At 32.7% G+C, this 141,907-nt stretch overlaps 18 protein-coding genes and 2 pseudogenes across 25 annotated transcripts; 9 read left to right on the forward strand and 11 right to left on the reverse strand.

The window, feature by feature from the left end:
* Positions 1-3,248: 3,248 nt before the first annotated feature.
* Positions 3,249-5,417, forward strand: LOC112736511 (aquaporin PIP2-7). Its single transcript, XM_025786010.3, has 4 exons — positions 3,249-3,688; positions 3,903-4,198; positions 4,497-4,637; positions 5,068-5,417. The coding sequence occupies exons 1-4, from the start codon at positions 3,364-3,366 to the stop codon at positions 5,179-5,181; spliced, it is 876 nt and encodes a 291-aa protein (XP_025641795.1). The 5' UTR covers positions 3,249-3,363; the 3' UTR covers positions 5,182-5,417.
* Positions 5,418-17,336: 11,919 nt separating this feature from the next.
* On the reverse strand, positions 17,337-34,370 carry LOC112736512 (uncharacterized). 6 transcript variants are annotated; one of them, XM_025786014.3, is made up of 4 exons: positions 21,831-22,154; positions 21,587-21,694; positions 20,897-20,943; positions 17,337-20,028 (listed from the first exon to the last, which is right to left on the reverse strand). In XM_025786014.3, the coding sequence occupies exon 4, from the start codon at positions 19,951-19,953 to the stop codon at positions 17,644-17,646; it is 2,310 nt and encodes a 769-aa protein (XP_025641799.1). In that variant the 5' UTR covers positions 19,954-20,028; positions 20,897-20,943; positions 21,587-21,694; positions 21,831-22,154; the 3' UTR covers positions 17,337-17,643. The 6 variants fall into 6 exon arrangements, with proteins under 6 accessions (XP_025641799.1, XP_025641797.1, XP_072069134.1 ...); XM_025786012.3 differs by having other exon boundaries at positions 20,868-20,943; XM_072213033.1 differs by lacking the exons at positions 20,897-20,943; positions 21,831-22,154 and adding an exon at positions 34,215-34,370.
* On the reverse strand, positions 24,803-33,963 carry LOC114925095 (uncharacterized). The gene is made up of 2 exons (XM_072213036.1): positions 33,252-33,963; positions 24,803-26,272 (listed from the first exon to the last, which is right to left on the reverse strand). The coding sequence occupies exon 2, from the start codon at positions 26,195-26,197 to the stop codon at positions 25,451-25,453; it is 747 nt and encodes a 248-aa protein (XP_072069137.1). The 5' UTR covers positions 26,198-26,272; positions 33,252-33,963; the 3' UTR covers positions 24,803-25,450.
* Positions 34,371-34,629: 259 nt separating the features above from the next.
* LOC112736513 (protein disulfide isomerase-like 1-4) lies at positions 34,630-38,770 on the forward strand. The gene is made up of 12 exons (XM_025786016.3): positions 34,630-35,356; positions 35,684-35,813; positions 36,090-36,255; positions 36,344-36,462; positions 36,556-36,636; positions 37,085-37,171; positions 37,243-37,317; positions 37,457-37,525; positions 37,607-37,687; positions 37,775-37,909; positions 38,096-38,152; positions 38,254-38,770. The coding sequence occupies exons 1-12, from the start codon at positions 34,752-34,754 to the stop codon at positions 38,383-38,385; spliced, it is 1,737 nt and encodes a 578-aa protein (XP_025641801.1). The 5' UTR covers positions 34,630-34,751; the 3' UTR covers positions 38,386-38,770.
* Positions 38,771-39,083: 313 nt separating this feature from the next.
* Positions 39,084-44,693, reverse strand: LOC112736158 (uncharacterized). The gene is made up of 3 exons (XM_072213037.1): positions 44,380-44,693; positions 40,179-42,997; positions 39,084-39,814 (listed from the first exon to the last, which is right to left on the reverse strand). The coding sequence occupies exon 2, from the start codon at positions 42,920-42,922 to the stop codon at positions 40,613-40,615; it is 2,310 nt and encodes a 769-aa protein (XP_072069138.1). The 5' UTR covers positions 42,923-42,997; positions 44,380-44,693; the 3' UTR covers positions 39,084-39,814; positions 40,179-40,612.
* On the reverse strand, positions 39,488-40,430 carry LOC112736514 (uncharacterized). The gene is made up of 2 exons (XM_025786017.3): positions 40,179-40,430; positions 39,488-39,814 (listed from the first exon to the last, which is right to left on the reverse strand). The coding sequence occupies exons 1-2, from the start codon at positions 40,428-40,430 to the stop codon at positions 39,488-39,490; spliced, it is 579 nt and encodes a 192-aa protein (XP_025641802.1).
* Positions 44,694-45,658: 965 nt separating the features above from the next.
* On the forward strand, positions 45,659-47,033 carry LOC112736518 (uncharacterized). The gene has a single exon (XM_025786019.3). It carries the CDS (start codon positions 46,146-46,148, stop codon positions 46,647-46,649), a length of 504 nt encoding a protein of 167 aa, XP_025641804.1. The 5' UTR covers positions 45,659-46,145; the 3' UTR covers positions 46,650-47,033.
* Positions 47,034-50,331: 3,298 nt separating this feature from the next.
* LOC112736519 (4-hydroxy-3-methylbut-2-en-1-yl diphosphate synthase (ferredoxin), chloroplastic) lies at positions 50,332-55,649 on the reverse strand. The gene is made up of 19 exons (XM_025786020.3): positions 55,087-55,649; positions 54,663-54,820; positions 54,466-54,572; positions 54,289-54,389; positions 54,130-54,206; positions 53,922-54,041; positions 53,596-53,826; positions 53,373-53,489; positions 53,197-53,271; positions 52,996-53,073; positions 52,764-52,823; positions 52,622-52,684; positions 52,364-52,508; positions 52,116-52,254; positions 51,869-51,946; positions 51,640-51,799; positions 51,447-51,545; positions 51,261-51,365; positions 50,332-50,676 (listed from the first exon to the last, which is right to left on the reverse strand). Exons 1-19 carry the CDS (start codon positions 55,310-55,312, stop codon positions 50,575-50,577), a joined length of 2,241 nt encoding a protein of 746 aa, XP_025641805.1. The 5' UTR covers positions 55,313-55,649; the 3' UTR covers positions 50,332-50,574.
* Positions 55,650-58,489: 2,840 nt separating this feature from the next.
* Positions 58,490-62,706, reverse strand: LOC112736520 (uncharacterized). 2 transcript variants are annotated; one of them, XM_025786023.3, is made up of 8 exons: positions 62,226-62,706; positions 60,850-61,422; positions 60,478-60,640; positions 60,067-60,373; positions 59,824-59,896; positions 59,659-59,749; positions 59,282-59,361; positions 58,490-59,152 (listed from the first exon to the last, which is right to left on the reverse strand). In XM_025786023.3, exons 2-8 carry the CDS (start codon positions 61,330-61,332, stop codon positions 58,916-58,918), a joined length of 1,434 nt encoding a protein of 477 aa, XP_025641808.1. In that variant the 5' UTR covers positions 61,333-61,422; positions 62,226-62,706; the 3' UTR covers positions 58,490-58,915. The 2 variants fall into 2 exon arrangements, with proteins under 2 accessions (XP_025641808.1, XP_025641807.1); XM_025786022.3 differs by having other exon boundaries at positions 60,850-61,344; positions 62,226-62,702.
* Positions 62,707-71,069: 8,363 nt separating this feature from the next.
* Positions 71,070-75,781, reverse strand: LOC112736521 (zinc finger CCCH domain-containing protein 24). Its single transcript, XM_025786024.3, has 14 exons — positions 75,104-75,781; positions 74,911-75,003; positions 74,500-74,805; positions 74,329-74,401; positions 73,931-74,063; positions 73,697-73,850; positions 73,481-73,561; positions 73,158-73,280; positions 72,798-72,968; positions 72,551-72,685; positions 72,272-72,367; positions 71,748-72,065; positions 71,584-71,627; positions 71,070-71,497 (listed from the first exon to the last, which is right to left on the reverse strand). The coding sequence occupies exons 1-14, from the start codon at positions 75,695-75,697 to the stop codon at positions 71,251-71,253; spliced, it is 2,568 nt and encodes an 855-aa protein (XP_025641809.1). The 5' UTR covers positions 75,698-75,781; the 3' UTR covers positions 71,070-71,250.
* A 1,980-nt stretch (positions 75,782-77,761) lies between these two features.
* Positions 77,762-80,073, reverse strand: LOC112736522 (F-box/kelch-repeat protein At5g60570). Its single transcript, XM_025786025.3, has 3 exons — positions 79,842-80,073; positions 79,548-79,610; positions 77,762-79,429 (listed from the first exon to the last, which is right to left on the reverse strand). The coding sequence occupies exon 3, from the start codon at positions 79,222-79,224 to the stop codon at positions 78,034-78,036; it is 1,191 nt and encodes a 396-aa protein (XP_025641810.1). The 5' UTR covers positions 79,225-79,429; positions 79,548-79,610; positions 79,842-80,073; the 3' UTR covers positions 77,762-78,033.
* A 12,973-nt stretch (positions 80,074-93,046) lies between these two features.
* LOC112736523 (serine/threonine-protein kinase GRIK1) lies at positions 93,047-98,225 on the reverse strand. 2 transcript variants are annotated; one of them, XM_025786026.3, is made up of 13 exons: positions 97,737-98,225; positions 97,302-97,501; positions 96,813-97,197; positions 96,183-96,257; positions 96,057-96,101; positions 95,887-95,961; positions 95,511-95,598; positions 95,237-95,361; positions 94,891-94,986; positions 94,197-94,263; positions 93,980-94,095; positions 93,779-93,857; positions 93,047-93,697 (listed from the first exon to the last, which is right to left on the reverse strand). In XM_025786026.3, exons 3-13 carry the CDS (start codon positions 97,140-97,142, stop codon positions 93,555-93,557), a joined length of 1,239 nt encoding a protein of 412 aa, XP_025641811.1. In that variant the 5' UTR covers positions 97,143-97,197; positions 97,302-97,501; positions 97,737-98,225; the 3' UTR covers positions 93,047-93,554. The 2 variants fall into 2 exon arrangements, with proteins under 2 accessions (XP_025641811.1, XP_025641812.1); XM_025786027.3 differs by having other exon boundaries at positions 96,813-97,217; positions 97,737-98,146.
* A 2,738-nt stretch (positions 98,226-100,963) lies between these two features.
* On the forward strand, positions 100,964-102,659 carry LOC112736527 (uncharacterized). Its single transcript, XM_025786029.3, has 2 exons — positions 100,964-101,531; positions 101,738-102,659. The coding sequence occupies exons 1-2, from the start codon at positions 100,970-100,972 to the stop codon at positions 102,475-102,477; spliced, it is 1,302 nt and encodes a 433-aa protein (XP_025641814.2). The 5' UTR covers positions 100,964-100,969; the 3' UTR covers positions 102,478-102,659.
* A 197-nt stretch (positions 102,660-102,856) lies between these two features.
* Positions 102,857-107,779, reverse strand: LOC112736525 (beta-galactosidase 8). Its single transcript, XM_025786028.3, has 18 exons — positions 107,562-107,779; positions 107,125-107,220; positions 106,928-107,040; positions 106,774-106,840; positions 106,464-106,700; positions 106,301-106,389; positions 106,090-106,195; positions 105,911-105,998; positions 105,719-105,837; positions 105,453-105,614; positions 105,034-105,236; positions 104,851-104,951; positions 104,484-104,593; positions 104,246-104,359; positions 104,005-104,106; positions 103,516-103,727; positions 103,105-103,441; positions 102,857-102,986 (listed from the first exon to the last, which is right to left on the reverse strand). Exons 1-18 carry the CDS (start codon positions 107,742-107,744, stop codon positions 102,879-102,881), a joined length of 2,547 nt encoding a protein of 848 aa, XP_025641813.1. The 5' UTR covers positions 107,745-107,779; the 3' UTR covers positions 102,857-102,878.
* Positions 107,780-108,075: 296 nt separating this feature from the next.
* Positions 108,076-115,804, reverse strand: LOC112736524 (beta-galactosidase 8-like; annotated as a pseudogene).
* Positions 115,805-120,593: 4,789 nt separating this feature from the next.
* LOC112736528 (uncharacterized) lies at positions 120,594-123,359 on the forward strand. The gene is made up of 4 exons (XM_025786030.3): positions 120,594-121,160; positions 121,255-121,339; positions 122,922-122,963; positions 123,083-123,359. Exons 1-4 carry the CDS (start codon positions 120,636-120,638, stop codon positions 123,121-123,123), a joined length of 693 nt encoding a protein of 230 aa, XP_025641815.1. The 5' UTR covers positions 120,594-120,635; the 3' UTR covers positions 123,124-123,359.
* A 1,171-nt stretch (positions 123,360-124,530) lies between these two features.
* LOC112736529 (fasciclin-like arabinogalactan protein 12) lies at positions 124,531-126,598 on the forward strand. Its single transcript, XM_025786031.2, has 2 exons — positions 124,531-125,069; positions 125,971-126,598. Exons 1-2 carry the CDS (start codon positions 124,609-124,611, stop codon positions 126,296-126,298), a joined length of 789 nt encoding a protein of 262 aa, XP_025641816.1. The 5' UTR covers positions 124,531-124,608; the 3' UTR covers positions 126,299-126,598.
* A 4,367-nt stretch (positions 126,599-130,965) lies between these two features.
* Positions 130,966-134,374, forward strand: LOC112736530 (cullin-1-like). Its single transcript, XM_025786033.3, has one exon. It carries the CDS (start codon positions 131,070-131,072, stop codon positions 132,999-133,001), a length of 1,932 nt encoding a protein of 643 aa, XP_025641818.1. The 5' UTR covers positions 130,966-131,069; the 3' UTR covers positions 133,002-134,374.
* On the forward strand, positions 133,412-134,374 carry LOC112736531 (fasciclin-like arabinogalactan protein 12; annotated as a pseudogene).
* Positions 134,375-138,038: 3,664 nt separating this feature from the next.
* On the forward strand, positions 138,039-139,181 carry LOC112736532 (fasciclin-like arabinogalactan protein 11). The gene has a single exon (XM_025786034.3). The coding sequence runs from the start codon at positions 138,135-138,137 to the stop codon at positions 138,990-138,992; it is 858 nt and encodes a 285-aa protein (XP_025641819.1). The 5' UTR covers positions 138,039-138,134; the 3' UTR covers positions 138,993-139,181.
* Positions 139,182-141,907: the final 2,726 nt, after the last annotated feature.

The raw sequence follows: 141,907 nt of genomic DNA on the forward strand, positions 1-141,907 counted from the left end.
TGAATCCTCAAATAATGTGGTCAAAACCCATTTGATTTTAGGTAACGTCCACATAAATTCATCTGTCACACCTTCATCATCATCAACAAAGATAGATAACAACTTCCTCTCTTTTATAATAATAATAATAATAATAATAATATTACGATGGGTAACCGGAGATTAATGGGTTGGACTTATTGGGTTGGTCCAATCGTCTAATGGAGGAAGCCTTCGACCACGTCCGCACTTGGTAGCCTCCGTCCGACTTGTGCGTGAGAGAGAATAGAGGGTAGTACCTGCAAAGACACTCTGATGCTTAAGTCAGCAAGGATCTAAGCAAGTTTAGAGAATATTGGAACTTAGTGATACTTGAGGGGTGTCAGTATATTTATAGTGGTGAACCAATAACCACCGTGGATGTAGTTCCACATTTTAAGTAGGGTAATCGTCCCTTTATCTTAGGGAAGTTGGGATATGGCTCTTGAAAGTGGGTTGAGAGATTTTATGGGCAGTTACTTATTTGAATAAGTGTTATCTGCCGGCTAATCTTCTTCCCCGATTTCCTTGGAGCAAGTATCCGACTTCTTGAGAAAAGGTCGGTGTCGAATGAGGACCAATCTTTAGATTTAACCTTTTATTTGGACCTGGGTCTTAGTGTTGGGTCAGGTATGAAATAATAATAATAATAATAATAATAATATAATGGTCACTTTTTATTTCTCCGAATCATCCATCTTAATCTCTTGCTATTCAAATTATTAATAATGCTAATAATTCTTAGCCGCTAGCTAATTAACTTTCCCTAGTCTATCAAATTAATCACCCATCTTATAGTCAACGTATTATTTATTTTTTAATCAAGAAACTTCGGATAATTTGAAATTAATTCAGCTAGCACCCTCCAGAAACACAAATGTAATTTCAAAGTCTAGAGAGTTCCTTTTATTCCCTTTGAAGTTCTAGAGAATTATATATACTTTTAGTTACAAGGAAATTAAAGTTTATAAAATGTAAATTTAAGGTATGATCAACTAAGTAATAAATAAATTCTATGATAGTTTCTCATGCTGTGTTCATATAAATTTTACTCCAAATTTTTTATACTAAAAATCCAATAACTACATGCATGATTAAATAACAGCTATGATGTACGGAGAGTGATATGGACACGGGACACGACATGACACGAGACACGCCGACACGCAAATTTTAAAATTTTACATGACACGGAGACATGCATACATATAAAATATAAAGTATTTTTTAGATAAATTGTAGTTATATTTTGATATTTTATCGATATTAAAATATAAATTAAAATTTTTTATTATTTTTAATGTCTTATTTTAATTATATCAAGTATTTAAAATATTTTTTGTTTTAATAAATAATAATATATACTATATCTAAATTTATTTTAAGAATATATGTTAAGCATAAGACTGGACACGCTGACACATGATAGTATTTAGGTGTGTCCAAGCGTGTCTGAAGAAAATTTTTTTTGTTTTTTATTAAGACACGGTTGGACACTGCAGACACACACACGTGTCGGACGAATGTCGGTGAGTATCGTGTCCGAAATGTGTCTAACACGCAAACACAATTCAGCAAAGTGTCCGTGCTTCATAGAGTAACAGCCATGTATAATAATCTAAACTTTATATTCTTACATATGATAAGATTCACCAACAAAAAAAATCAAACCTTAATTATTATATGTATGGAATTTTTTAAATATATTATATTAAAGAGGAAAGTAAACTAGAAGTCTAAGCTAGAACATTTATCAAAATTTTATTTTCTGTGTGCTATGAAACGAAATAAGATTCAATTGAGAAGAGAGATAGGGATGACCCATTGGTAAAAAAATTGGGACCATAGCATTAATTAGGGTTTGCCAAATTAGTGAGAGACAGAGCAGCAAAGTAGGGAAAAGTAGACCATTGTGTTGCCCTTAATTTCATATTCTAATGTTTGATGTCACTCATATATCAATAATTATTGCCATGCAATAATGCCATATACAATTTTTACACTTTCCCATAACCACTTTAATGGAGCGGTTGATTTATGAGAACCTTCCAGGTATATCAAATCAAGGGTGGTAGATATACTTTTCCATATTAAAATTAGTCCTTAAAATTAATTAATAGTATAACATATAGTTAAAATATATTGAAATAAATTAAATAATATTATTATAATAAAAATTATTTTTAATAGTAAACTTTTAATGATAATAACATAATAATCACTAGTATATTTTTACGATAATTATATATTTATCGTTATTACTATATGTTACAACGATAATTATATATTTTTTGTTGTCATTAAAAAAAAATTTATTGGTAATTATACAATTGTCACTAAACTTTTTAGAGACAAAACATAATACAATTAATTAATGTACAATTACCGATAAATATATTAGAAGTTATTTTTATTGTTGCTAAAAATAAAATAAATAATTGCTAAAAATTATTTTTTTTAGTAATTTATGTATTGAAAATGAGTTAAACGACATATATATATTTATATAAAAATATATATTAATTAATTTTAGTATACATATAATATCTTTTAAATTAAATCAATAATGTAAAAAGTAAAAGTTAAAAAATACATTTAAAATAAAAAATAATTAATACTGAGTAATTAAAGTTAATTCCCTAAATTTATTCCTTTAAATAAAAGACATCATCTCTATGAAAATAAATACTAATTTACATGAAATAAGAGCCGTTGGAATGGTTGTTATAGAATGGGACCATGCAAGAAAGAGCAATGCTAGGGCCAGCAACATTTGTGATTGGTAGCCATCAATTAGCCATCAATGATAATTTGATGGTGTGAGATTGATGTGAAATTTTATCCAATAGCTCACCTTTTTCTGCTGGTTATATGCTGGCCAAAATGTAATAAAATTGCTGGCCCTAGACTTTTCCTGCAAAAAAAAAAATGAAGCTAATACAAAAATTTATATTAACCATATCCTTGTCCTGTTGTCCATATCCACATACACTCACCAAACAAACACAAAACAAAGCAAATTAAAGCAACCCCATTATTATATTTTAATTTAAGGGAACTGCTAGGTAAACAATGACTTTTTTGAACAATATAAATAACTACTAATTAAATAAAAACACATTACATTAAAATAACCATTCGTACACCTAATGAAATGAACATTCGATATATCTATTATTCACGTTATTTAGTATTTTTATTATCTACCTATATTTTTCCTTAATTTAAATATTGCACACACTATCTCACTTTCATTACTTAAATACACACCCCATTTGGAACAAGACCACACACAAAAACTAGTGTATCATATTCCACTAAAGAATCAAAGAAGAGAAAAAAAAAATGGCTAAAGATGTTGAAGTTGAAGAGCAAAGAGGAGGAGGAGGAGGAGAATACTCAGCAAAAGACTACCATGAACCACCACCAGCACCATTGATTGATGCAGAGGAGCTTACAAAGTGGTCCTTCTATAGAGCACTCATAGCTGAGTTCATAGCAACACTTTTATTCCTTTACATCACTGTCTTGACCATTATTGGTTATAGTAACCAAAGTGATACCACAATCAAGGGTAACACTCAGTGTGATGGTGTTGGAATCTTGGGTATTGCTTGGGCCTTTGGTGGCATGATCTTCATCCTTGTTTATTGCACTGCTGGCATTTCCGGTAATCCTAAACTCTAAATTTTAAATTAAAAAAAAAAACAGATTTTTTTTTGCAAAATCTTTTGATAAAAAATAATTTTGTAATTTATAAATAAAAAAATTAATTTTAATTTTTTAAATATTAAATACCAATGAGTTATAATTCAAATAGTACAGTCTCTCTATATTCAATTAAGAGGTTGCGAATTCGAGTCTCTTTATGTTTGTTACTGTAGGAGGACACATCAACCCTGCAGTGACATTTGGGTTGTTCCTTGGCCGGAAGGTGTCGCTGATAAGGGCACTGTTGTACATAGTGGCACAGTGTGCCGGCGCCATCTGCGGCGCCGGACTGGCCAAGGGATTCCAGAAAGCTTACTTTGATAGGTATGGAGGTGGTGCCAACTACGTTCATCCTGGTTACAACAAAGGAACTGCTTTGGGTGCTGAAATTATTGGCACCTTCGTTCTTGTCTACACTGTCTTCTCTGCCACTGACCCTAAGAGAAACGCCAGAGACTCCCATGTTCCTGTAAGATGTGGACACGTGTTATGTCAATTGATAGTTGAGAATTATTAGATGATAATTTAATTAAAGTGAAAATTCAGGTGCAGGCGATTTCACGTGAAGTTGATACTGAGAGCCGTCAGATGATTTGACTGATTTTTTATCTAACGATTTTTAGGTATCAACTTCACGTAAAATTAACTTCAATTGAATTTTGACCGATCAATCGTGTCAAATTATCAACTTCGTATAAAAATAACTGTATTATTTTTTTATTATTATGGATGAACTAATTGAAATGAAAAAATATAACAAAATAAAGGTGTTGGCACCACTGCCAATTGGATTTGCTGTGTTCATGGTTCACTTGGCCACAATCCCGGTAACGGGCACCGGCATCAACCCGGCAAGAAGCTTCGGAGCTGCCGTGATTTACAACAAAGACAAAATCTGGGATGACCATGTAAGTAATTAATTAACAAGGAATGTTAGGGATCAGCAATTTTTGTGATTTGTAGCTATCAAATAATCATCTATAATGATTTGAATGGTGTGAAATTTCATTCAATAACTCACTTTTTTTGGTGGTTACATGCTGATCAGAATTTGGAAAAGTTGCTGGCCCCTAGATTTTTCTTTAATTAATATATCAAAAAGAAAAAATTTAGAGGGTCAGTAATTTTATTAAATTTTGGCCAGTATGTAACCTGCAAAAAAAAGTGAGTAATTCCTAGCTATTGAATAAAATCTCATACCATTAAAATTATCATTAATGATTATTTGATGACTACAAATAACAAAAATTGATGGCCCTAACATTCTTATGTAAAAAAATGTAATTTATATTTAATTTTTATGATTTTTATAATTGTTCTGTTGTTTCAATAATTCAGTGGATATTCTGGGTTGGACCAATTCTTGGAGCTGCAGCGGCTGCAATCTACCATGAACACATTATTAAAGCATCTGCCATAAAAGCCCTTGGATCCTTCAGGAGCAACCATTAATTAAGCAAATATTATATATAATTTAATAAATAAATTCATCAAGGAGTGGAGTGTAATGTAAGTTTAATTTGTATGAGGGGTCCCTCTTTAATTTGTCTATTTGGTCTTTTCTTTTAGATTAGCTTAATTAATAATTATTATCTTTTAATATCCAGTTTAGCTAACTAAGGGTGTTATTTTGTATCCCCCTTTTTTTCCCTTTGGTTTTCAATATATGTATGTATTTGCTTTGCTTACCTTGTTCTCACTTTATTATATTATTATTAACCCTAGTTAGTGTATACACTATTTATATTTATGGGGTCTAATCTAGCCAGCTGTATTAACTTCTAACATTGCTAATAGGTTTCTTTTGTGATGCTTATCCAATAGTGTATGTGACCTAATTAAATTTATATTAAACTTGTGCAAGTGGGTCTTTTTTAGTGATATTATTAATAAAGGAACAAAAATATGAGTAAACATGCATTTTTTTAGAACATATACTACATAAACTAGGGCTGATTTAATAAGAAGGAAAAAAAATCAGATATATTTTTAGAGGTGTGTATTTAATAACATCAGTCTTTTTATTTTTCTTTTGTTTTATATTTAATAAAATTTATATATTACGTTAAAATAACATTGTTCTAATTGTAGCTAATAAATTATAATTCAAATAGTATAATTTTTTCGTCCTCATTTAAAAATCTCGGAGTCAAATCTCACTCATAGTTAAAAAAAAAAGCATTGTTCTAATTATATAAATATATTAGTTACCATTGCAATTCAATATTCTCACTTAGAAGGTTATCTATTATTGTGGTGGTTATGGGACGTGACACATGAAGCTTTCGCCTTTTTTTTTTTCCCAATTCTTTCATTAATTGCGGATGCTGGACCTATAAAGTACGGATACTTCGTTAAGTTGTTATATTCACGTGTTGGACACATTTTGGATACGATATCCATCGATACTCGCTCGATACGCGTGTCTGGTTGTTTGCTGTGTCCAAATTGTGTCTCAATAATAAAAAAAAAATTTTATCCGAGCACACTTGGACACACTTAAATATCATCACGTGACAGCGTGTCCAGTTTTATTCTTAACATATATTTTTAAAATAAATTTAGATATAGTATATATTATTATTTATTAAAACAAAAAATATTTTAAATACTTGATATAATTAAAAAATTAATTTATATTTTAATATTAACAAAATATCAAAATATCATTACGATTTATTTAAAAAATACTTTATATTTTATATGTATGCGTGTCCCGTGTCATGTAAGATTTTAAAATTTATATGTCGGCATGTTCTGTGTCGTGTCGTGTCCCGTAGCCGTATCAATATCCGTACATCATAACTGAGGATATATATATATATAAGGTTAATTTTTAACATCGTCTATTCTGGTGTCGAATTTGTCTAATTTTCATTTTAAGATACATATTTAGGCTGAAGTGGGAGAGTAAATGAGCTTTAGCCCATTTAAAGGTTGGCCCGGTTGGGCCTACGGGCCCAGTTTGGGCATGGTTCAATCGGTTTGTTCCGTTTGGTCTAATTTTGGGCCGATTTCTTTGAAATTAGTGTCAAAAATCTCGCTTCGATGAGCTCTATCCTAATTTAATATAATATTGACATTTCTAATTTTTTTTATTAAAAATTAATTTATTGACTAATTTTTTACTAATTTAACGGGGTTTACAAACGGGGTAAAGCTCTAGCAGTCCATTCCCTTGGTGATCCTACTCAAAACGCCACAGACAAGGTCGGATTTTTCAGATCAGAGAAATATCATAAAAGCCCTAATCGCCCCGCACTTCGGCTGAACTGATGCCTCGAGAAGTCCCCAACGAAGCCGTGGATTAACCATCTAAGAGATGTATAATCAAGCTTGTGGTTCCATACTATCCCGTCAAGGACTCGCAAGAACCCATATGGAATTGGGATGACGGTCAAGTTACACTCCCAACCTATTAGGATGAAGAACGAAGATGCATCTTAAAATAGAATCAAGCATAGATTGAAGTGGAATAGTGATATGATTAATCCATAAGAATTAGCAGAGCTCCTAACCTTAACCTAGGATGTTAGTAACTCATACTGTACAAGGAAACAATGTAATTTGAAAATAAGGCATAAAAGTTCCGAACAAGAGTGATCCTTGTTCTATATATACTAATCTAATAACTAAGAATTACAGAAAATAAGATAAACTAGTCTTGTAGTGCAAAAATCTACTTCTGGGGTCCACTTGGTGAGTCTTTGCCGCTTTGACATAATGCAAAGGCGCTCATCTAAAGTTTGCTCTAATATTGTTCCATGCACAAAATCACCCTATACACAAATTTCCCTTTTCATCGAACCTGGGTCATTTTCATATATATCTAAGCCTTCAATAATTTCGATAAAACACAATTTTTGCTCTTCAACTTGTTGCATGTCACACTCTATTTCATTGCACACAATTACGTCCACCGCATATTCATTTGTGTCGTCAAACTCATAATCTTCTTCGTCATCATTATCGCCTTTAAAAGATACATTATCCCAGAATAAAACCTTATCTTCTTCATTGCTGAGATCCTCACCACTTCTAGTTTTATCCAAATACAATCCACAAAGTGAAAAACCTGATATCAACTAAGGGACATATCATCAGAACCTGAAATTGACAGTTGAGACAAAAATTCTAGCACAAACAAGTGCATTATTATCAGATTATTCCAATTAAGTACTTGTACTAGGAAGTAACTATGACAATGCAACCTCACATACAGGTCCAGATTTCCAATAGAAAATGGCAACAATTTTGATGTGAAAAAACATAGATGAGACGGAAGCAAATCTGGGGCATGAGGGCATATACTCAATGGTGGATTTCATTCTTTTCTTTTTTTTCCTTAAAAAAATATTTTTAAAATGAAAACAACCGGAAAATTTCAGGAATACTGTAATAAAAGTTTAGCTTGAAGTATCAATACATTTTCAAATCAGAAGTTCAAGTAATTACAAGGGTAAATTAGAAAGCAATTCCAGAGAGATTCACTGGTATAGCAAGTTGATCCTTATGTTCTTATACACTTTAACAAAGCTAGATATGATTACATAGTCAATAACAGTGCAAGTGGTAGCAGTGATTGCAACACATACACAATGATAAAACTCACAAACTACATAACACACTATTAATGGAGTATATTAGAGATTGTAGAGACTGACTATATAAGCCAATTGGGAGATTAACATTCAATTTCGGCTTAACTATACACGCCAAGAGAGGGAAGTGAATGCAACATCCTGGATAACAGGATTTTGTCCCAAGAAGTTGTGTCTCAGATCAATTTTCAAGTTTGTTCCGCTATTTAAGATCTCACCGCTGGTTGCCGCCTGGGGTGTAATTGTAAATATATCATAGTGAGTTAGGACCTTTTTGTAAATAAATTGGGTAACTCCATCTAATGGAGCTCTCTTGGAGAGTCATCAAATACTTTGCCTATAAACATATAACTAGAAGCAAATTCTTTGGTAAGAATAGGCAGAAGAGCATAGTATCTTTTGTACCCAAATTTCAAAACCTAGCAATCTGGAACATCTAGAGTCTCCTGAGCAAAACTTAAAGTAGGAAGGAGGAGAAACAATTAAATGACTGAAAAGACATTGAACAAAGCAGGGCAAGCGATGATGTGTAGTCACTTGTAGTAACTCTCAATCACTAGCATGTTCATACAATCTAATTTTCACTCTCAGGTATTCTAAATTTGAAGAAAATTCTATTAGTTTATGGTACACACTCTTAAACATCACATCAGATTATGGAAAAGTGAACCACAAAGATATTAAAAAAGTGAAGAAAATGAAGTACAGGTGGAATCCTCCATTTGAGATACAAAGACGAGCCTAAGAAAGTCTCAAGTGCCTCAAATGAACCTCCAAAACATTCAGTCTTCTCTCAAACACTTTTCCTCAGCTTCCTTAGTCTTCTGGGAAGAAGTTAGGTTAGGTTAGGTTAGGCATGCACCAATGTTGACTTTATATCTACTAAGGAGCATTTTACTAATCATTAAGCTTGAGAACAGATTTTTCTGTTTATGCATTATTGTTCTAGAGTGTGTTTATGTTGTACTTGAGCACATTGTCAAAATTTTACCATACTCGAGCACACTCACAACGTAGCTAGGCTCGGGCCTAATGCTCAAGCCAGATATTGCAGCGAATCATTCCTATCCCTTGTACCTGCAAAACACAGTAAAAGAAACGCTTAAAATGCTTCAAAACTCAGCTAAAAGCTAACTAGAAGAAATAAGAATTGAATTAAACAATGGAATTAGAAAATTAAAAATAAAATTTGCTAATAGAAAGCCTAAAACAGACCAACTTAAATTCCAAAAAACAAGAAACCATTTGAGAATTTTACTGGGAATCCACATTTCTTAGCACATGCTAAGCTTCCTCAAAGCTGAAGGTTAAACAAACTACTACCCCACTCACTCACTCTCACTCTTTGAATTCTTTTAGAAATGAAGAAAAAATAGTAGTATGAAGTGCGTATATGAATTTATGAGTTCTAGGTGACTCATTCCCTAGTTTGGATCTCTTAGGGTGAAGAGACAAATGATCCCTAAAATTATTCCACCATAACTCTGGAAAGATAAGACAACTTTCAGCATATACATAAGTATTATACAGTACCTATGGTTCATCCTGAAAGTGTAGCAAGCCACCCGATTCATAACCATTCTCCCTTAACAGGGTATCATTGAGGAGCAAAATAAAGAATAATATCCATCTTGAATAGTCAGAGTTATTCAATCATTCAAAATTATCCATTTTATTGCTCCTCCTTCTCCTTAGCCGTCGAATAACGTACATTGCTTTGTCATACTGATGTGAATTCAAACAGTATTCATGGGACTGCATCCTGTCAACAAGATCAATAGCATAGTCCTTTTTATCTATCGAAAGAAGGAGACATTTGAGGAGCTTGTTACAAATTCTTGGCCTCAACATGAAACTTTTTTCTAGGGTGTAGAAGAATATGTTTACTGTATCATCCAGCTTCCCTTCCTCACAGAGAATATCAATCAAATGTACACAACTTGTAGGATTGATATTAATATTGAACTCACCAAGAACAGAAAATATAGCTAATGCTTCATCTATCTTTTTTGCCATACAGAACCCAGTAATTAGAATTGTGTATGGAGCTAAATTAAAATCTCTACATTTGAAGTCCATTTCCAGTAAGCCTCGAATTACTTCTTTCACATTTTCTCTGATAAAATGGTTCTCCAACACGTTGATTGAATCATTATCCAACTTCGGAAGGCTTTTCAGATATTCAAAGTAAATATTGAAGGCCATCGAGACCTTCCCCTTTTTGTTTAACCAGCTCATATGGGCATTAGAATTTGATAATCCAGGTTGACAACCATGCTTCAACATATGTTCACGGATCTTAAAGGCGTCATCTTCTCTGTTAGCCCTATAAAGTCCATCAACAAGTGTCCCATAAGTAATAGAATCAGGTGAGATCCCCTTTAGTTGCAGCTCCTTGAAAAGCTTGATAGCAGCGTTGATATTACCAGTTTTGCAAAAACCATTGATTAAAATGTTGTATGTGATAATGTTAGGCACAACCCCACTCCCAGCAAGTTGTTTGAGAAGCTTGTAAGCATTCAAAACTTCACCAGCCTCGCACATTTGCTCCACCTTTTTCTGGAGACTAACACTATCAAAAACCCTGTCAGAACCCTGAGAAAGCCGGAAAAACAAAGATGGGCTTCTCCCAATCTCCATCTCGTGCAGTAAAAGGTGTGCTTCCTCAATTCTGCGAGCCTTGCAAAGGCCATGCATCAGAGCACTGAAGGTCACAACTGAAGGGAGACATCCAAGTTTTTCCATCTGATTAAATATCTCCCGTGCCTCTCCAACCATTCCATTCCTACACATGCCATAGATGAGAATGGTGTAGGTGTAAGCATTATGAAATTGTTCGTCCTTGGAAACCTCAAGCTGAAGAGATCTAGCTTGGTCCAAACGACCTATGTCACAAAAACCTTTGATTAATGCATTGTAACAATAGGCGTCTGTCATCTAACATCTTTGCAGCTTCACCAACCCTATCCTCTTTGGACAAACCACGTATCATGATAGCATATAAAGTAACATCCGGCACAATTCCCCTCTTAAACATCTTGGTGTACCATACATATGCCTCACTATATCTCTTGGCGTGAATGAAGCTATTTATCAGAGAACAGTAACTTTGCAGATTAAGAGCAAAATCATCTATCCTCAACAAAGACAGCAAAGAAAGTGCTTCATCTGTCCTTCCGTTCTTGCAAAACCCATCAATCAAGACATTATAACAGCGCAAAGTAGGCAAGCACCCATTTTTTTTCATAGTGTTAAACAACCTAAACGCCTCATCAACCTTCTTCCACTGACAGAGGCCATAAATAATAGCCGTATACATCTTAACATCAGGCAGCACACCCTTCTTGCTCATATCATCGAGCATCTCGAGGACAGCGTTGAAGTTTTCAATCTTACAGAATCCACCAATCTAGAGAGTGTACGTGTGGTCATCTGGCAAAGAATTAGACCTAAGCATAACATTATAGAGCGAAAAAGCCAACACAAACAAGTCTTTCTTGAGCACAACCTTCAAGATAGTGTTATAGGCGTGAGCACTGGGCTCACAGTCGAACTTAGACATTCTATCAAAACACTTAATGGCTTATTCAACAAGACCCATATAGGAATAGGTCCTTATGAGGGCTCTAACAGATTCAGAACTTATGAAAATCCCAGATTTATTCAGAAGCTGGAGCGCGTCCCAGTAAAGGGAGCACCACTCCTTAGTGGCGAGAGTGCAACTTACCTCGTTACGGGAATGCTGATCCACGAGGCTCTCGAACTTGAGCGCGACCCACACGCAAAAACGGAGAGGGAGTCCGCGGTTACGATTAGGGAGATCTCGCGTGACGACGACGGCGTCTGCGTCAGCGGAAGAGTGGTGCTGCAATCGGCGAGGGAGGAACCTTGTGAGCAGTCCGGAAGCATTGTGGAAATGGACTCGTTTCCACAACAGCATAGAGGGATCGGGGTGATGATGGTGGCAGCGGGGTGCTATCTTGTGGCGTTTGGGGAAGAGGGCAATAGGTGAGACCTAAAAACAGAGTAAAGAGTAATAAACTTATAAGTTATAACGAATATCAGAGAGGCTTTTTTAAATCTCTTTTTGAGGGGGCCGATAGATGAAAATGTCCATAAGACTAATTTAATATTACTAACCACTCAAATATAAAAAGATTATTCCTACCAAGTCATTATAAAAAAGATTTTTTTTTTTTTGTGCCAATGAAGATAACTAGTTATCTACAAGTGTACAACTATCATAAACTTCATAAAAGATAATAAATTTTAGATAATAGGTAAGAGATTTTAAATTCAAATTTTATTGCTAGTTTATTCTAAGAAAAATAATTTTACAATAAACTGCTATTTTTATATAATTTAAATTAAATATTAATTTTTAATAAATTAGACACAAAAATTTAAATACCATAACCATCACGAAAAAAAAGTTCACAATATTACTATGTTCGGTGGATATGGCCTCGAATTCCTTACTTTTGTGCCCCTCATTTCATATATTATTATATTATATGCATACATAAACTAATGAATGAGCTAATTAATTCACCTCATACCTTCATGTATTTTATGTCCATTTTATATAGTTATACGGGCACACTCTTTGTTGAGAAAAAGGCACTCATAAATAGTTAAATTATCATTAATGATTATTTAGTGTTCTGTTAATTTGTAATTATTATACAAATGGAAATTTAAAAATGGTCACTAATTTTAATTGCTACGTGAATCTAAACCACACCCAAGATTAAAAAAAAAAGTTTCATGATAGGTTGATGTACAAATGCAATGATAGAATTATGAATTGAATAATAAAATTGAAGAAAATTACTCTTGGCTTTATATAGTCTTATTTTCTTAGATAAGGTTGAAAAAAAATATATAAAAATGAAGGTATTAGCCGCATATTCTAATTTCAAGGGGATATCCTTGATGGAACATTTTAGATTGTTACAACAATCACAATCATATGTAATGGTGAATATTATCATAAATTAAGCAACTTAGGAAAAAAGAAGGAAGAAGTAACAAGATGAAACCTTTACTACAATTTATTGAAACTTTTTTCAATATCAAATTATCAATGTAATGGCATAGGAGTTACATTAATTAATCCTATGCATTTTTATCAACATAAACATAGAAGATTCTCGAAACAACCTATCTAGATATTACTATTTTATATGATATATGTATGCATAAGATGTAAATAACTTTTAAATATTCATTTTAGCCAAAATAGGATCTAACCATAGGTTTTTTGGAACAAGTATATATGAAGTGCCTTTTGAATAGTTAATATTAGTTAAATTTTTTTAGAAGAATTAAAATTTAAGATTTAATGTTTATAATTTAAGATAAAAAATAATTTATAAAAAGATTTATATTGGCTAAAAAAATTGATTCCTCAATTAAACACTTAAAAAAAACTAATAATCAACTAATAAAATATTAATTTTTTGAACTAATAAGAAAGAGAGGGAATTTTTTTTTCTTTTACTTTTTTTTTTTTGTGGACAAAAGAGCTGAATTCATTGATATATATATTATTCTTTTATTTTGGGGCTCTTTATTTGTTTTATGGTGTTATAGGGCTCTTTAGTTTTTTACAGAGATTTAAGGCTCTTCATTTTATTGTAAATCATACTCTATATTCATATTTTGGTATGGGTTTTATATTTTCACATCCATTGGGCCTGGTATAAGCCCCACCCAATTGATTTTTTTTTTTGCAAGTAAAAGTGAAACCGATTGATTTTAATTAGTTTGTTATGAATTATTATTTGAATTTGGTATGTTCTTATAGTTTTTTAATCAATCTATGAGAATTGCAGCTGACCCGCAATAATAATAAGGCGAATTCTTCGGTATAGACAGGAAAACAAATTTATACATGTTGATTTGTGTTGTTTGAATTTTAAAGTGACAAATGTCTATTGAATAGGTAAAGTAAATGGGACAAATTCTGTGACTGTTTTGTACTTGCATGAGTGGTTATCAGGGAGGTGTTACTTTTTGAGATTAATAGAAAAGTTATTAGACTAATTAGAAATAGTGCAATTAGGAAGTAATTGGGCCTATTCACTTTATATTGTATTAGGTATTTTATTGGGCCTATAAAAAAAAGAATAATTTAAAACAACTTGAACAGACTTTTTATAAGATAAAAATCAAAACACAAATATAATGATTAATAATATCAAATAAAAAATATTTATCGAAAAAAAAATATCAAATAAAAATAAATTAATATAGAATAATTAATTATCCTGATAGATTATAATTTTCAAACGTGAAAGAATAATAAGATTATATTATTATATATTTATTTAAAAAATATCAAAAATAATATGCTATAATAATTATTTTTAACAAATTGCATATCTTAGCAGAATATATTAATAATAATTTGTTATAGTATGTATTTGAATATATATATATATATATATATATATATATATATATATATATATAAATAAATGAGAGAATATGTAAAAATCATTGCATAAGAATTAGTCAGGGTGGGAAACAATTACTCATAAATACTTATATTGTTAACGTCTTTTCTTAATTAGGGATATAAGTAAATTTTTTATAAATTTTATTTTTAATTGATATTAAGAAAAATTTTAAATTTTACCAAAACGTAAAACCATTAGATATAAAATAACACAAAATTTTAAATCGCAGTAATGAATAAAAAAATTCCTCCTAAAAATTAACTCCAATAATTAAGAATTTATTTTAAAGGTGCAATAAATTAAAAATTTATTTCAAAATTAAAATAAATTAAAATAAAATTATAAATAAAATAGGTCTACAAAAACTAACCTTTATTTTTTGTAGAGCAATTTAAAACAAAAAAAAAATAGTTTTTGTAGGTCTATTTTATTTATTATTTTATTTTAATTTATTGTAACTTTGAAATAAATTTTTAATTTATTGCACCTTTAAAATAAGTTCTTAATTATTGGAGTTAATTTTTAGGAGGTATTTTTTTATTTATTATTGAGATTTAAAATTTTGTGTTATTTTATATGCAGTCAATTGAAAATAAAAATTTATAAAAAATTTACTTATATCCCTAATTAAGAAAAGATGTTAATAATATAAGTATTTATAAGTAATTATTTCCTGCCCTAACTAATTCTTATGCAATGTTTTTTACATATTCTCTCATTTATATATATATTATCATAAATTTCAAATACATACCGTAACAAATTATTATTAATATATTCGGTTAAGATATACAATTTGTTAGAATTTATCATTGTAGCATATCATTTTTTACTTTTTTTTTCAAATAAATATTAATAATAGATCCTTATTATTCTTTCACGTTGTGAGTGAAGTTGCGAGTGAATTATAATCTATCAGGATAATTAATTATTTTATATTAATTTATTTTTGTTTAGTTTTTTATTTGATATGATTAATCATTATATATGTGTTTTGATTTTCATCTTACAAAAGGCCTAAGAGATATTGTTTAAATTGTTTTAAATTATTCTTCTTTTTATAGGCCCAATAAAATACCCAACATAATATAAAGTGAATAAGCCCAACTACTTTCTAATTGCACTATTTCTAATTAGTCTAATAAGTTATAACTTTTCTATTAATCTCAAAAAGTAACACCCCCTTTTTTCTGATAACCACTCGTGCAACCATGCAAGTACTCCTGCAACTGAAGCAGCTGCAGAATTTGTCCCATTTACTTTACCCATTCAATAAACACTTGTCACTTTAAAATTCAAACAGCACAATACTATATGTGTAGATTTGTCCCCCTGTCTATACCAGAGAATTCGCCTAATAATAATAATAATAAAATTATGAGAATCAGAATGCAAAGAGAGTAAACATATGCGGTGCAATGGAGGAAGTAAAGAGAATCACAATTGCGATCCACTTCTCTGCACAAAGGCATGAAAAGTAACTGAACATAACAACAATGAATAATACACAGAAAATGAGAGAGAACAAGCATGAAGTGCTGACATCTTCTTTAATTAACATCACAAGTTATATTCACCCCTTTAGTTGTATTCTTGCACTATATGTGCTCATTATATATATATATATACATCAAACAAATTTACCGTCACTTATTTTTTTTAGTTTTCAGTATTTTTTAATCTAAAAATCCAAGAATTAATTTGTTGTAATTCTGAGTTTCATTTGATAATTAATAGTTATTATTGACCAATGAGTTGTTATATATAAAGATAGAATTAAAACTTCTAACATTTAACAAATTTGAGTTGGTCAAGTGACTAGCTTACTTTTAGCATTTAAATGTAGTAAGTCCAAATTGAAATTTACAACATAAGGGTAGCAGAGCATGGAATATAGCATGCCTGTTAATTTCACAAAAAAAATAACAGAATAGCTCAAGAACGTGGACTTAAAATCACATGGCACACATTCTATGTATAAGAAGCATAACCCAACATATGGAAACAGAGAAGAGTGGAAGATAGTTGAAGTCCAATTCGAAGAATGGTCAGCAAGAAAGACATCATGGTACCTTATAATGCTATACCTGGATTAATTCAACAGGTAATCATGTTTAGTAAAAACTTGATATCATGCACAAGGACAAACAAGAACATCAACTTTTCATATTGATTTTGCCAATCACTGTGGACAAGTGAACATGTGTTTAGTGAAGCTTTGCTGCATATCCAACTGCCACATCTTAGCCTGAAGGTAGTTCCAGCAACTAAGTAACTATAAACATATAGCTCCGACCAGGCTGAAAAATTATGATATTGACCTTTTAGAAAGAGTAATGTTATATAGCAAGCCATTCCACCCCAACCAAACTAAACACACCATTAGAGTCAGCATAGTGTACCTATGAAATAGTGGGGAAGAAAAATTCACATATGAGCTTGAAGAAACTCTGTTTCCCAATTTGGGGAAGTTCCAAACTGACCCTCATAAGATTTAAACTAGGAATAAATTAGCTTCTTAAAAAAAGAGAGAGAAAGAAACTAAGAATAAATTAGAAACTCAACTTATTATCTAATCAATCATAAGAATTCCTTTCGACATTATAACAACACGAAAGCTTTGTCCATTAGCTGAGACTGGCTAGATCATATGAACGGAATAGTGCCCTATCGCAAACTATGCTAATAGTCTAACCATTTAAGTCTAAATAATTTTTTTAACGGTTCTTGCATAGTATTTCTTGGTCTCCTTTTACCTTTAGCTACTGAGCTACCCTATATGCACATGATCAAGCCACTCATCACAAGATAAAGAATAATATCCATCTTGAATAGTCGGAGTTATTCAATCATTTAAAATAGTGCATTTTATTGCTCCTCCTTCTCCTTAGCCGTCGAATAACGTACATTGCTTTGTCATACTGATGTGAATTCAAACAGTATCCATGGGACTGCATCCTGTCAACAAGATCAATAGCATAATCCTTTTTATCTATCGAAAGAAGGAGACATTTGAGGAGCTTGTTACAAATTCTTGGCCTCAACATGAAACTTTTTTCTAGGGTGTAGAGGAATATGTTTACTGCATCATCCAGCTTCCCTTCCTCACAGAGAATATCAATCAAATGTACACAACTTGTAGGATTTATATTAATATTGAACTCACCAAGAACAGAAAATATAGCTAATGCTTCATCTACCTTTTTTGCCATACAGAACCCAGTAATTAGAATTGTGTATGGAGCTAAATTAAAATCTCTACATTTGAAGTCCATTTCCAGTAAGCCTCGAATTACTTCTTTCACATTTCCTCTGATAAAATGGTTCTCCAACATGTTGATTGAATCATTATCCCACTTCAGAAGGCTTTTCAGATATTCAAAGTAAATATTGAAGGCCATCGAGACCTTCCCCTTTTTGTTTAACCAGCTCATATGGGCATTAGAATTTGATAATCCAGGTTGACAACCATGCTTCAACATATGTTCACGGATCTTAAAGGCGTCATCTTCTCTGTTAGCCCTATAAAGTCCATCAACAAGTGTCCCATAAGTAATAGAATCAGGTGAGATCCCCTTTAGTTGCAGCTCCTTGAAAAGCTTGATAGCAGCGTTGATATTACCAGTTTTGCAAAAACCATTGATTAAAATGTTGTATGTGATAATGTTAGGCACAACCCCACTCCCAGCAAGTTGTTTGAGAAGCTTGTAAGCATTCAAAACTTCACCAGCCTCGCACATTTGCTCCACCTTTTTCTGGAGACTAACACTATCAAGAACCCTGTCAGAACCCTGAGAAAGCCGGAAAAACAAAGATGGGCTTCTCCCAATCTCCATCTCGTGCAGTAAAAGGTGTGCTTCCTCAATTCTGCGAGCCTTGCAAAGGCCATGCATCAGAGCACTGAAGGTCACAACTGAAGGGAGACATCCAAGTTTTTCCATTTGATTAAATATCTCCCGTGCCTCTCCAACCATTCCATTCCTACACATGCCACAGATGAGAATGGTGTAGGTGTAAGCATTATGAAACTGTTCGTCCTTGGAAACCTCAAGCTGAAGAGATCTAGCTTGGTCCAAACGACCTATGTCACAAAAACCTTTGATTAATGCATTGTAACAATAGGCGTCTGGTACTAAACCCATCCCAATCATCTCATCTAACATCTTTGCAGCTTCACCAACCCTACCCTCTTCGGACAAACCACGTATCATGATAGCATATAAAGTAACATCCGGCACAATTCCCCTCTTAAACATCTTGGTGTACCATACATATGCCTCGCTATATCTCTTGGCGTGAATGAAGCTATTTATCAGATAACAGTAACTCTGCAGATTAAGAGCAAAACCATCTATCCTCAACAAAGACAGCAAAGAAAGCGCTTCATCTGTCCTCCCGTTCTTGCAAAACCCATCAATCAAGACATTATAACAGCGCAAAGTAGGCAAGCACCCATTTTCTTTCATAGTGTTAAACAACCTAAACGCCTCATCAACCTTCTTCCACTGACAGAGGCCATAAATAATAGCCGTATACGTCTTAACATCAGGCAGCACACCCCTCTTGCTCATATCATCGAGCATCTCGAGGGCAGCATTGAAGTTTCCAATCTTACAGAATCCACCAATCAAGAGAGTGTACGTGTGGTCATCTGGCAAAGAATTAGACCTAAGCATAACATTATAGAGCGAAAAAGCCAACACAAACAAGTCTTTCTTGAGCACAACCTTCAAGATAGTGTTATAGGCGTGAGCATCAGGCTCACAATCGAACTCAGACATTCTATCAAAACACTTAATGGCTTCTTCAGCAAGACCCATATAGGAATAGGTCCTTATGAGGGCTCTAACAGATTCAGAACTTATGAAAATCCCAGATTTCTTCAGAAGCTGGAGCGCGTCCCAGTAAATGGAGCACCACTCCTTAGTGGCGAGAGTGCAACTTACCTCGTTACGGGAATGCTGATCCACGAGGATCTCGAACTTGAGCGCGACCCACACGCAGAAACGGAGGGGGAGTCGGCGGTTACAATTAGGGAGATCTCGCGTGACGACGACGGCGTCTGCGTCAGCGGAAGAGTGGTGATGTGATCGGCGAGGGAGGAACCTTGTGAGCAGTCCGGAAGCATTGTGGAAATGGACTCGTTTCCACAACAGCATAGAGGGATCGGGGTGATGATGGTGGCAGCGGGGCGCTATCTTGTGGCGTTTGGGGAAGAGGGCAACAGGTGAGACCTAAAAAGAGAGTAAAGAGTAATAAATTTATAAGTTATAACGAATATCAGAGAGGCTTTTTTAAGTCTCTTTTTGGGGGGCCGATAGATGAAAATGTCCATAAGACTAATTTAATATTACTAACCACTCAAACATGAAGAGATTATTCCTACCAAGTCATTATAAAAAAGTTTTTTTTTTTTTTTTGGTGCCAATGAAGATAACTAGTTACCTACAAGTGTACAACTACCATAAACTTCATAAAAGATAATAAATTTTAGATAGTAGGTAAGAGATTTTAAATTCAAATTATATTGCTAGTTTATTCTAAGAAAAATAATTTTACAATAAACTGCTATTTTTATATAATTTAAATTAAATATTAATTTTTAATAAATTAGACACAAAAATTTAAATACCATAACCATCACGAAAAAAAAGTTCACAATATTACTATGTTCGGTGGATATGGCCTCGGATTCCTTACTTTTGTGCCCCTCATTTCATATATTATTATATTATATGCATACATAAACTAATGAATGAGCTAATTAATTCGCCTCATACCTTCATGTATTTTATGTCCATTTTATATGTGTTTTACGTGCTCGATAAAGTTATACGGGCACACTCTTTGTTGAGAAAAAGGCACTCATAAATAGTTAAATTATCATTAATAATTATTTAGTGTTCTGTTAATTTGTAATTATTATACAAATGGAAATTTAAAAATGGTCACTAATTTTAATTACTACGTGAATCTAAACCACACCCAAGATTAAAAAAAAGTTTCATGATAGGTTGATGTACAAATGCAATGATAGAATTATGAATTGAATAATAAAATTGAAATAGTGTACCTATGAAATAGTGGGGAAGAAAAACTCACATATGAGCTTGAAGAAACTCTGTTTCCCAATTTGGGGAAGTTCCAAACTGACCCTCATAAGATTTAAACTAGGAATAAATTAGCTTCTTAAAAAAAGAGAGAGAAAGAAACTAAGAATAAATTAGAAACTCAACTTATTATCTAATTAATCATAAGAATTCCTTTCGACATTATAACAATACGAAAGCTTTGTCCATTAGGTGAGACTGGCTAGATCATATGAACGGAATAGTGCCATATCGCAAACTATGCTAATAGTCTAACCATTTAAGTCTAAATAATTTTTTTAACGGTTCTTGCATAGTATTTCTTGGTCTCCTTTTACCTTTAGCTACTGAGCTACCCTGTATGCACATGATCAAGCCACTCATCACAAGATTCTACCCTCTATACAACAATTTTGTCTCTAAGTTCAAATCTGAGATTCTACCAACCATTTTGACACAAAGTTACAGAAACATCTGAGACTAAAACAGGGGGAAGCTTGCAAGAAGGACCCTAAATTAAGCAACAGATACAAGGCATAAATAAAACCTCATAACTGTGAACAGACATAGTATTCTCTCTCGGGCATTCCAACAAACAGTTGGTGCACAAGACGAACAATCACTTAATAATTTCTCAAATTCAATACAGATAAAGTTGCATTTTCACTAAAAGATGAATTCTCATCATTTATGTTATTTTGACCTGAGATTGAGATTGGACGTTGGAGATGGAAGAGTAGATGTTTCTTCGCTGCTCCAGAACCACCGCGCCGGTCAATACCACTCCCAGTGTAGCTCCAAGTAGCCGCTCCTATCCATTCATTCACACACCCCAAAAAACAAAAAGCGATGATTTTTTTTGTTTGAAACAACAAAACATAAACATAGAAAGATAGAATCATGGAATCGTAAGAGAGTTGAATTTCATGCTTGAAGAGGGAGTGTACCTGGGTAGTATGCTAATCATCGTCTTCGCTTATTGTTTTTCTCTGCAACAGATTTGTCGGAGCAATGTTTGTTCCCAATTGCGGTCTTCCCCAACCAGAGCAATCACCATGCAATTTCTCTCTTTTTGTTTCGAGAGAAGGCATCATCACATCACTGCTACCCAACGACGTCGTAGTAGCTATTACTTCTCGATATATTCATTGGGCCTCTTAACGAAGCCTTTTACTTTTTTCAATTGCAAATTTGCAATAGAAGAAAAATGAATGAATGCAAACTAATCAAATAGCATTCATTCATACAACGCAGCAGAGGCCTCATACAACGCTGCATTTGGGTTCTATTGTTGGTTTAAGAATCCATAATATTCATGATAGTATGTGTGAGTGTGTTGTGTATGTGTGTGAAATATGGGTGTAATGTCTAGGATTGAGGATTGTTCTAGGATATTATGCAAAGTTACAATTTTCACATGTAGAGTTTCTTTCACATTGGGAGGAGTTTAAGAATAGTCTTAAAGGGACTGTCCCTCTATTTAAACAGTTCATTGTTTTGTTTGTTTTATTTTTCTTTGTTTAGTTTATTTCAGTCACAAAAAAAAAATAGCATCCAAATTAATGTAGGGGAAGTGAGTGTTCCTATTGAGGTAAATCCGCATTAACTAAAGGCCTAAAGTCAAAAGGCTTCTAATCCCATATTTTGGTCAAAGCCCAACTTAACTGTTAACTCAGCTGACAGTTTGAATATGTGTCTTCACTCTCAACTTCACTTCACTCACTTCTGGGACCCACTTGGTGAGTCTTTGCCGCTTTGACATAATGCAAATATGCTCATCTAAAGTTTGCTCTAATATTGTTCCATGCACAAAATCACCCTACACAAATTTCCCTTTTCATCGATCCTGGGTCATTTTCATATACATTTAACTATCTAAGTCTTCAATAACTTCGATAAAACACAATTTTTGCTCTTCAACTTGTTGCATGTCACACTCTATTTCATTGCACATAATTACGTCCACCGCATATTCATCTGTGTCGTCAAACTCATAATCTTCTTCGCCATCATTATCGCCTTCAAAAGATACATTATCCCAGAATAAAACCTTATCTTCTTCATGGCTGAGATCCTCACCACTTCTAGTTTTATCCATATACAATCCACAAAGTGAAAAACCTGATATCAACTAAGGAACATATCATCAGAACCTGAAATTGACAGTTGAGACAAAAATTCTAGCACAAACAAGTGCATTATTATCAGATTATTCCAATTAAGTACTTGTACTAGGAAGTAACTATGACAATGCAACCTCACATACAGGTCCAGATTTTCAATAGAAAATGGCAACAATTTTGATGTGAAAAAACATAGATGAGACGGAAGCAAATCTGGGGCATGAGGGCATATACTCAATGGTGGATTTCATTCTTTTCTTTTTTTTCCTTAAAAAATATTTTTAAAATGAAAACAACCGAAAAATTTTAGGAATACTGTAATATAAAGTTTAGCTTGAAGTATCAGTACATTTTCAAATCAGAAGTTCAAGTAATTACAAGGGCAAATTAGAAAACAATTCCAGAGAGATTCACTGGTATAGCAAGTTGATCCTTATGTTCTTATACACTTTAACAAAGCTAGATATGATTACATAGTCAATAACAGTGCAAGTGGTAGCAGTGATTGCAACACATACACAATGATAAAACTCACAAACTACATAACACACTATTAATGGAGTATATTAGAGATTGTAGAGACTGACTATATAAACCAATTGTGAGATTAACATTCAATTTCGGCTTAACTATACACGCCAAGAGAGGGAAGTGAATGCAACATCCTGGATAACAGGGTTTTGTCCCAAGAAGTTGTGTCTCAGATCAATTTTCAAGTTTGTTCCGCTATTTAAGATCTCACCGCTGGTTGTCGCCTGGGGTGTAATTGTAAATATATCATAGTGAGTTGGGACCTTTTTGTAAATAAATTGGGCAACTCCATCTAATGGAGCTCTCTTGGAGAGTTCAATCAAATACTTTGCCTATAAACATATAATTAGAAGCAAATTCTTTGGTAAGATTAGGCAGAAGAGCATAGCATCTTTTGTACCCAAATTCCAAAACCTAGCAATCTGGAACATCTATAGTCTCCTGAGCAAAACTTAAAGTAGGAAGGAGGAGAAACAATTAAATGACTGAAAAGACATTGAACAAAGCAGGGCAAGCGGTGATGGGAAGTCACTTGTAGTAACTCTCAATCACTAGCATGTTCATACAATCTAATTTTCACTCTCAGGTATTCTAAATTTGAAGAAAATCCTATTAGTTTATGGTACACACTCTTAAACATCACATCAGATTATGGGAAAGTGAACCACAAAGATATTAAAAAAAGTGAAGAAAATGAAGTACAGGTGGAATCCTCCATTTGAGATACAAAGACGAGCCTGAGAAAGTCTCAAGTGCCTCAAATGAACCTCCAAAACATTCAGTCTTCTCTCAAACACTTTTCCTCAGCTTCCTTAGTCTTCTGGGAAGAAGTTAGGTTAGGTTAGGTTAGGCATGCACCAATGTTGACTTTATACCTACTAAGGGGCATTTTACTAATCATTAAACTTGAGAACAGATTTTTCTGTTTATGCATTGTTGTTCTAGAGTGTGTTTATGCTGTACTTGAGCACATTGTCAAAATTTTACCATGCTCGAGCACACTCACAACGTAGCTAGGCTCGGGCCTAATGCTCAAGCCAGATATTGCAGCGAATCATTCCTATCCCTTGTACCTGCAAAACACAGTAAAAGAAACGCATAAAATGCTTCAAAACTCAGCTAAAAGCTAAGTAGAAGAAATAAGAATTGAATTAAACCATGGAATTAGAAAATTAAAAATAAAATTTGCTAATAGAAAGCCTAAAACAGACCAACTTAAATTCAAAAAATACAACCACATTTGCTCCACCTTTTTCTGGAGACTAACATTATCAAAAACCCTGTCAGAACCCTGAGAAAGCCGGAAAAACAAAGATGGGCTTCTCCCAATCTCCATCTCGTGCAGTAAAAGGCGTGCTTCCTCAATTCTGTGAGCCTTGCAAAGGCCATGCATCAGAGCACTGAAGGTCACAACTGAAGGGAGACATCCAAGTTTTTCCATCTGATTAAATATCTTCCGTGCCTCTCCAACCATTCCATTCCTACACATGCAACAGATGAGAATGGTGTAGGTGTAAGCATTATGAAACTGTTCGTCCTTGGAAACCTCAAGCTGAAGAGATCTAGCTTGGTCCAAACGACCTATGTCACAAAAACCTTTGATTAATGCATTGTAACAATAGGCGTCTGGTACTAAACCCATCCCAATCATCTCATCTAACATCTTTGCAGCTTCACCAACCCTACCCTCTTCGGACAAACCACGTATCATGATAGCATATAAAGTAACATCCGGCACAATTCCCATCTTAAACATTTTGGTGTACCATACATATGCCTCCCTATATCTCTTGGCGTGAATGAAGCTATTTATCAGAGAACAGTAACTCTGTAGATTAAGAGCAAAACCATCTATCCTCAACAAAGATAGCAAAGAAAGCGCTTCATCTGTCCTCCCGTTCTTGCAAAACCCATCAATCAAGACACTTATAACAGTGCAAAGTAGGCAAGCACCCATTTTCTTTCATAGTGTTAAACAACCTAAACGCCTCATCAAACTTCTTCCACTGACAGAGGCCATAAATAATAGCCGTATACGTCTTAACATCAGACAGCACACCCCTCTTGCTCATATCATCGAGCATCTCGAGGGCAGCATGTAAGTTTCCAATCTTACAGAATCCACCAATCAAGAGAGTGTACGTGTGGTCATCTGGCAAAGAATTAGACCTAAGCATAACATTATAGAGCGAAAAAGCCAACACAAACAAGTCTTTCTTGAGCACAACCTTCAAGATAGTGTTATAGGCATGAGCATCAGGCTCACAATCGAACTCAGACATTCTATCAAAACACTGAATGGCTTCTTCAGCAAGACCCATATAGGAATAGGTCCTTATGAGGGCTCTAACAGATTCAGAACTTATGAAAATCCCAGATTTCTTCAGAAGCTGGAGCGCGTCCCAGTAAAGGGAGCACCACTCCGTAGTAGCGAGAGTGCAACTTACCTCGTTACGGGAATGCTGATCCATGAGGCTCTCGAACTTGAGCGCGACCCACACGCAGAAACGGAAGGGGAGTCGGCGGTTATGATTAGGGAGATCTCGCGTGACGGCGACGGCGTCTGCGTCAGCGGAAGAGTGGTGCTGCGATCGGCGAGGGAGGAACCTTGTGAGCAGTCCGGAAGCATTGTGGAAATGGACTCGTTTCCACAACAGCATAGAGGGATCGGGGTGATGATGGTGGCAGCGGGGCGCTATCTTGTGGCGTTTGGGGAAGAGGACAACAGATGAGACCTAAAAACAGAATAAAGAGTAATAATGCTGCATAAGCGAACTAAGACGACAAATGGAACCTTGTGGTGTAAGTCTTCATCTATTCAATCAAACAAATCAAATATATATATGTTGGTCACAAGTAATTTGGTGAAAGTGGGTTAACAGTTAACTTTTTATTCGAGTTCTACTAAACTGAAGTGTTGTTCAACTCTTGTGTATATAAGGCAATTATGTTTTCTCGGTATATTAATTTTAGAGGAATGCTAGGGGGCCAGCAATTTTGGTATTTTGTAACCATCAATTGGCTATCAATAGTGTTTTTAATGATGTGAGATTACATCTAATGGTGGGAGATCACTTATTTTTGTTTTGATGATTAAGTGCTGGTCAAAAAACACAAAAGTTGCTGACCCCCTAGACTTTTCCTTAATTTTATTTATATTATTCAAAGCAAGACAAGATATATTTTAAATGCATTTTTGAGTTGTTGAAATCTAAAAGTAAAGTACTTTTTTTCTAACTTGTAATTTTAAAAATAATTTGTTCATTATGTATTTATTACTAGAATTAAAATAAAAGAACTAAATTAGCAAAATGGGTTTGTAATTACCTTACTAGTTACTAGATATTGAATTGTTACTACTTTTACCAAAATAAAGAGTCACCCTCTGGATTAATAGAAACAGAATTCGCATAATCCCGCTGAAAATGGCCAATTGAATGCTACTACAATGCCATATAGAGCCAAGGTAGTAAAGGAGGTAAATTAGATTAATGATTGGGAGTCTTAATTATTCTCCTAATACTTAAAAAAGTAAATGTTTAAATTTTTAATTTTTGAAAATATCAAAAAATAAAAATTTATTTTTTTTTTTGAAATTAGAAAGACAATTAAAAAGATGAGTTAGAACTTCCAATTATTTCTCAGTAAATTAAGCTTCTCGAGTTAAAATTAATAATAATCCGATTTTGAGTTTGGAGGAAACATTGGACTTCTTTGTGCTAAAGACTCTTTGGTTTTTAGATTGGGCCATAGGAGTTAAAAGAACTAGTTAGTTATCGAACAATATCTATCTAAATAAGGTAGAACACCTTTCATACCAAAAAAAAAAAAAAAAAAAAAAGGTAGAACACCTTTTTTTTTTTTTTTTTTGGTTTCCCACGGTATCCCCCAACCCGACAGGTCAAGGACTAATCCGTCGCGGTACTGAGCTCCATTTAAGGGTTTGCCGCTGGCCAATGGGTTGCTGCATGCACAAGGTGGGATTCGAACCCCCGACACTTGCTTAAGCGGACTAGTGAGCTAACCACTAGACCAACCCAACTTGGTTAGGTAGAACACCTTTTATTATCCCGTCTTGTATATGCAGCAACTCATTGGCTAGTCCTTGACTTGTTAAGTTAAGGAATATTATGGAAAATCAAAAAAAAAAAAAATATTTATACCACGTTCTAAATTCCTGATTATGGCAAATGTATAATTTTGGTGCTTCAAAATCCATATCAGTGTGTTGCTAATTTGCTCTCAGTCTCTCACATTACAAATACATAATAGCACTTAGACATCCATTTTCAAAACGGCTGCATTATCTCAAGCCAAATGGAAATAAAAAAAAATGTCTTAAACGTTCAAAAAAATCTAAAATTATTCTATCAAACTTGTAATGGTTTTCTTTCTTGTGTGTGAATAGTGGTGTAAAATCCCTTTGCCTTGCTTGAAATTATTCTATCAAAATTTATGTATGTTAATCTAAATGAAATATATATATATATATATATGCTCAAAATCAAAATTTATGTATGTTAATCTAAATGAAAGTAATAACGTAATGAAAAAAAAAGATGTATAAATTTTTATTAAATTTGTTTAGGTTAACATACATAAATTTTTATTTTGAGCATATAACTTTATTTAGGGTAACAAATACATACATTTCAATTTTGAGTATATATATATATATATATATATATATATATATATATATATATATATATATATATATATATATATATATATATTCCAACAAAATGTAATAACGTAAGAAAAAGGTTTTAGAATAGAAAAGAATAAGAGAGATTTTGACAAGAATTAGAGGAGAGAGATAATTTTATTGAACAAATTTTTAAGAAGAAAAGATATAATTACTAATTTTTTTATTGTCAATTACATTTCTATTAAAATTAGTAGTATCAAAAAATATTTTAAATTTAATATTATCAAAAAAATAAAAAAAATTATATAAGGACTAATTTGATTAATTTTTAAAATTTTAGGGATGAAAATGACTTATGTTTGAACTTTCAAGGACTATTTTGATTATAAATAACTTTTTTACATGTCAAGTGCCACGTGGCATGCCACGTGTCACTGACCTGACACGTGGCATTAGCCCTCCACGTCATCATCCAACTGACGGAAGGACTAACGTTACCAATTTTAAATTTTTCGGGGACAAATTTTATTATCTTTTTCTTACGGGGACTCGTTTGAAGAATGGGCTATCTTTCGGGACCAATTTGGCTATTTACTCAAAGATTTATATTGGCTAAAAGAATTGATTCCTTAATTAAACACTTAAAAAAAACTAATAATCAACTAATAAAATATTAATTTTTTGAACTAATAAGAAAGAGAGGGAATTTTTTTCTCCTATTTTTTTTTTGGGGACAAAAGAGCTGAATTCATTGATATATATATATATATATATATCCTTTTATTTTGGGGCTCTTTATTTGTTTTATGGTGTTATAGGGCTCTTTAGTTTTTTACAGAGATTTAAGGCTCTTCATTTTATTGTAAATCATAGTCTATATCCATATTTTGGTATGGGTTTTATATTTTCATATCCATTGGGCCGAGTATAAGTCCCACCCAATTGAGTTTTTTTTTTTTTTGCAAGTAAAAGTGAAACCGATTGATTTTAATTAGTTTGTTATGAATTATTATTTGAATTTGGTAACCCAAAATGCATTAACCCAACTCCTCAAATTACTTCTAAATTCTAATATATATGTTCTTATAGTTTTTTAATCAATCTAAAAAATAAAATAAAAAATAATAATAAAAAAATTATGAGAATCAGAATGCAAACAGAGTAAACATATGGCAATGAGTAATAGTTCAAATGGCATAGACTCCCCATACTCAATTAAGAGGTTGCGGGTTCGAGTCTCTTATCTTTCCAAATTAGCCAATGAGTTATAGCTCAAATGGCATAATCTCCCCATACTCAATTAAGAGGTTGCGGGTTCGAGTCTCCTATCTTTAGTAAAAAAAAAAAAAAAAAACAGAGTAAACATATGCGGTGCAATGGAGGAAGTAAAGAGAATCACAATTGCGATCCACTTCTCTGCACAAAGGCATGAAAAGTAACTGAACATAACAACAATGAATAATACACAGAAAATGAGAGAGAACAAGCATGAAGTGCTGACATCTTCTTTAATTAACATCACAAGTTATATTCACCCCATTACGTTGTATTCTTGCACTATATGTGCTCATTATATTTTGTTTTTTTTTTTTTTTTTCACATCAAACAAATTTACTGTCGCTTTTTTTTTTAGTTTTCATATTTTTTAATCTAAAAATCCAAGGATTAATTTGTTGTAATCCTGAGTTTCATTTGATAATTAATAGTTATTATTGACCAATGAGTTGCTGCATATAAAAGACGGAATTTAAAACTTCTGACATTTAACAAATTTGGATTGGTCAAGTGATTAGCTTACGTATACGCATAAGCAAGTGTCGAGACATCAAATCCTGCTTTATATATATAGCAATTCATTGACCAACGACAAATCCTTAAATGAAGCTCAAATTTGTGACAGATTAGTCATTCGTCTACTGGATCGACAGATATCGTGAGAAACCAAAAAATAGAAAACCTTCAATATTTACTTAAATGGATAAGTAAACTCACTATTCAACCAACTCAAGTTGGGTATTCATTCTCATTTATTATTAGATAAAATGCAAAATCTAATATATGGAGTAAATTGGCTAAAAACTATAGTCTCCCCATACTCATTTAAGAGGTTGCGGGTTTGAGTCTCCCTATCTTCGGTAAAAAAAAAAAATTGACTGAACTAAAAAAATGAGTATACAAAATATTTTTGGTTAATATTACATGTACATACACATGGAGTGGGTGAGTGGGGAAGTAGAAGTGTAGAACACTAGTACTACTAAGCATTTGTGATATTGCATGCGTTTTGTGGCTTAGCAATAATGTGATGGGGGCAGGCCAAGCATGAAAAGGCCTTTGCTGCCCCTCTAAGCTAAGGCAACCCCATGCTTTTAATTACTTCTACTCTTCCACGTAGCGATAAAGCTAAGCACAAACCTTCCAACTAATAATCTATCCCATACAGCCATTTCTTGAACCTCTTCTCCTTCACAAAGCAATGATGTGATGAATTAATTATCATATGATTTTATTCCCTAACTAGTATCAATTTGCTTGTAATGTATGCATATGAGTATGGGCACTCAAGTAGTTCAAAGCCATGAGGAAATTATAAGCATCATTCTCACTCAAAGCCACCCCAAGAGGACTCATCAAGTGCAAAAATAAGCAATAACCTTGTGAGAAAAATGTTGTATATGACCAAAATGCCACTAATCAATATAATTCTTAATTTGGTTCAACTGTAGACTTATACAAGTATATAATCATGGGCAGTTTGGGAATTACACAGCAATCAATGTTAGGGGTTGGGGTCAGCTGAAAGCAAAACCCATAATTCTGTTCCCCCCTTCATTGGCCTCCTTTTCCCAACACATAAATTCAAGCACAAGGAACAACCACTTCCTCAAGACACTATAAAAGCCATTGGAAGCTCTCCAACAAGTTTTCATCCAAAAGCTACTACCTATTTTCTCTTCTTCTAAGTGGTTTACACAATACCAGATAGACCAAAAAGAAAAAAATGAGTCGCATTGGTTTATTCTTCCTCTTCCTCCTTTCTACAATACTTGTGTCTATTGCTAGTGGCCAAGAAAGAGCTCCTCATGGCCTTGAATATGAGAGTCCTATAGCTTTCTCACCATCAGCATATGATTTCTTTCATCCTAATGCACAAAAGAAAAATGAGACCAAGGACCCTTGTTCTGCATCAAAATGTTCACCTTTGCCTATGGCAGCACAAGTGGAAGCAACTCAAGTATATGAAAACAAAGCATTGGCAACACAGAAAGGTAGGAAACAAATTGGAGTTGGTGCTGTGGCCGGCATTGTCTTCGCTGTTGCTTGTGCTGTGCTTCTGGCCATGGGAATATACTATGTAAAGGTCACTCGCCAAGCAAACATGAGTAGAACAACCAACAACAGTGTTCAGTGTCATGCATAATATGCCTTCTATGGTCCTATGTCAGATTAAAAAAAAACTATAGCTTATAGCAAGGTTGAAACTTGAGGTTGAAACTTGACCTCACCACCCAAGTTCCTTAAAAATCCTTCCCTAACCATATCTGCGTGTGTATGTAATGTATCTAAATTTTCTTGTTTCTTACCAGTAGTAACCTTAATCTTCGTTCTTTATGGTTAGCTAATGCATCTAAGGTTATGATAGTGATCAATTTCAAATTTGGATGTCATCACAAAGTGTTACAAGCTTCTAATTGGGATGTTCCAACTTCTCACCATTACAAACTAGTGAAACTACCAATTTTTGTGGAGTTTTATATTTGACTTCCAAAAAGGAAAGCATTTCTATTTGAAAGTTCCTCAACCAAATCAAGAGCAATAGTGAAGCAATGAAGCAACTTATTCCCCCTGGGGTCTACTCTAGTCTAATACCTCATCTTCCTCGCTAGTCTATGAATTAATGCCTTAACAAATTAGATACATTCTCGCAGAATTTGAAACCAAGAACTACCATAAAGAGGCTCACATCAAGACGATTATTAGTCAAATTATAGATGACAGCCATTAATGTAAAACATTCAGTGCATTTTATAGACAACAGCCAACAGGCACCTCCAACATGCTAGAGAACGCCAGAGGAGAGATTGTAAAACAATATGTAAATTACAATTCATAAACTAGTGAGTGCAGGGGAATAAAATCAGGAATCTTGATCTAATGATCTGTATATTGAAGCATCATTTGAGTATTGTAGTACATTGGTCTACAAATAACTGCCCGTGTACACAACGGTTTAGCAAATAATTTAGAATGTGAAGGTAAAAAGGAGGGCAAGTATTGCATGTTTTGATTTCACAATTACAAAAGTTGAAACATCAATATTGAAAATAAAATTGCTCATAACATTTCTACCATCCACGTGAGCTGAGAGACTTTATCAAAGGTCCAAATGTTTGATCTACAGCTTTGTTCCATATATGTGCAAATTCAGAATGGGATTTCTTAGCAAATGAGGGTTGTCTGACCTAGAAGAGCATAAAAACCAAATGGTTAGCATTTAAATGTAGTAAGTCCAAATTGAAATTTACAACATAAGGGTAGCAGAGCATGGAATATAGCATGCCTGTTAATTTCACACAAAAAAATAACAGAATAGCTGAAGAACGTGGACTTAAAATCACATGGCACACATTCTATGTATAAGAAGCATAACCCAACATATGGAAACAGAGGAGAGTGGAAGATAGTTGAAGTCCAATTCGAAGAATGGTCAGCAAGAAAGACATCATGGTACCTTATAATGCTATACCTGGATTCATTCAACAGCTAATCATGTTTAGTAAAAACTTGATATCAAGCACAAGGACAAACAAGAACATCAACTTTTCATATTGATTTTGTCAATCACTGTGGACAAGTGAACATGTGTTTAGTGAAGCTTTGCTGCATATCCAACTGCCACATCTTAGCCTGAAGGTAGTTCCAGCAACTAAGTAACTATAAACATATAGCTTCCGACCAGGCTGACAAATTATGATATTGCCCTTTTAAAAAGAGTAATGTTATATAGCAAGCCATTCCACCCCAACCAAACTAACCACACCCTTAGAGTCAGCATAGTGTACCTATGAAATAGTGGGGAAGAAAAATTCACATATGAGCTTGAAGAAACTCTGTTTCCCAATTTGGGGAAGTTCCAAACTGACCCTCATAAGATTTAAACTAGGAATAAATTAGCTTCTTAAAAAGAGAGAGAGAAAGAAACTAAGAATAAATTAGAAACTCAACTTATTATCTAATCAATCATAAGAATTCCTTTCGACATTATAACAACACGAAAGCTTTGTCCATTAGGTGAGACTGGCTAGATCATATGAACGGAATAGTGCCCTATCGCAAACTATGTTAATAGTCTAACCATTTAAGTCCAAATAATTTTTTTAACGGTTCTTGCATAGTATTTCTTGGTCTCCTTTTACCTTTAGCTACTGAGCTACCCTATATGCACATGATCAAGCCACTCATCACAAGATTCTACCCTCTATACAACAATTTTGTCTCTAAGTCCAAATCTGAGATTCTACCAACCATTTTGACACAAAGTTACAGAAACATCTGAGACTAAAACAGGGGAAGCTTGCAAGAAGGACCCTAAATTAAGCAACAGATACAAGGCATAAATAAAACCTCATAACTGTGAACAGACATAGTATTCTCTCTCGGGCATTCCAACAAACAGTTGGTGCACACGACGAACAATCACTTAATAATTTCTCAAATTCAATACAGATAAAGTTGCATTTTCACTAAAAAATGAATTCTCATCATTTATGTTATTTTGACCTGAGATTGAGATTGGACGTTGGAGATGGAAGAGTAGATGTTTCTTCGCTGCTCCAGAACCACCGCGCCGGTCAATACCACTCCCAGTGTAGCTCCAAGCAGCCGCTCCTATCCATTCATTCACACACCCCAAAAAACAAAAAGCGATGATTTTTTTTTGCTTGAAACAACAAAACATAAACATAGAAAGATAGAATCATGGAATCGTAAGAGAGTTGAATTTCATGCTTGAAGAGGGAGTGTACCTGGGTGAGTATGCTAATCATCGTCTTCGCTTATTGTTTTTCTCTGCAACAGATTTGTCGGAGCAATGTTTGTTCCCAATTGCGGTCTTCCCCAACCAGAGCAATCACCACGCAATTTCTCTCTTTTTGTTTCGAGAGAAGGCATCATCACATCGCTGCTACCCAACGACGTCGTATTAGCTATTACTTCATTGGGCCTCATTATTGGGCCTCTCAACGAAGCCTTTTACATTATTTCTCTCTTTTTGTTTTCGTGGGCTCTAAGCCCCCTTGTAAACCAAAAAAAAGGTTTAATAAACTTACCTATCTCTAATTTTTTGTTATAGCATCCAAATTAATGCCTATTGAGTAAATCCGCATTAACTGAAGGCCTAAAGTCAAAAGGCTTCTAATCCCATATTTTGGTCAAAGCCCAACTTAACTGTTAACTCAGCTGACAGCTTGAATCTGTGTCTCCACTCTCAACTTCACTTCACTCACTTCCCCGGCGAAACCCGAAAACAACTCCGTTTGGTGTCGTACACTCCTCAAACGACAATGCCGAGCCATAAACGACTCGTCGTTTTACTCTCCCTCACTACTCTACTTCTCTTCTCCTCCTTCACCCTCATTTCAACGAAGAAATCCGCTCAAAACGACAATACCGCCAACGAAAACGACGACGAGGATCTCAGCTTCCTCGAGGAACCGGACGAAGCTGCCACCACCGCACACCACCACGCCGACTCCAACTTACCAGATCCCGACGGCGACGACGAGGACCTCGAACTCGACGAAGACGACGACAACGATTACGGCGACTTCTCCTCTTACTCCCCCTCGCACTTCGAGGCAGAACAACCGCCGTGGGATGTGGACGACAAAGACGTTGTCGTATTGAAGGAACGGAACTTCACGACCGTAATTGAGAACAACCAATACGTGATGGTGGAATTCTACGCGCCATGGTGCGGACATTGCCAAGCGTTGGCGCCGGAGTACGCCGCTGCCGCCACGGAGCTGAAGAACTACGGCGTCGTCCTGGCAAAGATTGACGCCACGGCGGAGCAAGAAATGGCGCACGAGTACGACGTTCAGGGCTTTCCCTCCATCTTCTTCTTCGTCGATGGAGAGCACAAGCCTTACACTGGCCACAGGACAAAGTAAATTTACTTTCCTAACCTTCTGTCTCTCAGTTTTTCCTTCGATTTCAATTACTTGTTTATTTTTATTGATTTTACTGTAATTAGATATTCAGTTATTTTTTGCATTGTTTTTATGTGTGCTTTCCTATGCTCCTATTACATTTTTTGCAAACTAATGCTTTTGCTGATATAAGTGGTTTGGGCAAAACAATGAACTGATAAAGTCACATTTTTACAAGTTTTACCGTGAGGTTTATGTTTGTATATGATAGTTTGGTATTAATTTGTATGTTAATGCTACTTTGTGATTCTTAAGTTGGAAATGATTTGTTTGTTTCAATTCAGGGATGGTATTGTGGCTTGGGTTAAGAAGAAGATAGGGCCTGGGGTGTACAACATTAGTACGGCGGATGATGCGGAACGCATATTGACGTCTGAGAATAAAGTTGTCTTGGCCTTCCTCACCACTTTAGTTGTAAGTGTTTGGATTTCTTGTATTTGGTCATATATCCGTTTTACCATATAGCAAGTTGGTTGCCTTTTATCCTTGTTTAAAAGTAGGGGATGGGAAATGGAAGTAGAATTTGTTTAATTTTTGCAATTTCTATGTCCATTTCAAGATAACGTGATGAAATTGTAGTCTCATTCCTCAGACTAAGGTGGTTCCATCATAGTTAAATGAAAATACTCTGCTGCATTTCCTAATCAAATCAATGGATTTATCATTTTGTTTGTTATTATATGCATGCAGGGTTCTGAGAGTGAGGAGCTAGCTGCTGCATCCAAACTTGAGGATAATGTCAATTTTTATCAAACTGTGGTTCCTGATGTTGCAAAGCTTTTCCATATTGACCCAGAAGCTAAACGCCCTGCTTTGGTGTTGGTTAAGAGGGAGGATGAGAAGCTCAGCTATTTTGGTGCGCTTTCTTTCTTGTCCTTCTCTTTTAACTGTCCCTTGATGAAAACCAGAGAGTCATTCCGAGTTCTTTTCACCTTGCCTCTCAGATGGCAAATTCGTAAAAGCGGAAATAGCAGACTTTGTAGCCATCAACAAGCTTGCCTTGGTTACAACTTTCTCAAAAGAAACTGCCCCATTAATCTTTGAAAGTAAAATCAAGAAACAGGTAATTATTTGTGTCTGCATCTTTTTATATTTGTTAAAGTAGGAAGCAATATTCTTTTAAAGCACTATTTTCTAACTCTATTGTGTGTTGTAGTTGTTGCTGTTTGTGACTAAGAAAAATTCAGATAAGTTTTTTCCAATTTTCGGAGAAGCAGCAAAACTTTTCAAGGGGAAGGTATAGTTTCTCACAGGTTATTACTTAATACTCTGTTATGGCATTCTTCAGATGGAGTCTAGACAGATTTCTATATTCTTTTTGGTTAACAAAATAATTTTTTTTATCTGCACTAGTCTGAACTAGTTTTAAATTTTACGAATACTCTGTGGGTATATAGGAACTAACACTAATCACCTTGTCCCTATTCGTAAAATTATCACAGTTCTGGCATTTCATGTTTGATACTACTAGCACTGGGAGCTTAATGTGTTGTCTACTGATATCTCAAAATTGATCTTTCTTTCTTTCATCATGCATTTTTGTTCATATAATCTCATGATAATATTGAAGAAATAATAAATTCTAATTTCTCACATATAATAATAAATTTATAATTTATTCACCTGCCATTCCCTTCAAAAGAATCTTTGAGCTATATATTTCTAATGTCAATTATCTGTTGCAGCTGGTCTTTGTTCATGTGGACATGGACAATGAAGATGCTGGAAAGCCTGTAGCAAGCTTCTTTGGCATCACCGGAAAAGGTCCCAAAGTAATGGAACCACCACCCTTTCTTCGTTTTATCTAAGTATGTCAGAATGAAACTCATCGTATCTTGCATAGGTACTTGCATATATTGGAAATAATGATGGGAGAAAATTTCTATATGATGGTGAGGTGACTGTTGACAATATTAAGGTACGCTTCTTTCTACTTGTCAGGGGCTCTGTTCATTTTGTTATCATGTTAATGAATGTGCATGAATGCTATCTTCTATCTTAGTTATGTTTGAAATCTTGGTTGGGGCTGAAAATTCCATGTATGCTTTTTTTCTTAGGCATTTGGTGAAGATTTTCTTCATGACAAGTTAAAACCTTTCCTCAAGTCAGATCCAGTTCCAGAAACGGTGAGTTATTTTCATTTTCCATAAATGTTCTTTTGGCCTGGTATTTTAGCCACTGATCTAACATGTATGCTAACTTGGCAGAATGATGGTGACGTAAAAATTGTTGTCGGGGATAACTTCGATGACATTGTCTTGGATGAGTCAAAGGATGTTCTCCTTGAGGTACAATACTACTTGTTCCGTAGCTTGCAAGAGTCATTTTTGCTTGTAAACATATATCATATTAATAAGTTGTCGTCGTAATATTAGGTTTATGCTCCTTGGTGTGGCCACTGCCAAGCACTGGAACCAACATACAATAAACTTGCAAAGCATCTTCGTGGTATTGAATCTATTGTAATAGCCAAGATGGATGGTTCAACAAACGAGCATCCCAGGATAAAGGTAACTCAGATTTAAAGTATATGTTGGTATCATATGGTTTGTACTGTTGCAATTATATCAATTAAAACAACATATCTCCAACCGATCGTATAGTTTGAATATTGAATTAAGCATTACAATGGAAGCCATTATAACAATCCTTTCAATGAATTCTTGTGTACTGAATGAATTATATTTACTTTGCAGACTGACGGATTCCCGACAATTCTCTTCTTCCCAGCAGGAAAAAAGAGTTCTGACCCTGTATGTGAATACGAAACGAGAGCACATATTTATGTCTATTCAGCTTTGCTGGATCTGCATGATATTTTTCGTTAAATGATCTTAAATATTTTTGCCTGCAGATTACTGTTGATGTGGACCGTACGGTGGCAGCATTTTATAAGTTCCTGAGGAAACATGCATCAATCCCATTCAAGCTCAAGAAACCAACCTCAACTTCTAAAGCAGGTTCTGGTCTCAAGGATGAACTATGAGGAGTAGAATGGCATTTCTATTTATAGTTACTTAGAGAGATGATAGCATAGTTACACAAATTGCAGGAGGAATGGAAAAGAATGCTAGAGAATTCAGAACTAAGAGGTAACGTGTATTTGGGGTGAGAATTTATTTATTTATTAATTTATAGATTGAAAGAAGTCAAGAACCTTGAAATCTTAGTATATAATATGTTCACTTAAAAGGGGTACAAGAATAAATTGTGCATGTGTTGTAAGGATCTACTTGGATGCACTTGTTCTATTTTTCTTTTCTATGCTGCATAAGCGAACTAAGACAAATGGAACCTTGTGGTGTAAGTCTTCATCTATTCAATCTAACAAATCAAATATATATATGTTGGTCACAAGTAATTTGGTGAAAGTGGGTTAACAGTTAACTTTTTATTCGAGTTCTACTAAAATGAATTGTTGTTCAACTCTTGTGTATATAAGGCAATTATGTTTTCTCGGTATATTAATTTTATTTATATTATTCAAAGCAAGACAAGATGCTTATTTTAAATGCATTTTTGAGATGTTGAAATCTAAAAGTAAAGTACTTTTTTTCTAACTTGTAATTTTAAAAATAATTTGTTCATTATGTATTTATTACTAGAATTAAAATAAAAGAACTAAATTAGCAAAATGAGGTTTGTAATTACCTTACTAGTTACTAGATATTGAATTGTTACTGCTTTTACCAAAATAGTCACCCTCTGGATTAATAGAAACAGAATTCGCATAATTACAAGTTTGATTTACTAGCTGAAAGTGCGAGCATGGCCAATTGAATACTACTACAATGCCATAATTACAAGTTTGATTTACTAGCTGAAAGTATATGTACTAGTAGTTGCCATCTTGTACCTGTAATATTTTAATACTATGATAATTTCTGGGATAAATTTGAGTATAATTCCTCATCTCTCTTTAAGAAACTTCGTTATAAAATTCCGCAAAAGCATATTAACTCGGAATGCTATCAAACAAGGCTTCACAAACTATCTTCCACTTTTTTCATCATTGTCTTTTTCTAATTCCAAGGCCCCAAGCACAACGTTTAGGTGCTCCATTTTCCGGGATTGGTCGATCATCTATACTACTCATCAAGTTGCACCGTATATATAGATTCATGCATTCTCCAATAAGGCAACTCTAAATGAATTTGTTTACTTAACTTCGTCACATAATCTTCCCAAGCAGCAATTGCAGCCACAATTCCTGTCCAGTCAAAGCAAATGCCTCCATTTTCTTCCAAAGGCATACTCCCAAAAACCTTCAATACCAAATCTTCATCATTCAAAAGTACAGACTTCAGACAGTTGATTTTCTCCTTGTCCTTATCTGAAAGTTTTAGCACGTTCGTGTGCACATTCAATGCCTTGGTCTTTAAGGCAGATCCTTGCCAACAATAGAAATGGATGACCTGGTTGGTAGAAGGATTCGAGTCAGTAGTTGCCAAAAAGTCTCCACAATAAATTACATGAAATCAGCTATGCATAAACAACTGTAGTAAATGAGGTTAGTGAAAAATAAAGGACTATATTTTAGTTCAAAAAAACAAAACATGTTAGTTCTATTTTAATAAAAATGCAGAAAGCACTAGTTGATGTAAAGTATTCTCTCTGTAAATCAAATTGCATGAATTTCCTGCATTGATGAACGGCCAGACTTTGAATAAACTGATAGGTTTCTTTCTTCTCTCTTTGTAATCATCATCTCTTTTTCTTAATAAATTCCTTCTTTTATTAATAAATGAATAAATCTACCAAAAGGATTCTTATAAATACCTGAAGTGCATGCAAAATATTGACAAATTCATGGTCTAACAACTCATCTCCTCTTACTAACTGCACTGGCTTCACCAGTAATTCAGATACATCTGAGTCACAGGCACCGTCATCGGATATAGAAATGCCATATCCAAGACTATGAAGTCTGGCCCAACATATATTAAAACCAAACTGGTCATTGGAAGCTTGATCCTGCGAAAAACAATACATATCACAGGATGCAGGCAGAGGAAGATACGATGCAGCCATGTCCTTATGTAATAGGTGTTGTGAAAGGAGAGAAACAAGCTTCACATCCTCATCATGGGAACCATCACGAGTGAACCATAAAGTAAGCGTTAGTCTTTCTCCATCAGTTATCTGTCAATGAAAAATATCACATAACAAAGAATAAAGAATAATATCCATCTTGAATAGTCGGAGTTATTCAATCATTCAAAATTCTGCATTTTATTGCTCCTCCTTCTCCTTAGCCGTCGAATAACGTACATTGCTTTGTCATACTGATGTGAATTCAAACAGTATCCATGGGACTGCATCCTGTCAACAAGATCAATAGCATAGTCCTTTTTATCTATCGAAAGAAGGAGACATTTGAGGAGCTTGTTACAAATTCTTGGCCTCAACATGAAACTTTTTTCTAGGGTGTAGAGGAATATGTTTACTGCATCATCCAGCTTCCCTTCCTCACAGAGAATATCAATCAAATGTACACAACTTGTAGGATTGATATTAATATTGAACTCACCAAGAACAGAAAATATAGCTAATGCTTCATCTACCTTTTTTGCCATACAGAACCCAGTAATTAGAATTGTGTATGGAGCTAAATTAAAATCTCTACATTTGAAGTCCATTTCCAGTAAGCCTCGAATTACTTCTTTCACATTTCCTCTGATAAAATGGTTCTCCAACACGTTGATTGAATCATTATCCCACCTCGGAAGGCTTTTCAGATATTCAAAGTAAAGATTGAAGGCCATCGAGACCTTCCCCTTTTTGTTTAACCAGTGCATATGGGCATTAGAATTTGATAATCCAGGTTGACAACCATGCTTCAACATATGTTCACGGATCTTAAAGGCGTCATCTTCTCTGTTAGCCCTATAAAGTCCATCAACAAGTGTCCCATAAGTAATAGAATCAGGTGAGATCCCCTTTAGTTGCAGCTCCTTGAAAAGCTTGATAGCAGCGTTGATATTACCAGTTTTGCAAAAACCATTGATTAAAATGTTGTATGTGATAATGTTAGGCACAACCCCACTCCCAGCAAGTTGTTTGAGAAGCTTGTAAGCATTCAAAACTTCACCAGCCTCGCACATTTGCTCCACCTTTTTCTGGAGACTAACACTATCAAAAACCCTGTCAGAACCCTGAGAAAGCCGGAAAAACAAAGATGGGCTTCTCCCAATCTCCATCTCGTGCAGTAAAAGGTGTGCTTCCTCAATTCTACGAGCCTTGCAAAGGCCATGCATCAGAGCACTGAAGGTCACAACTGACGGGAGACATCCAAGTTTTTCCATCTGATTAAATATCTCCCGTGCCTCTCCAACCATTCCATTCCTACACATGCCACAGATGAGAATGGTGTAGGTGTAAGCATTATGAAACTGTTCGTCCTTGGAAACCTCAAGCTGAAGAGATCTAGCTTGGTCCAAACGACCTATGTCACAAAAACCTTTGATTAATGCATTGTAACAATAGGCGTCTGGTACTAAACCCATCCCAATCATCTCATCTAACATCTTTGCAGCTTCACCAACCCTACCCTCTTCGGACAAACCACGTATCATGATAGCATATAAAGTAACATCCGGCACAATTCCCCTCTTAAACATCTTGGTGTACCATACATATGCCTCACTATATCTCTTGGCGTGAATGAAGCTATTTATCAGATAACAGTAACTCTGCAGATTAAGAGCAAAACCATCTATCCTCAACAAAGACAGCAAAGAAAGCGCTTCATCTGTCCTCCCGTTCTTGCAAAACCCATCAATCAAGACATTATAACAGCGCAAAGTAGGCAAGCACCCATTTTCTTTCATAGTGTTAAACAACCTAAACGCCTCATCAACCTTCTTCCACTGACAGAGGCCATAAATAATAGCCGTATACGTCTTAACATCAGGCAGCACACCCCTCTTGCTCATATCATCGAGCATCTCGAGGGCAGCATTGAAGTTTCCAATCTTACAGAATCCACCAATCAAGAGAGTGTACGTGTGGTCATCTGGCAAAGAATTAGACCTAAGCATAACATTATAGAGCGAAAAAGCCAACACAAACAAGTCTTTCTTGAGCACAACCTTCAAGATAGTGTTATAGGCGTGAGCATCAGGCTCACAATCGAACTCAGACATTCTATCAAAACACTGAATGGCTTCTTCAGCAAGACCCATATAGGAATAGGTCCTTATGAGGGCTCTAACAGATTCAGAACTTATGAAAATCCCATATTTCTTCAGAAGCTGGAGCGCGTCCCAGTAAAGGGAGCACCACTCCTTAGTGGCGAGAGTGCAACTTACCTCGTTACGGGAATGCTGATCCACGAGGCTCTCGAACTTGAGCGCGACCCACACGCAGAAACGGAGGGGGAGTCGGCGGTTACGATTAGGGAGATCTCGCGTGACGACGACGGCGTCTGCGTCAGCGGAAGAGTGGTGCTGCGATCGGCGAGGGAGGAACCTTGTGAGCAGTCCGGAAGCATTGTGGAAATGGACTCGTTTCCACAACAGCATAGAGGGATCGGGGTGATGATGGTGGCAGCGGGGCGCTATCTTGTGGCGTTTGGGGAAGAGGGCAACAGGTGAGACCTAAAAACAGAGTAAAGAGTAATAAACTTATAACGAATATCAGAGAGGCTTTTTTAAGTCTCTTTTTGGGGGGCCGATAGATGAAAATGTCCAGAAGACTAATTTAATATTACTAACCACTCAAACATGAAGAGATTATTCCTACCAAGTCATTATAAAAAAGTTTTTTTTTTTTTTTTTGTGCCAATGAAGATAACTAGTTTCCTACAAGTGTACAACTACCATAAACTTCATAAAAGATAATAAATTTTAGATAGTAGGTAAGAGATTTTAAATTCAAATTATATTGCTAGTTTATTCTAAGAAAAATAATTTTACAATAAACTGCTATGAAACTGCTTGATTTTGTTAATTGTATAAGTGTAGTAGTCAATTCTTAATTGCGTGCGTACTGAAACTCCCAAATAAAGAAAAGGCTTAGGCTCCTTTTGAGTATAGCATATTCCAGGCATATTCTTAGCATATCAATCAATCACTATTTATATTTACCATTGAAAACACGTCAATCATTTTAATAATATAGAGTAGACCCACACCAACTAATATGAATCATGCCACAGCCACACAACTGGTTTCTGTAAAACCACATGCACAATAACCGTATGATTTGGCCAAACATGCACCTTCCCCTGCTTAATCTTTTTGTAGCATTATTCCAATAAATCATAAAAGTGTAGCTACTATAAGTACAGATGATAAAGAGCATAGGAAAAAGCACAATTCCAATATAATTTTCAGATGGATCATCTCAATTGGAGTTCGTCTTCATGAATTACCAAAAAACAACATATTTATTTACTTCATCCCCTCCGAGCCATGATAAACCGATGTCAATTCATTCATTCGACATATTAATTATGCATAATAGTTTTTTTCAAAAGGAAAAAGAAAACATTCCTTTTCTGATGGTGTATTCGCAGAAGCCATTCTAAAAGAATATGGAGTAGCAAAACTGCAAAAGTATAAAACAATAGCAATCCTAAATTCCCTAATTCCTATTCCCTATTCAGCAAGACAGCAACCTTAAAGGCTTAAATAGTTAAATTCACAGCACAAGCATATTCATCCTAGACAAGCATTAGTCAACAAGCAATCTTAAATAGTTAAATTCCCTATTCAGCAAGACAAGCATATTCATATTTCATAGATTCAAGCATATAATTCATATTTCATATTTCCAGAACAAATCAACAAAACAACAAATATTCAAGTTTTCAACAAGCATATAAAACACAGAACAAATCAACAAAACAACATAATTCATATTTCATAGATTCAAGCTTTCAACAAGCATATTCATCCCAGAAATTTCAACAAGCATATTCATAACACTGTAACAGCAAGAAGTGCAGAACAGAGCAGACTACAGAGCTGGAGCTAACCTGTTTGACAGAGCAGAAGAGCGAGGCAACGGCGAGTTCGACGGCGCAGCAAGGGCGAGGGCGACGGCGCGGCAACGGCGACGGCGATGAGAGACAGCCGCGGTCTGTCCTGTTCCTACTTCCTTAGTTCCTTCAGAGTTCAGACCGGCGGTGAGACGAAGAGGATGACGGCGGGCGGCTGGCGGCTGGGTGAGTGACACTGTGACAGAGTGAGGTGAGGCGGAGAGGGTTAGCCGTTAGGGGATTAGCCCATTAGGGTTGGGGGGAAAAGTGGAAAGTGGAAACTGGGGGTGGGGTTTGGGGCTGGGGGTAGTACCGTAGGGCTTTTCTTTTTTTTTTTTTTAAAAAAAAATAAACCAAAACGACGTCGTTTTGGAAAATGAATAAAAAAAATTTCGAACCGATCGGTTAACCAGAAACCGCCGGTTTTTCGGTTTCTGTCAAAACCGGACGGTTCAACCCGGTTCGAAACGGTTTTCTTCTTTATTCGGTTACATCACTCAACCAGATCAATTATAAATCCAGTTCACCATTTTCCGATCGAACCGATTAGTCTGGTTCGATTCTTACAACTATGATTCACAAGTTTGATTTACTAGCTGAAAGTGCGATAATGGCCAATTGAATACTACTACAATGCCATACAGAGCTTTTGCCAAGGTAGTAAAGGAGGTAAATTAGACTAATGATTGGGAGTCTTAATTATTCTCCTAATACTTAAAAAAGTAAAAGTTTAAAATTTTAATTTTTGAAAATATCAAAAATTAAAAAAATTTAAATTTTTTTTAAATTAGAAAGATAATTAAAAAGATGAGTTAGAATGACAAAAAAAAAAAAAAGATGAGTTAGAACTTCCAATTATTTCTCAGTAAATTAAGCTTCTCAAGTTAAAATTAATAATAATCCGAGTTTTTTTTTTTTTTTGGTCAAGAATAATAATCCGAGTTTGAGTTTGGAGGAAACATTGGACTTCTTTGTGCTAAAGGCTCTTTAGTTTTTAGATTGGGCCATAGGAGTTAAAAGAACTAGTTAGTTATTGGACAATATCTATCTAAATAAGGTAGAACACCTCCTATTAAAAGAAAAATAATATTTATACCACGTTCTAAATTCCTGATTATGGCAAATGTATAATTTTGGTGCTCCAAAATCCATATCAGTGTGTTGCTAATTTGCTATCACATTACAAATACATAATAGCACTTAGACATCCATTTTCAAAACGGCTGCATTATCTCAAGCCAAATGGAAATAAAAAAAAATGTCTTAAACGTTCAAAAAAATCTAAAATTATTCTATCAAACTTGTAATGGTTTTCTTTCTTGTGTGTGAATAGTGGTGTAAAATCCCTTTGCCTTGAGTTTGAAAAATAACAATAAAATTCAGTTTCCCTTGTCATAAATTACGTACTGCACACATGACTTAATAAATAAGAGCATGAAAACAAAAAAGATTCACATTCCTTCCTTACGAAGCTTCCAGCAATCACCCTTCACCTCTCGCTGCTGCACAAATGAGTTGACAGTTGTGTTACGATCCAGTGAATCGCGTCAACTTTACATTACTTTTACACCGCCTACGTGTCCCTATTTAATTGGTACCACCCTCTCATAAACAAACCTCATCACTATATCACCATATATACACGCTTTTCAGATCTACTCAGATTTCCGTTCCCTTCAAAACAGTTTCTTCTCTCTTTCATCGCAATTTCAATTTTCACTTCACCAATCTCAGATCCACGCATTGTTACTTCCATTCAACCAATGGCGAAGAATCCTGCACTCGCAAGATTCTCCGTTCTGGTTATCCTCCTCATTGCTTCATTCTCACTTAACCTCGCTCTCGCCGCCGATTCGCCGCCGGAAAATCTTTCCGACTCGCCTACACCGTCTCCTTCACCCGCACACTCTCCTCCCGAGGACGCTCCTACTCCTGCTCCTGCTCCGCTTAGTTCCCCGCCGGCGCCGACTCCGACTAATCCAGATTCGCCTCCGACACCGTCTCCAGCGAGCACTCCCTCTCCATCTACATCTCCATCTCCGTCACCTGCGGAGGCTGCCGACGCCGACGGTGTTAACCGCACTGGCGTGAAAGACGAAGAAAGTAAATCGTCCGGAGGAATGAGTTCCGGAAAGAAGGCAGGGATCGCGTTTGGAGTTATTGCGGCTGCCGGCGTCGGCGTGGTTGGATGCATGGTGTATCGGAAGCGCCGGCAGAACATTGAGCGCTCTCAGTACGGTTATGCAGCAAGGAGAGAGTTTCTGTAGAAGAAACAATGAACTGGATTTTGCGCTTATTGTTTCGATTTGTAGTATTCCACCTCTGTTATTAGCTTTTGGCTCAGGTTATACTATTCATCATCGATATTCTAGGTTATTTTTTATTTTTCGTTTTTCCTTTTCAATTTCATTATTCAGATTCTTCTTGTTTGTTGGTGATATGATACTAATTTTCATTTTGTAGAACAAATTTTAAACTGTTTTTGAGTCTTTGATAATTGGCTATTACATTCTTGTAGAGGTTGTTATTAATTCAATATCTCTTGAATTTCAGTTATTACTGTAGGAGTAATTTTTATTGCATTTTATTATTGGATTTTATATTATTCGCTATCCATTCAAATAAATAAAGGACTTTCAATTTGAGTAAAAGATTATTCTTCGTTATTATTCATTTACTGGCCCAATTGTTAGTGTTTGTATGTGTTCTGTATATAAATGTTGACTTTCAGAGTTAATATTCAATCTAATCCTGAATTTATACGCAAATTTTAATTTTAATCTTTAAAATTTTAATTAATTTTTTTAGTCTTCAAACTTTACAAAAGTAATTTATATTAGTTTGTGAGACAATTTTCCTCACACAATTTTAATAAAATACTGTCATAGGCAACCAAATATCATGCTAAAATGTCGTTATAGTTTTATCGTCAAATTACATATTTTAGGAGAAAAATTTTCGATGAATACTATTTATGATATTTTTTTTGGACTACTGGATACATAAATACCTTTTCCAAAGCCACCCGCACCGCACGCCGCGAGCTGTGGGTTGCCCTGTTTTGGCTTACTAAGTCACGTGTAAGGCTTGCATATTGGAGACTCTTATCAGTCAGTACAAAGCCAGCCAGGCAGAATAAGAAGGATTCTCTTCGAGGTGTCCATCCGTGCCAAGGGTGAAGTTAGAGGCCCTAATCCAAGAGAACCATCGGGTGCGGAGCTCAAATGCCCGCCTATGATCTTCCAACCTGGGTATTGAAGTCAAAGTCAGTTGTTTAATTTGTATATTAAATACACGCCTGGCAGGTAAACTGGCTAGTTGGTAGGCCAGGAACTCATAAAGAATAAAGAGCTGCATGAAAGCCTCTTCGATCTCTTGACTTAGGAAAGGCCGATTCCGAGTTAGGAAAGCATTTCGAAGTCGAACGAGCGCAGACTTATAAGGCAGTAGCATATCAAAATTAAAATAATATCGTTTATTCGTTTTACAGAGTTTAAGGTATTAGCATTCTGTTTAACGTTTATGCAAAATTTAAAAACTAAATAGAAATAACTAAAATTTTATAAATTAAATTGAGACTCACGTATAAATTAATGATCTAAATTAAATATTATCTCTCATATTATTTATATTAATTTTTTGACTTTTTTATTGATTAGAATTTTTTTTTTTGCCTGAATTATTTATGCTCATAACTAGGATTTTCAGGTATAATTATAAAGGACGATATGAGAAAATCAGTTAAAATTTATATCAATTGAATAGAAAAAATATTAGGAATACAATTAGCAATAGTAGAATACTTAATTAACCAACTTAAATTAGTCAAATAATTAATTCTATTTACTTATTCGTAGAGTTGTATGGTTGGTTCAATTAGCCATGGAATTTCAACTAACGTGAATGAATGATCAATGATAAATACAATTTTGTTTGGTTAAAATAATACTAGCATTTATTATGTGCGATCTAGGCAGTGATTAGAATTAGAAGTAATGGAATAGAAATATGAAATACTATAGCTCAGATCATAGCTCATAGCTCATGTGTAGCTGTATAGCATTTATTCGAGAATAAACTATACTTTCTGTCAATAATATTTATGTTTTTTTTATAATATTTTTAATATTTAATTATATTTAGTTTTATTTCTAAGCTTTTTTATTTGTGTCAAAAATATTTTAAAAAATTTTTAAAGATAAAATTAAATAAATTAAAGGAAAAGTATTAAGAATAAAATTAAATAAAATTAAATATTAAAAATATTATTAAAATAAATAACAAAATTTAAGAAAAAAGAATATATTTTGCTCCACTTTTTTATTTCCTTTTTTGGCTATGAACGGAGGATGGGATAACACTTGAAACTATTCATGTTATTTATGAGCTATTTAAAAGGGATAGCACTTTTTCTTTTTTAACGTGTTCTTAAGACATGTACAGATGTACTAATATTTATCTTTTATATTATTAAAAAATAAAAAATTTAGTTAATACGTGCTCTTAAATTTATTATTAGTAAAAAACTTTAAATAAATATAAAATAAATATATTAAAATTTTAAATTTTTTATATTTTTAATAAAAAATTAATTTGTAAATTTAATATATGTTTTTAGAATATAAAATAGATAAATTAAAAATAAAAAAATGTGAAAAAAAATATACCAAATATCTGTAAAAGCGTGCAAATCATTTTTGGCAGAGATGTTATTCCTGATTGAGGTAGTCTCTCTGACTCACAAGTCGCCTTTATGAGAGAAGAAATTTACTTGGCTAATACTAGCTAGTTCGTCATGTTGACTTTTCTTTTGGAGCTTAAAAAAAAAAAAAGAAATAGAGTATTGCCAGAAATTATTTTTAATATGAAAAGAGAGATAGTGTTTTGGTTGAATATTGATATTTAAAGTACATTACAGTAGTATGGAAACTATTCAACACGCTCCTCACGTGTTGTAACACGCTCCCCCACGTGTTGGCCAAGAAGCTGCCACATGTTCAACATGCCCCCCGCGTGTTGGCTAGAATGCTGCCACGTGTCCAATACGCCCCCACGTGTTGCAACACGCCCCCTACGTGTTGCAACACGCCCCCCACGTGTTGGCTTCCCACCCAAAAAATCCACCCATCTGTAATTACACCAAATACTCCCATTTTCAACAAAAACACCAATATTTTTTCCATACAAAAAAAAAAATTAGCCGAGTATTGCTATATGGTGGTGGGAAACTTTAGAAACTTGTATTATATCTCATTGCTCTCAATATATTATAAAAAAAAGAGTGAATGCCTTTTTTGGTCCCTAATCATTTGTTCGATGAACTTTTCACCCTCTAAAAATCTAAACACCCAAATCGATCTCTATCTACTTTGATATATGTACGTTTCAGTCCCTATCTACTTTGAGTAAATGTCCTTTCCGATCCCTAACCAGGGACTGAAACGTACATATATCAAAGTAGATAAGGACTGATTTGGGTGTTTAGATTTTTTAGGGAGTGAAAAGTCTATCGGACAAATAGTTAGAGATCGAAAAGGACATTTACTCTAAAAAAAAATGTGCTTATAATTTTCCTCAGCACGCCAAATGTGGGTGTCTAAACATAGCACAATTTATTGACTCCAAATGTCTACATTAAATCTTGACATTTTCAAGCATATGTATATTTTCATGCTAATTAACCTAACTTTTTAGGCAGAAACATGTGATGACTCTTAAGTATTTACCCATTTCTCTCTCCCATAAATGCTTTCTTCCCTAAATAGATTTGATTCTGGCGGATAGTTTGACATCATCGGAGTATAGCTTATAATTGAAGCAAGATAGTAAAATTAAACATGGTTCTAAAATTAGGCCAACATCTGTTTTCAATCACCATCATACAGGTAAGTAGTATATGCAAAGTGTTAATGCCATAAGATCTAACAATAACTTTGACTAATTAGAAAATTCATGAATAATAATTATTGCTTTATTCTATGGTAGGTATATATATATGCATAACAATGCAGTTACAGGGTTGTGCTTTATTCCTTATTTCTGATCCTCCCAATTCCCAAGTGCCAACTTTTTGTAAGCAAAATAGTTCTAAGGGGGGAAAGAATGAATCTATTTTATGACAAAAACTTTGATGCTTACATTACCTATGCAACAATGCATGAAAAGTGATTATTAATCAATGAAAAAACAGTTTCAATCCTCTGTTGGAGGGTCTACCCAACGACCATTCTCTTTTATGAGCTCAATCAAGGCATTGGTTGCATGCTCCATTGCAATTCCACGCTTAACCACAGTCTGCAAAAGTGTGGTAAAACACAGTCAATCCTATGGCCAACCTTCATTCGGCATTGAAAGTTGCAAGTTACTTTGTTTTCACTTTTTAGTTTTTACCCTTTTTCAGAAGGAGAAGACTCACATGTAGTTGTTTTCATATAAAGTTATTAGATGAAAACCGTTAAATAATTTGACATGTTTGACTAAATTATTATCTAATGATTTTCAATTAGCAACTTCACATGAGGACAACTGTATGTGAATTTCCACCTTTTCAGAATCAAGAAAAGGAAAACTTTGACTGAAAAATAAAGTCACCAAGCTACCAATGATTTGGACACAAAGCAGTGAAAAGTAAAATTTTGAATGCGTTTGGTTTGCGTTTTCATTTCTGTTTTCATAGTAGTGAACATGATATCGACTCATATCTCATCTATTAATTGATGAAACGTAGACCTGATTTAAGTAGGATTTACGTCGCATCTAAAAGTAAAATACGGTTCGAATAAACGCATTGTCTTACAGGTCATATAAACGCATTACATTATTTCTTTTCTTGACTATTAAGTTTTTAGTTGTATGTTGAGGTTAAAGAAATATGTTACCTTCCCAACATAGAGATCAATCTTTCCGGGAACACCTCCGACGTAACCGAAGTCTGCATCAGCCATCTCCCCCGGTCCATTTACAATACAACCCATGATTGCAATCTGGTTGTTACATAAGAACATAAGAGTGTGTAAGAATATGTCTCTCATGGTTAGAAATGGGAGTAGAGAGTGGATTATTACCGAAACACCCGGCAAGTGTGATGTCTTCTCCCGAATTTCTGCACTTATTTCTTGAAGATCAAACAAAGTTCTGCCACATGATGGGCATGATACATACTCCTGCAACACAAATTATGCATAAAAACAAAGTTCTGCCTCATGTTTTTCTTAGATCCAATATAACCTCTTGGAAATGATGCTTTAAAATACATACTGTTTTTGTGTTTCTCATTCTGCAGCCTTGTAGTAAATTGAAAGATGTGTCTCTAAGGAAGTCGAAATCCTTGTCTGGAGCTTCTAAAAGGAGTCCATCACCAAGCCCATCGACCAGAAGTGCTCCGGCATTAGCACCGGCACCAATCACTAAGTCATCCCTGAGAGTTGAAAAGGACTAAAATTTACCATGTTTCTTGCAAGTTAAGTAATTGTAATTTAAAGGTTACCTGTTAATCCCATTTTCAAACTGAATGTGGTGAATGACAGGGAAATTCAGAGAATTGTCTGCTAAATATTCAAATAACCTGTTGCAAATATAAAGTATCAGGATTAGAAGGGTTCTGTGATTCAATAAATTATCACTTCACATAGTTTGCATTTAAGAACTGGAATCATGGACTATGGTTTTCTATTGACCCTAAAATTGAATTTCAGCATGCAAGGCCAGCAAGATATCATGAATTCATTCCTGACCTCCGCGCTGCGTGCACTCTGCTAACTTTGTCCTCCACATGAGGTAGATCATGAAGAAGCATCATAGGATCAACACCTTTTAGAATTTCAAGTTCTTCAAACGGCTCATCACCACGTACCGACACAACAAAGCGTGTGCCTAACAGGACAACAGTTTACATTAGATCAGACTTGAACTTTGAATTAGAAATGGGAAATACATTATTACTACAGTAAATCACACATTTAGAAGTCCGGCTGCGTCGCACCTGGTGGCAAAAGCTTGTGAGCACCAATAGACAATTGCTTAAGGTTTACAAGAACCATAGCATTGGGCAATGGCTTTACCAGCTGCTCTGACAGAGGAGTTATAACCCCCATACTTATATCTATCAGTCTTTTGAGAGCTAGCCGCTGATCACAATACCCGAAATGGGAAAAAATGAAATTCCATGTCACTAACAGGATAAACTAACAATGAAGTAAACAGTTTCAAATATAATGAGGCAGAACTAGCGAGTTCTTACAGCATTATGGTCATCAATAGGAGGAAGTTGTCGCAAAAGGATTGAATCAACTGTTGCCAGATCCTGAATACAAAGAGAATAACATGTAATATCTACCTACTAAATAGTAAATACACAAAAAATTCATCTAATAAAAATAAACCTTAAACGGCATGCCAACAACAAGTTTTGCGGCAAGTGACTTGTAGAGTTTCTCTGGGACCTGCAAAAAAATTGGTTAAACAAAAAAGAGGTTTCAGCACAAGCATAGATCCCTTTTTTCTGCACTTAATAACTCCTACTAATAAATAACAGAATATGCTGAGAATGATATGAACATAAACAGTGAGAAATCCAGAGGCTAGAACAAGGGAAGTGCAATCCAAAAAGGTTACCTTCAATTGATCCAAGGAGACTGACATGAGAACAGAACCATCCCGGTGCAAAGCACCTCTATAATCTACCTCTTCTCCCTGTATTAAAATGAAGATTTACTGTTATAAATGCTTTGGTAGTGCTACAAGAATAAAGGTAGAAACAATTTCAAAAACTGTGTGTATATATAAGCTAAGTGATTCACTCAGTTCATATTTAACCTCTTTTTGAACTGGCAATTGTCCCGATCGCCGCTGAAAGTCGAAATAATGTCTATGCTTTTCTTCAAAAGGTTCCTGAAAATAAGAAGTACCATAGAAAGTAGGTTATGAATTTCGGAATGCTATACCGAAGACAACTTAGGCCGAACAAAAACGAGCATTATCTTGAATCATACCACTCCACTCTTGAGTTTAGATGCTTCCATACCAAGGTTGGCCAACCTTCTACATGGATCTATCTCCTCCTCTGGTGGTTCTGTGAGAGAAACTCGAATCGTATCCCCCAATCCATCCTGAACATAGAACAAGGTTTATCAGTGACAGAGATTTAGATTTAAATGGCTTGATCAACACAGTAATACAACACAAAACAGCTAAAGGGGGCTATATTAGTATGACCTGAAGGAGAGTTCCAATGCCAATTGCAGATTTCATCCTTCCATCCTCACCTTCACCGGCTTCGGTAACTCCCAAGTGTAACGGATAATCCCAGCCTTGGGCATACATTTCAGATACAAGTAAACGGTATGCTTGGACCATGACAACCGGATTGCTTGCTTTCATAGAAAAAACAAAGTTGTGGAAGTCCAACTTTCGGCATATTCTCGCAAACTCAAAAGCAGATTCAACCTGTTCAATCATTACTTAGTATGATTTACATAAAGGAAAGTTGTACATAAAAGGACAAAAAATGAAAATGAAGAATTGGAAAGAAAGCTACTCACCATTCCCCTTGGAGAATCTCCATAGTAGCTCATTATACGATCCGAGAGACTACCATGGTTCGTCCCAATCCGCAATGCTCTCCCATATTTCTTACATTTCTCAACCAATGGTGTGAAAACCTAGCATTTGAATATTAAAATAGGGTCAATAATTCGCACTTGAAGCCTAAAAATTTTGAGATAGAACATCACAGATGAGTGGTTTGACCTGTTCTATATGCTCAAGCTCTTTCTGATAGTCTTCTTCAGTGTATATTAGTTTCTCAAATTGGGCCCTTCTATCAGCTGAAAAGTATCATCATCACTTGAATTACGAAACCAAATCTTTTGAAAACAAAAGAACACGCTAATGAACAAACAAGCATACCGAAATTTCCAGGGTTGACGCGAATCTTGTCAAAGCATTCGGCAACACGAAGAGCAATAGTAGGGGCAAAATGAATATCAGCAACCAAAGGTATGTTGTAGCTGAAAATATGAAAGAGACATTTGAACAAACACAACATAGGCATGATGCATCAACATCAAAATTAATAATACTTACTTTTTCTGCACAAGGGAATTCTTAATCTCAAAACATGCATCAGCTTCTTTCTTCCCCTGAACCGTTATCCTCACAAGATCAGCTCCTTTATCTGCTATTTTCATCACCTACCAAACCAACAAAAATTCTGTCACAAAAGAAAGCAAAACAAAAACAAAGAAAGATTAAACAGAAAAGAGGGGTGTGTTGTGTGTAACCTGTTGAACAGTTCCAGAAACATCCTTAGTGTCTGTTGTAGTCATGGTCTGAATTCTTATGGGGTGCTCACTTCCAAGAGCCACATTGCCAACCATCACTGTCCTTGTTTTCCTCCTCACAGTATTATGCAATGACTCACAATACCTTTGCCTAGGAACTGCATTCAAATTCATCATCCATTCAAATTCTTTTACATGCAACGCAATACGTGTACACTAAAATCAGCCACCAAAGTCAGTCTCTAGTATAAAATTCATCTTAAAATATAAATACACATTGAAAGTAAATTAAATCACACGTGTATTTATACATAAATACAAACCCTAATTGACTAAAAGAAACTACTCAATGAGACAAGTCAAAGCAGTTGATAATTGATTTGAATAGAGAGAAACAAACATAAAACCAAGAACATATTTTTACCTAAAAGAGGGCTTCCTTGTGATGATTGTTGAAGATCAACAATATCTTGGCCACTACTTGATGAGTTCCTTATAACTGAGATCTTTGTCCTTCTAGATTTCATTCTCTTCAAATCAGAAACTCTAACAAAATCCAAACTTTTCACAGACCCTAAACCTGAATGATCATCCTTACTCTTTAGAGAAGGAAATGAAGGTGGCAGTGCCCCAGTAGTAGTAGTAGCCATTGTTGAAGCACAACACAACCTTGATGAAGATGGAGTTCAAACTTCAAAGTCAAATAAATAGATATAGGAATCACAAATATTCAAGTTTCAGCCACATGCAAAAGTTCTCTCTCTATAATATATATAAATGTTTGTGTTGAATTCTTCATACATTTTCAATTGGCTACTTGGGCTGCTACTTTGACAACTTTGTTAATTAATTAAAACTAACAGCATTTGACCATAGAGATAACATATATTTAATGTTGTAACTTGAAGGAAACGGAGGAAGAAAGTGTTGAACGTTGACAAGTACTTCTGAAAAAGATGGCTATGGGATTTGAGAGTTCACTGTATCAATTGCCATTCTGATTAGAGAAAAAAAAAACATTGCATGGGTTATTGAAAACTGACCTGTTAGTGAAGAGAAAATGGACAAAAGTTAGTTTGGTAAACAGTTTAATTAAACTTTTTTTGATAAAATAATTTAAATAATAAATATCTATATTAAAAATAGTTTATAAATAAATTATTTTATGTTTGGATTTTTAGTTCTAAAAGTACTTATTTTATAGAAATGTGATAAAAAGTAGTAGTATTATGAGAGAAGTCATTTTTTTAACTTCTCTATAAGTTCCTAAATAATATTTTAGAAAGGTGCAATTTGATTTTAAAAATTGTACCAGACATTAATACTACTACTTTTTATAAGTTAAAAGTTCAAAAAAGTTACTTCTAAAACTTCCCAAGCAGGTCCTAAGAGATTCAAACGAGGAGATAGAGATGCCAGAGACTAAACTAAATTTTTGTATTGTGTTTAGTATAAAATGTATTGAATAGAGTATTATCTTTAGTTTAAGATAAATATAAAGATTGAAGAGTAAATTTAGAATTTAAAAAGTTAATTCAGAATATTTTAGAAAAAAAAATGTTATTATAATTTTAATTTCTATTGTAAAAAATTTCAATCTTTTATGTTTTTATTTTTTGAAGATACTGAAAAGATTAAAATTTTTGTGTTTAAAACTGAAATTTTAGTTTTAATTTTTGTCACTAAATTGAGTTCTAATTTCTTAATTTTGGTTTTAAAAAAATGAACACTACCTAAGAATCTCCATTAAATTCATGTGTTAAGTTTAGTTCTAGTTAATTATTTATCTAGTTAGTTATTGAAGATGAAGGATATTTGATAAATAATTAGATATGATTAACTAAATTAATTAATACATTATATATTAATATTTAAATAAATTTAGATTAATTGAATAGTCAATTTATTAGTCAATTTAAATAAATATTAAAAATTTAAATTATATCTCGTATAAACGACAATTCATCAGTTAATAACAAATTTTTAATTAGAGTTCACATCCTAATAAATTAGTGTATGTTAGGTTAAAAATTACTCTAACATAGAATTGGAGTTGGTATTAAGCACGTGCTACACGATGTTATGAACTCCAACTAACACCAACACACCCTCATGCTTCAATCTTAGTAAAGTCTTCATCTTTGTTGTATTTTGGTCAACGGTCTTCATCAATTGTTTTTTAGGTCAAACATTGTACAAAATCCCATTGTTTTATGAGGAGTTATTTCTGACCAAAAACAATAGGAATTGTTCCAACGTTGCAACTTTTATATATGATTGTGTATAATATAATATTTTATTATAATTTCGACAGTTCAAACCGTATATTATTATTGGTAGAGTTTAATATTTCTAATCAAGTGTAAATGATAAAAAAAAATAGAAAAAAAAGAAAGAAAGAAATTATATTTCAATAAATATGACAATGCAAAATATTATCTAAAATATTTTATATAATTAACAAAAATATTAAAAATATTTTTTACTATCAATAAAATATTAACATGTTATTATAATTGATGAATTGTTGTATCTTGTCATAATTTGGGGATAGTAACATAATTTTGGTATGGTGAATTATATGGTAAAGATGTAAGTTTACAGATTTTTTTTTAATAAAATGAAAGAGAGATTAATAAAAGTAAGACACATATTTTAAATAATAATAAAATAATAAAAATAACTATAAAAAAAATTATATTTTCTCTTTATACCACTCTAATCTGTACAGTAAAGTGCCCCGGTGGGTATTCATCTTGTTATAGTAAAATATGATTAGCTGCCAATCCAACAAAACCAGTGCACGTGTGTTCACTATTTCCACTTTACTTTTACTTTCCTAACCCCTTTTCAACAAAATTTAAATCATCATTATCATATCAAAATTTGAAAATTTGTGGTAATATAGTGATGGTTTTAGCAAAACTAAAATAAAAGGAATAGATTGCTCATAAGTGATGATGTAATGTTATAATTCAATTGCCTATAATTTAATGTAGAAAGAGTTTGATTTTACTACCCTAATAATATTATATAATCATATATAATTATTTAAACAAAAATATTCTACATAGACTAAACATTAATCACTATATATTTGTATGTATTAATTCTCACATTTTTTTAACTAGAAAACAATTACTAAAATAATCAAATATATCATAATAGAATAGTCAAACTTGTAATAACCAAATAATCATTCTTGTTTAAAATAATATAATAATTTTTCACAAGATATCAAATATGTATTTCTATACGCAATAATTGAGTTGTGAGTAGGGACTAATTTTTAGTATATGCATAATATGATTGTCATTTAAAACAGTGGATATAAATAGGGTGTTCATGGATCGAATCCGATTCGCATATCTGCGGTGTTTATCTGAATCCGATCTGAAAATTGCAGATATGAATCCGATCCGCAAGGTTATCCGCATATCCGCGTATCCGCAAAAATAAAGAAATAAATAAGTAAATATTCTTTTTATGATTTATTTCAACTAATAATTATCATATATGTTGTATTATTTTAATTTATTATTTAAGAAAAGTATGTTTAATATTATTTTAAGAGTAAACATATTTAAAAAAATAAAAAAAATAAATTTTATTGATATTTTTTAAAAATATTTTTGTGTTTTACGGATATATCTGGATATATCTGATAACCGATCCGATCCACAAATGTGCAGATCGGTTCCAAACTTAAAAACTGCGGATATTGGATCCGATCCGATCCGCGTTCACCCCTAGATATAAAGTACAAAAACAAAGTTACTATTGTAAATGCAACAATATATAATTAAATACAAGTGAAGAACAGAAAATTGCTTTAGAAAAATGCATAATAGAACTATATTTAGGTTTACTACATCATTACATTTGGTATGAGCTCATCAAAATAATCATCAACTTGTAACACAACAAACATTTTCCTCAATCTTTTGTCTCTCACCCAAACCTACAAAAAAGAAGGCTTGGAAAGCCTTCTGGTTCTAACATTGCTGAAATACTCACTACAAACAGAACAGAACAAAACAAAACAAAACAAAAACAAATTCTTTGGGAAAGAGAAGCAGCATCTATTTTCTAAGTCAATCTATTTCTAAACCATAAGCTGTACAGTGAAGTTCAGTGTAGATGATGGAGAGCAACAAAGTTTGATTAACCTATACACAATAATTTACTTCCAAATCCAAGAAAAGAAAAGCAATAATCCCTTAGGAAGAAACCACAAGAATCACAAAAAAAAATCAGCTTTGAGTTGAGTTCTGTTGATCTTGTTCCACAGTTTGATTCTGGTTCGGAGGCACCACCGGATGCGGCGTATTTGCAGGCCGAGGTTGTGTCATCAGTTGTGGACCTTGTTGTTGTTGTTGCCATCTTCTTCTCCATCTGAAGAACTCAACAAGAATAGAACTTCCACTCATAACGACACCGAAACCGGCGAATGTTGCCAGAAGGATTGACAGAACTGCTTGCACATGAACCTGCAGTTGAAAAAGACATCAAAATAAGCCAGAATGCTAGTCTTATTGTATTGTTAAAAATAAATTTAGTGCTTGATTCATATATAAGTATATGTATTCAAGGGATTAATCAGGAAAAAAAAAAGTTACCACGGAGTAAAATATATGCGCAAAAAGAACCACAAGTGCAAACTGGACAGATGCATAAATCCAGATGAACCTGCTCTTCACTAGAACCAAACAAAAGAGAAAATAAACAAGAGTTGGCATAGATTAGTGAAGATGCACATAGCATCATGAAAAATTGAAGTTGGCATAAAGAAGAAAAGATATGTCATCATGAATGAGAACCATTTAGTGTCAAAAATCCATTAGCATTGGCACATCATTTTAGATGAACAGAACCACTATAAATAACTTTGATTGCTATATACATTTGTAAGGGTTCCAATCAGTTATACAAATCATGGTGTTCTTCAAAATTCATGTTTGATTGCTGACAATATCAATTTTTTTGCAGAACCTACCCATGGTTGATGATGTCATGGAGGAAAGTAGGCCTAGCACACAGGAAAAAGGAAGAGATATGGCGATTGCACCGGTTCCCATTTTCGTGACCTGCAAAGATTCAATAACTCAGCTCATAGAACATTGTAGCTTCTTAAGAATTCTGATAGGATTGCTCTTCTTACCAATAACTGCTCAAGAAAACAGAAATAGGCAAGCATGCTGACAATGACAAGCACCGGAACTTCCTGCCATACCCTATTAAAAAAAACAGATAAATTAAGAGTCTGACTCTGTAGTAATAACTATGGTACATCAAATCCATTAACAAACATATAACAAGAATGTTCTGATCCATAAAGGAATAGATGGTTTGTTTCATAAGCCAGTTATGATCTTTTGTATTAGATGAAAGTAGCTAGACATGCCTGTATCCGTTTACATCTTCGAGCTGAGTCCTACTTATTCCTGGATTCCGGCCTCGAACACTTTGGATCCGTAATAAAGTGACAGGTAGGTTCTGAACATCTTCCTTGCATACATCACAGGTTCTGTTGCCCTTGATACTAAACCATTTAATTGCACATTCTTGGTGAGCCAGAGCAAGTTCTCCTTTGCAGCTACATTCCAACTTGAAGGTTTCACCTCCTTCACATAAATCAACCAGACAAATCCTACACACAGCCTCTTCTTCAGGTATATCTTCTCCGTCATCATCATCAGCGTCATTAATTTCTGGACCGATTTAAAGCAGGTTAAAAATCCAGACTACTGAGTCCTATTAAGGATTTAACATTCAAAGTTCTACTATTTTTTCACAAGTGTAAATGATGATATACCGGAATTCTTTGTTGGGGATGTGGATGACAATGCATTTCCTTCCTTTACTCGAGGGGTGGTAGGAACAATACGGTAAAATGAATCCATCCTCCTTATGCCTTTATCTTTGTTATTGACAGGCACTGAAAGCGAGCGAGCTATCTTACGCTGCGGCTCTCCTTTCTGCAAAAGAAGGTAACAGATTAAAAGGGTGCCAGAGGAAACACTATATAAAGAGAACTTAAAAAATATTGCTCTCAAATAATGTTCAATGTAAGTAGCAGGTAATGCATAAATCATTATGTTCTTATTATTACTTACAGAAGATCAAAGACACCTTACAATTATCAAAACATTTTGAACTTATATCATTATGATGGTTGAAATCTTACATTTAGAGGACCACCGACACTTCCACCATGAGCAGATTCTGGATTTGAATGTCCCATTTCTCCTAGTGGTAATGATGATGTTCTTTTAATCCTAGGAGTAAATATCTTACTAAGGGATAGTGATCTTGAGATTGATGGCTTTTCGCGATGACCTGAAGAGGAACCTTCTTGTGCTGAAGTAGTACCCTTTTCAGTATCCGTTGGTGGCCGATACCTGAAGCTCAATTTCGGTAGAATGCTTCTTATGGATGATCTGCCTTTTGAAGCTGAAGGCCCTGGAGAAGTATGCATAGGAGCATCGACCGAGCGAGAAGATATGAGAAAGTTCACTCTCTTTGGGGTGGGAGTGGGACTTGGTGTCATTGGCATTTTGATTGCCACATAATCTTGGGAGCATTCTTCTGGAGTTCTTGAGGGAATTTCTAGGAGAAGATTCTGTCGCTTCCTTGGAGGAACATGCATGGTTTCTTCGGTTATCCCCATTGGATCATCAACCTATCAAGATGACAGAGGAATTTGATAAAATCGGTCACGTGAACATCGAAGTACAACTGAACAGTCTGAACTACATTGCTGCAAACATGTAAACAGAAATTACAAACTACATTGCTGCACACTAACCCGGAATCACTACATCATCATAACCTCAAGAATCAGTAATTTTTGTGCCCTTTTCTATTATAAGCACAACAACTTGGAAGAAAATCCCACTTTCAAAACAACATTCAATACCATTAAAGATAAAGACACACCATCTCAAAATCAAAGTGCAAAGAAAAATTCTGAGCAATCTAACAAAAGATTCAAACAGACACAAGCCACGGGGTAAGTTAATTAATGCTTTTAGAGTGATGAATTCTTCTTTAATTTAGTAATTAGGAGAAAAATAGAAGGATACTCAAACTGAACTCAGCTTTCATCCACAGCACAAGCATAAGGAAGAACAGCCAAAGCAATTAACAGGAATAAGATTCACACTATCAAAGATACTAAATCTTACAATATCCCTCAAATAAAATTAAATCAGACTAATCCAGCTCCGAGTGCTATAAATAGAAAAACTAAATCTTTTATAACATAAAAAAAAAAAAAAAAGAAACTTTGCAACCATAACTAATTATCTAGTATCAAACAAAAACACTACACATGACTTTGAAAAACAAAATCTCAGTCTGAGGAATCATCAACTAAACTAAACATAACATAAAAACAAATAGAAGGTGAAAGAAAAGCACAAACAGATGACATGGATAATCATAGAAAAACAAGAGAAATCAGAAAAAAAGAAAAAAGGAGGGGAAAAAACAACAAAGAAGCCAACAATCATGAAAGGCAGAGAATCAGAAGCAGAACCTGTTCTTCTGCAATAGTAATACCTTTTGAGCTGGCAGAGAAACTGTTCTTCTGCAAGAAGCTGCTGCATCAGCATGAGCATGTTGTTGTTCATATCCACCCAAAGTCAGAGACTTTTCCTGAGAACTCATCTTACTGAACCAGAAAAGAATAAACCCAGAACTTGGATTTCCGAAATCGAGCGAAAAAAACAAACTTTTCTTCAACAGTAGAAGAAGGAAGCAATGATGTGAATAAAGGAGAGGAAGTAAGTCAATGGGTCAGTGATTAATGATGAAAGATGAAGTGAGAGAGTGTATAGGAAGCATTTATGAGAAGAAGAAGAAGAAGAAGGAGGGTGAGTGAATGGTGGGGAAGCCTTGTTGGCCTACTCACACTATCTTTCCATTACTCACAGTTCCTTCCTTTCTTCGTTCTTCAATTCAATGCGCGCGGACACACTACCTTTTTTTCTCGTTCTAATCCGAAATTAAGAAAAAGAAAAAAGGTATCTGAAATATTTAAAAAAAATTATAAATAGGTTGTTCATTTTTTGGTTCACGAATATTTAAGTCTTCAAAAATTTAAAAATACATTTAATTCTTTAATTTTCTTGTACTGGATGTCTCCGGTACAGGTTGAGAGATAGATAAAAAATTTGCAGGTCGAAGCGAATGTCGGATTATTTGACTAGAACAATGGATGGTGGTACCTGCAAAAACACTCTGACGCTCAAGTCATAATGGATCTGAGAGATATAAGGTGTGTAGAGTGAATGACCTACCTGATAGTGATTATCTTATCTTATCTTATTTGGTTAAGATAAAGGAAGTATTTGAATTTGATTGTTGGTTAGAAGCTCTAATGGGCCGATTCTGGACTTTCCAGAAGGGCAACGCGGGTCGGACCCGAATAACTGGGTTCGGAGACCAGAGGATGTGGGATCCGTGGGCCGGATCCATAACACTTCTCAAAATCTAGGCATATCAATCGCTCAGTTTATTTGGGTCTGTCACTGACTTGGCCGATATACAAAAGCACACATAGGAGAGTTTTTAAAATAAGACAAACTAGATCAGGAATCGATATGTCCAGATTTTAAGGAAGTCAGAAACTTAAATGTATTTTCAAATTCTCGAAAACTTAAATGTCCGCAAGCCAAAATGCCAAAGACCTATTTGTCGTTTTATCAAAAAAAATACTTTTTTGACAAAGACTCACGTTGAATTGTTGATAGTGTTAGATGATTTGACAGATTTTATTAGATTGTTATCTAACGATTTTCGACTATTAATTTTATATAAATACAACTACATGCGGGGTTTTATCCAATTTTTTAGAAAAAAATAAAAATAAAAATACTATATGCATATTATAAATCATCTACTAAATTAACTATTATATATTTATATATAAATATATGTATAATTTAATTTATTTTAATATATATTTTATATTAATAATTAATTTTATATATTTATGTATTTTGATGTGTAATTTATATTAATGACTAATTTTATATTTTCATGTGTATTTTAGACTTATTTTATTTTATGTGTATTTTTAACATAGTTGAAATAAAATAGAAGTGAGTTATGTGTTTGTGTTTGTGTTGGAATTGGATGTAGATACTCTCTATAATTAGAATTCAAATAAGATTGCAATACTAGTGAAGTAGATTAGATGTGAAGTGTCATTTTCATTAAATGTTGAAAATTAATGTATGGATTTAATTTCATGAACAAAATAAAATGGGTACTAGAGATATACATTAAATCAATAAATTTGATTTTGATGTACTGATATTTTACCTAATTATTTTGTGTTTTTTTAATTATTTCTTAACACTAATTAGCAAATTCTAAATTATCCACATACAATGAATTTTTTTATAAGGAAAAATAGAATTTACTAGTATGTGTGTGTGGAATAAAGATTCAAAAGAGGAAGAAAAAGATAAAGCAATCTTAGTGAAGATAGATAAAGTTAAACTTTGTATTCTTTTTTTTTTTTCTTTCCTAACTATCTTTTCCTTTTATAAGAAATTTTTATTTTTATTTTTTTTGCAAATTACACTACTGTATCTATGCATTAATACTTCAACAAAAAATGATTATGCGTCTTAAATAGTTTTCCTAATTATCTTTTTAATTTCTAAATAATAAAAAGTTATATCTTTAACATTTTTATATTTTAAAAATAAATATATCTTTAAACTTTTACTTATTTAAAAATTATAAACATAATTAAAAATAAAGTAGTACTCTAATCATTACTCATACTTCAACTATATTACTGAATATATTTGTACATCAATTCAATTCTTTTAAATCTTTTAATTATCCAACCACGTTTAGGCCTAGTTCTTATTATTCCCACCTCCCATTATGGATGAGATTATTAATGCAAATAATGGCAATTATGTCACGCAACTTGCCATATTATATGCCTGTTTTTTTTTTTTTTTGTGAAAAAATCAACCTTCTTTTGTATTCACACAATTATTGTGACATAGTTTGTTCAGAGTCCAAATAGGTAAAATAAAAAGAAAAAAAAATTAAATGAATAAACATTATTTAATTTGGTTGGTATTGTTAGACACAAAAAAAAAATCATTTTAATTACATCATTACGAATTTTTCATAGAAGGGAACAGGCAGGAATAGCATAAATTCATCATAATATGCATGCATGCACATGAAAATATTGAAGAGATTAATTGAATGCAGAATTATATTATTATTATTCTCTCTATATGCATGCACATGTACATGAACATTAATTGAATCCGGTAGAAATTAGTTCTATTTGGATTTTTTTTTTGGTTATTATTTGTTAGTAGATGTTAATAAAGGATTTGGATCGGAAATGGATCATCTCCAATTTTTTTAATATTTGACAGAATTTAGTGTGATCTTTCACCTTTGATTAGGGATAGGTAGCAATATATACCCTATCCGTGGGTACCCAATATGACCCCACCCGGTCGGGTAGGGTTGTCAACCCGATCCGCAGCGGATAGGGTAGGGTGCGGGTAGTGTTTTTGTGCGAGTCGGGTAGGGTGCGGGTTGAGCCTCAACCCTACCCGACCAACCTGCACTCTATATATGTATATGTTATATACTTATATAGAAATATATTTTAAGTGGATGTTAAACTAAAGACTTCTCACTAAATACGAAAGATCTTTAGTCATTAAAAAAAGATCGTTAATTGATAATTTAATAAACTTTTTTTACATAAAAGTCAGTTCTATTTTAAATTATCATCAAGTTATATAATAACATTGCATTTTTTTTGTAACCCGCAGATAGGGTCGGATACCCGCGGGTTAAGAGCAGGTAGGGTTAGAGTTGAGATATTCTCAACCCGCGGGTAGGGTAGGGTTAAGTTTATATAAAAATCTTAACCCGCGGGTAGGGTTAGGGTTGACTCCAAACCCTACCCTACCCTACCAATTGCCATATCTACCTTTAATTCTATAAGTGGGACCAGAAATAAATAAGAGAAAGAGAGTAATGAATGGTTAAATTAAACACTGCACACCATCCAGTTTTTTTTTCCATTGGAGAGGATTTACGAATTTCACTTTAGAGAGTAAAGTATGATCTTCTACCCTTGAATAGTTTCTTTTTCATATTTATTATTGGTCCCACTTATAAAATTAATAATGAAAGATTATACTTTATTCTCTAAAGTAAAATTTAAATTTTAGAGGATCCAAATTCGTTAATAAAATCTAAAATATTTTTGGTATCTTGTATGATTTTTCACCGTAAAATCTTTTTGTCGTATATTTCATTTTGCTCTAATCTAAAAATTATATGATGAAAAGTAATATTATTTAGCTTTATCAATTGAAAACTTAAATTAAACAAACAAATTATAATAAGTTGTTATATTATCTAAATTACAGAGGAAATTGTCATATGGTTATTTAAAAATCAAAAGGCATCAGATCATGTGTGTAATATGGTCAAATTAGGTCAACTTAATTTTGACCCCCCAAAAAAAAAAACACACTAAAATATTAATATGTAGGAGTGTTTGTAAGCAGCCACTGTCAGGGAATGCATAATTTATTATAATGTGATATGATTAACGTGACCATTGTTTTAACATGTTACAATTATTATTTGATTCTTTGATTCATGATAATTCATGTTATATTGTCGAGAAACAAATTTAAATGTTGGAGGGTAAAAAAAAATTAAATAAAATAAAATTTAAATGTAAAAGACTAAAAGTATGCCTGAATTTATGAACATATATAGTTTAAGAATTAATTGATTTTAGTGTTGATTTATTAATTGATTCTAATTATTAATTTATCGATTTTTTTAAACCAAAGTCTTTCGAATATCTTTTACAATTAAATAGCAATTCTAAAAAAGAATTAATTATAAAACAATTTTAACATATTAGAGATTAAAACTCTAAAATGATTATTTATAATTGGATATGATGATTTTCATAAAATTTTAAAATATAAATAAAATAAGATGTTTAAATTTATTTTCACTAAAGTTCAAATCAAAGTAATAGTACTTGTTCTATTTAATATTTAAATTAATATAATATTAAAACCGTTATATATATTAGTCCACAAGAAATATAATTTTATAAGCTAGCCACCTAAGGTTGGACACTTTTATCGGCAAGAATATTATTTGGCCACCTAGATTCGTATTTATGTAAATTAAAGATAAAGAAAATGTGATAAATAAATAATAGTAAATATTACAATTTAATTAATGATTACTATGTATTTAAATATCCGAATTATATATATCGTAGGACCCACTTCCCCTTTTCCTCAAAAAAATAATGAAGTTCTGCCAAACACTGCAACCCCACCACACAATTAATTAGTGATATAAACATAATTTATACTAATTAATGTTAAACTAATAGGAATCACATACGCATGCATGATTATTATTGAATTTTAAGCATCATTAAGCTAAACCATTAGATATGTCAATAAAGGTGGGTGTACTTTGTACCAATTCCTTATTTTATATTGGAATTTTGTTATCATATAAATTTAATGTAGATTTAAAGTCAATTCTTCTACGCTGGTTTATAGTAATTAAATAAAATAATGTTCACGATTAATTAATTAATTAATTGGCACTTATTGGTACCTTACTCAATAGTCCAATATATAAGACTTATGTCATTTGGATAATAATATATATATTAGATACTAATCTCTTAGTGCTACTCAATCATGTTCAATTCATTCTTCAGGAAGATTAAAAAATTAAAAAGGAGAATATGTTATAACACTCATGCTAAAGAGACAAAAAAAAATTAGAATTTATTTTATTTAATATTTATTAATTATTATTAAAATTAATAAATATTAAATAAGATAAATTTTATCTATTTTTGGTTAAATTTTTTTTTTGTTACAAAATATTTTTGAGGTTATAATATATGGTCAGTGTATGTAGGGTAAAATTAATTAAGATCAAGATATCATTCTTCTTTATTGTTTTCTCCATGCATTATATTATTATTATAAGGTTTAATTTTATTATTATAAGGTTTAATTATTCTGTTGGTCTCTATAGTTTTGTAAAATTTTTAATTAGGTTTTTATATTTTTTTTTAATTGGGTTCCTACACTAAATTTTTTTTTTCAATTAAGTCTCTCTTAGTAGAAATTGGCTTAATTTTATAGAGACCAACTAAAAAAAAAAAGAATTGGTATAAGGACCTAAATAAAAAGAAAAAAAAGTGTAGGGACCAATTAAAAAAAAAATTGTTGCAAAGACTCAATTAAAAGGAAAAAAAGTATAGAGACCTAATTGAAAATTTTGCGAAACTATAGGGACCAACAAAGTAATTAAACCTTATTATAAAGATAGATGTCCTTTTTACCTTTTTTTTTTTTTTAACTTTCTTTGCTTCCACAAAATTTTGAATTAAAGTATCAAAACCTAGGGGCTCGACAAACATAATAATAATAAGCATATATATATTTACCACTAGATGCTCATATGATTATTTAGAAAAGTTTAATGAATAAACACCACTACTTTTGCTTTTGTCATGAGATGCTTATAAGATTGAGGTTCTGATTTGGTGGAAAAAAATGAAATAATAATAACTATCTAAGGTTCAAATTCAAGAGTATTATACCCTTTGAATTTCCCTTCATAAAAATGAACTTTCAAATTTCAATATATATTGATTACGTGAGAGAGACACATAAGTAGCATTGTTATGTGTCATAGTTTTTATTTCTTATTAATCGAAACGAAATCAAACTTATATTTCATTTTGTTTGTTTATGAATCTTTAATCATTAGTCCTCCATTTAACCTACATAACAATCAATATGACGTGTCATGATTTCAATCTTTTATGGACCATAGCCATAAAAACATTAGCCACCATCACCAATATTCAATGTATTTTCATGATAAGGAAATCGCATAGCCACGATAGTTGAGATGTCAAGGTGTCATGAATGCTATGTTTTAGTCATTTTCCCAATTCGCAAATGTAGATGGATATCATCTAAGTTTGGTAAACTACTTACTATAGATATAAATAAATATGGGGATGCTCTCATAAAAATGCGAAAAACGTTTTTTTGTAAAGATATTTATGTGTCGCATTATTATTGGACGTATTAATGAACCGGTTATTTTTGAATTTCTTAACGAATTAAAATAAAATCGATTTTTTTATAATAATAACAATAAACCCAATTTTTTTTAGGAATTTTAAATTTTTAGGAATTTAAACGTTCGAAAAATAAAAAGTTAGGGATATAATTGTCTTTTTATAAAAAAATTTAAAAATATTTAGTTTAGATGGTATAATTCGATCGGATCAAATCGGGTCTAATAATTATAATGCAGACAATTAAATTTATTATTGTTACTATAATAAACCGATTTTGTTCTGGTTTATAATAAAAAATAAATTATTAACCGGTTTAATAAGGATATCCAATAATAACCTGACATGTGTGAACATCTTTAAAAAAAAAAAAGACATTTTTGGTCTCCAATAAATATATATGTATTTTTTATGATGATATACTTGAATTGGAGAAGATATTTTTTTATCATATCTTTTAATTTGAGAGACTAAAAGGTAAAAACTAATTTACAAATTTAAATTTTATTTAAAAAAGTTGTTAACTAATACTACATGTATAAGACGAAATTTGAAGAACCTTATTCGAATTTTCGATATTTGGCCCATTTAAATTAATTAATTAGAGAAATTTTTTAACTTTTTCGTATTTTGACACAACTATATATTCTAAGTTTATAAGAGTGAAGCTTTTGATTGGAAGAGATATAGATATGGGAGCTACAACAAGTATCTCTTAAATCATAAAGTTAGTTATTCATAATGGATATGGAAGTGAAGCAAAATGATGTAATTAAAAAGATGGGAAATTCAAAGAATGAATGAATGAGTATAACCTTAGCCTTTTACACTCCCAAGGTTGAGAATGAGATAGTGGACAAGTGGACCTGAATGTGGATGATTTTATGGTTTTCTAAGGTAAAGTTACCATATGATATGATATGATATCAGTTAGTCAACAAAAGGAAAGTAGGTTTTTATATTGTGGCAGTGAGGATAAAGACACTCTTGCCAACTAGCCACCCATCAACGAAGCCAACTTGGAAGGGGAAAAAAAAAATGAACAGTTTGAAATTGTATTTTGTTTAGGTACAAGACTGGTCAAAAGATAGTGGAGAAAGGAAGATACTTATCAAGGATAGTTTCTACTTTCTTCATTTAAAAAAAGAAAAAAGAAAAAAAAAATTGTTAATAAAAAATGCTAATGGAGGAGGTGAAGCCCTCATCCAAAGTCATGGGAGCAAAGTCACCAAAAAAAAAAAAAGAGTCATGGGAGCAAGTGACTCGTAGTTGTAATACTTAAATGTGAGTATAAATGTATAATTTTGAAACCACGTGGATAATTTTTTTTATCATATGGTCTATCTAATATCTATTTACTTTACTACTCTTCACAAAAATATTAGATAAATAAGTATTTTTAAATTCCAATCCATTCTTTAAGAAGTTATTATTTTTAAATAATAAAAATACAAACAATATAAAATCAAACACAAAACATGAAAAGAGTGTTGAGAGGGAAAAAAATAAGAGAAAAAAAAGGGGAGAAGTAGAATGAATTAAAAGAAAAAAAGAAGCCAGAGTGAAGAAGCTAAACGATCTTTTTTAAATAAAATATTTATTTTAAATAACACAGAAATTTTAAGTATTGAGAGTTAGCAAATATATTTAATTATTTATTAGGTCTAAAGGTTATTAGTTAATACAGTAACAAATAACTATTCAGTCATTTCATTCAACACTTGAACTATTAATCTGCTTTCCGAATAAGATGTTTACTCGTAGTTCACTTGTTTCTTCCAGAAACACTCACCTCATAAAATTATTGACATCGGTTATTTGATTACCCAAATAATTGTGCTTGATAGTGACCAGTGACCACATTACCAACCATCCCTAACTTTAGCAGCCAGTAATTAATAAATTAAATTTAAACATATGGAATGCAATGTGGAAAAGAAACATTTCATTGTCAAACCTCAATTTTAAATTGCTAATAGCCTAATACTCTCTTCCATTTGTCAAACAGCTCCAAGACCCATTTCTGATTTTTCTTCCTCTGAAGTTTAGAAGAAACTACAAGTCCAACTCAGATGGAAGGAAAGGTGTCTCTTTATCTCTTACTTTATTCTAAATAACGTTGTTTAAATAGTTAACTTAAAAGTAGATCTCTATTAAAATAAAGCTACAAGGTCCCAAACAGAAATTACGATTAAACAATGACTTTGAAGATGTAGTAACAAAACTAAAGAAAATCTCCACACAGATAATGCTTAAAAAGGAAACATATTAATACTTAATGTTGAAGGTTTTGATTCAAAGTAAGCAAGATCAAACATATAGTAACACCCACCACCTAGTATTCAATGCCACCCCAAAAAAATGTAGGCAGAATAAGTTGGAGAACCTACCAAATTAGAAAAGCCTAAACCATGATGCTGACTGGTCCAGTTACCTCTCAAGTAGCATAACCAATTCACAGTGTTGAGTATGTGGAAAAAGATCAACAGCCATTGCTTTTACAGGGTGGAAGGCCTCTGAGATGGGCATGGACTTGGCTCTATGCCTTGCTAGACCAGCACTGCTCATGTTTCTCCATCCTCTGTTGTCTTTATTTCCTTTCTCCATTTTTATGGGAGATGGAGTGCAAAGCTCAATAGCATTTGCCACCAAGGTTTCAGGATTACAGGATATGTAACTGCATTTAAAGGTGCATAATTAAGTTACATGGAGAAATAGATGATAATTGAATAAGAATATGGTATAATTTAAACAGTAACTCACACAAGCCTGCGGAGGCGTGAATGAGTTCTCAAAACTTTAAGCACCTGCAACTCGCAATTTGAATGTCAGAAAATCAAATATAAGTGAATAGATCAAGCAACATAAGACTATAATCAGTCGCAATATAAACAGAGATGGATGGAACAACAGAGTATGGTTCTTACAGTGGGATGAAGTCCTGCACGTGGAGGATCAACAATAGCGACCACATTCTTAAAGTGTTGTGCGGAAGTATTAGCACCTTCAGAGCTATTTTGTGCAGAAGTATTCCCGTTTTCAGAACCGCTACAATTCTGAACCTCACTTCCAACTTCTCCGTTGCTATTTTCGGAACTTTGAGAAGCCATTTCACCATTCTCAGGCTCTTGGAGATCGCCACACTTAGAAATATCATTGCTACTTTCAGCGATTTTAGGGTCATCAACTTGTTCCTTAGGCACATTTAGGTATTCCTTCAACAGAGATCCCATCACGTCCTCTGCCTGTTTCCTCATATAAATGCCAGCATGCAAAAGTAGCAATGTTATTACAAGTCAACAATAACATCAAACATAAAATTTTTCCATCAGAAAATAGAATTTGTCAGTACTAAGAAATGAAATACCCTCCATAATTTCAAGTTTCCAACCTTATTTCTAGCAGCCATGAGATATTATCAGGATTTTAAAATCAAGGATCCTGATCTTACCTTTGAACATATAAATTTGCAATTTTTTATGCCATTAATCTCAGCATTCCTATGAGCATCAGCTACAGCAGAAGCATTCATTTCAATGCCAACCACCTGGAAGAAATCAAGCACAAATAAGGCTCAAACAAATCAACAAAAATAGGGAACTTAAAAAATAAGGTCTTAATTCATATACTAGATTTAGAAAACCAGGTCTAGGATGAATATATTGTTTACCCTCAGCAAAAGCAATCACTACAAAGTAAGAAAGGAAGTAATTTAAATGATGATTATTACCATACCAACTCGATGTGCTAATGTCAGACCAATGGTTCCTGTCCCACAGCATATATCAAACAACAATGTATCAGGACCTAAGCATGCCCAATCTCCAGCAAGTGAGTATAACTTCTCAGCTGCAAGACTGTTAACCTGCAGTAGAAGTAGTCTCAAAATTCCATCTAGAAGAAACATACCACCGGAAAAAAGAAATCTTCACAAGAATTCAGAGCAAAACAAATTAAACAAGGATTTCCATCCTAACCTGAAAAAATGCTGTTGGAGATATAGAGAAACGGAGATTGCTTATATAATCATGGATTCTTACATCCATGGCATCTGCATTTTCATCCATCTCAAGGTCACCTGTTTTACGGATGGGAAGCAAACGCAGTGGTGCATCAGCTGGTGCTACATTGGATATTCCTTGGTGGTCCTACATGTAAAACCAATTATCACATCAGAACAGTTTTGGAAGAAAAAAATTATCTAATCTACTGATGCTCAGATAGAGAGAACATATATACTACTATCTAGCAAACAATGGAACAGAAACACCATGGATATGCATATGTAGTCAATATTTATCAATGTCTGACAGCAGAAACTTGGGAAGGGCTACTACCTGTACAACCAGAGCTGTGAGAGGCAACGTTGGACCATGTGAAGTAGCTCCCACAGCAAATGCCTGAGCAAGCCTCTTAAATTCACCAGATACTTTTGTGTCATCAAAACCAGCAGTAGAAACCTATAATCAAGGCAAGAAGCTATGGTTGGCATTTTTATTTTAAAAAGATATGGAAAAAAAGCAGGTTACTTATACCATAACCTTCATGTAACCAGGGTTCTTGTTTCACATGTCAATTGTGGACAAAGAAACTATCACTATCCCCTGCCCCCACAAAGGATGAATACCAACATCATTTTTATGAGGTGATAGAAACTAACCTGCACAATAAGCATGACCTCTGCAATACCACCAAAACTGTCAGCATCAGCAACATTCCCATTTGTCCTCCCCTCTCGAACCTTGAGAGAAACACGAAAATTAGTTAGCTTTTATAAGTTAAATAATTAATTATAAAATCAGATATTCAGACCACATTGGAAAATAATAAGTAACATCAACATAAGATTCTCAACATGAACTCCGGCAAATTATACCGTCAATTGACGCCAAAATCCGGAATTTTTAAATCTGTTCCAGACTGGTAAATCAGATTGCTGCAGAAATTCCTGAAAGATAGTAGCGTATTTGCCAGCAATTGTAGAAACATTGGGGCAGTCCACTGCTTCTTCAACTGCAGTTACACCTTCCCTGTAATAATATATATTAGCATATAACTCACAAGCAAAGCACTACACAAACAGAAGAAAAATACATAAATAAAATATTACCTGAAGTTTCCAAGCATGAAACCAACTGTAACTTTGCCTTCAAGAGAATAACCAACCGAAAATTCACACTTGTTTCGATATCCATTTACAATAGGTGATGCAATAATACCCTCTAGGTTGCACGGAAGACCACCTGCAAAAGTGAGAGAAAGAAAAGGAAAACGGAAAACGGATGAGCCATTAATATTTAAACTGCAGTGTGCATGTGTATATATTTTCTATATAATCCATCTTTCTTCTAAGTGAAATCTTTGGGTATTGTATTAACTTATGAAGAAAACATCATTGTTATATACTCCTATTTTTCCAGAATAACACCTTCATCCAACCTTGAACTCCAGAACTAGAAATGAAAATTCTTCTTGCATATTTAGAGGTAATTTCAGAGACAACTGTACCTATTTCCCTAGACTTGACAATCCAGTCAGGGAAAGAAACACCATTTGGACAAGCTTTGCGAGCATTTCTAGTCTGCCACCAAAACATTTAAATTAAAAATGGGGGTTCAAATAAGAACTGAGTACAACTGATAAAACTATAATGAAAAACTATAAATAATCATGATTTACAAGTTTTTTGAGCATCTGCATGATAGAGTTCTTTTTCTGCTCCAGCTGATCAGCATAAGCCATATGAGCTAGAGGAGTCACTACATCTCGCAAACTCTTTGTCTTTGACAATGAACCATTGGCTGCCAAATTATCACTGTTAGCTCCAGCTTCCACCGTCACATTTGGATCGACATCGACCCCCGCATTCTCCTCATTCAATGTAGCAACTGAACCAGCGTTGGAGTTACTGTTCTTTTCAAACGATCTAGGAATAACATCTGCAACCTTCAACCTTTTATTCCCAATTGATTTTCCTTCTAGATCCTATCAAATTGGTAGATTCCAACATTACCAGTAGCTGGTTTGATTCCTACATACCAAGGAATCAATAAAAAGTAAAATGATCACAGTTCATAAACTCATAACTACCTTTGATGAACTCTGCATTTGTTCTTCATCTTCAAAACTAACGAAACCTACCATCATGCCTTTCTTCTTCTTTGCATGCTTAAATCGTATACCCTGGAAACCGAAGCATAAAAACATAATCAAATGCTTCACTACGCAAAATATCAAAGTTCTAACTCCTAACTAGGAAAAATTGTTGAAGTGAATTCTTCACCGCATCATTGAGAAAACTCCTCAGATTATCAGAGCACCACTTCCTCGGCAAATGCACCAAGCACTTGCTAAGCGCGTGGTTGGATCCGCCGGAACCGCCGTTTTCTTCATCGCCACCATCGTCGTCGTCAACGACTGCCTCAGTCATCATCACTTCCTCGGAAACGCCGCACCTCTCGCCGTTCTCGGACTTCAGCGCCTTCTTCGCTCGCTCCGACGTCGGGTCCCACGTGTTGTCAGGCCGAATGCGAAGCTCCTCCTCGCCGTGCGCGAAGCGGCACGCGGTTCCGTGGCTGCAGGAGTTGCCATGGCGCCTGAAGTAGGAACAGAGGCTGGTCTTCCACAGCGGATGGAGCGAACGATCTTCGCCGCTGGCGCCGGAGCCGCCGTCAACGCTTTCTCCAGCTTCGTCGTCGTCCCTCTTGCGTTTCTCCCCTGCAACGACGTCGCTTTGATGTTCAGCTTCAGGGATCTGATTTTCAGTGTGGGTTTCAGGTTCGTTCGTAGCCGTTAGATTCGATTGGATGATGGAATCTTGACCGTTGGTTGGGCTTAGGGTTTTAGAAGGGGAGAGTTCAGTGTTAGTTTCCTCCATTCTTTCCAGCGGTGTGTTTGCGAAGGTGATGGTAACTGTCTTCTTTTCTTTGGGTCCAAATCATAACTGTCTTCCAAGTTCCGTAACTGCTTCTTTTTTTTTTTTTTGGTCAGAGTAACTGCTTCTGTTTTCAGTCCCTGGTCTACTCATTTGGGCCGTTCACCAGGTCGGCCCATCATAAATCCTCAAAAGCCCATTATTAAGCCCATTATCAAAGACAAAAAAGCCTGTATCCACTCGAGTTAAATATCAATTTGGCCCTGAAATTTGGCTCGATACTCAGAATGACCCCACAATTTCGTTGGCCCAATTAGAACCCCCAAATTTGCAATCATGGCTCTGTCTTGTCCCTGCAATCATCTCCGTCACTAGAATGCTGATCTGGTGCAATTACATGACATGGTGGACACTACTTAAACGATTGTGCGGCCAAACCCAATGAAAACCACGTCGTTTCAGTTTTTGTGGGTTAAAACTCTGTTTTCTTCTCACTGTATTAACCCACAAAAAATAGAAACGACGTGGTTTCCATAGGATTTGGGCGCGAAACCAACACGTCATCATTTAAGTAGTGTCCACCATATCATGTAATTGTGCCAGATCAGTATTCTGGTAACGGAGATGATCGCAGAGGCAAGACAGAGTCATGATTGCAAATTTGGGGGGTTCTAATTGGGGCCAACGAAATTGTGGGGGTCATTCTGAGTATCGGGCCAAATTTCAGGGGCCAAACTGAGATTTAACTCGTATCCACTCCTTGGAATTTCACTAATAAGTAAGCATTGCTTTCTTCGAAAATGTTAATTATATTATGACTTTTATTTTCAACCATGCTTTATGGATATAAAAATTTAGCCATAAGTTATTATTGTATAAAGATACATATTTGATAGTGATTAAAAATCTTAAAATTATTTGATTATTCTGATGATTGATTACTTTGTTAGAAAAATATGTAATATAATACGTATAAATATACAAAAGTATAACCAACTTGTGTTGGTTAAATGGTAACTCACTTGTTTGTTTAAACAAATATCAGAAGCTAGATGAATTAATTTTTGACACGTGGAATTGAAGATATTATGAAAAATAAAAAAAATACAAATATACAATAATAGCTGATTTTTTATGTGTTAGTGAGGAATTTTTATTTTTTACACCAAAAGAAAAAGATAATTAGATATTAAAAGCTGAACCAAGTGAAATGCTACTGGTACTCTCGTAGTAATAGATTAAAGAATTAAGTTAAATAATAAAAAGCTTAAATTTGTCATTAATTCCTCGAAATACAAACACTTTTGGATTTTGTATCTCATTGTTTGCAAAGGAATTCTAGATCACATTGGAGGCTGTCACCACTCACCAATGCATTCCCAACAACATGGTTAACACTTGGCAGAATAAGCTTTGCTCAAATTGAATGAAAAGATAGATTTCATTCTCAACATAACTAACAAAAGTGAAAAAGATGGATCCTAACTATAACAATAGCAACACACAAAAGTCATCTGGTTTATTTATTATATGGTTATGTAGGTGTATATACTATATTATCTTATTAACCCTGAAACATTTGATTTTGTCATAAAGAATTTAGAAGCAGACAAGTGGGTAGATAATAGGCAAATAACATTGACATGGAGCCCCCTCTGATGAATCATAATTCATAAACATGTTGCATAGACTCTAGGTAAAACGATTGATGAAGAGTATGTATATACTACTATTATAATACACCAACAACTAAAGATAATGGAAGTGAAACATTAAATATTGGGTTACAAAAATAGTTGGTAAAGCAGGCTAATAGGGTGATAAAAGAAAAAAGAATGGTCCCAAGAGCATTCCCTGTTTAATCTATCATGATTAATGATGAGAATCATTTCTGGGTCAACTTGCACAAAGGAAAATGCAAACAATACCTAAATTCAGGAATTACAGCTGGAAATGTGGACAAGACAAGGTGTATAACATCATAGATTAGTGGACATAAATTTTTGACAAGTTTATCATACATTGCAAGACTAATAAAAGAAGCAGCAAAGAATGAGCATCAAAGCATTAAACAGTGAAACTCCCTTGTTTTTATTGGTTTACATAAGTTGGATAGCAGAACATATCTGTGTAAGCCTACTCAGTAATCTCATCAAAAGCAGATAAAAATTATGGACCGTGAAAGTAAGAAACACATCCAAATAAGCCATGTTAAAAAAGAAAAGAACCCGAAATTCTCATCTAGGGAATGCTACCCCATCAACAATTAACTTAGTAAATGAGATGAATGAACATAGAAGAACCCCCTTCAAAGCTAAGTTACCCGCACCACGGTTGAGTCAATCTAGACGCATCTCCCCGGACCAACCCATAACGGCGCAATTGTACACAAACACTCCGACGTGCTCCTTCACGCCAAGTACCTGCCAATCGATGGTTCCATTGCTGACACCTGTTTTAGGACACCATGAATTCAGTACAACAGCTTCGCCTTCTGGACCTCTTTGTCCGCCAACAACAAGAAGTTTCTCTCCACAAGCCTTGAAAGCCAGGCCCCATCCGTTCGAAGAATCGGCCCGAACTGGAAGTCTTCCCAATTCGCTCCATGAATTACTGTCCTTGTCGTATTTCTTCACCATGTTGGTTAGATGCTCAACTGCATACAATTGATTATCCACCACCGCCACAAGTGGAGGTGCTTGAGCAGCCCCATTGACATACGGATACATGCCCTCGATTTTCCGCCAACTTCTTGTCTTAAGATTATACTCCTCCCCACAAGTCAATGAAGCAGTAGGACTCGACATTCCACCAATCACGTAGAATTTGTCGTCCATAAAGAAACCAGAGCACAATCTACGCGGCGTATGCATGTGTGGTAACAATTCCCATGTACCCGATGAAGAGTCATACAACTCAGCAGAATCTAGAACAGTTCCATACCTATCGCTTCCACCAGCAACGATAGCAATCGAACCAAGACTGCCAGATCCGAACAAACAGCGAGGTCGGTTCATGCCCTCACACTTCACCCATTCACGACAAACCAAGCTATACTTCCAAATGGCAAAATCCATCAATTCACGGCCGAAAACCAACAGCTCACTGCCCACAGCCAAGGACTCCTTGTCTGCATGGTTAAAACACTCGTCGCAAGGTATCCTAGGTAGCACTACCCACCTATTTCTCTTAGGATCAAATGCCTCCCACCCTCTCGGATCGCAAACTAAATAAACCAAATGCTCCAACTCAACAATTCCCAATTTCTTCCTCAACTCAGATAAATAGCCACTCTTAATCAGCAAGTTGTACCTCTTATTTATGCATGATAGTGAAGTATAATCAGATCTACTAACCCAAGCAAGGCAATTAAGCGCAACATCGTCAATAAGACCAGGGAGAAGCGAATCACTTGGTCCATTCCTAGAAAAACCATCATTCACTCCTTCCCTTGAATCCATCCTCACAAAGCTACTCACTTTCTCATCATCCTCTTGTATGGAAGAATCAGACCGTAATTTCTTTGTCATGTTAACAACTCTTCACTGTTTCCAAACCAAAAACTGCACAATTCTTTCACATGCAGCTTATACCCAAATCCCAATATGGGCATGCCGCTAATCTCTATCTCTTTATTCTTTCCATCAATTTCAGAAACTCCATTTTAGAATATGTAATCACCTTATGCTAAAAAAAATCATCCCTTTCAGGGTCTTCACCCAATTTGCACGTTAACTGGAAAACCATAACCTCATATAAAAATAGGAACTAAAATGCAAAAATAAACAAATAAATAAAATAACAACAAAAACAAATCAATAAGCAATATAAATACTAGAAATTCTGAAAATACCAGAAAATCAGCAATATTCTTTATTCCTTTTTTCTGAATTTCCAGCTAAAGGGGCAGAATCATCTGCAAATTCATAACAGCAACAACAACAACAACAAAGTGAACCAATTTGCATGCAAAGGCAAAACATCCCAAAAAAATAAAAATAAAAAAATCAAACTTTGATATAAAGGGCAAGCTCTGATCCAATTGAAGAATAAAAAAAACAAGTCCGGAACCAAAAAAGACGAATTTCCAAAAACAATTAACAGAGAGATAAGAAAAATTTTAAAATAAAAATAGCGTGCGAGGTACCTGGAAATGAAAGAAAAGGAGCGGATCTAAGGTAGGGTGGAACCGCCGCATGATTCCGCCGGAATTGGGGCGCCGTCAAAACATGGTTTTTCGGCCGGAAACCGGCGAAGGAGGAAGTGAGAGAAAAAGGGAAGAAAGTGATGTGATGGAAGAGAGAGAGAGAGAGAGAGAGAGAGAGAGAGTTTGATACTAAACTTTACTTACTAGAAACTAATAATAATAAGTAGAAAATTGAGAAATAACAATATAAGAGTGATTTAAAGGATGAGTTTCAAGTGTAACCGGAGCAGCGGTGTTCCGGTTGTTTTAACTGTTAATTTGAATTATAAAAAATATATATAATATAAAAAAAATTTTAAGTGTACCAAGAATATTGGTGTTTCAGTTGTTTTAACTGTTGATTTCAATTAATATATACTATATATATTTCTTATAATTCAGATCAACGGTTAAAACAATTGGAATACCAATGTTTCTGATACATTTTAAACTCTTCCTATAATATATATTAATTAAAATCGACGGTTAAAATAATTGAAACATCGATATTCTCAGTACATTTGAAATTTTTTCTTATAAATAATCTAATTTCTCAAAATGGTGCTTATTGTTGTTGTTGCCCTCACCCTACGTTTTAGGGTATTCCACACTTTCACTTTTCTTTTTCTCTTTTGGAGTATGGATTTACTCTAATAAGAAAAATAAATTCTTTTTAGACATAGTCCACTTCCTATTTAGATTTAAATATTTTGGGATCTGTCAAGTTATTCCTTTCTTTATATAAAGTTGACCACTTCTAAGAAAACAAAATATATGGAACTAACTTATAGTTAATCAATATTAAATAATTTTAAAATATAAATTTAAAATTTAAAATTTAAAATTAAGAGTTTATAATTTAAGATTTAGATTTAAAATATTTTTTAAATAAGTGATATAAGTGAAAAAAATACCTAATATTACTCTATACGAAAATAATAGTTAAAATACTTATATATATTATATTAAATAATTCAGTAAAATATGTTAAATTATTTATCATATAAAAGTGAAGACTTAGATACAATATTTTATATGAAGTTAATAGTTATGTGACCGTTATTGAGTATTAACTTCACATAAGAATAATTAATAACTCTATATGAGTTTCAACCATAAAGATAATGGTATTTTTTATTGAAATGCAAAAATAATACATATATATAAAAAATCAACTACTAAATTATTTATTATATATTTGTGTCAATTTATATTTTGTATTTTAATATATATTCAATACAGGTAGCTAATTTGCAAACTGCATTTTGTATATACATAATATAGTTGATTTCATTAATTATTTAATATTTTTTAAATTTTTTAAATTTAAAAATAACTAATTTAAATTAACGAGAAAAACATGTTAATTTTTCAACCATACATACTACAATGGAATTGATATTTTGTAATTTCATTATATAAGGTACTATATTGATTCTCTTAAATTTAATACCTTATAAATTATATAGGTAATAATAAAATGATTTCACATTGTTATTGATTGACAAAAATTTAAGTTATCTATTATTTTGATAGTTAATCACTATAATTTCTGTTTTGCTAATTTTTAACTCAGAATAACTTAAATTGAACTTATAAATCAAAATAATAAGACTTAATTTATAAGTATTATTAGTATTAAACAAATTTAATTATATGAGTATTCACATCTTTTATCATATTAGTGAAAGTGTTTGACTCAATAATTTAGTATGGAATCACATACTAATTCATAAACTCCAAACATTTGATTTAATAATAATATAAAAGCATTCATATTAATAATAATAATACATAATATTTAAACTCAAAAAGCTATATATCATATCTTAATATGTTAAAAAGCAAATAAATACAACCCAAATTATAGATTAACAAACTATATATTTAGCAACACTTCTTACTAAAAAATTATTTATGTCTAAATTTTTTTTCCCCATTGGATACCAACATAAACAACACTACAACTTGAAAAATATATTACTATATCTCTTTCTAAAGTAGATTTAGACAACTATGTGGTGGATAAAAACATATAAAAACCAAAACACTCACAAGAAAAAAACAAAATACCCACAAACGAAAATCAAAACATCCATAAAATGCCATACAAACCCAACAAAGGAACAAAACTTCAAAAAAAGAAAAAAAAAAAAATATATATATATATATATATACAAGAAGATAACAATAAATTCTATTACTCTAAACCAATAAAATAACATAACACTATGGTAATAGTAACCCCGGGGAGAAATGGATTATCTTACCATAGTGAACCAGAAAAAAAAAAAAAAAAGACGGAAATGTTTGGTAACAAAAAAAATTATCCAAAAAACAGTCATAACTTACCTTATTTAGTATTCATTAATTGTTGCGACAATTAATGAATACTAAATAAGGCAAGTTCTGGCTGTTTTTTTTGTCTCCCTAGTATTATCTTAAAAAAGATATTACAGGATAAAAGATTATATTTAGTAATATTAACTGAGAGAAAAGTTTAAATAGATTTTTTTTTTTGTCACAACAACAACAATTATTATTATTATTGTTGTTGTTGTTGTTGTTGTTGTTGTTGTTGTTGTTGTTGTTGTTGATCAATAGTTGACATTAAACTAGACCACAAGTCATATATGAAAAAATAGATTATTTCATATATATATATATATTTTAAATTGATCTCATAAATTATCGTCTTGAAAAAAAAAAGAGCTTCAACAATTAAGGAGAAAAGTTTGACCAAGTTTGCAGCAACTTCCTAGAAAGTAAGAGCCATTTATGAAGATCGTAGTTTTTTGCTTCATAAAGTAGGAAAATACAAATGAAAAGAACAAGAGCAATTTGAAATTGGTGCTAGTTATTATCACTATGCTTGAAAAGAAATTTAAATATTAGAAATAAAATTTAAACTTATTTTTATGAGTTTATCCCATTTTTTAAGAGAAAAAGGAATGGAAAATTAATTACTGATCGAATTTCAGAAATTGACTTTAATTTATATTACTCATCTAAGTCTCTGGCCTTATTTATATTTAAAAATAAAGGATCAACTGAAGGAATTTATTGAGAAAAAAAGAGAAATCACCAATTAATAAAGTAAACTTTTACTAGGATAGTCTAATTTAGAGAGTCTAAGAATAATTTTTCTTATATAAATTTATTTTGTCTTGGGGCTTGGTTATGGTTATTCCTTGAATTATCCTTGATAATTAATTTTGATATGTGATGTCTTTTTTGTTTAAAAAAAATTAAAATTAAAATTATACTAAAAATAAAAAAATGAATAATGAACTGAAATGAAAAAAGTAAAAAAAAAAATTTATATTTACAATATTATTAAAAATTGACTAATAGTATTATTGTTCTTTTAAAACAATACGTTAATTCTTTTTTATAAGTTTATTTAAGGGTTAAGTACGATTTTGGTTCTTACGATATAGACCAAAAATTTTTTCATTCCTAACTCTTTTTTACATACAAAATGGTTTCTAAAGTTTAACTTAGTTTTAAAATCGTCCTTATTTTAAGGACCAAAATCATACATAAGTGGATCATAGACTGCTTCTTTTTCTTCTTTCCTTCCCCCTTTACAGGAGCAGAACCACTTTGTTTCTCTTATTTTTCTTTTATTTTTTTTATTTTATAATTTTTTTTGTTAGGGGTAATTTGATCTAAAATTTTAAGATTTAAAAAAAGATGATGATTTTAAAATTTGGTTTTAAACCTTAGGACGATTTTATATGCAAAAAAAATATTGAGGAAGAAAAAAAAATTTTGACCTATACCTTAAAGACCAAAATTATACTTAACATTTTATTTAAATAGTTTTTTTTAATAATAATAATAATATAATTGATCTTTTTTATTAATTGGCTTTTGTTAATGTCATTCTTGCTAATTCTCCCTAGATTTAACCACCATTGATTAGATCAATTACTGAAATCTTATTATATTTATTAAGAATAAAGTTTTTATAATATCTATGTGACAGCACGTAAATTCCATTACAAAATAAAAAATGAAAAAACGCTTACCCGAAAAAAAGGGATCACCGCATTAGCAAATAACAACCATTTTTTCAGTTTTAGAATATGTTTATTAAAAAAATAAAAAGGAAAAATAAAAGTAGGTAAAGAGTGGAGAAAGTGATGATAAATTTATTTGAGATGATTGGGAGACACAGAGACCAACAATTTCACATCAACACAGCGCCGTCCTTTGCTGCCTTCTTCAATCTCCTAAAATGGAAAAACACAACCATTTCACATTTCATATATTATTTATATAATTACATAATCAATTTATATTTATATTAATTCTTTTTTTCTCAATGTTACGATCCAATATTAGGACAATAAATTTTGATGTACTATATTATAATATTTATTACCATTCAAAATCCATTATTTGAATAATCAATTATATTATATATAGGTTAATAAATTATAGTTCAAATGACATAGTCTCTTCATATTCAATTAAGAAGTTGCGAGTTCGAGTCTCCTATCTTTGGTAAAAAAAAAAACTATATTATATATAGAATTTAATTTTGAAAATTACGTATGTAGTTTTACACATACATTTAATTACGTAATGTTATATTTGTAAAAATAATTATTTTTTACATTAATCGTATAAATAGTCATAAAAAAATGGATGTGATATACGATTTTTACACCATCAGAATATCAGTGCATCAAAATTAAACTCTTATATATATATATATATATATATATATATATATATATATACACTAAAAATTACATACTAATCGATCATCTATATAAAAATACAAAATGACTTTATATTTAGATTTATAATAAAATTTTACAAATAACATAATCAAACCAGATTATATTTATAATCAAAATAAAAAATGATAAAATTTTACAAATAATATAATCAAATTAGATTATATTTATAATCAAAATAAAAATAAAAAAACACAATTTTAGTTTATTGAATGTTGACTTTTTTTTTTTTGAAAATTTTGAAAATTTTATTTTTGCTGAAAAAAATTGATTATTCTATTATAAAAAAGTTTGAATGATCTACAATAAAAAAAGTTTTATTATTTCAATAATTAATTGTTCTTCTAAAAACAGTATGTCACATGTAAACATACATAAATCATAACAACTAATTTATAATATTCATAGAATATTTTAATATTTGTAAAATAAAAATTTAATTATACTTTTGTAATAATTAATTAAGAACGTATTTAAAAAAATTAATATATCTAAAACTAGAATGTTAATTGTTCTTTCGGAATATATTATTATATTTATTAATTCATTGAAATAATAATTTATTGATAAATGTTATGGTGTCTAATTATTATATTTATTAATTTAAAAAATATAAAAATAAATAATTTTTAAAAAATTAAAATTTATTACAAAAAATAAATTAGACAAAATTTAGGCAAAAATTGATAGGAACCTTAAAATTGGCCAAATTTGTTATTGGAGAGATGTATTATTGGAGTTAGGTTTACTGCAAAGGAGGTACATGACCAATGAATGCACTGCAAAAACAATTTCTTTTTGTGTGATTGCATCATATTTGAAATAAGAGAAAAACAAGAAACAGAAACAGTGAAAGAAAATAAATTACAAGACAGCACAGTACTGTCACTGTTAGTTAACAAGATTTATCTCATTTAAGAACTGACAAAGTACACATAAATATCTACTACCTTCGTCCTTTGTATACAAGTACAAGTACAACCACATACACATATACATACACATACATTTCTTATTTTAATACTAACACAAACTTCAATACTTCTGTCTTTCAATTTCTTATTTTAAATTTTATTCTCCTTGTTAATTTTTCTTTTTGAAAGTAGCCAACACTTATATATAAAATTATTTAGTCTTTTAAAAAAAATATTCAAAAAAATATTTTTATCTTTTTATAATTATTTATTTAGAATTTAATTTTGATATACTGACTATAAAATATTTTATATAGTCGTATAATTACATCCGTTTTTTTTTATAATTATTTACGGGGGTATTTATTTTTAGCGTTAAGTATGATTTTAGTTCCTAAGGTATAAGCCGAAATTTTTTTTCGTTTCTAACATTTTTTTGTATACAAAATCGTCCCTAAGGTTGAACTTAGTTTTAAAATCGTTCTTTTGCCAAAATCTTAAAATTTTTGACCAAATTATCCTTAACCAACAAATTTATAAAATAAAAAAAAAAAAGAGAAAGAACGGACGAGAGGGAGAAAGAACATGGAAAGAAAGAAGAAGATGATGAAAAAGGAAAAATGGAGGCAACTCCCACACTGATGTCATGATGTGGTCTTCTCCCCAGTTCCTTTCTCCCAAACTCGTGTCTTTGTCGTCCTTCTTTTTGGTGGCGGCGGTTCGACAACAACGTCAGAAGCTCGAGGATGGCGCAGCGGCCCCCTTCTCATTCTCCGATCTGTTCTTCCTCTGCCCTTTCTCACTTGCACTCTCTCGTCTCCCTTACGGTGCTCGACGGCGACTGCTCCGCGTCGCTGCTCCTCCCTAGTGTTCTAATTCTACTTCTGTTTCTGATTTTGTTAATCACATTGTTTCTGATTTTGATTTTGTTAACCCATTGTTTCTAATTCTAATTCTGTTTTTTATTTTGTTAATTCATTGTTCTTTTGCTTTTATTTCTTCTGTTTCTGATTCTGTTCATGTTTCTTCTTTCTGTTTCTAATTATGTTTTTAATTCTATTTCTATTTCTGATTCTGTTTCTATTTTTGTTTTTTTTTATGTTTATTGCATTATTTCTGCTTCATTGTTGTTGTTGTTAAAAAAGAAGAAAAAAAAAGAAAAAGAGATGCTGTTGTGATGGAAAAGAAGAATAGAAACTAAGTATTTTGGTGAAAAAGAAGAATGGTATTTTAGTCCAAATGACGATTTTAAAATCAAGTTAAATCTTAGGAACGATTTTGTATGTAAAAAAAAGTTTGAGACGTTTATATTTTAGGAACCAGAATCGTACTTAACCATTTATTTTTACTGATGTGACGTTACATAATTGGATGCATTAAAATTAAATTCATTTACACGGACAATGTTTTAATATATATAGCAATATAATAATTTTAAAATAAAAATAATTGCTCATTTTTTTATTCATTTAAGATTTTATCGTACCAATATGTATTAATTAACCATTATACTGAAATAAGCATCATCTTTATAACTTTATTATAATTTTATTTATTTATTTACCAATGTCACACATGAATACAAAAATACTCGTATATCTCACAACCTAACCTAATGATTATTTTATAAGAAAAAAATACAACATGTATAAAACAAAAGCCAACAAAATTGTTTATTTATTTAATTATTTTACGATAATAGAACTGACCACTCACTTTGGATCTCCTTCCATATTTTGGGGGGAAAAGTAATAAGAAAATTTATTCTCTTTTTAATCATAAATAAACAAGCCCACGTGTTGTTCACATGTGTAACTTCACCCACTTTAAGAAAAAAGTATGCTTAGCATCTAACTAAACTAATTATAAATGGGAAGAAATTAAAGATGCAAAGGTGATATAGATAGATTGAGTATTTTATATATGATAGTTAAATATAAAAAATTCTCCATAATATTCTATAAAATGAAATTCTATATTATTGTACACATTTATAATAATAAATAAAAAATAAATTAATATAACATGTCACATTTAGTAAGTACACGTAACACAAGAGAATAAATCAAAGCAGCAGGAGAATGAGAAAAGGTGAAAGAATCCAATACGTTTTATCTTTTTCTTTATTCCCATGAAGAGCCATGTGATTTGTGAATGTGCCAAAGTGAAATTAAAGTGTATATATATATATATATATATATTTGATTGGGGGTAATAAAAATGCCAAGCAACACTCCAATGTGCCACTTGTCGAACTCACAAGAATTTAAACTTTTAAGAAAAAAAAAAAACACTACTATAGTGTAATTAAGAAAAATAAGTTATATAACGCTGTGGATTGTAACAGTCCAGACCACCCGCTAGCACGATATTGTCCACTTTGACACACAAGACTTCACGGTTTTGTCTTTGACGATAGGGATGATAGCCGAAGCGGACAATATCGTGCTAGCGGGTGGTCTGGGCTGTTACAGATGGTATCAGAGCCAGAACTCGGATTGATGTGCCAGCGAGGGCGCTGGACTCCCTTAGGGGTGGATTGTAAGGCCTTCATCGGTTGGAGAGGGGAACGAAGCATGTCTTATAAGGGTGTGGATACCTCTCCCTAGCATGACGTGTTTTGACGAGTGAGTGTGGGGGTTTCGGCTATCATCTCTATCGTCAAAGGCAACGTAAAAAATTTAAAAAACACAAAACAAATGCGTAAAAAAATCAACTATATAAGATAGAAAAATTTTAAGTGTATCTGAAACACCGATATTCTAGTTATTTTAACTATTGATTTTATTTAATATATATTATATATATTTTTTATAATTTAAATCAATAATTGAAACAATTAGAATACTGGTGTTTTAAATATACTAAAAACTCTTCCTATAGTATTTAACTGCAAAATCACAAACTATAGAAGATAAAATAAAAACATCGAGATATAAAACTTTGATATTTATGTTTATTAGGTGCGAGTAAAGATGTTTTTTTTTGAACATGTAAAAAAAACTAATTTAATAGTTTTATCAATTCATTCGTCTGTTCAAATAAAATAATATGTAAAAAAAATTGATAAAATATCTATTTAAAAAATAAATAAAATAAAATAATAAACAAGAAAGTACATAAAAATTTAAAAATATTTAAAAAAATTATATTTAAAGCGATCAAATAAAATTTATACGTAGATAATAATCTTATTATAAATATAATATACAATAAGATTCAATAATTTTGTCTCAGTTGTCTGATTTATATAATTGATCCAACTTAATAATATAGTAAGACTTTGTTGTTGTTTTATTGTATGTCTCTCATTCAATATACAACTCTAAATTTTATCCATTTACTCTAAATTTTAGTACTTAGTAGGTTAAGTAATGTATAAACATAAAGTTTGTGTTCTTACAATTGCTGCTGTTTAACACTTATCCAACGTCTTGTTAGTACACACAATATATATGAAAGACGATTGACAATATATATATATATATATATATATATATATATATATATATATATATATATATATATATATATATATATATATATATATTCAAGTACAATTATTTTATATGAAATTGATAATTAAAAATTATTAAATGATAATTTAGTCAAATTTATCAAATTATTTAACGATTTTTAACTATTAACTTTACATAAAATTAACTATATCTAAATTTTTTTTGGTTGCCCACGGTATCTCCCAACCCGATAGGTCAAGAACTAATTGACTAATTCGTCGCAAATCTGAACTCCATTTAAGGGTTTGCCGCTGGCCAATGGGTTGCTACATGTATAAGGCGGGATTCGAACCACCGACACTTACTTAAGCGGACGAGTAAGCTGACCACTCGACCAACCCAAGTTGGTTTTTTAAGAGTTTATATTATATATACACAGAGAGAAGAATTTAACAATTTCCATAAATAACATCTACTATACTAGGTGGTTTAGTACAATAGCATTTGTTTGACACAATAATATCATTATCATAGGTCTAGTACTCCCATGTGCCTACAAAATGCACCTCTCATTACTCACCAGGTACGGTCATATATAATCACATCTAACTTTTAATTAATAAAAAAGTTTTTAAATATATTCAAAATATAGTGTTAATAATTTTAATAGTTGATTTTAATTAATATATATTAGATATATTTTTTATAATTAAAATTAATAATTAAAATGATTAAAATATCGATATATTCAATATATTTAAAATTCTTCCTAATTAATAAACCATTCACTATTTATAAATAATAATATATAGAATAAAACACTTTAATAAAATATTTTATTTCTAACATTACATATTTGTCTTGAATTGAATTGAATTATATATATATATATATATATATATATATATATATATATATTTGTAAGTGACAACAAATTTTTTTTTTACCCACAATATTTAGTAATGAACGTGCATATTATATAAATGTACATGTTTATTACTAAATCATTGTAGATAGAAACGATTTATTACAATACTAAATCCTTATAACATAAGGATTTCTATAAAATATATATAATCGAATTCAATTAAGAACAAACATGTAATATTAAAAATAAAATATTTTGTTTAGATGTTTTATCCTAAATTATATGTTTAGGTCCTCTAAATTGTCGTCAACATCAAATGTTGTCCTTCTATATAAGAAGTGTGAAAAAAAAATTATTGAAATACATGCATGATTAATTAAAAAAATATTTAAAAATCATTGAAATTTATTATTTTTTACTATTTGATAAAATTAATGGACTAATTTAATTAGAAAATTATACTGTAAATAGAAGTATGATGTAATAATGTAGGATAAATATAATATAATAGAAACTTTACTTTCTCTCTTTGACCTTAATTTTAAAATTTTTTTATTATTTTTTTTATTATCTCTAATTTTCTCTATTTTTATACAAATTTATATCATTATCACTTTTAGTCATTAATTTAAATTTTTTAATTTAGTAATCTAATAATATACTTTTTAATTCATACTTTTAAATATTAATAATTAATTTTTAATAAAAAATAATAAATTCTACTATTCCTCTAACATGTCTTGTTAATTAATGTGTTTATTGCCATATTCTATAAATGGTCACCATTTCACTTATGAAAATATTTGGTCTCATTTTCTTTTGGTAACGTCATCACTCAGATCTAGAGCTACTAGATTCTTTCATTATTTTATTTTAAGGGTTAGAAACTAGAAAAAAAAAAAAAAAAAAAAAAGAGCATGTGATTCAATCAAGCTTTATTCATTAGGGTGATATTTGGAAGGGGGGAGTGGTGGTGATTCATTCTTTCTTATAATTTCATTTTGTGTGTCAGAAAATCCAAGTGGCTTTTATTCATATTTCAGAGTTTGATGGCTGACACAGGCCATGCCTATTTTATGTTACTAATATATCATGTTCTTCAAAAATCACACCATCTCTTATAATGTGGTCCCTTCTTTTATTTTTCTGTACTTCACCCCCTTCTCACTATATATATATATATATATGAAAATTTTCGAGTGTACCGTCGTATCGGTGTATCAGTGATTTTTAACCGTTGATCTTAATTATATATTATATATATTTTTTATAATTAAGATCAACGGTTAAAAATCACTGAAATACCGGTATGACAGTACACTTGAAAATTGTTCATATATAGTAAAAGTTTTTAAATGTACCAAAACACCTATATTTCAATAATTTTAATCATTAATTTTAATTAATATATATATTTTATAATTAGAATTAACAATTAAAATTATTAAAATATTAGTATATTTGATATATTTAAATTTTTTTCCATACATATTATCTTCATTATTGAAATATTATTTTTTTGTTGCTCACTATTGTATATGGTAAATAATAATTACATACATTCTGTAAAAAAAAAAAAAGTAATAATAGTTACATACATGATACATGCAATGCAACAATAACAAATAATAAATAGTGAACCCACCAGTCAAAGTTAACCACCCATACCCATAAATAAATTAAATCAACAACACTTGATATTCAGAATGAAAACTTCTTTGGTAAAAAAAAAATGTTACATTACACACGAATTTTTTTTATATATTATAAAAAAAAAATATTTACTCTTTATTAAAAAAGGCTCTTCATTATAACATAACTCCTACTGAATATTTGTATCTGTTCTTTTTACATTGATTGAAAGAGTATGGAAATTAAATTGCAACTATTCATGTAAGAAGGTTTTTTGGCACAAAATAAAACTCATTTTTTGGTATGCAAACCACATTGTTGTTGTAATTGTTTGCTTTACTTATATATAACTTCTCCAAATATTTTTATTTTTCCATTTCTATTTCTCCAAAATCTTGAAAAGAATGAAAGGAAGGAAGCTCCTTATTTTGCCAATGCACGTTTCCTTGCTTTTTTTTTTTTTCTATTAACAACAAACTTTACTTTGAAAGCAATTTTCTTTGCCTTTTCCACAAATGGTGCAAGATCATGATGCTTGCACACCCTGGCACTGCATCAACCAAGAGTGATATACACTTGGATAATTTTCTCTATTAATTTAGGTAACCCTATTTGACCGAAAGTCGCAAGAATTGTCGCCGATATCCAAATTTTTTTGGTTTTCACGGTATCCCCCCAACCCGGCAAGACAAGGACTAATCCGCCGCGGTACTGAACTCCATTTGCCGATATCTAAATTTTATCATCAAGAATTTGCAACTTTTTGTTCCTATTTGTAGAGTTCAAACTCGAGACTTGTTGAAAAATTTACGAGTTTGTCGACCACTCGACAAATTCGGTGTTAGTAATTTTGAGAACAGAAATATGAAAACATTGGTTAGGTGGGGTGATGAATGATGATGATAGCACAACAAAAGTGTGCCACTGATTTGTCTCTTTTGGTGGATGAAGTAAACAAGGTAGGGGATAAGGCACATGCAATAAAGGACCAATGCAAGTATTTGGGGTCATGCTTCTTTCTTCCTGTTATTTTGTGAATAACAAACTTCACAGATCTATAAGAGATAACTTCATTGGCCCTACATAACCTTTTCAATAATAATAATAATACCAACAATTTAGATTACTTGATACAATGTTACTTACAATTTATCAAACTTCTTTTAAAATTTCTCCTGATATAACTAGCAAGCCAATGACTAATCTTAACTTCATTTAAGATTTGTTACTAGTCAATTAAGTGTCGTATACATACGCTAAAATTCAAACTCTCGACACTTGCTTAAACGAACGAACGAACTAAGTCAGCTAACCACTTGACCAACCAAGTTGGCTTACAATTTATCAAACTGAGTAGAGATAGATTCTAGATGTAATATAAAGATATAACATATGTATACTTACATTCATTAAACAAGTAAAAAAATTCATGATCACAACAATATCAGACTAATAAAACTAGTCAATCATTAGTAAAATATAAAGTAAAATATTCATCTTTCTGCAATCTGCTAAACTTCAGTAAAATATGTGTGGATTGCTATTTGCTAATAGAGAATATATGTGATTAAATAGTAAAATAAAATCCATAGCATTACTAATCATTCCACTCCAATACAAAATCATCAATCTACAAAGACCCATTAAATTCCTTGGGCTCCAGTTCACCACAACCCTATAACTTGTGAATTTTGATGATCAAGACCTGTGAAAAGGATGAATCTTTAAACCAAAATGCATAGAATACACATGAACATTGCCTAGAAACTTGGAACTCAAAAACTCAAACATTGTAAAGAGCCGGATACAAGATCTCATTCTCTCCTCTCCTAAGTCCCTAGACACCAAATTCTTCCACACAAAAACACAAACCAACATTCTCTTCCTTCCTTCCGTGCTTACCATCGCATCGCCTTTCTTAAATTCCAAGACAAAGATTCCTTCAAGACTACCCTGCTAAAATCATAACATGCCAGAAAAAGAGTTAAAAGGCGATTAATTCCTGGGCTATTTATGCTATACATAAACCAAACCCAAAAACCTAAGAATATTTAGTCAGTAGTATTGTTTTCGTTGCTTTCTTGACCAAAGCGCTTCCTTCTGCACCAACATAGGTACTCAGGAATTGGCCCATCATCTCCAACGACCCAGCTATGTGCCGCAACATCACTCAGAGTCATCCTAAGTTTCGGGTCTGCAGAATACAAGTTTTAATTGAGAACCACATATAATTGTGTTGGTTTACGAGGAAAACCAAAATGCTTAGTTCATATACCTTTCAAAAGTAGTCCTTGTATTAGGTTCTTTACATGTGGGTTCAGATCATTTGGGAGTATTATTGGATTATTGACTATCTGGGATCACAGAAAATGGAATAGTAACATTCATTACGCATGCTGAACAGATGTAGCATGATGTAGCCCGGGGAATAAGAAGGGGGGGGGGGGGGTGATCATATATATTATATATTGCTTACTCTGTCATATGTATCTTGAAGTGTGTCCCCAAGGAAGGGGTATTCACCCAATATCATACAGTATAAAGTAACTCCTACTGCCCATGTGTCAGCTGCTTTGCCATGATAGGTAAGACCTAGAACATAGAACATATCAACAGACACAAAACAGTGGTGGGATACAGAGCTTTTCATTGCTGGAAGGGGCAAGAGAAATAAGATTGTAAAGAAAACCGACCTAGAATACATTCTGGTGCTGTAAAAACGGGAGTGCCAGGTGAACGGCGAAGCTCATCATTATCATCCTACAAAATGAGACCAATTACGGGATACCACATTAGTTACAAGGACATATCCTAATGCGCACACAATTTCACCAACATCTCTATCAAGAGGTGTGCATAGATCTTGTCAATGTACCACACACAGAAAGGAACAAGTTCCAAAGGTAATAATATATTCTTGACAACTACTTGCTTCCTTTTCTAAGGAAATAAAGAGATGCCAGAATCATATAATTAGAAATAAGACAGAACAGGAGACGAGATGGCAGGAACTCCGATTGCAAACAATCAAAGCTTTGTGTGGTACAGTAACCTAAAAAGACCCCCCCCCCAAAAAACAAAAAAAAAAGAAAAAAGAAAAAAGAAAGTCTCTCTCTACCCTTAGGTCACTGAAGCAATGACCAATCACATGATCCCATGTTAACTATTTCCAGTTCAGGATAAAAGACCAAGGTATATTACAGACAATTAACACTCAAGTTATATTTGATATTTCAAGTACTTACGAAGTATATTAATCAACTTCTAATCTTTTCGGTGGTCACATTTAAGCACATTCCAAATACACTAGTCTCCCTATGTAAACTCATCAGCTTTCATAAGTTCCTAGTAATCAAATTTACATTTGAGCTAAGTAATTTACTGTACCTCAACAGCCTGGCTGACACTGAAATCCCCTATTTTTACTGTTCCATGCCGTGTAATCAGCAGATTATCAGGTTTAATATCCCCGTGTACTATGTTCTGCATTTCGAAAAACCAAAAGTAACCTTCAAATAATTGTTATAAAAAATGAAACAAACCAACCCAACACCCCCCCCCCCCAAAAAAAAAAAAAAACAGGTTGCCCAAAAACCAACAATTAGTAAGAAAAAAGTGTGGAGAGAGAGAGAGAGAGAGAAGAGGGGTGTTTTTTGGTTTTTTTTTTTTTTTTGGGGGGGGGGGGGATCTTTAATCAACATTAACTTCAAAAAGAATGGTTGAGAATCATTACATGAGCATGGAGATATGACAATCCAGAAACTATATCTCGCAAGTATCTCCTAGCAGTCTCATCACCTAAGGCACAAGCACGGCCTGTACCCTCACAAACCCACTTGCCTTCCACATATTCAAGTACTGTATAAGAAACAAAATCCGCAATCAAGCAAAGGATTTCAAAAAAGGTTCATTAACTTAAGGCTGTCATACAAAACTTTCAGGAATCTGATTATTGGCATTCAATCGTCAAATAGCAAAAGCAAAAAGAAGCATCTAATCATAAATACCCATGTAGAAGTGATCTGACTCAGGATCATCAATCACCTCAATAAGATTGACTATATTAGGATGCCCTAGCATTTTCATAATTTGTACCTGAAATAAAAAATGTCTGCCTTTTAGCCTACCGCAGAGACGGTGGAACAACAGCTAAAACAATAAAGGAAGGAAATGTAATCCTAATGCTATGTGTGTGTGTGTGTGTATATACATAAAGGCATCAACTAGGAAGAAAAATAAGATGCAAATACTATATGTGCAGCACTGTATAAACAGGATCATAGGTGAAAAAAGATGACATAAGACATGTATGGATAAAAAAATTGAAACGTGCACATTTTACTAATCCTCCGGCAGAGTCAAAGATATACAACAGAAGAATACCTCACGTAGAACATCAGACATGGCTGTCTCAGAGGGTGCAACTCGAAGCTTCAGTAGATGAGACTTGTGAAAGGACTGCAGTCAAAGATTTTTAGCTCAATAACTGATCAACTGCACCCTATTTGCCGTGATGAAGTAGTCTTCCTACTCATACCAGAAACTATCCTTACCTTAATTGCATAATGCTTTCCATCAATGGAGTTTCGATAAAGCGCCTGCCATATATGTAAAGAAAGAAGCTCAGGAAATCCACATTCATTGGGAGACAGTATAGTACAATGAAACCCTAAGCTTACCACTTTCCCATAGCTACCAGAACCGATCTTATATTCACGAACATACTGATTAATCATCTTGGTCCCATTGTCATCCTAAGAAAAACAAAAGTTCGATAAAGCTTACGATAGAAAAGATATGCGATACAATTTTTATCCTGAATATAAATAACCATTCAGAAAGGAGCAGATACATTGATGGTACATTAGTTATAGAAAAGGCACATGGTTACAATCCTGGCAATTTATGGTTAAAATAGCTGAGAAAATATTAAAACAAACCAATTTATTTAGAAAAAAAAATCAATACCTAGCCACAACTTCACATCAAATCAGTAAAAAAGAGTATATGTCGGAAATAAAACAAACACTTCCAACTACATCTAGACTTCATTCAAGTAGAAGTTCCATTATACCGATATATAAATAGCTTAATAAATATGTATATGTATATCATGAAGGGGAAAAGGATCTCAAAGCCATCGATGATTCAAAACACAAGGGGGACAGCTAAAAGCCTAAAACCACTGCAGTACTCAAGAACATTCACAAACACTATATACCACTAATCAGCCTGGTCTTGGTTTTTCGCTATACATCAGAATTTCCCTTACAGCAAAACATACAAAGCTGGTCCTACCAAACAATTACCTCTGATCGAATAACTTTGTGAGTCTCCTTAACAGGAAACTTCCTACAAACCAAGTCATTCTCTGCTCTGAAGTTCAAAATATCCTCGGATCGCTTGGGGCGAATTTGCCCATCACTATCATCTCCACTACTGGAGTTAGCAACATTGTCACCATACATCAGCTCATCATCGTCATCCATGTCATCCATGTCATCATCCAACAACCGCTCCTGGGAGGGATTACGGTTAACATGGCGGGGCTTAGCTCTCTGTCGGCTTTGACTCCTTATGAAGCCGAAGCAATTACAGCAGCCCATTGCAGTGGCAAAAGAAAGAGTCTTACTTAGCATTTGGAGCTAGCACCTTGAAGGTAGTTGGTGTATCTCTCAACCAAAAATTGAAAACCTGAAGGAAAAAAAAAAAATCTTGGTATGCCCCAATTCAAAAGAAACATCTTAGATCTCCAATTCAACATCTGGATAGGACACTTGAATTGCAATTGTTCTTACCTGATTTGAGATTAAGGGGAGAAAAGAGGGCTTCAGGCCCCACTAAGCTTTGCTATTCCAATGGATGCCATTCAGCTAGATGGAGAAAACGGCAAGATATACTAAACCCACTACGATTCAAACCCAGCATTGTGATAACTCCAGCTTATATCCAATCTTGCAGGCTCAGCCCACAACTCCCACACGAACAACTCGTTGACCTTCCACATAAAAAAGATGAAATTTTAAACAATTATTACATAAACAATTATGAAAATAAAAATGCCCATCAATAAAAAATTTTAAATTGGTTAATGTAAGGAACAATAAAGATGAAAACTATGCATGGAACAATCACAATCCGCCATCTCAATATACGAAAACGACATATTCATTCAAATGGGCAACTTTTAACAAAATATTAAATTATAAGAAAAAAAGTGTTGAAAAAGTTACCTCCTTTTATGGGCGAGAACGACAAACTGGGAGTGCCCTATTCCCCCAGTTTCGAAAAACCTAAAAATTCCAGGACGAAATCGAGGGGCTTTTGGAAGCGGGAGAGGCTCAGAAACCCTAATTTGAGAAATTGAATTCCGCAGGAGATGAAATGAGAACGCGATAGAAAAAGCCCTAGATGGAGGAAACGATCGATTGAATGAAGCAAAGGGAAGGAATTGAGAACGGTGAGTGATGAAAAGCGGCGATTCAGTGAAATTGAAGAGAGATGATATTAAAAAAAATAGGAAAATGAATTGGATCCGCGTCCAAGGAAGTTGTGATTACCCGATTGGGAACGGGATCCCTATTTTCTGAAGAAAAGAATATGATTTTGTTCGAATAGGGTTTGTGATGGTGACAACAAGGCTAGGAGCATTAGGCCGTGTTTGGCAATCATGAAAAAAACAGTTTCTGAAATTTTGATAAAAATATGAAATTAAAAAAAAAATTTATGATTACTAAACTTTTTTTTTTAGTTAAAGGTAGGGAGACTTAAACTCCCATATTATGACATTTGATATATAACTCATTGATTTATGATTATTAAAGTTGAAAAATGTTCTAAGGTTATCTAAAACGGAGTGGTCGATCTCGTGTGAGACCTTTTAGTCTGGTTATAACTGTTATGTTCGACTTGTAGCCACGGAGTTGCTATTACCAGTGAGTGATGATATCTGCAAGAAATTCCGATACTTAAGATTTTTTGTAGAATTGGAATGTGTGTTATACCTGGGTGCTCCAGTATATTTATAGTAGTGCTTGATGACCTTCTTTTAAAATAAATTTGTCATCTTATCTTATCTTAGCGGATAGTGGTTCCTTTTACTTTAGACCTTTTTGGGTCTCTGTGATGATTTTTCTGAGCTCTTTATGAAGAGGTCTGTATCGGACCAACCTTAAAAAAGTCGATCGATCTATTTTAATCCAACTCGAGTCTTAGAACTCGGTTCAGGATATGAACAAAAAGATTAAAAAAAAAAACGATTCACAGCCCAAAATAATATATGTTTGAACTTTTATTCATTTAATAATCACATAAATAAATTTAATTAAGATTCTTAATCATTAATCTTGTTATTTTATTATTAGTCATGTTATTGTTAAAATTATTTTCACTTAAAATATTTAAACACAAACTAATTCTCATATTCGATTATATAAAGATATAATTATTGAAAATATGCTTATATACAGGTTTGCCAAACACATTCGAGTGAGATGTCCTTTTTTTTTTCAAAATAAAAACTAAAAGATAAATATTAGAGAAAATAATTATTATAAAAAAATATTCTAATTACGATTTTTTTAAACTGGAATTAAGCCTCAATTTAATTTTTTAAATTAAATTATAATTTTAAAATAATCCCTCAAATGTATAGTACTTATTATAATTTAGTTAAATGTATTTGTATTTTTTTCCTACTTTCTTATATATGTACTCATTATCAAAACCTCAAAGGTTCAGAACTTCAGATTGTGTTCTTCATTTTCGTTCGTTCATTTTTTTTATTTTAAAAATAAGAGGTAATGAGACAAGGATGGGTGGCTTGAGTAGCATCAACATTGGAGTTGACTTACATAAAAATATTGATAGATGGAGCTGTTCCATGTAATATAAAATGATTAAAATATCAATGCCATCAATTTAAGTTTCTTCATATCAACTATACACACGTAAAAACCATGTGCCTACAGCTAATTTAATTGCCAATGCTGTCTACTTTGAAAGGTTTTAATTCAAATAAGTTAGGTTAATTCGTAAATTAAAAATACTATTCGTACACTAAAATTAGCTACTAAAATTAACTACTAATATATTAGTGTATAAATGTATATATAATTTAATTTATTTTTAATATATATTTATATTTTAATATATTTTATATTAATAATTAATTTTAGTAGTTAATTTTTGTGTACACATAACGTAGTCGTTCACAAACTATATAGCTACTCCATTTAGGTGAACCAAAAGTTGATAAGTAGCTTCAAATTGAAGCTTAAAAATAAAAAGATAGCTACATTCCATACAACTAGATTTAAGATTCTATAATCTTCAATTTCAAGTTATCTTTCATTTCAATAGGGAAAAAAAAAAGCTATTTCTTTACATACTAAGTGTAAAATATTGCATGGCAACTTATATATCATTTACTATTAAATGAGGTATAAATCTCATTTAAAATAAGTTTTCATCCTTTTAATATTAGATAACAGTGAGTTATTATAATATCATCTTTTAGATTGAGTTTCACATAGAGAGAGAAAAACAAAAATATATTTAAATTTTTGAAATTTGAGACTAAAATTGATAAAAAAAAATAGAAAAACGTAAAATATATTTTAAGTTAGAGATTCATATGGAATTTATAGAAAAAAGTTATATTTTTTTTTATAAATAATCAATAAATACTTTTCTTTTTCTATTTTCTTAATTTTTATTCATCTACTACTTTATTGACAGATTATTGGTCAAAGAAAAATTAGTTCTCTAACAAAATTAGAAATAATATTTTTAGAAAAGAAAAGGACTTATTGCTCTTTTAGAAAGAATTTAATTTTGATGCATAAAGTAGTTTTATACGTGTATCTAATTACGTAATGTCACATCAGCAAAAATAACTATCTTTCATATTGACCGCATGAATGGTTATCCAAAAAACAGTTGTGATGGTTCATCAAAATTTTAAAAAATAGATATTAAAAGATACAAATTATCTATTTCTCTATCTCTATATTTATGTTTCAACACTCATAATACAAAATTTAATAATTAAATTAAGAATTTAATTTTGATACACTGTTAGTATAAAGTAGTTTTATTTGTGCATCTAATTACGTAACCCTATATCAATAAAAATAACTATTTTTCACATTGACCGCGTAAATGGTTATTTAAAAGAACGGATGTGATTGTACAACTGTATAAAATGTAGTGCATCAAAATTAAACTCTTAAATTAAATGTAACATTCCCTTTGAGTATGGGGGGAACAATGTTTGAGCATTAAGTTAGTGTTGTGTGTTAATAACTTGGTCAACAAATCACTTTGGAATCTTTCATTCTTGAAAAAAAAAACTAAGCAATCACAAGCTTTTTCTAAATCTTAGGGAAAGGGTTAACAAAGCTTAAGCCGAACTTCAAGTCAATTATGCAAAACCAAAGTTCTATATATATATATGCTTTCTTTGATGCTTGTTATGCTCATCCAAACACCTCTCAATACATTGAAGCATTTGAAAAACAAACCAAAAGGGGTGGAAAGAAAGCAGAAAAAGGCTCAAACTTGCATCAGCATATCCACCAAGATGGCAAGTAGAAAGTGGACCATCTTGGTGGCATTCTTCATATTGCTTATAGCCATGGAAGCTGCCATTGTGAATGCTCAAGGGAAAGGTAATGGCAATGGCAATGGTGACTATGGCAAAGGGAATAATGACAAAGGGAATGGTAAGGATAATGGAAAGCAAGATGATAAGGGCAAGAACAAGGACAAGAGCAAGGACAAGAACAAGGACAAGGGGAAGGGGGAAGAGAAGCCTCCAAAGAAGAAGTATGATGAATCTTCAGACTATGAGAAGCTTTCACCTCTGCCAACCGGACAAGAGCGAGGTTTCTGTAAGGCGAAAACTGCTTGCCAGTTCAAGACACTCGTGTGTCCGGCCGAGTGTAACCAAAGGAAGCCAAAGAAGAACAAGCAGCAGAAGGGTTGTTTCTTGGATTGTAGCAGCAAATGTGAAGCCACTTGCAAGTGTAAGTTTTCTAATTCATAGGAAGAATCTGTTATTTAGTTTAATTTTGATTATAATGAAATTTAACTTTACTAAGAAGTTTAATTTTGATTAGATAGATGTAAGCATTAATTATCACCTGGTAACTTGATCAAGAAGTAACATATGTATGTAGTTAGAACAAGAAGTGTGTTGAATTCATGTTGAGTTTGATTGTTTCTTTGGCAGATAGAAAAGCTAACTGTGATGGATATGGCTCTCTTTGTTATGATCCTCGCTTCGTTGGAGGTGATGGTGTTATGTTCTACTTCCATGGTGCCAAGGGAGGAAACTTTGCCATAGTATCCGATCATGACTTCCAAATCAATGCTCACTTCATTGGAACTCGGCCACAAGGAAGGACTCGCGACTACACATGGGTGCAGGCTCTTGCTGTGATGTTTGACTCACACACTCTTGACATTGCAGCTAGGAGAGTATCTCAATGGGATGACAAAGTTGACACTCTCATAGTGAAGTGGGATGGTAAATTAGTTAGCATTCCAACCGATGGAGAAGCCGAATGGAGGGCTAATGGTGATGACAGGGAAGTGATCATTGAGAGAACTGATGATACAAACAGTTTGAGAGTGAAAGTTTCTGGTTTGGTTGAAATGGACATAAGGGCAAGGCCAATTGGAGAAAAAGAGAACAAGGTTCACAACTATCAATTGCCATCAGATGATGCTTTTGCTCATCTTGAGACACAATTCAGGTTCAAGAACCTTTCAGATTCTGTTGAAGGTATTTTGGGACAGACTTATAGGCCAAACTATGTTAGCACTGTCAAGAAAGGGGTTGCTATGCCCATGATGGGTGGAGAGGACAAGTATGAGACTAGGACTCTCTATTCGACTACCTGCAAACTCTGCCGGTTTGAGAGGCCAACTGAGATTGCTTCAAGTGAAGGATTGATTGCTCAGTACTGATATCATATAATCAATCATGAAGACAAAAATAACATGATCTAATTGCTGTCATACTTGTTTTGTTTTGGTTTGTGCTTGTATTTTTCTATAGACAAATAAGGGCCTAAGAACAATGTTGCCCATGATCATTATTTTCATAAATTCTATGTATGCTAAAAATATGAAGAACCATTTTTCTTTTAGTTCTCTCCTTTTCATTTCAAGTTACAATATAATGTTTTAATTTGTCATTCTTTACTCTTGTTTACTACTGAGAAAACTGACATCAATATGGATTTGTTTATAAAATATTAATAACAATTTACTTCTAGTTAATCAGAATCATTTTCTTCTAAGATTCTTGGGCTATGCTCTTCAGCAAGTCCAAGTTATGAAGTAGCAAGAATCTTGAAGCATCATGTCTACATACAAGAAGCTTCAACAGCAAGACTTTTAGTCACTCCTTTACATGGATCTCCGAATGTATTAACCGATACATTGATGTTACAACTGCTTGATCCAATGCAAGCCTGTTAGAAAAAAGCTCGGCCGAGTCAGTTAAATCGAAAGAAAAACATTATGAGCTGATGCAGTGTCTTATACAATGTGAGTACACATAACTCAAACTGAAAAGAAGCTAGATGGTACCTTTTGCACAATGTATAGAGCACTATTGCTGCTGCAGCTTCCATGGTTGAAGTTTCCACAAGTTCCATAAGGTGTTCCGAAACTCGCGAATTTAATGGAAGAGATCACCTGATTAGGATAAGGGCAGTCCAGTGACAACACTGGCCCTGCTTTTCTCCCTGATTCTGTGTCTGAATTCCACAAGTCTAATGGTGGAGGGTGAGATTCAGATATATATGAACACACACTTCCTATCTGCTTTGTAGCAAAAGATATTTTTGTAGGATCACCTCCACTTTCCTCAAACAATACAAGAGTGTTGTTGTCTGATTTTAACCATGATCTTGGTACATGGTATCTGCAAGATCATTGAATCAATCAATATCTAACACTAATACTAATAGGATTACTTTCAAATCATCTTGAACTTACAATGTCTGTGATGGTTTTCCACAGTTCCTGAGACATTTGGATTGATAATAGTACCCTCTATAGTCACATGAGTTGGTACAACCAGAATTTGGAGAGACATATGTAGGCCAGTATCTTCCAATGCTCTGTCCATTCACCCAAGCCTCTCCTTTCCCCATCCCGGTGAAGTCGATTGCAACCGGATCATTGCCAGAGGGAGCAACAAAGTTTGTCTAATACCAACATGTATATGATCATTAAGTTAGAAACAGTTAGAGATACAACTATTCGTGTGCCTCCTCTTATCAGTTTAAACTTTTGGAAGAAATGGTTTCTTGACAGAAACATATCAGTATTATTATTTTGTCCAATAGTAGTTTTCCCTTTATTTTCATTGCAGCAAGGAATTGAGATATGAAGATATACATAAATATACAACAAGTTGCAGATTATTCTGATAAATTACTCTTATATTGTCAAGTGTGGACATTTAATCTTCTAAGAGATTACCTTGTACCATGTTAGTGATTGATTCTTAGGTAAGGTAGATTGTGAATTCCACTTTCCAGCATTTCCACTAGACAGACCTAAGTCTTCACCAAGAAGGCCTACCTGAATTCAGTAAAATACAGAATCTTAATATCTTAATAATTTAATATGCGTATTATATGGTTTTAGATTAGAAAATTAAAACAAAAAGGAAACCAGAAGAAGAACAATAATAGGCTTTAAGAAAAAAGGTGAGAATAACCTGATAAGTCCATTGTTGGGAGGAGAGATCAATAGTACTTCCATTCTTCAATCCTTTCAATGTTACTGGTCCAGTGATTCCAGCACCCCATGTGTCAAAAAATGCTCCAAAGTTCTTATATATATATATATATGTACAAGGTTCACATTAGATTACTATATATAGTATAGAAATGACTTCTTAACAAAGCCAATGCAAAATGCAAATCAAAATTTCATTTTTGTTTAAAATGTTGTACCTGAAGTCCTACAGTTAAACTCAAGAGGTCAATTGTGTTCTTTCCAGTTACAAGTGTGACAGGAATGTCGACGTTGACAGTGGCGTTGGTGTTGTTGCCAGTTCCACCCCCTGAAAAGTTCTCAGTAGTGTAATAGACAAGAATAGTTAGATAATCTATGAAATATTTAATTAAGAGAAGAAAAAATTGAACTGAACATTCTAGGAAGGAACAACCATGAAAAGTGGTCTAATTTTATTTCAGATCAACCTTGATTGTTGGAACTTTGCAACATTATCATTTTCTTATAACAATTTTAAAGCATTTCAAAAGAGGTTTGAGGTATACATAATGGCGAAAAATCGAAACTTATTATATATAACTTTACCTGCAAGCTTCCCATTTATGAAAGCATAAAGGGCATGACCAAGGGATTCAATGTGAAGAACAGTTTGAGAACCAGAATCATCATCATCTTCAAGATTAATGCTTCAAAAACAAAAAATATCATGAAAATATGTCATCATGGTGTAAAGCATTGAAGGTCAGAAGAAAGCTTTCTCCTATGTACCTTAATGAGTACCAAAAATAGTCACTTCTATCAGCAGTGGTGTTTATTTGCTCTAGCAATCCAAACTTTGAGAATGAATCATTCTTTGAAATTCCAATTGGTTCACTAATCCAACTCCATCCCAAGCTATCATTTTCCAAAGAACCAACCTCTTGTTTTAAAGACTCAGTTCTGAATATTGACACTGTGGATGCAGAATTAATCTGTCACAACAAAAATATCTTTAGTCTATGATAATAATTTCTTAGGATTTAAAACAGGACAAAGTATATAGACCTTAGTACACATTTTAAATATTGATTATTAACTCTGATCAATTGATGATCTAAATAATTTAAGTACACCCCATTTTAACTCTCGGCTGACAAAATAGTCCCTCAACATTGTTTAATTTTATTGAAATGTTGTATGAGGCAAACCTTTGCAGTATTAAACACAACATTCTTGCAGTCTGGTAAGATGCTCACTGACCATGCCGGCAACCGATACGAGTTGCTGCTAAAATTCACAGTCACATCAATTGTAGTATTGATGTTAGCAAGGAAAGCAGCACACACATTATCTGTTTTGTAAACTGCAACCTGAGAGCTCAAAGAGCAGAAACCATAAAGCATATAAAAATGATAAGCTTGAAGAAATTTAAGAAAATATGATATAAGTTTTAAAAAGTGCTACTCATATATACCTCTATATTTGGATCAAGAGATGTAACTGCTGGATCAGTAGCAATCAATGCTTCTTCACAAAGCTTTATGGAATCATGCAAATCTTTAAGGTGTCCCCACTTAGGCTGTCTAATGATTCCTGCATAAGATATATTGATTAAATTTGAGATTCTCTTTAGAACCAAAATAAGATAAATAAATAAATATCATACCATACTCATCAAGTGGTGCATCATAGTCATAACTAGTAGCAACAAAAGGTCCACCTGTGGTTCTACCAAAATTGGTTCCTCCATGATACTGTTTCACATCAAAACTTTGTGCTATCAATTCAATTCCTTTCTCATATACATATAATAACAAACTTAAAAGATATCATAGGTTTCAATACCATATAGTAGTTCATAAAAGTTCCACCAAGTTGATAAAATCTTGCCACAGCAAATGCAAGATCTTCCACAGGTCTGTAAGGTACAGCTCCACCATAATAAAGAAACCTGCCATTGCAAATCAAAGAATTCAAAGTCACTTAGACCCTTTATTTCGGTCTTTATCCGCACTCTATTATCAAGAATCTAAGTAACTTAGCTCGAGTAACTAACCATCCGTTATAGCCCTCGGTCCAAATCTTCGGCTTAGCATTAGAGTTTGGTGTGAACTGATCGCAGTAAAATCCATTGCATGTGTCAATCTAGCAATTAACATGTATAATAATTAAGATTAGTGAAGATAGATTTAAATTAAGGATGCTTAATAATTACATACAATTGGATTAGGAGCATCTGCTTGCATGCACATAACCCAGGGGACACCAGTATCAAGAGAAGTAGCCATTGATGCTGCCCATTTTATGTAAGGTTTTGCTGCAGGACCATAGGCCCAATCAACATCTCCATACTCATTTTCAATCTGTGATAAGATAATAGGTCCTCCTTGTGAGGCATAGAGGCTCTCTTGCTTCATCATATTGACAATCTTGGCAGTGAATCTCTTCATCTCTGCCTGAAGGAACAAATTTTTGAATTATTATTACTTATCACATGAATTAAGTATATATATATATGTAAGGACTAACCTTAAATGGTTCATTATCGGTTCGAAACTTAATCCCTGGAATAAAATGCAGCCAAATAGGGAAACCCCTGTCACAAGTAAAACAAAATTTGCATCAAACTTGCTTAGCTTATAAAAGATTATGGAAATTAGTTAAAGGATGCAACAATTTGTACCCGTAGTTCCATTCAGCACAGACATATGGACCGATTCGCAGATGAACATATAGACCTGCTGCTGCCACTTCCTTTACAAATTTGACTAAATCACCCCTTCCTTCAAAATTATACTGCAAAAAAGTTGCATACAAATTCTTAGATCATAAGAAGCAATATCAAAATAGTAACTAAGTTGGTAACAAAATAAACTGCACCTGGCCTCTAATCGGTTCGTGTAGGTTCCAGAAAACATAGGTCTCAATCACATCAACTCCTCCATCTTTGGATCTCTGGATAAGGTCTGGCCACATCTGCAACCAACACAAGCACATAAATTCCTACATATACAACACTGTTCTTGATGTTCATAGTTTCATTTCATAGACATTCAAGTGTTTGTTTAAGATATATATGATATTTGTGATTGACTATTCTTTCTTGTATCCTAAGCTAACACACACTACTTAGTTACTAATTAGATAGATTTCACTTACTCTAAGTTCATACTCCATACCTTATACTACTCACTAATTAACGAGTTGTCGACTCATATCTTATCTATTACTGAATAGGATTTAGTTTAAGATTTATTTAAATTTTCTCTACGTCTTATCCAGTAATGAATAAGGTATGAGTCGGCATAATTCGATACCTCAGGAGTGCTACGAGGATAATGAATGGAACCAGAAATCAACACCCTGCGGTTGCCATCAATGATCAATGCTCTGTGATCATATGTCACATTGGCACAAAATGTAGCTGCTGGTGCATAAATGGCAAGGAACCAAAGAAAAATGAACTGATCAACCTTCTTTACACTCATTGCTGCTACCATTTTAGTATTGTTTCCAGTAACTGAAAGAACACACCAATCCCAACAATAATGGACTACTGCTATATGCTTAGCTTATTGGTATATAAATAAACATAAAGAAAAAGATGCATACAAATATAAAAAGTTGAAGAAAATGACAAAATTGGCTTCAAGAGTGAAAATCTCAGCTTTTCTTGTTATCTTATCTTTGAATTTTCAATTAGCACATATATAAAACAAGCTTTTAAATGCTTGCTATGATTTATTCTATGGCATTGCACTTTTGTCACGTGTGTTTAGAACCTTAAAATGTCGTTGCATGCATGGTTCTTACTTCATGAAAAACAAAAGATAAGACATAACCGATGCTATTTATAAATATAATCTAATAATAATATAAACTTTAAGATAAGGTATGAACTAATGGAATTACATTCAATATACTATTTTATTTAGACTATTTCATTCACCATTTTACATTTGGCTAATCAATCATCAGTAATCATGATCTTTCAACTAAGAATCTAAGATCCTTCATGTCCAAGCTATGAAGAAGGGTAGGTACTTCATGAAGCAACAATGTCTATGTACAAGAAGCTTCAACAGCAAGACTTTTAGTTACTCTTCTACACGGATCTCCAAATGTATCAATTGATACACTAATTTTACAGCTGCTTGATCCAATGCAGGCCTGTGTATATAATCAAAGAAAACTATGAGTTGATTCGGCGTACGATACAATACAAAGTGAAATGAAAAATAACTAACAAAGGTAGCTAAGAAAATGTTATTTAAAGAAGCTGTGTGTGTATCACCTTCTTAACAATGGATAGAGCCTTGTTGCTGCTGCATCTACCATGGTTGAAGCTTCCACAAGTCCCACTAGGTGTTCCGAAACTGGCGAATTTAATGGAAGAGATGATCTGCTTAGGATTAGGACACTCTAGTGACAGAACTGGCCCTGATCTTCTTCCTGATTCTGAATCTGAATTCCACATGTCTATTGGTGGAGGGTGAGACTCATACATGTGAGCACAAGCTTCCTATCTGCTTTGTAGCAAAAGAGATTTGTGTAGGGTCACCTCCACTTTCCTCAAACAACACAAGAGTGTTGCTATCTGTTTGCAACCATGATCTTGGGACATGGTATCTGCAGGAACAATATAAGTGAGTCAATCATTATCTACTCGATTACTTTACTCCGAAGATTCGTCTAATATCACTCAATATCTCAATTAGGTCCTTAACAGCTAAACATTTCAATTGATCACGAACCATATCTATAGTTCTCTTAACATAAAAAATGTAGTACTTACAATGTTTGTGATGGCTTTCCACAGTTCTTGAGGCATTTGGATGAACTATAAGATCCTCTATAATTGCATGAAGTTGCACAACCAGAATTTGGAGAGACATATGTAGGCCAGAATCTTCCAATGCTCTGTCCATTCACCCAAGCTTCTCCTTTCCCCATTCCAGTGAAGTCGATTGCAACCGGATCATTGCCAGAGGGAGCAACAAAGTTTGTCTAATTTATACAACATTAGTTAGAACCAAATTCATATGCATTTTTCTAACAGATTATGCATTCATTGATTACCTTGTACCAAGTCAAGGGTTGATTCTTAGGTAAGTTTGATTGTGAGTTCCACTGTCCAACACTTCCACTAGATAGACCTAAGTCTTCACCTTGAAGACCAATCTGCATTCACAAAGACATAAATTTTGTAATGGAATCTAATGTTCCTTTTTATCTATTGCTGTCATTTCTTAGCTTATATCCTTCTAACAATGTATCTGGCTAGCTAGATACAACCAAGAATCAACAGTGACAGACAAAAGCGAACGGAGTGTAACCTGATATGTCCATTGCTGGGAGGAGAGGTCAATAGTAGTGCCATTCTTCAATCCCTTCAATGTCACTGGTCCAGTGATCCCAGCACCCCATGTGTCAAAGAAAGATCCATAGTTCTGATTTGTATAAGAATCAAATCAGCTTATATATATAGCATGGAAATATTATGACTTCTAGTTTCTAAATCACATAGGGAGAAAAGATAACAAGGCCAATGCTTAAAAGAAACAAAATTTCATCTATTAAAGATGCTTATATAGTATATAGTATATATATTCAAAAAAGAAGAAGAGAAAGAGGAATTACTTGAAGTCCCACAGTTAAACTCAAGAGATCAATTGTGTTCTTCCCAGCTACAAGTGTGATGGGGATATCCACATTGACTTTAGCATTGCCACTGTTTCCTTTTCCACTCCCTGAAAATATATTTTCACTAATATTATTTGAAAGAAAGGAAGCCTTGGAGAAACGGTTGAGTTGTCTCCACGTGATCAGGTTCAAGCCGTGAAATCAGTCACTGATGCAATTTACCTGCAAGCTTCCCATTTATGAAAGCATGAAGGGCATGTCCAAGGGATTCAATGTGAAGAACAGTTTGAGCACTAACATCATCTTCAAAATCAATGCTTCAAATATAAAAAAATAAAGGGTCATGCATAGATTTCAAATCAGATAGAACTCAAGAAAGCTTTTTCAACCATTGAGAGGCCTATATACCTTAGTGAGTACCACAAATAGTCACTCTTATCAGCAGTGGTATTTATTTGCTCTACTAATCCAAATTTTGAGAATGAATCATTCTTTGAAATTCCAATTGGTTCACTTATCCAACTCCATTCACTGCTAGAATCTTCTAAAGCACCACCACCATCCTCCTTCAGTTTCAAAGATTGAGTTATGAAGCTTGAAGTTGTAGATGCAGAATTAATCTACCAAACAAAACAAAAGTACTAATTACTTTAGTTTAATCACACAACCAATAATAATTTGCACTTCTGGTTTTGAAATATATATATTTATACCTTTGCAGTGTTAAGCACAACATTCTTGCAATCTGGTAAGATGCTCACAGACCATGCTGGCAACTGATATGAATTTCCATTGAAATTTGCTGTTGAATCTGATGTGCCAATGTTTGCAAGAAAAGCAGCACACACAGTTCCTGATTTGTATACTGCAGCCTAGTTTTGAATAGTGCAAAAAACAAGGCTTATATTATGTACAACTTAAGAGACTAATCCCTCATAAAACATAGTATATAGAATAAGTATTAATGCAGAACAAGTTATAATTCTAAAATTCTATACTTAATAGTGCAGTTTTTTGTACCTCTAGATTTGAACCAAGAGATGTAATTGTTGGATCAGTAGCTATAAGTGCTTCTTCACAAAGCTTAATGGCCTTGTGCAAATCTCTAAGGTGGCCCCATTTTGGTTGTCTAATAATACCTACATTATTCAGATAATATACTTGGACAAAATTACACATAAATAGTATAATATTTTTCATGTAATGAAGAGAAGTTTTCATGTGTTCATAGAGTATTAATAAAATGGTTTTCAAGATATGATTCACGAATTTAATTTTGATGCACTATCAATGTAAAAGAGTTTTCCGTGTTCATTCAATAACACAATAACACGTCAGCAAAAATAACTATTTTTTACATTAACCGCGCATGAATAGTCATCCAAAAGAACAGATGTGATTAGACAACTGTGTAAAACATTTTTAAGCTAGTGCAAAAGAATGGAAAATAATGGAAAAGAATGCATACCATACTCATCAATGGGTGCATCATAATCATAACTAGTGGAAATGAAAGGTCCACCACTAGTCCTGCCAAAGTTGGTTCCTCCATGGTACTGTTTCAAGATCAATCAACCAAAAGAGTCATTTCTGTAAGGCTGATTTCTAATTTAAGAAATCATATAATAATAAGTTTAAATTATTATTATCATCATTATTATTTATTTATTACCATATAGTAATTTTGAAAAGTTCCACCTCTTTGGTAAAAACGTGCCACAGCAAATGCAATATCTTCCACAGGTCTATAAGGCATAGCACCTCCAAATGAAAGAAACCTACCATAATTGCAAAGAACTCAAAAAGCTTCAATGAAAGTTGACACAAACGACAAATAGATTTCTAACTTTTTATCTCGAAGATAAGTAAGTCCTTGGCTAACTAAAAATACAAAAACATTCCTCATTTTCTAAAATGTGAGACATCTAAGTCTCTCCAAAAGACCTATTTGTTCTTATATATTTTAGACGGAGGGACTAAAGTCTCGCATTTTAAAAAGTGAGGGACGTTTTTGTATTTTTGAATTGAGTCACTTACCATCCACTCCAATTCTCAGTCCACATCTTTGGCTTTGCATTTGAATTTGGTGTGAATTGATCACAGTAAAATCCATTACATGTGTTAATCTATCATCATACAGTGGAAAAAACATCATATTAAGATCTTCATATTCAACTAAGCAAATCCGATAATAATGTGTTTCCATCAAGACTTTCGCTACGGTAAATTCGACAGTAATAAACGTTTTTATAATAGTGTAAGAAAGAAATAAAACAAAAAATTAACATGTTTTATTTTAGGTGAAAATTCAGGTGAAGTCGACTTCATATGAAGTTGATACTCAATATCTATGTTAAAATAAAGGTGAAAACTCAGGTACAGTTAAGTGCTTCATGTGAAGTCGACTGCACCTGAATTTTCACCTTCTGTCTTAAGATACTTGATGACGTGGACGTGGACTAAACAACGAAAAGTCAAAAACATACCATAGGATCAGGAGCATCTGGTTGCTGGCACATGACCCAAGGTACCCCTGTATTAAGGGATGTAGCCATTGATGCTGCCCATTTTATGTAGGATTTTCCAGCAGCACCATAGGGTTTATCAATGTTTCCATACTCATTCTCAATCTGCCATCAATCCATCATCATCACAGCAAGTTGTTATAATTTTATACTAAAAATACAACAAAAATTTGCAAGTTTGTGAAATCCTACAAAAATATTATTGTTTTGTAAAATTTGTAGATTGTAATAAGAGATTAAGAATAAATGATAATTTTAAGTTGGAAAAATGCTTTATATGGAGAAGATAATTATTTAAAAATTAACAAACTATTTTGATTTCACCTAATTGATCCAAGTATAAAATATTAAATAGTTATTTTAAACCACCTTTTTTAAGTAATTATTTCATAATACAAAATTAAATTTATTTTATTTTTCATTATCCAAACAAAATAATCAGTTACATAACAAAGGCCCGTTTGGATAAGTTCATAAGTGACTTTTTTTAACTTTTAACTTATGAAAAGGTGTAGTATTAATGTTAGGGAGACAAAAAATATAGTCATAACTTGCCTTATTTAGCATTCATTAATCGTCGCAACAATTAATAAATGCTAAATAAGGCAAGTTGTGGCAGTTTTTTGTTAATTTTATTTGGTTACTAAATATTTCCGAAACAAAATTATAACTTTCTAAAAAACTATTTTGGTGCTTAAGGAGAAGTTAAAAAAATAGCTTCTTTCAGGCTTAGGATTCCGTGGTCCAAGTAGAAAACATGTTTTTAGAGTTTTTTTATCAATTGCTACGTAGTCCTTGAACTAATTTTAATTACAAATCAACCCCATATATTTTATTTAATTATAAAAATAGTTTTTTTTTATAAATTATTATTTTATCAATTATCTATTATATTTATTAACAATCAAATACAAAAATAACAACCAATTATATCCTCCATTCATCCTAATAATTCCAATTGATTAAAAAATTAACTTTGATCTCATTACGTTGGTCCATGGCTTCCAAATCGTGTTTCCTTGAAATTCAATCGATTGGTTTTTCAAAACAATCGATTGAATGAATGATAACTCAATCGATTGGTTTACACTATATCACAAAATAATCGATTGAAAGTTGTAAGGTAGAATGGTAAAAAGCTTAAACCAATCGATTGTTTATACTTTCCAATCGATTAGAAAGTGATGACATTGAAGTTTTAGCCAAATTCAATCGATTGGTAATGTAATCCAATCGATTGGAAGGTGATGAATCAATTGGTAATGTTCTCATTTTTCAGAATTCTGTAGGATTTTGCACCATTTATTCTATTCTACTTTCATAGATCACAAATAGGTTGTACAAATCTTCATTAATCCATTTTTTTTTCAATCACCATGATCAGGATCTTATTATCTTCTTGCACCAATATCAATGTATTAACATAAGAACAATTTTTATCACTTAACTTAAATCATTGATCCTGTAGTTTGGTCTAGTTTGGACGAAGGAAATGTATTTCTACTAGTATTAATTAAATCCGTGATACACTGATACTACATGACGAAATTAAAGCCATGGACGACGAGATCAAAGTTAATTTTTTAATCAATTGAAATTATTAGGATGAATGGAGGATATAATTGGTTGTTATTTTTGTATTTGATTGTTAATAAATATAATAGATAATTGATAAAATAATAATTTATAAAATAAAAAATTATTTTTATAATTAAATAAAATATATGGAGTTAATTTGTAATTAAAATTAGTTCAAAGACTACGTAATAATTAATAAAAAAAACTCCAAAAACATGTTTTCTACTTGGACCACTAAGTGGTCCAAAGGTTCTGGACCACCGAATCCTATGCTTTTTACCACTTTTCTTTTAAAATAAGTACTTTTAGAAGTAAAAAACCAAACACAAAATAACTTATTTATAAACTACTTTTAATATAGTCACAAAAAAAAAACTACTTTTAATATAAACATTTATTATTTAAGTTATTTCTTCAAAAGTAACTTAAGTAAGTTGTTTACCAAACTGAGCGAAAATATAGAACTAGATAATCATTGAAATAAATTCAATATTTTAACTTTCCTAAATAATAATAACATTGATGCCATGAATGGCATGATGATGATGTTAATAAAAATTTATAAGACCGTAATGCTAGAAAAATAAAAATAAAAACAACTAAAATTTATTTTATTTAATATTTATTAATTATTATAATAATTAATAAATATTAAATAAGATAAATTTTTATTGTTTTTGGCTAATTTATTTTGCTTACTAAATATTGTCGTTTATACTTCATAAGATAAAAAGAACCTGAGATAAAATAATAGGTCCTCCCTGTGAAGCATAGAGATTTTCTTGCTTCATCATATCCACAATCTTAGCAGTGAATCTCTGCATTTCTGCCTAAAATAATAAAATAAAATCAGATAATATATTTTGAATTAGGTGCAATAAAATACTAAATGAGAAGACATAGGAAAATGGTTACCTTAAAAGGTTCATTATCAGTACGGAATTTAATTCCTGGAATAAAATGCAGCCATAGAGGGAAACCTCTGCTCCAATAAAATTTACATATATGTGAATATTAATTAATAATATTAAAGGAATAATTAATAATAATTGTTACATACCCATAGTTCCATTCAGCACAAGCATAAGGTCCAATACGTAGATGTACATATAATCCTGCTGCTGCTACTAACTTTACAAAATTTACCAAATCACCCCTTCCTTCAAAATAATACTGTCAATTACCCAAATTCAACTATTATATATATTTATACATATGAATATGGAAAATTAATTAAAACAAGAAATTAAAGTAGCACCTGCCCTCTAACTGGTTCATGAAAGTTCCAAAAAACATAAGTCTCAATAACATCAAGCCCTCCATCTTTCGACTTCTGAATCAGGTCTGGCCACATCTACATCCAACAAATTCCGACTTTTAAATATATATATACAGAGAGAAAATTATCCCATGCTTCTACCTAACAGTTTAAACTTAAAAAAAAAAAAAAGAATGACAACACCAATACCTATATATGTACATGTAGATACGTGTATATATATACGTATACATATTTATACCTGAGGAGTGCTACGAGGGTAATGAATAGAACCAGAAATGAAGACTCTACGCTTGCCATCAATGAGCAATGCTCTGTGATCATATGTTACATTGGCACAAAACATAGGAGGGACATGAATGCAGAGGAACCAAACCAAATGGAACACTAGAATCTTTGTAGCTTCTCTCATTGCACCTTTAATATTTTTTTTTAATTTCTATTTTGTTTTTCCTTGAACCAAAGGGAATATGTGTGTATAATGATGATTCCCCACTTGGGTTTTGCTTCTCTTATATAAAGGCACAAGTTCTCTGTCTTGAAGCAAATGTCATATAAAAGTAGCTACTTATATGAAAATAACGATTAATAATTAAAATATAAATATATATTTATATGGTAATAAAGAAAAGCTTGCAAGAGAATGGTTGGCTTTATGTTTTCTTTTTCTTGTGATTTTTATTTTCCCCCCACATGCGTGTGAGTGTGAACTGTTGTTGCTTAGCCGCTTTGTGAACACAGTATATAATATAATATAATTATATATGTAAACTTATAAGCATTTCAAACTTAGAATTTGAAGTTGATGATATAAACTTGGAGGGAATGATGGGATGGAATGCAATGGAAGAAGAGTATGGAGGCAACTTAAGCTAAGGTAATAATAATAAGCATGCTACTCTCTGCTCTTAATATTTTAACAAGGTGTTTGTTAAAGTGTGAGAAGTGTTGAAATTAGTCCCACATCAAAGAAAGTAAGGAAGAGTAAGAAGTTTATAAGATGAGAGATCCATTAATTTACTACTTTAATTGTTTGAGTTAGATGTGGTGTCTCATCTTATGTTATCTCATTTGATTTTTTTCTTGTAGTCTTCTCCACGGTTGACCATTCTTTAAAATTATACGAAATTAATATTTAATGACTAAAATTTTATTAATTATCAATTATTTTAATAAATTTATTAATTAACATGATTTGCAAATAAAATTTATGCATCTTATTATTTGACTTAATTAGTCAAAAATTTATTAAGGAATAAAACTAAAAACACGTCAAATATATGAATCATAATTATGTAGATTTTTATCATTGATAGGGACTAGCTAAAATTTGTTGGTTTTTGTTGAATCTCTATTAAATAAAAATCTCATTTTAATATATATTTTTAGTGATTAAATCATCTAAACTAAAAATTTTAATAATTATTATAATTTTTTTTATATTTTTGTGAATCAATAATTTTAATAATTCTAACAATTCTAATAATTATTTGAAATTAATACTTTTCAAAAAAAAAAAAAAACATGCTGACACCAAAATCTGTCACGTTAATATATTTAACGACAAAATATAACCGGGTGTAAAATAGGGTTGAGCACGTCAATTTGGTTCGGATTTATGGTAAAATTAGAACCGAATCGATCAAAATATAATTGGTTCGAATTTGCATTTTTTTTTTGTACATGTACCTAAATCAAACCAAACCGATTAAGAACATATTGATTCAGTTCGGGTAATTAGATATCCAATAACTTTAAAATTCATAAAAAAAAAAACCAAATTTTTATCTTAAAAATTCAACAAGTACAATAAACATGTAACATCAATAGAAATAATTCAAAAATGTTAAACACCAAATACATTAAAAACTAAACTCATTAAAATCCAAATATATTAATAATGAATAATCATTGTCTAATGAAAAAGTCATATATATATTTTTATTTTTTTATTTAATTAATATATGATCGGATTCACGGGTTGGTTCAGATTTCACATTCCCAAAACCGATATCCGAACTAATCACTAACAAAAGTCATCAATTTGATTTGGGTTGTACCCGATTACCCGTTAGTTTCAGAACCAATTTAATTGATTCGGTTCGGGTTCGAACGGGTAATCGCTACCCGTGCTCACCCTACCGTAAAATAATACAACGATGATATAATGATATGCTATGTATTTATTAATAATCTAAGATCGAGATTATTATTATTAAGACAAGGGTATATGCCACGTTTGGCAATATCTTAAAGGAAGATATGTTGTTCATGTCATAATAGTCGCCTTTGTTGAGATTCTTGTGGTGTTTTTTAGTTGTTTGTTTTCTTTGTAGTTACATACATATTGTGATTATGATCATGAGGATTACGTTTAATATTAAATGAAAGAGCATCTATAAGTGGCACAGTATATATATCATGAATAAAATCGGTACGTGCATATTAAAAATCAAACATATCAAATTATTTAGTTATAAACTTAAAATATATTTATACATATTGATTTATATATTTTTTTCAATAATCAATTTTATTATAATAAAATAATTATATTTGTTATAAATAAATATTTGAACTTATTTATAGTAGAATAATATTTTTTTTATAAAATATTAAATATGTATCTTTTATATGATAACTAATTGGTGCTAATCTTTAACATATGAGTAATATTTGTTTTTTGTGGTTTTTTATGGTGTCTACACTTTATTTAAGAATTTGTCGCTAGATAATAAATTGCTGCATGTGAACAAAGCGGGATTCAACTCCCAATACTTTGTTTAAACAGATTAATTAGCTATCTACTAAATTAATTCATATATATTATGATTGATCTTAAATTTGTCAATGAAATTTATATCTCAATTTTTTAATTGTATCCATGAATTATGACACTAAATTATATGGTGATGATGATCAATTTCAGAATTTTAGTATCCCGTGGAGAATAAGTAATATCAGCTTTAGTTATTTTATTTTATTTTAATTGTATACAATTTTCATATTTTACGTCTCTATCTTTTGCCCAAATAATAGGGGATAGAGAATCACGCATAAGTCATAACATAGTGACACAAAAAACACACATAGCCACCCTCATATTCAACAAATTACACAATCATTTAAACCACAATCATATCATCATCAACTTAGAATATTAAATATATTATCCTTTCTTCCTATTAAATGATTAAAAATACCTTACTTGATATAAATAAAAGATCACTACATATACGTACTTAGGACAAATTATTCCTTTTAATTTAAATAATAAAAATAACTAATATTAAATATTTGGAATAACATATATTCATATTTAGCCGAACCATGATAGTATATGACTTATACATTTGAAAAAAATTTACACATTTAAAATTAAAAAATCATATTTTAATTATATATATATTATTTGTATATGTTATATTATCATCGCTTGTTATTAGCATCAAAGGTGGTTGAGTCATTCAAAATGGTTCCATAGAAGTTGCTGCTGGCTGCTGCTAAATTGGTTTGGTGCATCATTCACACTTCATTTATTTGAGTAAATTTAGAATAACTTGCTAGTGATTATGGAAAGAGAAACAGATGAATATACATATAATATACCCTGATACAAGATTAATTAACTAAAGAAAACAAATGGAAATTTTTTTTAATTATTTATTATATTTTATATCAATATATAACTTTGATTTAAAATTTAGAGTATAGTTTATAATTTAGGATTTAAAATTTAGATTTCAGAATTCATAATTTAAACTTTAAAATTTATAATTTATGATTTAAAATTTATAAAGTGATGAACTCCTTATTTTTTTAGAACACATTGGCATTTGTGGTATGCACCCACACATAATAAAAACAATATAATACCAAACCTAGGATTAAAATATCCTAATAATTTCTTGGACATTCCAATCAATACCAAACTAGTTATAGGAGGATGGATCATTATTATATATTCCAAGCCACTAACATGCAAATATAAATAAAGTTGTGATTGAGCATAATATCAAATTTAAATGACAACAATGCATATGTAGTGGACACTCGTACATTCCAAATCCCAAGCTAAGGTTTGGCTGCATGCCACTAAAACTGGTCCTCTATCTCCTTTCATAAGACTAGTAATGCAATTAAATTCATTAATATTCTTAGATAATATGCATTATCATCATCACCATTATCCAACTTAAAATGATTATTTCATATATGCTAGTGGTACCAAATACCAATTAGCTACCCAACCCCATGCACTCAACAATGCAAGTACCTAACAATATCTATTTGTTTTTGGGTTTTATTATTCGGAGAAAAGGCTCCACAATTGTTGTCCATGTTGCATATTTTTAAGTGTTATAAACTTAAACCAACATAGGTTAGTTTAACACTTTTTAATTTTATTATGGGAGTGAGGATGGGGTAGGACTTCGTTATGGAGTTTAAGTGTGCTTTACATGCATGTGGTGTCAGCAGAAGAGAAATCGGACGGTGCGAATGGGAGGGGCCTTGTCAGATGGTCCGATTTGCTCCAATAACACGGATTTCTAAAAAAAATTTAACTATACATAGAACACAGACACTCCAATTTGCTTTGTCGAAGATTTAAAATTTCTCTACTTACAATTTGGACCCTCCGACTTAATCATCATCTTTTTCATACACATAACTCGCATGGTCCAAGTTTTTCATACTGCAGCTCAAAAAAAAAGCTGCCCCACATATTGGTCTAGCACCCCAAGAATTCATAATCAAGCACAACACATTTATGGTTTCCATACAAAAAAAATGAACCGTTAATTTAATAGTTAATTTACTCGTTTATTTAAATAAATACTAAGTGCCACTAAACTAATAATTCAATTTGCTATCCATACATAAATAATTTTTTATATTAGTCCCCTTCTAAGAATTACTCTAGCTCCACCCTGACCACATGTTCAACAAAAACCACATCACCATCTCATATCCACTCTCAACTACACCCCTCAAACTCTCTAGGATTTCAATCTTAATTAGTTGGGCTCCTCTACCCATTTCTTTGTCTTTGGGCTTCTTTACTATACATAATATACAATACTCAGAGAATGTAGACTGGGCTTTTACCCTTTGTGTGATAACTGAGTGAGAACCTTTACTGTTACTGTTGTTGTTTCCTTTACACATTCCTCTTTTAAGAAAACAAAAGACAATAGGCCCATTTAATTGATACGGAAAACGGGAATTATGAATGTATAAGGCCCAATATTGTGACCCGAATTGAGTCCATTAAATTCGGGTCGTTAAGTTAAAGACCCGCTTCGGCTGTAAGAAGGAACAAAACCCCAGAGAGCAAAACGAGCTTCGTTAGTTAGTTGGTAGTAATGGCTTCAAACTCCAAAACGGAAAACAAGACGAAGAAGAAGAACACCAAAACCGTAACCAAACAAAATTCCAAGACCATCACCAAATCGAAGAACGAGAACAAGAACAAGAACAAGAAGAAGGAGAACGTCTCAGATAATAAGAAGAACAAGAAGAGGGAGAATGAGAATGCGAACAAAAAGACCAACAACAAGAAGAAGAAGCTCACACACAGCAATGGCAACTCGAAGCACCGCGGTGGTGAATCTCTGGTTGATCCTAGCTCCATCTCCGAGTCACAGCAAAAGCGAGAAGTAGAATCAGTTGAACAAGAAGAGGAAGATAGCACTGTAGTCTCCAATGGACGAACCGATGGCAAAAAACCTAAGAAATCGAAGCGTAATCGGGAGGAGGTGGAAGAGGAAGACGAAGGAGACGCGAAATCGCACGTGTTTCCGATGAATCGTATAAGAACAATTGTCAAGGCCGAAGATCCGGATTTGCGCGTTTCTCAGGAAGCGATTTTCGTCGTCAACAAAGCTGCGGTGCGTTTCTTCGAATTCTCAGATTTAGGTTTTCCGTTTTCTACATTTTGTGTTCTGTTTTCAACGTGCTTGAATGTTTGTGTTTTGCTTGCAGGAGAAGTTCCTTGAACAATTTGCGCAGGACGGTTATGTTCGGTGTGTCCAAGAGCGTAGGAAGTCTCTGAGCTACAAGCACCTAGGTATTCTAATCTGGTTCTCATTCTATTAATCTTCATTTGGAGTTTTTGTTTAGTATAATATGTTGTGTTAGCTAGGAACTAAGAAGCATGAACATCTTTTGCAATAGTTGTGGCCTTGTTTCTCTTGGTATTGGTGTTGTTGAACACAAATCTGTGTGAAAATGTTCTCCTGAACTCATACAGAATAAGCATTGTCTGCTGCAACTCGTTTCGACGAAAATGGATTTAATATGAGTATGTTTCATGATGGCAACCCTTGATACATGTAGTAGATCACACCTTATGGAACAAAGCTTAGGTTTTGTCTTGCTGGATAAAGTATAAGTATTGTATATCAATGTGAGAGTGTGGTATCTATATACGCTCCCTTAAGATAGGATGTGTGTAGTGTTTATCCATGTGAGAATAGTGTTGTTCTTGTCTTGTAATAAATAGTTTTCAAATAATGCATTTTATAACCTTGTCGAACACTTAATGGATACATGCTGATGTCTCTTGCAATATCAGTTTTTGCTTTTTAACATACTAATGCTGGTGGATCATGGATATGGCACAATTATTAGGATAAAGAATAATGATGAATGTGTGTTTAGGATATGTAATGTTAAAGAAGCCGACACCTGTGAACTTTTTATAAATTCATAACACTAAGTGTTTTTATGCGAAAGTAAAGTACGACCATGTTGGATAATCATTTCCATGTTATTCTATTGCCATTACAAATTTACAACTAAATGTTTTACCTTCTAGACATGGTCATGATTCAGGAAGGAGCCTGATTGTTCGAACCATTTTGTAACAATTTAATGAAATTTTGTTTTGTTTTATTTTGTGCTCAGTAGATTAACATAACACTGATTGGTATTGTTCCACAAACGTTGATGTCTTGGACAGAGCCATTCTCAGTTTTATTGCAGTTACAATCAAAAGTTTTACTTCTGTGTGTGGCCACGGAAGAGCCTGATTTGTCAAAACTATTTCGTAAAGTTTAGCTTCTTGCTAAATAGTGCTCCTCTTAGATAGCTAATATCATTATATTATATATGATATTTGATAACTTTAAAATTTTAGTTCCTTAATTTTGTTCAGGATTTATGCTATGCTAATTATTTCTGTTGTGCTATAGCTGTAACTTATAATTTGTAAGCTCTTCCTTATCACTGTGTTTATGTTGTATATCTGCTTAGTACATTGTCAATGAAGTGCTGAATGTCGTCATGTATGATATGTTTTTATCAATATGTATGTACAATGAAGTTGGAACTCTTTTCATGACGAATTCTGATGATAAATTATGCTAATATTTTCTTGATGATTTTATCTTCAAGATTGATGTGAATACGATTTCTAACTGATTATATGCCTATCATTAATATTTATATGTTTTATTTTGGGAACTCAAGGGATGCTTTTATTTATTTTGTAATGTAACTCTTATGCCTTTGTTAATTTCTTATTTCCAAAATTCACTGTTGTAAAACCCTCTTTTGGTAGTTTGGATTAAAAGATTAGTGATCATTGTGTGTGCATTGACCATGAAATATTTTCCAATTACTAATTAGATCCATGCTTTCGGTTTCAGCGCATGTTGTGAGTAAGCAGCGGAGATATGAATTTCTTTCTGGTAATGTCTTAACTGTCTAATACTATCCAAATTCCTATTGGAGCATTCATAGTTATTTCCCACTGTGTATGCCTCTTGCACTGATAACTAACCACAAGGTTATCTATTTGCTTGTTCAGATTTTGTTCCTGAGACAATGAAAGCTGAGGATGCATTATGAGAGAGAAATTCAGGAGGGAATGGAGGAAGTTAGAAACTGTAAAGCAATGCAAGTGGAGAATTCAATCTTATACCTTTATCTAATGTTGTAACAATATGTTATAGAAGTATGTATCTAGTGAGTAATTCACTGCTTTGCATTCCATAGTGTATGTTACTTTCACAACTCCCTGTAAGATGCATATTTATGCTCTGCAGATGCATCCATTGTTTAAGATGAAACCAATTTATCTGCCATCCATTTTGAAACATATAATACTTAACGGGGACTTTCTTTGGTGAAGAGTAGAATTAGGTAGAGAGTGAATATTTTACTAAATTTAGGAAAAACATGTGCATTGCATATGACAAATTGTTTTGGGTGGATTTTTTCTTTACTTAAAAATGTAATTTTTACTCTTCACCAAAACATCATCAATCTTCATCATAGCATTACCCTACTTAATGGCTGTTTAATGTATGCATGTTGGTTATATAATTTCCTTCCAATTAAAGCTACATTGATACGAGGACCATGTTTCAAGTTGAAGGTCTATAAAAATAACAATGGAGGGATTCATTTGTCGAGTAATTTTTCGATGACTTAAAAATTTAGTGGGGATCAAAATGTCTAATCTGTACATTTTTTTTAGGGATCAATATAGATATTTACTCCTTGTACATGTCAAGAGAAAGGGAGGGGGAGGGCGAAAGAGAAAATTTATGACGTTTCAAAATAAAACTTTCAAGTAACACTTTAAAAAACTATAAATCGAGAAAAAATTTTCTGCGACCTAATGCTAAGATTAGGGACATGTAATCCATATGTAAAACCATCGTTCTTCTCTAATCAACATTGAAGAAGGTAGTTAGTATAATTATAAACAACTGTCCCATTGCCATTCAACACCAAGCAAGTATCAATGCATTGTAGGTCAGAAGCTAACATCCTTGGGGTTAGGTTAATTCACGTTTCTCCTCCGACACTGTCAAACTATCGTGAAAATAATGATTGTTGTATACTAAATTCTCATAATTTATGTCGGTACATATAACTTTTGATTTCTGCCTTAAGACTGTGTTTATTGTCCATAAACGCTTAAATTTTTTTATGTACAAATATCACTCTTTAACTCTTATTAAACCGAGTTTCAAAAGCAAATTAGGGACTAGTTTCCTTAAGACAAAGGCAAACTCATTTTTTATTCTCCTGAAAATTCAGAAGAATTTACAAATTGCAAGTAAATGCTACCTACGCAACCACACCCAGATCTCACTGTTTTTTCTTCCTTCCAAAGCAATGAAATCCAAGTGGCTCAAATAGTAATGTCACACCACCTTCCAATGATATGCTAACTACTGAGGTTTCTAGACATGTTAATAACATTCCACCTAACACTCTATTCTCTAATAACACCAATAATCTCTCTCCATATATTCATTCATTCCAAGTTCCAACATCACAACAAGGACCACCCTAAACATTTCACAAAAAACACAACAAAAGATGGTTGCTATGATGAATCATTCATTATTCATATTCATCACTTTGCAACTTTTACTAATAATAACTTTCCCTTATAACACTTCAGGTCAATCCCCTGCATCTTCCCCTGCTGCCCCAGTTGCCATATCTGCCCCAGCACCATCACCATCATCACCCCCAACAGACATCATTAGAATCCTCAAAAAAGCAGGAGGTTTCACAACCTTGATCCGTCTTCTTCAGACCACCCAAGTGTCCACACAGATCAACTCACAGCTCCTAAACTCCAACGGCGGCATAACGCTATTCGCGCCCAATGATAATGCCTTCCAAGGCCTCAAACCAGGATTCCTCAACTCCCTCAATGATCAACAGAAGAATGAACTCATCCAGTTCCACATGTTACCCTCTTTTGTATCAGTCTCGAATTTCGACACGTTAAGCAATCCAGTTAGGACTCAAGCCGGTGCAGACCCTGATAGGTTTGAACCTACCATGCACAAATACTTTATTTTTACTCATTCATGGATGCACATGCATGCATGCATGTGTGCAATTTCGTATGAGAATTTAATAATTTAACATATTTGACTAAATTGTTTGACATAACATATGTCCGTATCTTCGTGTAAGTAACCACCAATTAGGGGTGAGCATGGGTCGGTATGGTTCGGGTTTATGGTAAAATTAGAACCGAACCGATTAAAATGTAATTGGTTTGATTTGATTCGGATTTACATTTTTTTGTATATGTATCCGAACCAAATCAAATCGATTAAGAACAGATTGGTTCGGTTTGGATAATTGGGTATCCAATGACTTTGAAATTCATAAAAAAAACCAAATTTTTATCTTAAAAATTCAACAAGTACAATAAACATGTAACATCAATAGAAATAATTCAAACATGTTAAATACCAAATACATTAAAAACTAAACTCATTAAAATCAAAACATATTAATAATGAATAAGCATTGTCAAATGAAAAAGTCATATATATTTTTTTATTTTTGTAATATATGATCGGGTTCGCGGGTTGGTTCGGGTTCCGCATCCCAAAACCAATACCCAAACCAATCACTAACAAAAGTCATTGGTTTAGTTTGGGTTGGACCCGATTACCCGTTGATTTCAGAACCAATTTAATTGGTTCGGTTCGATTCGGACGGGGAATCGGGTACCCACTACCCGTGCTCACCCCTACCACTAATACTGCTATCTTAGATGGTTAGAATAATGTCAATATAAAGATATTAGCTGAAACATGGTTATATAATTTGATATATTTGACTGAATCGCTTGATATAACATATCTTCACATCTCATATATTATCTTCACATGAAGATTATTGAAAACTCGTAATCATATTTGTGCAAGGTAGGTTGGCATTGAATGTAACAAGCACAGGGAACCAAGTGAACATGACAACAGGGATTGTAAATGCAACAGTTGGAGGAACAGTGTACACTGATCGCCAGCTAGCGGTTTATCAAGTGGACAAGGTGCTTCTTCCTAGGGACTTCTTCGAGGCGAAGCCGCCGGCGCCAGCTCCGGCGCCTTTGAAGGCTAAGGGATCAAAGAAGAAGTCTGCTGAAGGGCCTGCAGATGGAGCTGCAGATGATGATAAGTCTTCTGCTGTGATGATCATGAATAATGGGGTTTGGGGGGTTGGTATTTCCATTATTGCAGTTGTAGCATTTGCATTGTGACAATCACAATTTGTTTGAAGATCAGAAGATGAAGATAACAAAAATTGAGATCAGTGGATTCATTATTGAAGGGGGAGAATCATCATCAACATTTTGCAGAATTAATATAAAAATATATTGAACTATTTTCAAGTGCTTCTTGCTACTGTCTACATTTTTTTTTATGAAACAGTTTGTGGTGAAAATTTAATTCGATTTTGTTATTCTTACTCCTCCTTGTTCCCCTCATAAGAGATAAGTTCATATCTTGTGTATTATATATGAGAATTTTTCCATTAAAGAACTTTGAATAGAGAATTATTGTTTGATCATTCATCATACTAACATAATGATTATGGGCACGTTGTTATATTTGGATGTCATGAGAAGAAAAAACTATATATATAATATGCCAAAGTTTCAAGTGACCAAAAAATGCCAAAAAACTAATCATAAAGTAAAATTCTTTAGCAATTTTTTTTAAATAAACAAATTACTAATGTTTTTCAACATAAAATATTATTTTTCATTCTAGCAATGTAGGTTTGGTTCTAATAATAAGCACATTATATTCCTTAAATAATAGTATGAGTTTAAGGCATTGATCTTATTTTCGTTACAAAGACTGACTTATCATAACCAGATGCGTGGTCTAACTGGATTTAAGTTAGTAGCAGGGGCAACAAAGATCGGTGAAAATTCAGGTGAAATTGTAAAGTTGATAGTTGAGAATCATTAAATGATTTAACAAATTTGACTAAATTGTTATCTAACAGCACACGAGATTAACTCGATATGAATTTCTACCGCAAAGATTTTTACTTATTTGTTTCTTGGTATTACTAAAGAAAAAAGTAAACGATGGAAAAAATTAGAATATTGCTTATAGCATGACCATGCTTTAAGAAGATTTGAGACTCACTTACAGCAATAAAAGCAGAGTTGCATAATGCATGGAATGGATTTCACTGCTTCTCTTGCATCTTTCATGAATCCATGGTCCAAATGGTAAATATTTCATGAACTCTACTATGACTGAGTTTATAAACCTATATGGCTCTTCACAGTAGATGTACCTAAATTAGGTAACATATATAAAATAATCTATAATTTAATTTTAGTTTTATGGTCAATTTTTTTTGTATAAAATGTGTCTAGGTTATGAATTTACATTTTTATCTAATGTTACTATCAAACTCTACTGATTTTCTTACTCAAGTTGCCATGTAAATCTAAATGTGAAACAACCGCATACCTAGTAAACAAGTTTCTCCGATGAGGAATGCTAGGGGCAGCAACTTTTGTGAGTTGTAGTCATCAAATAGCCATCAATAATGGTTTTAATGGTGTGAGATTGATATGAGATTTCATCCAATGGCTCATTTTTCTTTGCTGGTTACATGCTGGCCAGAATTTAACAAAGTTGCTGGTCCCTAGATTTTTCCATTTAAATATTACATTCTATTTCGATTAAACTTTATTTATATTTTAGTGTGATTCCTATTCAAAATTTAAAGTATATGTGTTAGACAAAAAAAATATTATTTAAGAAAAAAATTTGATTTAATAAGCAATTAGATTAAGTTAATTCTTTAATGATATTTGGAATGTACCTATTATTGGGTATATTTGGTCAAAAATATAATTGATCGGAATAATAATAGAGCATTAAAGTAAAAAGTGCGAAAACTATTGTCAACAGATTTAAAAAATTTTATTAGTATGGACAAAATATATAATATATCAATAATTTTTATAGTTATATTTTATTATTGTAAAATATTATTACTTTTAATTGTCATGTTTTTTGAATTATTTTTTATTATTAAAAAAGAGTAAACTACCATTTGTACCCACGAAAATTGAAAACGTTGACATATCTATCCATAAAAAAAGGAAATTATCATTTGTATCCATGAAAAATAGTTTTTGTAAGCAAAATTATCCAAACCCTAAAAAATTACCTAAAATCCCTAAATTACCCTTCTCTCCACCACTATCATCTCCTCCCTCCTTTCTCTCTTTCTCTCTCTTATTTTTCTCAGCCACCCAATTCCAACATCAACCACATACCACCGTATCACCCTCCTCATCACTGTTCACCCCCTTCTCCGCCAGCAACGTCGCAGACCTACGCCGAGCCCAGGAGCACCGCGCCAGCTTCTCCTCGCCACCATCACCATAGGCCTCGAACCAGAGCCTACTGCGTCAGAGACCCTCCTCTTCACGCTACCTTATCGCCGCCATAGCCAACCCTCTTCACCTCTTTCCGCGTCGTAGAACCACCACCGTCGTTGCCTGATCCCTGCCGTTGTTATATCTACCTCTCCCCTGATTTCCTTTTGCTTTGTTCTTCATTACAGGTTCATGAACCAACCCATTTTTTGCAGGCTCCGATGGTGTCTTCCCGCAGATGGAGCATCAGGCCTTCACCCCCGAAGAGGACGACACCATAATCAGAACTCACGCTCGGTTCGCGGATGAGACATTTTTCGGCGGGTCGCGGCAGCGGAGAGTGATTAATAGCGCGATTGCGCCACCGAGGGATTCAGAGTAGAGGAAGGAAGGAAGAGAAGGATCGAAGCGAGAGCGGAATTCGTCGAAGAAGGCGATGCAGTCGTCGACGACGGGGTTGATGTCAGAGATGTGGGCGATGAGGCCGTCGGAGAAGCCGTAACCCTGATGGTCAATGGCGCAGGTGACGAATCCGGTCTTGGAGAAGTAGATGGCGGTGAGCTGGAGGAACCAGCTGGATTCGCCGGTAAATCTGTGAACGAGGACGAGGGTTCCGGTGACGGTTGTGGGAGCCACCATTGAGTGAAGAGCTTGAGGGGTGGTGGTGGGATTTGAGATTAGAAAGGGAAAGGAGTGGTGGCAGAGTGAAGAGGGTTAGGGTTAGAAAGGTGATTGGGTGAAAGAGGCGGTATGGTGGTGAAAATAAGGGTAATTTAGGGATTTTAGATAATTTTTTAGTGTTTGGATAATTTTACTTGCAAAAACTATATTTCATGGGTACAAATGGTAATTTCTTTTTTCTATAGGTAAATATGTTAGCGTTTTCAACTTTCGTGAATACAAATGGTAGTTTACTCTTAAAAAAGTTATAAACCTAAATAATTAATTAACAAATATAATATTGTTACAAAAATACAATTCACAATTTCATAAAAATCTGAACGTACAATATGAATACAAAATACACCGCAAATTAATCGCGGAAAAAATATTAATAAAATTTTATTGTAAATAACCATGAATCAAACAATAAAAAAAATACATAATAATATAATTATTAAACAAAATGCAGAACAATTGAATAAATTAAAAAATACGAATGGTAAAAAGGTAGAGAAAGATAATAACAACAGAGGATCGGATTTGGATCTATGGGGTAATTAAGATTAGAGTTACTTATTTATTTTGATTTTTTTTATTAAATAATCAATATAGTATTAATAGTTATATTAGTCATTTTAAATATAATACTAAAATAAAAGTAATGCTACCACTAATAAAATATATTATTTTCAGCCAACATTCTAAATTTTAAATTTTAAATTCTAATAATATAAAAATAAAATATTTATTTAAAATATTGACTAATATTAATAAAAATATTATTTTTCTAATATTTTATTTAAAACAATTTTAATAAAATAATTTTATTTAGTTTAAAATTAATTTAACACAACAATTTTATATATTTGTAAAATTAAATCTAACAAAACAATTCAATAACATAATGGGTCAAATTTAAATAATAGTAAAAGTAAATAAATGTTATTATTATATACTACATAAAAATATTTTAAAATATAATGAAAACACTTGCTCCAACACTCCTCCAACTAAATATAAAATTGTGGGAATAGTTACTAATTAAAGTTTAAAAACTGATGAAAATATTTTAAGAGTAACTATAAATTGACATTAAATTAGTCTATAAATAAAATTTTTGTCAAAATATTGTAATTAGTTCGATTCTTTTTTAGAAATACTAAGAAACTCAAAAACACTCTTAGTCTCACTAGCATCACAGAATAAAAGTGAAAATCAAAATTCTTCTAAAATCTAAACTTAAATTTATATTTTATTTTATATTTTTAGTTAAAGTTCTTTATTCTTATTTATTCTTTTTTATCTTCTTCCTTTTTTCTTTTTTAATTTTTACATTTTAATTTGTTTCCAATACCTTGCATATTTTTTTTATCTTTAAATTTTACTTCTAAAATTATAATTGAGACACCTAGACACTCATAAAAGAGTTGTTTTTGCTCCTTAAATTAAGATTATAAAACAAAATTAAAAAATTATTAATTTATTTATTATTAATAATGAAAAAAAATCGAGTAAAACATTTTTTTTTAGTGAAAGTTAAATTTTGTTAAGTGTTATATAGATATTAACCTTTAGATGTTCAAATACCATTGCTGTTATATAGCAACATCTTACCTATATTTTGTGTTATGTGAGAGGAGTGTCATGTAAATTAAGGTGGTGCATCCAATTGAATAAGATATATATTAAACTACTCTTCCACGTTAGCCCATGACAATAATAAAGAAGTCTCGTGGCCCACAGCCCAACAAAATACATAAATTCAGTTACAATTTACCTTATCTTATCTTTAGTTGTTTTTATCTTATCTTTATTTGCTTTTATTGTAATAATTCTTTTCAGTCGTCCGTCATTCATCAATTCATCAGCTGAAATCTTTTTGCTCTTAAAACACAAGAAAGAAAAGAACAGTCCAGCAGATCGTGTTCTTGTTGCTCCATCGGGTTAGGCCACCATGGAGCGGAAGACTATTGATTTGGAACAAGGTTGGGACTATATGCAGAAGGGGATTACTAAGTTGAAGAAAATTCTAAGGGAGACGCATGATGAATTTATGCTGAGGGAGCTTGAACAAAGGTGGATAACTCACAAGGTGATGGTGAGGTGGCTTTCACGCTTCTTTCATTACCTGCCACCACTAAATGGTGTTGGCCTTACCTGCTTCCGTGATCTGGTTTATATGGAGGTACGAGCTAATGCAAGGAAAGGTGTGATCACTCTTATTGACAAAGAGCGTGAGGGCGAACAGATTGATAGATCATTGCTGAAAAATGTTGTTGATATGTTTGTTGAGATGGATAAATATGAGGAGGATTTTGAAGTTCAGATGCTTGAGGATACTGCTAATTACTACAAAAGTAAGGCTACAAAGTGGATTGAGGTTGACTCTTGTCCAGATTATATGCTAAAGGCTGAGGAGTGCTTGAGAAGGGAGAGAGAAAGAGTGACTCATTACTTGCACTCCAGCACTGAGCAGAAATTGGTAGAGAAAGTGCAACATGAGTTGTTGGTGACCCATGCTAATCAATTACTTGATGGTGTCCGGGCCTTGCTTAGAGATGATAAGGTGGAAGATCTCTCTCGGATGTATAGACTTTACCAAAAAATACCTAAAGGCTTGGATCCTGTTGAGAATGTATTCAAGCAGCATATTACAGCCGAGGGTACAGCATTGGTCCAGCAGGCTGAAGAAGCTTCTAGCCTTGTCAGAAAATTCATAGAGCTCCATGACAAGTACATGACATATGTTAATGACTGCTTTATAAATCACACACTGTTCCACAAGGCTTTAAAGGAGGCATTTGAGGTTTTCTGCAATAAAAATGTTGCTGGTAGTTCCAGTGCAGAACTATTAGCTACATTCTGCGACAATATCCTTAAAAAGGGTGGAAGTGATGAAGCAATTGAAGAAACTCTTGAGAAGGTAGTCAAGCTGCTTGCATATATCAGTGATAAGGATCTCTATGCAGAATTTTACAGGAAAAAACTAGCCCGCAGATTACTTTTTGATAGGAGTGCCAATGAGGATCATGAAAAGTGTATTTTGACAAAGCTAAAGCAGCAGTGTGGTGGCCAGTTCACATCTAAGATGGAGGGAATGGTTATGGACTTGACTTTGGCGCGTGATAACCAGATGAAATTTGAGGAATATCTTCAGGACAACACACATGTAATTGATCTGAGTGTTACTGTTCTTACCACAGGATTCTGGCCAAGTTACAAGTCTTCTGATCTCAACCTCCCGGTGGAGATGGTCAAGTGTGTGGAAGTTTTTAAAGAATTTTATGAAACAAAGACAAAACACAGAAAACTTACATGGATTTACTCACTTGGAACTTGCCACATCATTGGCAAGTTTGAACCAAAGACTATTGAACTAGTTGTGTCAACCTATCAGGCTGCTGCCTTGCTGCTATTCAACAGTGCTGATAAGTTGAGCTATTCAGAGATTATGATGCAGCTGAACTTAACCCATGAAGATGTTGTTAGATTACTCCATTCCCTGTCACGTGCAAAATATAAGATTCTTAGCAAGGAGCCTAACACCACAACTATATGGCCAAATGATACTTTTGAGTTCAACTACAAATTCACTGACAAAATGAGAAGGATCAAGATCCCACTACCACCGGTTGATGAAAGGAAGAAGGTGATTGAAGATGTTGACAAGGACCGACGATACGCCATAGATGCCGCAATTGTGCGCATCATGAAGAGCAGCAAAGTTTTAGGCCATCAACAACTGGTTTTGGAGTGTGTTCAACAACTGGGCCGCATGTTCAAGCCTGACATCAAAGCAATTAAGAAGCGGATTGAAGATCTCATAACTCGTGACTATCTGGAAAGAGACCAAGAAAACCCCAATACTTTCAAGTATCTGGCTTAATGGAAGCTACTAGAGTATGAAAGTGGCCATTTTTACTTAATGCTGTAAATGATAGTAGTTAGTTAATTCAGCTATTGGAGAAGAGGAATACTAGGGGACCAGCAATTTTGGTGTTTTGTAACTATCAATTGGCCATCAATAGTGTTTTTAATGGTGTGAGATTACATCTAATGGTGGGAGATTACTCACTTTTGTTTTGATGGTTAAATGCTGGCCAAAAAACACAAAAATTGCTGGTCCCCTAGACTTTTCCTTCCTCTAAAATAATTAAAAATCATTTTTCAATATCATAATGAAACTTTTTACTTATATAAATCCTAAAACCAATCACTAAACTATCACTTTACAAGATTAGCAATCCTTGAAAACCATCAAAACAAAATCTTCAACTTTCAATTGCCTTCAAGGAAATGAAGCAACCTTTGTTCTCCACCACACTTCTCATCCTCTTCACCTCCTTCTACTCAACCACCACATTAGCACAACCAATTGCATTATCACCCTCAAAATCATCAGATTCCTCTGACTCTTCTTCCACTGATGACATGATCAAGATTCTAAGGAAGGCGAAATCATTTAATGTCCTAATCCGGTTACTCAAAACCACACAACTCATCAACCAAATCAATTCACAGCTCATCGCCACAAACAATGGTTATGGTGGCCTAACAATCTTTGCACCAGATGATGCTAGCTTCTCACAACTCAAACCAGGCCTCCTCAACTCTCTTGGTGATAACCAGAAGATGGAACTCCTACAGTTCCATCTTCTTCCGGTTTACATCTCAAGCTCAAACTTCGATTCTCTAACCAATCCTGTGAGGACACTAGCCGGTGAAAGCTCCGAAAGGCTGCAACTAAATGTGACTGCATTTGGAAACAGTGTGAACATTTCAACTGGTGTGGTTAATGCAACAGTGAATGGAATTGTGTACTAGGATAAGCAGCTTGCAATATATCATGTAGACAAGGTACTTCTTCCATTGAATTTTTTCAAGCCTAAGCCACCGGCTCCTGCTCCTTCTCCTGCAATTGCGCCAAAAACTAATAACTCAACCATAGACGATGAAAATGATCTTGGAACTTCTAAGCACAGCTCTGGAGCAATCCATTTGGTGATAAGCACTCAAGGAACAAAATTGGTGTCATTTGGAGTTGCTTTAGTTGTTGCATTTGTAACCATTTCAAAATGAAGGAGAGAGGATCCATTTGCCAGCAGCTAAATATGTTGGTTTTTTGTTCTTTTTATATTATTTAATGTATTTATTGTTGTAGCATGATTGCATGAGCGTTGTTTGAGAGAGATGTATGTGAAGGTTGTATACATGTTTTTCCTTTGATATGATGAAAATTATTGTTTTGCTTGATTCTCATTTGAAAGCTCATTGTTACATTGGTTCAGTCTTGCATAGAATTTAAAGTGAAATTACTCAATAGATGATTATTAAAAGTATTAGTAATTGAAAATAAAAAATTCTCTGAGTACACCAAAAATCAGGTACAATATGTTTATGTATATTTAATGTGTTAATTGTATACATTTTCAATGTGTATTTCGTATTTTAACATATATTTTATATTTTAATAGATTAGCAGTTGATCTTTTGTAAATACATAGGGTTGAGTTTGGAAAATTGAAATGATGAACAAACATTATTAAAATATAATTTAAGAAATTATTAAAATATTGTTAAGTATTTAAATTGCTTTCAATAGTTTGTTTGATGTTTTTGTTAGTGTACAGAAAGAAAAATTAATTTTTTATAGAGCCAATCAATACAAGTCCAATTTAATCATTCAGCCTTGTGCAAAATTAATTAAATAAAGTGGCTGAATGTTAAAGAAAGAAAGAAATCCAAAGAGGTCCAAATCCGTCAAAATCCATCATAAATTAAAGAAAGAAACAAGTGGCCCAAAAGTCTTAAAGGAAGTCATTCGATGATCACAAAGCAATCTCTTCAAGTGATCAAAAGTTTCATACGTTACTCCATGTCTTGGTTATTGGAACCAAAATCTCAACTCAATTAAATTCATTCTTTAGTAACCAAAAGTCTTACACGTTACTTTAAGTCTTGGGTAATGGAAGTGAAAATTCAATTTGATTTACTTCTATTTAATGCTTCCACTAAAAGCTTTATTTCTTTCTCTTTTCTCTGTCCCCTCTCCTTCGATCACATCTATCCATAAAGAGAAGAAGATAGAAGAAAAGTGAAACCTCTGAAGAAAAGCCTATGAAAAAAGGTTAAGAAAGATTGTTACTACAGAATGAAGGATTTGGAGAAAGACTTTAAGATTTTGTTACCAAGAAAGAAAGAGATTGGCTTCGGGTAGGAAGCAAATCTATCTTGGTAAAAAGTTCATTTCCATTTTTGTGTATCAAAGAAGAAAATAGCCTATGAGTCTCAAGTAGAAAGAAGCAAAAATGGAAATAAAAAAGCTGTCCTGGGTGAGATGGTCATCAATGCTCAGAATTAATTCTTGGGGTCAAAGTTAATATCAATGGCAAAGATTGAAGAAGATGGATGAAAAAGGATGAGAGAGATGCATGAAACAGATTCGGACGATCTCTATCTCTTTCCTTTGGTGAAGCCACCACTACTCTGATGTTGGAGAAGAAGACAGTGCTAGGGTTGAACGTGATTCAACTTTGAAAGCTTCACTCTTCTATATTAAGGGTGAACGGCCAAGGGTTGAAGGCAAGGAGTGAGAGCACACGTTTGGGTTCCCATAGCTCTTTGAGCTGTTTATTCTTCTCCTTCATGGTTTTCATTGAATACTTTTTTTCTCAGTTTAGTCTGTCTGTGTTTCATTGGTAAAAGGCAAAATGTGAGATTCTGTAAGAAAAAGTCAACGAGTGAAAAAAGACAGGGAGTTAAAGAAAAAGCCATAGTTATCTTAGAAATTCTTTGTAAGTATTTCTGTTTTGTTGTCATGATCCTGAGAGAATTCCCTTACAAGTTGGGTTAGCACTTTGCGATTGAAAGTTAGGTTTGAGTCCTAGTCAAGTTCAGGTTGGATTAGAATCTGGAATTGTCCTCTTACAAGTTAGGTGAGCACTTTGCTGTTGAAAGTTAGGGTGAGTCCTAGTCAAGTTCAGGTTGGGTTAGAATCTGGACTTGTCCCAGATAGGATTGGGTAGATCCTAGAGAGAATTGGTGAATGTAATTCTGTTGAAAGATAGTGAAATTTTGTCACTGTTGTGATGGAGACTGAATGTAGGCTGCATTGCACTTAGCAGCTGAACCAAGATACATTTTGGTGTGATTCTCTCTTCTCTGCTTTGTTTCTGCTTCTGGCACTCAGGAGACAAAATGAAAAATGTCTCTCAATCTATTACGAGACAAAATGAAAATGTCTCTTAACTTCTTACGAGACAAAAGTAATATTCTGCAAAAAGAATAGCTAAGATTCAACCCTCTTTCTCTTAGCTATTGATTACCATCACATAGCATATGATTTTTTTAAAATAACTACTGATTCAAGAAGAAAGAAAAGCTTTTTATGGTTTTATCTATGACTTTTGAGGCAACATATATGCGTTTTGGCTCCCTTGAAGCATGATATGAATAAGTCATGTAATAGAAAAATTAAAATCAACTAAAGTGCAAAAAGGAGGATGATGGCATGATAGATAACTTTCATAACATATTTTCTAGAATCTATTATTTTGGACTTCCTCTCTTCAACCTAAATCTTTCTACTGCAAAAATTAAACATGCTAAATTGAATAGCTTCCATGGTAAAAAAAGATTATCATTTTCAAAACAACATGGTTATAAATAATCTTTTGTCAGGATCATCATGCGAGAGAAATAAGGAATAGGTTCCATTTTGAATAATAAAATGCTTGAAAGACCTTTGAAATTCTGTTTGCGCTTTTCTAATCTTTTAAGTTCAAATTGAGTTCAGAAAAGTTTCAATCTTATAAAAATAAGAGAAAAGGACAAATATGTTCTTGATCTTTTGTCTTGCTAATATTTTTGTGTTTGACCATTTGAAAATACTTTTAAATATCTGACCTTCACAAAACTTAGACAGATGAGTCCCTCCGTCCAAATGTCTCCATCAGACCCAACAAAAAAATCTGATGTGGCTCCTGTTCTGATAACCTGGCGTGACGGATTGACACGTGGACTAATGACTAGATTGGTACCTTCGAAAATTGGACAAATAAATCCCTGAAGGTACCCTTCCAGTCATCAATTTTCGAAGGTACCCTTCCAGTCATCAAATGCAAAACGACGAAGTTTTTAGGTTCAGGGCCCTATTTGTCCAATTTTCGAAGGTACCCTTTTCAGTCATCAGTCCACCTGTCAACCCGTCACGTCAGGTCATCAGAACGGGAGCCACGTGCCCACGTCTGATTTTTTCGTTGGGTCTGACGGAGGCATTTGGATGAAGGGACTTATCCGTCCAAGTTTTGTGAAGGTCAGGGATTTAAAAGTATTTTCAAATGGTCAGAGACAAAAATATCCGCGGGACAAAAAGTCAGGACCTATTTGTCCTTTTCCCTAAAAATAAAAATCATTTGTCAATTGTCCCTCTTGTGACATCTTTGAAGGAAGATCATAAGATACTATGTGTACTACACTTGTAGTAGTAATTCCTTGCTAACTTTAAGGTTTCCTCTGTAATCTGTATCCTCTGCAATCTATCACTTAGCTTCCTCAACTACATTCTATGCACAAAGATGTTAAGAAACAAGAACCATGCACCTTGCATCTCATATCATATGTCCATTATGTATTATTAACTCACCATATCCCAACCTTATAATCATCATAACCTATTCTCACCTAAAAGTTGATTGGGCAAAGTTGCCAATAACAATCCGTAATTAGATAAAAGATCCTTTCTCTCTCCATCACTTATAGATGTGATATACCCTCACAAATCACAATCAAGTAATCAACACAACAACAAATCTAATCTCACAAAACCATAATAAACATTTCACCAACCAATCATAATCCTATATGCCTGAAAGCAATAATATAACCCTTATATATACACACACTTCTCCACCAATCCAACACACTCATTCCAATCATCACACAACACAATTCTTCAAAGAGTGTATCTATCGCTAAACACTAAAGGCTAATAAGTGAATAAGCAACTGAATATAAAAAGATGAAGAAGCAGCAGGTAACAGGATTGTACCTTGTCTTGCTAGTGTTGTGCTGCACCATCATTCAGGCATTTTCACAAACACCTGCAGCGTCCCCAAAACCAGCACCAAAAGCAGCAGCATCACCACCAAAGGCAACCACAAAAAAAGCACCGTCACCAAAGCCATTAGTGCCAACACTGCCGCAGTCACCAGACTCATCAGATGCAGCACCAGACGACATCACAAAGATTCTGAAGAAGGCGAAGATCTTCAACGTCCTAATCCGTCTGATGAAAACAACAGAGATAATGAACAACATCAACTCGCAGCTCATAACCGCCAAGACCGGAGGCATAACGATCCTGGCGCCGGACGACGACGCCTTCTCGAACCTCAAGGCAGGATTCCTGAACTCATTGGACGAAAAACAGAAGATAGAGCTGGTGCAGTTCCACATACTGCCGGAGTTTGTGGCCAGCAACAACTTCGACTCTTTGGCGAATCCGGTGCAGACGGTGGCGGGGAAAGATCCGGAGAGGCTGCCGCTGAACGTGAATGCGTTGGGGAACAGTGTGAACATATCAACGGGAGTGGTGAATGCGTCGGTGGTGGGAGTTGTGTACTCCGATAACAAACTCGCCATATACAAAGTGGATAAGGTGCTTCTTCCTTTGGATTTCTTTCAGAAAGCTAAGCCTCCTGCTTTGGCTCCCACCGCTCTCGCAAAGGCACCTAAGGCCGCTAAAGAGAACACCGCCGCGGACGATCAAGACGGTGACGCCACTCCCGCCGATCAGCAAAAATCTGCGGCTGCGATTTTTGGAAAACCATTGGTGTCAGTTGCTGTAGCTTTTCTTGTAGCAGTGATGTGGAACTGAAGAAGAATAAGAAGAAGAAGATGAGATCATCGATTTGACCATTTGGAATCTGCTCCTTCCAGTTTCCTTTTCATTTATTTTTTTATAAGATCGTCAATTTCTTTCATTGTATCTTTTGATTTAAATTCTTCAATATGTTTCCTTGGGTACGTAACGGTGGTTTTGTGAAGTTACATGAGTTTTTTTGCATGAGTGTTTAATGTGAAGTTCCAAGAAATCTTAACCGAGAAGTATAGATAACCACAATATTTTTTAACAATGCACGAATAATTGTGAATTAATAGCGTTAAAAAAGTAAATTAATTTTAAATAGAGAGTGTTAGGGAACAATAAAAATTTTGAATAATATGAATAACTATTAATCAAATAAAAATATACTACACTCTAATTTAATGCTACTAATTAAATTTACTCATTTAATTCTATTAATTCACATTGTTTATACATTGTTCAAAAATCTTATTGGTTACTTATACTTTTTCATCTTAAATTTAAGGAGAGTGCTAGGTAAATAATGACCATCTTAAATAACATAAACAACCACTAATCAAATAAAAATATACTGAAAGGTATCAGATCTTGAAACTGATATAAATCTTCAGCAAGAGAGAAGGGAAGAATCAGAGAGAAAGAGAGAGAAGAGTGTGAAATGTTATTGAATCAAGCCAATGTGTGCAGTTACAATTAGAGTATATATACAGTAGCTAAACCTAACCAATAGTTGTTAAATTGGGCCTAACTGCCTAACAACTCTTCTTCTAATTTGTATAGTCTACATACTTATTTATGTTGGTTATTGTGGACTCACATACACTATCATATACTACATTATAATTTAATGTTATTAATTAAATTTAAGATTAATTTACTCTTTTAATCCTATTAATTCATATTATTCACACATTGTTAAAAAATGTTGTTGGTTACCTATACTTTTCCTAAATTTAATTAGTAGTATTAAATTATAATGTTCTATATTTTTATTTGATTGGTGATTGTTCATATTGTTCAAGATGGTCATTATTTACCTAACACTTCCCAATCTTAATTTAATAGGTTCTTTTAAGTAGATAATTATTTTTGTAAACAATGTGAATAATATACTTTAAAATTGACCCAACAAAGTAAAAAATTACTCCACCTCTCATATTACCTCATTAAACCTTAACATTATGATACCATCTCCACATTTAGTGAATTGAACATTATTTTACCTCATAAATTTTAATATTAGGATAACCATCACGCCTAATGAATTGAACATCCAGTCATTGTTAACTGTGTATATGAGTAAATCGAATCAAAATAAATAACCATCCAATTAAAAATAATGAACATAATTATCTGCATACCTATTGAATTGAACATCCAATATATCTATTGTTCACATTATTTAGTATTCTTATTCCTTACCTACACTTTTCTTAATTTAATTTCTAAAATTTTAATATTTTTATTTAATTTTTAAATTTTGTGACTTATATTCGTTTTTAAAAATAATTTTCAATATCTAGATGTTAACAAAGTGAATCACTCTCGATGTATGTTATGCTAAATTTTATAAAATGACTTCGTTTTTATTTTTTTAGTGTTTATTAATTTTTTTTTTCAAAATAATTAATATAATGTTTGAATTATTTGAACACTAAAATTAAAACTTCATCATTTTATAAATTTTAGTATAATATTTAATTGTCTAAGTCAGCGTTGTATTAATATTTATGCATTAAAAATTATTTTAGACACTATTATAAATTATATTTATAAAATTTAGAGATTAAATAAAAGTAACTATAACTTTTAAAATTAAACTAAAATTTACAAATTTAAGAAAGAAATTGAATATTAAATTAAAATAGTATATGTTTTTTAGGAAATTTGGTGCTCGAAAAATTGTATGCATTATTAGATGCAAATCAACTAAAGCAAAACAAAAAAAAATAATGTTTCTTTAATAGCAAAAATTAGTTAGACAATGAAAATACTAAACAATATGAACAATAAATATGTCAGATATTTAATTCAATAGATATATCGTATGTAGATGATTATGTTCATTATTTTTAATTAGATGGTTATTTCTTTTGATTCGATTTACTCATGCACAATTAATAATGACTGGATGTTCAATTCACTAGGTAGCGTTTGTTTTGAGATACTGAAACATATATTGGGAAACTGAAATTCAGTATCATGTTTATTGGTTCAGAGACTGGTACTAAAATTTTTGTCTCTGTCCCCAAAATTTCAGTATTTCAGTACCTCCAAAAAGTGGGGACACAGGAGACTAAAACTTTTAGAGATGGAAACTGAAACTTTAATAACATTTTATACCTAAAATATCTTCATTTCAATTAATTAATTTTAATTTTACGCTTTGTACAAATTAAATTAGAATTTTATTCTTGTTTCATTTTTTGTCTTTCACTTTGTACCAAACAGAATACTGAGATTTATTTAAATTTCTGTCTCTTAGTCTTTGTCTCTCAGTCTCAGTCTTTCTATTCTCTGTCTCTCCACCAAACGCTACCTAGGTGTGCAAATGGTTATCCTAATATTAAAGTTTAGGAGATAATTTGGGATATAATATTTTTTTTTACTTTAGTGGGTCAATTTTAGAATCTATTTTTCACATTATTTACAAAAGTCATTATCTACTTAGCCAAACCCTTCTTTAATTAACATTCTCTACTCTCTCGAAGGATGTCGTCGCCTCAGTCTAGGTTACGATGATCCTCTTTTGTTCTTTTTTTTGTTAGAAATATAATTATTAATATTGTCCTTTTTTTTCTATTCATTTAAACTTTTAAGATAAATAGTTTTATAATATGATAAAAGAGTTTTATGTCCAAAAAATTTAAAATTCGATTTTTAATGAATTCCAAAAGTAAAACAATAGCATAAGATAAATAAAG

Source organism: Arachis hypogaea, chromosome 13 (assembly GCF_003086295.3).
Source record: "Arachis hypogaea cultivar Tifrunner chromosome 13, arahy.Tifrunner.gnm2.J5K5, whole genome shotgun sequence".
NCBI classification, from domain to species: domain Eukaryota; kingdom Viridiplantae; phylum Streptophyta; class Magnoliopsida; order Fabales; family Fabaceae; genus Arachis; species Arachis hypogaea.

What these genes read in the sequence shown, in the direction of transcription:
- LOC112736525 (XM_025786028.3), bottom strand. Translation starts at nt 107,744, where the DNA reads ATGGTAGCAGCAATGAGTGTAAAGAAGGTTGATCAGTTCATTTTTCTT. An exon ending in CTCTTGATCCAAATATAGAG is followed by an intron (nt 105,615 to 105,718) that starts GTATATATGAGT and finishes TTGAGCTCTCAG; the next exon opens with GTTGCAGTTTACAAAACAGA. An exon ending in CCCAACAATGGACTTATCAG is followed by an intron (nt 104,107 to 104,245) that starts GTTATTCTCACC and finishes TACTGAATTCAG; the next exon opens with GTAGGCCTTCTTGGTGAAGA.
- LOC112736158 (XM_072213037.1), bottom strand. Translation starts at nt 42,922, where the DNA reads ATGCTGTTGTGGAAACGAGTCCATTTCCACAATGCTTCCGGACTGCTC.
- LOC112736520 (XM_025786022.3), bottom strand. Translation starts at nt 62,333, where the DNA reads ATGAGTTCTCAGGAAAAGTCTCTGACTTTGGGTGGATATGAACAACAA. An exon ending in TTTCTCTGCCAGCTCAAAAG is followed by an intron (nt 61,345 to 62,225) that starts GTATTACTATTG and finishes TCATCTTGATAG; the next exon opens with GTTGATGATCCAATGGGGAT. An exon ending in GTTTTCTTGAGCAGTTATTG is followed by an intron (nt 59,750 to 59,823) that starts GTAAGAAGAGCA and finishes GAATCTTTGCAG; the next exon opens with GTCACGAAAATGGGAACCGG.
- LOC112736528 (XM_025786030.3), top strand. Translation starts at nt 120,636, where the DNA reads ATGGCTTCAAACTCCAAAACGGAAAACAAGACGAAGAAGAAGAACACC. An exon ending in TCTGAGCTACAAGCACCTAG is followed by an intron (nt 121,340 to 122,921) that starts GTATTCTAATCT and finishes TTTCGGTTTCAG; the next exon opens with CGCATGTTGTGAGTAAGCAG. An exon ending in GAGATATGAATTTCTTTCTG is followed by an intron (nt 122,964 to 123,082) that starts GTAATGTCTTAA and finishes TTGCTTGTTCAG; the next exon opens with ATTTTGTTCCTGAGACAATG.
- LOC112736523 (XM_025786026.3), bottom strand. Translation starts at nt 97,142, where the DNA reads ATGCTAAGTAAGACTCTTTCTTTTGCCACTGCAATGGGCTGCTGTAAT. An exon ending in GAAAGCATTATGCAATTAAG is followed by an intron (nt 95,962 to 96,056) that starts GTAAGGATAGTT and finishes CTTTGACTGCAG; the next exon opens with TCCTTTCACAAGTCTCATCT. An exon ending in GTCAGATCACTTCTACATGG is followed by an intron (nt 95,362 to 95,510) that starts GTATTTATGATT and finishes TTTCTTATACAG; the next exon opens with TACTTGAATATGTGGAAGGC.
- LOC112736519 (XM_025786020.3), bottom strand. Translation starts at nt 55,312, where the DNA reads ATGGCTACTACTACTACTGGGGCACTGCCACCTTCATTTCCTTCTCTA. An exon ending in AATTCCCTTGTGCAGAAAAA is followed by an intron (nt 54,390 to 54,465) that starts GTAAGTATTATT and finishes TCATATTTTCAG; the next exon opens with CTACAACATACCTTTGGTTG. An exon ending in GCATTGGAACTCTCCTTCAG is followed by an intron (nt 53,490 to 53,595) that starts GTCATACTAATA and finishes TTCTATGTTCAG; the next exon opens with GATGGATTGGGGGATACGAT.
- LOC112736532 (XM_025786034.3), top strand. Translation starts at nt 138,135, where the DNA reads ATGAAGAAGCAGCAGGTAACAGGATTGTACCTTGTCTTGCTAGTGTTG.
- LOC112736513 (XM_025786016.3), top strand. Translation starts at nt 34,752, where the DNA reads ATGCCGAGCCATAAACGACTCGTCGTTTTACTCTCCCTCACTACTCTA. An exon ending in TACACTGGCCACAGGACAAA is followed by an intron (nt 35,357 to 35,683) that starts GTAAATTTACTT and finishes GTTTCAATTCAG; the next exon opens with GGATGGTATTGTGGCTTGGG. An exon ending in CCTTCCTCACCACTTTAGTT is followed by an intron (nt 35,814 to 36,089) that starts GTAAGTGTTTGG and finishes ATATGCATGCAG; the next exon opens with GGTTCTGAGAGTGAGGAGCT.
- LOC112736518 (XM_025786019.3), top strand. Translation starts at nt 46,146, where the DNA reads ATGGCGAAGAATCCTGCACTCGCAAGATTCTCCGTTCTGGTTATCCTC.
- LOC112736522 (XM_025786025.3), bottom strand. Translation starts at nt 79,224, where the DNA reads ATGACAAAGAAATTACGGTCTGATTCTTCCATACAAGAGGATGATGAG.
- LOC112736511 (XM_025786010.3), top strand. Translation starts at nt 3,364, where the DNA reads ATGGCTAAAGATGTTGAAGTTGAAGAGCAAAGAGGAGGAGGAGGAGGA. An exon ending in TTGCACTGCTGGCATTTCCG is followed by an intron (nt 3,689 to 3,902) that starts GTAATCCTAAAC and finishes TTGTTACTGTAG; the next exon opens with GAGGACACATCAACCCTGCA. An exon ending in CCAGAGACTCCCATGTTCCT is followed by an intron (nt 4,199 to 4,496) that starts GTAAGATGTGGA and finishes AACAAAATAAAG; the next exon opens with GTGTTGGCACCACTGCCAAT.
- LOC112736529 (XM_025786031.2), top strand. Translation starts at nt 124,609, where the DNA reads ATGGTTGCTATGATGAATCATTCATTATTCATATTCATCACTTTGCAA. An exon ending in GCCGGTGCAGACCCTGATAG is followed by an intron (nt 125,070 to 125,970) that starts GTTTGAACCTAC and finishes TGTGCAAGGTAG; the next exon opens with GTTGGCATTGAATGTAACAA.
- LOC112736530 (XM_025786033.3), top strand. Translation starts at nt 131,070, where the DNA reads ATGGAGCGGAAGACTATTGATTTGGAACAAGGTTGGGACTATATGCAG.
- LOC112736527 (XM_025786029.3), top strand. Translation starts at nt 100,970, where the DNA reads ATGCTTGTTATGCTCATCCAAACACCTCTCAATACATTGAAGCATTTG. An exon ending in ATGTGAAGCCACTTGCAAGT is followed by an intron (nt 101,532 to 101,737) that starts GTAAGTTTTCTA and finishes TTTCTTTGGCAG; the next exon opens with ATAGAAAAGCTAACTGTGAT.
- LOC112736512 (XM_072213033.1), bottom strand. Translation starts at nt 34,235, where the DNA reads ATGATTAGCATACTCACCCAG. An exon ending in TGATTAGCATACTCACCCAG is followed by an intron (nt 21,695 to 34,214) that starts GTACACTCCCTC and finishes ATGAATGGATAG; the next exon opens with GAGCGGCTACTTGGAGCTAC. An exon ending in ACGTCCAATCTCAATCTCAG is followed by an intron (nt 20,029 to 21,586) that starts GTCAAAATAACA and finishes CTCTCTTTTTAG; the next exon opens with GTCTCACCTGTTGCCCTCTT.
- LOC112736514 (XM_025786017.3), bottom strand. Translation starts at nt 40,430, where the DNA reads ATGGCTGCATCGTATCTTCCTCTGCCTGCATCCTGTGATATGTATTGT. An exon ending in ATATTTTGCATGCACTTCAG is followed by an intron (nt 39,815 to 40,178) that starts GTATTTATAAGA and finishes TCTACCAACCAG; the next exon opens with GTCATCCATTTCTATTGTTG.
- LOC114925095 (XM_072213036.1), bottom strand. Translation starts at nt 26,197, where the DNA reads ATGCTGTTGTGGAAACGAGTCCATTTCCACAATGCTTCCGGACTGCTC.
- LOC112736521 (XM_025786024.3), bottom strand. Translation starts at nt 75,697, where the DNA reads ATGGAGGAAACTAACACTGAACTCTCCCCTTCTAAAACCCTAAGCCCA. An exon ending in GCAAATTTATATGTTCAAAG is followed by an intron (nt 72,066 to 72,271) that starts GTAAGATCAGGA and finishes ATGAGGAAACAG; the next exon opens with GCAGAGGACGTGATGGGATC. An exon ending in TCACGCCTCCGCAGGCTTGT is followed by an intron (nt 71,498 to 71,583) that starts GTGAGTTACTGT and finishes CTTTAAATGCAG; the next exon opens with TTACATATCCTGTAATCCTG.